The sequence below is a fragment of the Sparus aurata genome, chromosome 5 (genome assembly GCF_900880675.1).
Source record: "Sparus aurata chromosome 5, fSpaAur1.1, whole genome shotgun sequence".
NCBI classification, from domain to species: Eukaryota; Metazoa; Chordata; class Actinopteri; order Spariformes; family Sparidae; genus Sparus; species Sparus aurata.
This window is the reverse complement of record NC_044191.1, coordinates 20175832-20297727: the sequence shown is the minus strand read 5'-3', so window position 1 is coordinate 20297727 and position 121896 is coordinate 20175832. Positions and strand designations below refer to the sequence as shown.

The following is a 121896-nucleotide window of genomic DNA, read 5'->3' as shown; positions in this document are numbered from 1 at the left end:
CTTCTGATGACCTTTAGCTGAAAGGTCAGCTGCTCTGAATAAAGTATCTCCTAACTAAAGACGGTATATCTTCCAACTTTTTATGAATTTAATATAAGTCTTCAAGCATTTGCATATTCTATCCACACGCTTAAAATGCTGCATGAATACTCACTTTTCTGTAAAATAGTAATGTTTCCAGCAAAAACTAAAATGACAAACAGCCAATGCTCACCAAATACGAAAACTAAATATTAGCAAAAGATTTGACACTTTTAGCACACTTATTTCAAAATAACGGAGAAAAACACAGATTTTTTGTCTTCGTAGACTCATGTCAATTTATTGAGACACTTCATCAATCCAGACAGCAGTTGTTAACATAATATAAGGCATCAGGTGTTTCTGCATAGAGGTCTGCATTTTGTCCTTCATGTGTGCAGAATGTATTTAATTCATGCACAACTGGAGGTAAAGACTTAAGGTTTATTCAAGTGCAGTTTTCTTTGGCACACTTTTGATCTTTGGTCATTTTCTGTGGAATGTGTGGATTTTTTTGTGCGTTACTGAGCTCCATGTTTCCACTGAGCCACCTTCTTTCTATTATCCATCAGCTTTCTACAAATAGTACATGCTTATAACTGGTATGACATGAAAAAACCTTGCAACTCCAACTTTTTGTGCTTTATCTGAGAAAATCCTCTCACATTGTTGGGCTTAAGTAAGCATTTCAACCACCACAAGACCTTATTGAAAAATACATTTGTATCAAGCTCAAAATGAAGCTGACGTCCTTAGTCCCATGAAAGTGGATAGTTTGGAGATACAAGGTTTGCCACTGCATAGTGACAGTTGTGAGAGTCATTCGGTGTGGTCTCACTTCTTGGCATGCTTCTTGTAGATGGCGACATACTCCAGCACATCCTCAGGGGAGCCCATAGCCACGGGAGCCCGCTCATGGATACTCTTGGGCTGGATGTCCAGGATATTCTCGAGGCCAGTGGAGGCCATGCCTCCTGCCTGTTCCATGATGTAGGCCATGGGGTTGCCTTCGTACAGCAGTCGCAGCTGTGAGGAAGAGGTGGAGTTTAGTTTATGAATATTCTCAATTAAAATGTGCAATATTTTCTTTATTCCCAGCCGCTGCCTCAGGTCATCAAACACTACAGCATCAGTATTTACATTCATGTTTTCCAAAGTTTATCTCAAGTTAATATGAGGCTTTGGCAGCCTGAGTTAGGCAGTGGGTATTTTATACAGTCATTTTAGTCTTAAATTCCCTCTCTCAGTATCCCTCTACTCCACACTCAGAAAAGAAAAATGTCCAGGAAAACATGAAGAGCATTTCAGACTATAATGACAGTATATTTGAAAGACACCAACTTGATAGGTTTAGATCAGATTTGTTTCAGACAAACTTTTACACAGAATGAATGTCAATTTTGTACCATTTCACATAAAAAAAAAAAAAAGCATTGTATGGGGTTTTATATTTGAGTGTCTGGTTTTTCATTAACATCTTTGGTTTACATAAGTAGTTAACACAGCAGTTAAAATGAAACATATTCTGAGCTTTCAAGACTTTTTACAAACCCTGTTGTTTTATTTATTAAATATTGTATATGTACTACAGGCACTGTTTTAATTTGATTTACTAAACTAAGTCGCTTACTCATTGCAAGCTGGTAGCATGGAATCATAAAGTTAAACAATTTTACATTTCTGTTTGGAGTTTTGTCTTTTTAAAAACGCTCACTAAGCCCTCTCTCTCCACATCCTATACACATGAAAGTCAGCTACTTTTTTCTACCTTTTTAAAACGTGACAACATCATGTTTGGCTCAGTCTTACATAAACTGGAAGGATGTGAGGAGTGAAGACACAACATTGTGACACTTTCTTCAGTATGGTTTCATGAAACAAGGGACACTGAACAATTTTTTTTAATGAACTCTCCCCTGAAAATAGCTTCATGAAAACTTACCAATGGAATTTAGAACGATTTATATTCCCTTACTGATTCAATCTTTTGGTATTCTGCACTTTAATATACATAATAAAAAATAATCCTATAGAAATACTAAAACAAATGAAAATTACCCCATTATAGTACTGTGAAGCAAAAGCATGATATGTTTTATTCCTCTGTGTCGTAGTCTGTTAAAACACATTAGTGAGCCACTGCTGCACTGGGTGACATGTTCATTCATTATGATGTATATGACACTGTAGTTTATTTTGAGTATATCCCATATATCTATACTGTCCTGCTGCTGTTAATACTCTGGCTGAAAATAGCCCAGTGCTCAAGGTTCTTGAAAAGTACGCTGTACAGCAGTTTAAAATACTTGTTAAGCCTTTTAAAAATGAAATGGTGTAATCGAACACCTATATTTAAAAAACATACTTAAAGGGAAAGAAAAAGAAAAGAAAAACACCTTTCATAGGATTCTCTGACAATAACAAAACCCTGGAATATCACCAGCCTGATCTTTTAAACTTGTCGACATGAACTTAAACTACAGGAAGAAGAACCCCCCTTGTTACTTTAACAAAAGAGGTGTATGTCTTTATACCATATCAACATACTTCTGCGACTGTATTCACTCAGTGTGTATCACTCACTGTGTTTACAGATCGAACATTTGAGACAGAAAAAATGTATTTGGTCTTTAAAATGTTTAATTCTCTCAACAGTGGACCTTACCTTTCCGCTGGGGCTCTTCACATTTCCTGGGTATAAAAAGATTCCTCCATACATCAGTGTTCGATGGACGTCTGCCACCATGGAACCAATGTAACGTGCGTTGTAGGGCTCAGTGCCATCCTACAGTTATTTAAAATGATGCATCAGTTAGATAAAAATGATCCTATCTTGGCAAACACTGGCATGTCTACATTGTAATGTACTGTATGGTGAGTAATGTCCACCACAAGCCACAACTGCTTCAGCAACGTGGCTGCAAACCATTTAATTTACTTTTTTATGTTAAGGATTTAAAAAATGTACACGACTCTGCTGATGTCAGCGTTACCTCAGGGAACTTCTTATTCTGCAGGTACTCCATGACGGCGGGTTCAAAGTACTTTGCATAACCTTCATTCAAACTGAAAATCTTGCCTCGCTTCTTGATCCTCACATCACGATCGACCAGGATGAATTCACCAATTGACTGATGGGCAAAAAGTAGAAAACGTCATCAATAACCTTAGCACCATTGGTTCTGGACATAATCAATTTGCAAGTTCTTTTAATTGCAACAAACAAAGGCCTTCAAGAGAGAACTTACTGGGTCGAGCATGAAGCCGTTGACCCCCTGGCCGGTGGAGATAACCATCATGGTGGCGCTGCCATAGAGGGCGTAGCCTGCAGCTACAAGGTTCCTCCCAGGCTGCAGGGCGTCCCTCTCGCAGGGTTCATCATCTGTGGTCTGAGGGAAACAGTATAAACTAATGTTATCATTCATTTATCATACAGAGGAGTCAAAGCTACTTTAAACAGAAAAGAATGGCCCATCTGCTGATGTATTTTAGTCTTGACCAGTCCTGACCAAACAGCTATTAGCTCACACAAATCTACTCTGACATCACTCATTTGTTTGTGGACCAGTATTTTGAAGCCTCAAGTTTGGAATTACGGCATTGCCCCCTTGGTTATTAGGAGCCAGATGTTACCATATTTGGATGAGAGAGTGGATCTTGAGAGGCTGTGATTGGATCTAACTGAGAACATGAGGACACGACGCGGTAGTGACTTGTCAATCACAAATTAGCCACGTTCAAAAGCAAACCATTTACTCTGAATAGGAGCATCTATCTATAAAAATGATCATTATGTTGTATTTGAGAAGACTTGACACTGGCGACTGACACATAAACTCATTAGGAAACTGTTTAAATAGAGTGAGAAGTAGGGTAATTTTATCATAAGCTTACATACAATCTGAATTATTTTTGAAACCAGTGGGGTCACTCCCTACTTTGTCATATGAAATAATGATAATAATTAATAATAACTTAGTTAAAAAAATAGCAACATCATATCATTCTGCCATTACTTTATGTTCATAACACAAGGACTAAAAGACTTTATCATGGTGGTTTTAGACTGTGTTAGTACCTTTCTGTAGATGGCAAAGATGGTTCCGATGGAGACGAGACAGTCAATGTTGGAGGAACCGTCCAAAGGGTCAAAGCACACAATGTATTTGCCCTGGAAAGGAAGGGAGAGTGTGAAAAATATCTCACCAGTATGACATCTCCTGTGTTACTCAACAAAACACATTGTATGAGTCCCAGAATTCAAATAGTGCTACTAAATGTCTCCACGGGGAGCCTTGAACTGTGCCAGATAGTGACAGTATTACATGGTTGATCAAGGTGTTGGTTTGAAAGTAAGTTCGAATAACAATTATTTTGAAAGGTTTTTCAGGTGAACCGGTTGTATGAGATAAGATCCCACCATGAAAAGATCTGAAAACAGACATTTCCATTAACCCAGACTGGCAAATCTAGATGATCCCGTTTTAATCTGCAGACAGGTCCAAAGGAACCTCAAATGTTAGTTTCACTCACATTGCTATTACAGATCCCTTGCTTTGTTTTAGCACCTAAATAAAAGTGTATCCTCACAGCATTACAGACCAACTTACCCTCTGTTCTGGCTCTATGATGATGGCTTTTTCATTCTCTTCAGATATCAGCACACAGGAGGTGAAAGAGGACTTGATCATGTTGATGACCAGATCATTCGACAGGATGTCCAGCTTCTTCACCTGGTCACCTGTCACATTGGTGCTGCCAGCTATGCCATAACTGACAGGACATAAAAAACAAAACCAGTGAGAGTGAGGAGTGAAAACTAACTACACTGAAAACTGCACTTCACCAAGAAGGACTTCACTTCTTTATACACAGAAAAGCAGATCATCCATGTTAAAGTGTGTACTAACAAATCTGTTCTGCTTTTGTAATACTTGCGTCTGAGATTCTGTGGTTGTTTCAACAGTGTTTCCTCTGCATGTACAAAAATGGTATTTAAACAGCTGGACAGTTTAGTATTGACAGACGTTTGATTGGGATTAAAACTGTTGTAATTAGTCTCCAGTTTAGATGGTCAACAATACATTTTTAAAAATGCAGTTGATGCATGACACAGCATTTTTAAACTGCTGAGTTTTGTTGGTAATTGAGGGAAACAATGCATGGAGAGAAGTCTGAATCAGCCACAGAAAACACAAAACAGATCATTTTAAAATGTACACTAAAGAAACTATATTTAAGGAGTAACGACAATATGCACAAATGCAAGATATTGTGACTGAACAGTTTACAAAAGACAAGGAAAACAAAGACTGGATGAGGAAATAAAAAGGTAGTACTGCAGATATGCATAGATTTATCTTGCACATGCTTTTCTGATGGATCCTGGCAATAAGGCTGCACAACAAACACGATATAGGTATAAGAGTTGTGTTTTTTGAAATAAATTAAAGATTTTCATGTAAGTTTAATCAAATGACAGTGGGCGTGGTAGCTTCAAGGTATGCGCTTCCTGATTGGCTCACAGAGAACCTGATCATCCAGCTCAATTTGTGCCAACGTGGATGTGTGAGGCTGAAACTTAAGTCATTGGTACTTTCAAACACCCAACTATCTGCGTGTGCAACACGTGCTAACATTGTTAACTTCTAAAATAATATCTGCTTCTCAGTGATGATCGTTTACTCACAGGTGGGCGAGGCCAGCTTTGCGCACAGCGCAGGAGATCGCCTTCACCGCCGTGCATATAGAGTTCAGCAGCGTCGTCAGCTCCCCGGTGCCTTTCGCCTTCCTGCCCTCCTCTATGACGAACCGGGTGATGGTGACCACGTTGGTGTCGAAGGCTCCTCGGTCGGACATGGTGACGGCTGGTCTCCTGAAGCTTGAGAATAGAAGTTGGAGGAAACGCTGGAGGATTTTAATGCTCTGCAACGCGGAACTCAGTGGAGGGAGTGAAAACAAACGGGCCAATCCAGAGCAGGGGGAGAGGAGTGGCCCCGCTGGAAACACAAGCGCTTTGTCCCAAACACAACTGTGATGAAATGATAACGTTACCAATAGACGGATGTGACCGGATGAATACACGCTGTGCATATATGAATGCACCCTGGCGTTGCCTAAGACGGGTCGTGTACTTTTCAGCAGGTTCGAGAATGATAGTGTGAATGAACAGTTTCATAATTGTTCTCCTCTGATAGTGTGCACTCACATTGGACAGTTTTAGCTTTCAGATTTTTATTTTCTATCCATCTATCTGTCAATCTATCTATCTATCTATCTATCTATCTATCTATCTGTCTATGCAACATAAACTGAAGAAATGTGAGCGTGAAGATGTACAGACAGTGCAGGATGGTGCCAACATTATTAGATAGTGCAAAAAGAAATTGTTAAGATAGTGCAGCATTTAAAGACTGCTATAACCGGTTAAACTGCTGCAGTAAACATCCACTACTGTACTAGAATTACCAGAACTGTGCAAAATTGTCACAGGTAGAATGAAATAACAGTTATAAGCTGTATTTATGTAGAGTAAGTAACACTACCTGTCCGTCTGTCCATCTGTCTGTCTGTCTGTCCTCTTAACTACACATTCATCAATAAAAAACAGACCTGTTTTTCTCAACAGCACGTGTACAATTCTTCTCATCCTGTTGGCCGGCCCTCTGATGAAAAAGAGAACTGAACTCCAATGAAACTTTGACCTGGTTTAATAAATAAGACGGAAAGAAGAGAGCCCCAGCCAAACCTATGCCACATCCTTTAAATTGGCTTACTGTTAAGGCTCACGGTAATCTATCGCAACAATACAAAGCTGCTTTCAGTCTATAGTCTCAACCAGCCTCCGTGTAATCAAAGCCATCACTTCCAGAAAGAGTACATTAAACACATAACCTACATTTTATTTTAAGTAATTGAGTTCTATGTGAAAAAGCTAACTCCAACGACCGCTAAAAAGCTTTTTGCTTTCCCAACATCGTTTTGATTAAATTATCTTTAAATGAGCTATTCTAATCAAAGGTCTTTTCTGCACCCAGTGTAGAAATGTAACAAGAAGGGAGAGTGTGAAAAAATATCTAACCATTATGACATGGTTGATCATTGATGTGCAAGGTGTTAGTCTGAAAGTAAGTTTACATAACAATTATTTTGAAAGGACCTGAAGTCTTTTCCAGGTGAACCGGTTGTTCGAGATAAGATCCAACAATGAAATTATCTGAAAACAGACATTTCCATTAACCCAGACTGGCAAAACTAGATGATCCTGTTTTAATCTGAAAAATCTGTTCCAAAGGAACCTCAAATGTTAGCTTCACTCAAACTGCAATTACAGATCCCTTGCGACACAGGCCCACTTACCCTCTGTTCTAGCTCTATGATGATGACTTTTTCATTCTCTTCAGATATCAGCAGACAGGAGGTGAAAGGGGACTTGATGATGTTCATGATCAGCTCATTAGACAGGATGTCCAGCTTCTTCTCCTGGTCACCAGTCACATTGGTGCTGCCAGCTATGCCATAACTTACAAGACATTAAAAAAAAAAAACCCAGTGAGAGTGAGGGTTGAAAACTAACTACACTGAAAACTGGCAGGGAAGGCATCTCACCAAGAAGAGTTTCACTTTTTTATACACACAAAACCAGATCATCCATGTTAAAGTTCCGCATTGCAGAGCATCTAAGTCCTCCAGTGTTTCCTCCAACCTCCACTTTCAGGCCTCAGGAGACCAGCCATCACCATGTCCAACCAAGCAGCCTTCGACAACAATGTGATCACCATGGCCCGGTTTGTTATGGAGGAGGGCAGGATCAGTACCAATTTAACATGGATGATCTGGCTTTGTGTGTAAAAAGAAGTGAAATTAATAGCAAATTAGTTCTACTTTTGTAATTTATTGTGTCTGAGATTCAGCTCTGTGGTTGTTTCAACTGTGTTTTCTATGCATGTACAAAAATGGCATTTAAACAGCTGTACAGTTTAGTATTGAGAGAGGGTTGATTGGGATTGCAGTTGTTGTGATTAGTCTCCAGTTTAGATGGACAAAAAAAAATAAACTACTGAGGTTGTTTGAGGAAAGCAATGCATCAGCCACTGGAGAGAGGTCTGAATCCGTGTCTCATCACCTACCATAAACGGGAATCAGTACAAGCACCTCAAAACTGAATTTAAGCAGTGGGGAAATCATGTTACATTTACTCTCGTACAATTTTGAAGCCCTACTTTATACCTGCACTTTGTCTTGGAGGCTAATATTGTACTTTTTATTCCACTTCATTTATGTGATGACTTTGGTTACGAGTTAGTTTAAAGATTACATGCTGCATCAAAGCAAAAGTAGCACAAAAAAACACTGATTCTGATTATCAGGAAAATGCTGAATATGGAATCGTATAGTCTAATCAGCTAGCTTAATAATCAGTCAACCCATACAGTAATAGTATACAGTATATATGTAAGTGTAAATAAGTCTATTATTAACTTTGACTTGTACAAAGAAAATTACTTTGGAGACTTGATAATTCTTTCAATGTCAGATACTTTAAAGGTATGCTATGTAGTTTTGAGGAAGACATTTTAAGAGAAGAGATGAATAAGTGACTGACTAAACTGAATAAAGCAACTCTGTTAAAAGGGACTGCATATTGTTTTTATTTGTTTTTGTTAGCCAGGACTATTATAAGTAGCTACTTGCTAGCCTCAAACTGTGACCTTAGAGAACAACTTTTTTCTGAGTTTGTATTATTACCATACCAATACAGCGAATATTAACTTTCTAAATTTGGTTCTGACTAAAAATGCATTACTTGAGTTAATGTACTTACTTGGTTTCCAACACTGCTGGTAGTGAAGTTAAACCACAAGGAGACTATAGCTAATGCTGTTACAACAAACCGCCATCAGATGGCGGTCTTGGCCAGTTAACCGATAGTCAACGTCTTGTAGCGTGCTGACTGTTTGCTCTGTCCCAACCACTTAAAGTGTTTTATGCTAGACTAGAATTCTAATCAATAATCTAGACAATTATCGTATATATTTACATGTATGTTATCTTCAGATTGTACCGCATGTTTTAAGAGATTAGCTGACAGAAACCCTTAAAACTAGCCCCTTAACCGCACTTCACTTTTCACACAATAAATAAAGTTCCATATTAATGCGCCAGACGAAACATCCCATTTAAGATAGTTAGACTGGGGGACTATATTGTTACGCGTGAGATAAACACTCAGCTAAAGTCCTTCAATAAACGTTAACTGACGTCTGTTTGTTCGTGAAACTCCTTTAACTTTTTTCGCGGAGTGAACATTCTGCTTGTTTAGCCCTGTTGTGGCTCGGACAGTGGAAGTAGGCCAACCTTGCGGCAGGTAAGCTACACCTGTAGCTCTGTCCGACCTTCATCCCAGACTCAGCTCGTCCGGGCATCGACTGCGCATGTCCGCGGGGTAACAGCTCGCTGCTGAGGCGGACAAGTACAAAGAGGCTGCTGGTGGTGCAGACGGGACGTGTCGTGCAACACGGGGCGAAGAAGTATAACCTCGTTGAGTTTAACGTTAAATTACCGGCTTTTTTGTTTGTGTTGTTTTTTTGTTTTTTTTTACAACAGTTTGACTCCGAGAACAAACAGTTGATTCAACAGCGAGGAGGGGTTGCATTCAAGTCCAGTAAAAAGGGAGCTTGGGACACTTGGCGTCGGGTAAGTTAAACGCTTTTTTAAATCGCTTTTCAGTTCTGATAAATGCAAAAGATGTATTGATTTAATCGTCCTGCAAGTATTAATGCGTTTGAGGACATTTTTGTGCTCACACAAGCACGCGCAAGGTTTTAATTCCCGTGATGAGTTCAATGTGTCTTCGGTGCGCGGTGTGGGTCAGGTGGTCCTGCCTGCAGCGACCAGACCAGACGAGACAATCCCATGAAGCGCTGCTGGTTAAGCAGGATTATGTTTAAAGTCGTATGGTGTTTGTTGCACCAGTTTGTTGTCTTAATCTCCTGCTTCTTATTCCTTCCCTCTGACTAAACGAAGCTTGTTCGCGCCGGACAGGTGTCATGGAAGTGCTGGGAAGTGTCCCACATGCTGCAGTAACGTGGGGTTGAACTTTGAGCTCCAAGGACAAGGGAAAAAGTCCGTTTATTCATTAAAGATTTAACTTTTGAGCCTTATTCTGGTGGTTACTTTCTGCCCCTGAAACAGTTTTCCATGCTCTGACCTTTTCCTCTCATGTGATCAGTATTATATGACCCACACTGACTCATCTTTGCCATGCATTTAAGAGCTGCACACCCCAAACATCCTCACCTCAAGCCTCTAAGAGAGTAATTTCTTTTACTTTACTCTTCTTATACCCTGAAACTCAGTACAGTGTTGATGGTGCTGGCTGCTCTACTCTTCTGATTTGGCATGCCATTACCTATTTTCTCACTGTCAGAGGGGTTGAGGCAGGCAGATGGAAGCTGTGCAAAGGTTGTGGGGAGCTAAAGCATTTTAGGATCAGAATAAAGTGGATATAGACTTGGATGGTTGTCCCTTTTGTGCCGGCGAGGAGCCAGGATCAAATAGCAGGCTCTTCATCTTCTGCTGGGCTCAGAGGCTTTCCCACTTTTTCTTTACAGAGATAAAGCACAGAATTGATATGTCAAGGGGAAGAATATGAGCTCTGTGACAGCGCTTTTAATGAAATTCTTTGGCTTCCAGTGTGGCACTTTTGGCATATCCCCTGAATCCATTTTTCTACACTTGGGTATAATAAGAATAGAGATTACAAATAGTGCTTTCATCCGGGGGTCCAAACAAAGCATTCCTTCAGACATGAAAGTACCAACCTGGTGTGTCTCTGGTGAACCTGGTGATCTTTTGTACTGTCAGTTTAGTAAAAATGAATTAAAAGAGAAAAAAAATCTGTCCAGTTAAACTTTTCTCCAGCTTTTTCTTGTATAATACTAGTTATAAGGCAATATTTTAAGGTTATGTTCAATTAGCAAACATTTATATCACAGTTTGGCCATTCTCATCAAACCAAAGCAAAGTAAGATATAAATACTAATCTCCTGAGCTTGGTATGTAAATCTTTAGATCTCTGAGTAAACAAGACATGTACAGTTCCTGAGTGCAACACCACTGTTGTAAATACAAATCCCAGGTCTGTAAGTTTGTCAGACATAATGTAGGTGCTAACTACAAACAAAACTCATGTCATCAAAACAATGTTATGTGAAAACCTGTATCTTGAAGGGGACATGTATGTAGCACTGTTATCCTACCCTCTAACTGAGGTAACATATACCGCTTTTGCCCTTCCAACAGAATAAGTGCATCTCCACAGGTTTTTTTTATAAACATGAGTACACCTGCTAAAAATCGCTTATTGACCCCATTCCCACATCCGGCAGGCAAGGCAGCCCGTCTATGATTTTTATCCGAAACATTACGTTGTACGTCACAGACACATCACAAATGAGCCAGAAACAGTTGTAACAGAAGAGAAAAAAAAGTTCATTAACATTTGGAAAGTCCAGAAGAGCCACAGGATTTAATTGTTTTATCCTCATTCAAGTTAGCCGTGTGCTAAACTGGACGTTAGCAGGCTCAGTCAGCGATCCAGGTATTTTCATACCTGGGAAATTATGCTTTTTTTGGCTTCAAAACACCACTGAGCAGCTTTCATAGGAATGAACAGTACTCCACTACCAACACTGTGTCCAGATTAAAACAGCCTTTATAGACCTCATCCCAAATTACTTCTTTACTTACGTGCCACCAGTGGATGTTGATAATACGTCATCACTTCATGTGGTAGAATTTAGCGAGTTCACCCGGGTCTTGCGTTTAGATGAAATACCTGATGGAAACCTGTGTCTACTTCAGAGTCACTTGACCCAGGTGTAAATGCAGAGTTTACACATTCCTATTTCCCACCAAAGACTAATCATAACATGTTTTAAGTGGTATTTTTGAGCGGTGGAAAAGATAATAGGCTGTAATAGTGGAGAAACAAGAAATGTTGGGGCAGAATGGCTGAGACAGAGACACCATTCACATCATTCATATCAGACATCATTCACATTCAAGTAAAAGAGTAACATAACGTTGTTTTAAAAAGCCTTGAGTTGAATTTAGAGTTTAGTTTTGCCGTACATCATGATGAGTATAGCCACGTAGGTGAGTTGAACAGCATCTGATTCTTGACACAAAATGACACCGAACACATGTAGGGAGACAGATGTTCACAGGTCGGTAAAAGTATTGGAAACACCTCTCCATAAAACATAAAGCCAATCAAATGCAGCAAATACTACAAGCTTCAAAATGACTTGCTCAGTTTCAGCAAGAAGTGAACATTCAAATCTCTATGAAGTTGTTGTTTTTTTTTTTCTGCATGGATATTAGATTGCATTACTTTTAGGTAAGTATACCTAATAAACAGGCAATTTATGTATATTAATCTTATTAAGGGCCCTGAGTGGTTAACTTGGCTGGAAATTGTTTTCTTTTCAGCTCAGCGGTGCTTAACAGTACAGCCAAAACTGTAGCTGCAGCACAGTCTTGTGTTTTGTTCTGTCATCATGGTACACTGTATAGGCCTACATGACCTTATGTCCTCCAGGTGTTTATCTGTTTATCCATCTGCCTCTGGAGAACCAAGACATTACTTGCTTCATTTATCTGTTCAAGTGTTTTTCATGTAGCATCATTCTCCATAATAAGGAAACACTGTTTTTCTTTTCTGTGAATTGATGGCATAATTTAAAATGGTTATTACGGCCACTTAAAGGTAGGCTGGGCAATTCTGGTGAAAGATAGTTGATTGTTGAGTCTCATTCCCAGGTCAGCAAGTACGGTCGGTATTTGCTCCCGAAATTCTAATCCAAAATGTTGGTATTTCACGATCTAGCAACTATTTTTCTCAAGAATCGCCTACCCTACTTTTTTTAAGGAAAGTATAAAGTACCTGATAATTAAAACACTTTATAGACTGACTAATATCTGTGTTTTTATATTCATAAATGCATCACACTGATTCCAGTGTGTCATCGTCTCACGTGCCTGTTGTTTGTTTTCACTGACATTTCTGAGCTAAGAATGGTTCAAACTGTAACAAGCTTAGTGTTAAATCTGTACATTGTTCATGTCCTCCAGCGATACCCAGAGCATTCCGCTGGTTTGCTTCACTCACACGTGAGCAGATCGGATGCAAGTACAGCCTGGCGTCGGTTGGTACATCAGGCTTAGCGGCACTCTTGAGTCCACATCATCAGGCTGGTCGTTCAGCCTCTGCAGCACATATGGCACAGGGTCTCTCAATTAACACCTTAGTGAGACGACCCTTCCGTCCACATGATCAAAGCCGGGCCTCCTCCTGCTCAGAAGTGTCACCCCCGGTCTCCACCTCCCTGTGATTATGACTCCCACCCCTCCTGTGTTTGTTTGGAGAAAATGACTTCCACTACGCTGCCCCGTCTGAGCGAGTTGCACGTCAAATCTGGCGCTGCTTTTCTTGTGGCTGTGCAGTTTTTGTGGAATCCCTGCAGTGGTGTTTGCTCTGTAATTTTATGCAGAGGGGGTGCCGAGTTGTAATTTTAGTTTTGGTTGAACATCTGCGAATGCTTCTGTCCCATTTGTGCATGTTTTAGCTCTTAAAATACTGCGCCGTTGGCCTGAAAAGAGGAATTTTTCTGTACGTGTATTGGTTTTTCTGTGAGAGCTGGTCTCAGTGTTTGACTATGGAAGGGGAAGGGAGTTGATACAGCTGTTTGGGTCTTAAAGTGTGGGATGAAGACCTACATGAGGCTCTGCCATTGCCTTGTCATTACAAGATCAAACCTTCTTTGAATAGTAGATCCACCGAAACGAAACAGTCACAGCTCCCCTGCAAAAACCAAAAACCAAGCTTTACCAACAAATATATAAAAGTGTTTGTTTGATGAAGGCCAAATCGATTTTGTGAGATATCAGGTTAGGTTAGAGATCACGTAAGAAGCTCTAGAGGCATAAACATGTAAAATCTAAAATAACAAGACACAGGACTTGTTGAATGTAATGAAAACAAAATAGAAAAGTCAAGCTTTGGGAATCCTCAAAGATTTTCAGGGTCCCGGGGCAGCCGCCAGGTCAGCCGCACATTGTTTGCAAATTTGCTTGGAAGTCATTACTGGAGTGATCAAAGCGCTGGCAGAACCACTTGAAAATCCTCTTAAATTGGTGCAGAGAGGCTTAACAGAGTTCGAAATGGCCTGAGATGGATTGGGAGATTTTTGTGTTGGCTGTTGGCTTTTTCATGCAGTCAAGTATATTTTGATTTAAAGGTCAGATGTAATGTAGCTATAGGAGAAAAAGGCTGCCAAGCCAGTGACAGTTAAGGCCTGAGTTTCAACATTTCTAAGTGAGAAACCATTGCATATTTTTTTAAGAGGGACCTTGGGGTTTCATCATTTTTACGCATTACACCACTCATATTTTTATGGAGACCTCAAGACAAATTCCATCGTGTTTGTGGCGATTAAAAAAAATAGATATTATCTACAACCATGACTGTGGCAACCAACATGTATTTTTAGCCAAACATGATCTTTTCCTGACCTCAACCAAGTGGTGTTTGTGAATAAACCAAACCAGATCATAAGCACAGCATTATGAAAACATAGAATTTCAGATTGAAGCTAATGAAATGTGAAGTTGCGACATGAAGAAATCTAAATTTTCCACATATCTGTGGTTTGCAGAAATGCACATTGCCAACATCTATTCTGATAATTTGGTTGCAGACTCTAAACCAAAGTGTATTTCAAACTTTAGCTGGCATGGTGGTCTCCATTAGGAGACATTTTAAGACTGTGTGAACCAGTGAAAGTTATTGTCAGAGATATGTGAAGTGTGATATAGCACGATCTACAGTGAGGAAATTTTCATTCATTTTAAGAACCCAGTTGTCAAACTACCGAGCCGTTCACTCTGTCCGAGAACAGCTTGATGAGAGGAAGCAGTTGTCTTGCTGATGGCAGAATTGATAACCTCTTTTGCCTTTAAGGCCCGTTGAGCTCATGTCCCAGTGGCATCTACTGAGGTTGTGAACAGAATGAATTGAAATTCTTAGAAACTTGCATGTCAGCTGGTGCATTACTCGCCATCATTAGGGCATTACAAAAGCACAAACAACCATGTGTGGAAAAACTGTAAGCTCACAAAACTATCACATTACATATGCCACTTTTCTTGATTGAATTGTTCCCTCATCATAACCTGGATATATTGTCGTCTTGTTGAGTAATCTAGTTGTTTTGACCATATGGAGAATTGTTAGATGATTCGAGTCCTGCGTGTTTCAGCTTGTGCAAGATTTTGGTCAACATGAATGAGTGAAGGTATTTCTCTGTGTGGCTGGGATTAACCCTGGGTAAACCTTCAAGTGTGTTTCACAAAGATGTTTTGTTTCCTGCTATGTTAATCCCTTTCTTTCATTCATGCCTCCTCTCAGTCATCATGTGCACTTTATATCAGAGATGATCAGTAGCAATCATTGCCATTTCCCATTTTCCAAATAAATTTAGTTAAATGAATCATGAATTCAAGATTTTTTCCATTTCCCTTGAGCCATGTCTTCTACTTTTGCAATTCTCATTAATACCTATTTGGATAGTTGATGGATATTATTGTGACTAAAACTTTCATTTAACATTCCTTGGAAAACCTTTTACTGAATCATACTACTACCAGTTTGAAACAGATCTAATTAAATATTTGTTTGGAGTTGTACAGATAAACAATTAATGATTAATGATCCTTTATGACTGGCGATCATTTTCAAGGATGACACTGATTGGCCTTCATACATGATCATTAATTTTAGGTCTCTGTTAGATGCAACTTCTTGCTTTAGCCTTTTTAACAGTCTCTGCTTGAGCTAATGGGTTGATCCTTAGAATTAGATTAATTATACACTGAGATGCCCTGAAGTGAGGGCCTGACGAAGATTTGGTAAATGACTGTTTTGATTTTTGACCACAACAGGAGGAGTGGCAGAAAAAACTGAATGTGTGATTAGGCAGGCAAGTCTAGAACACTTAATTATCTTTCACCTTCGCCTTGTCCATGCTTAAAGGAAAATGCAGATGCTTTTCACTTTTCTTCAATGCTGAAATTAGCTGTATTATCAAACTCGGTTGAAGGATTGGCTGTTGTACATTGTGTATCATTTATTTTGAGGAGTATGATAAGGGTATGTCGCAGTTGCAGGGAGTATGGGGAAGTGAAGCCGGCAACAATTGTTGATTACAATAAATATTTTTGATGATACTGCAACTTTCAAGTACCATTTGTACAATAAAAATAATAATAGAAATAATAGAAATGAAATCAACATTCAACAAACACTAGTTGAGTTATCTTTTTTTGTAAGTTTTTTTTTCTGGCATAGACACCTTTATTAGCAGTAGACAGACAGGAAACAAAGGAGAGAGAGGGGGATGTGACATGCAGCAAAGGACCTCCGGCCGGAATCGAACCGGGTCGGCTGCGTTTATGGCATGCGCTCTAACCACTCGACCACTTGCGCGCCCTGTTGAGTTTTCAAAAATGAAATTTTAAACCGGTTTGAGATTCCAGACAATCAGTGAGACATTTTACACGCGACTCAGCCACATCTGAGACAAGTGTAATTAGAGCCCATGAATGAGAGTGCTATGCAGGGGTGCAACTGATCACGTAACTAATGGTTCGGTTTGTATCACAGTTTTGAGTTGCAGATCAGATCTTTTTTTCTCCAGATGTGCTAGGAATCAAAAGGTTAGGCTAACTTTAACAATACACTCTGATGAAGCCGCCTCTCTCTGTCTGTAGTCTCACTCAATGTCCCTCCCTCTTATCGGTTACATGTCACAAGAAATGGTGTATTAACGCTGAAAGCTCAAAGCACAGCCTGGCCGTGGTCCCGTGAGCGAGCGAGGCTCCGCAACAAGGCAGAAGATATTGGCAAAACGGTTCTGTTTCTGTAATGACATGCATGCCCAGTTTTCCAGTTAACAGGCTTTTTCAGTGACTTAAGTCATAACCCTATGCTGTTTCACTCAACGAAGAGAGAAAAGCGTTTTTTAAATATGTCACTCATCACTACTTAATCATTACACGTGAGAATCACAGATGGTGATCGGATTAGTTGCCCTACTAAAGGTATGGAGAGTCATCCCAAGGTGCCAGAATACTTACAGTGTTGTCTAACTGTCTAGATGCAGTGAGTGACCTCAGTGGATCTGAAATGCTGCAGAATTGATAGAGATCTACCAAACGTTCAGAGCTTGTATTTATAAATCTTCCATGGCTGCCTATGTCAGAAGGAGGTGTCGGTTTATAGATAGTCCCTCAGCTTGTCACTGTCCTTCCAGAGATACTTGTGAATGAAAGGCAAGTTGTCATAAAAAAGGGAGGAGTGAAAAATCCCGCCTGTTTCTTGTACGTTAAGCAGGACAAGGCAGGTGTAATGGGAATTCAGGGCTCAGTTGATACTGTGATAATCCCTCAACTATGCAGGCATGTACAGACCTCACCTGTCAAGTTGAAGCATTTCACAAGTAGGCAGTCTGATTGAATTTAGCCAGAACTTGATGCAGTCAACCAGCTGTGGCCTAAGCATGGCCACAGCTCAACGCTTGCTTGTTATGTTGACTTTTCAGACTTTGGAGTTGGGGATGGAATGGAAAGTGCCATGACCTTTGATTGGCTGTTTGGTTTAATTAACATCTTTCAGAAATCCCATTTGAACATTGTGTATAATTGTTAGTAAAGCTACAGCACCTCTCAGAAGTTTAAGGCTGTTAGTGTTGTTATACGGTGAGCAATCGAAGAAGGGAAGACATCAGCAAATGTTTATTCCACACTGCCTCTAAAGTATCAAAGGTCCACTAGACAAGCGCGCCAACACTTGGAACAGAATTGCTACCTTGCAGGATAGATGTTACTGCAGCCGTGCACAGGTTTTGAGACTAATTAAACATCTTATCCTTTCATGAAAAACATCCATTATTGGATTCCTTTCAGTGTGAATCAGTTGAGCCATGAAGGTGGTGTGTTTTCATTCTCAATAGATTTTGGGTGGAGTATCACTTTAATGAGAGGTAAAGTGTTCTATTAACTGCAAAGCTTGCCTTGTGCATCTTTTTACCCGAAGGCTACTGGAAACGCCTTCTATTTCTCCACACTTGCATTATGTTCTACGCCACAGAACGAGCTGCTGAATTTGTCTCCTGCCAGGGATGCCACTGTTTACGGCTGAGAGAACCCCACAGCCCCGGCCCGCTAGTCACCAGGCTGCTCGTATTACAGCCTCCCTCGCTGGCTGCCATTGTCAGGTTACACTGTGTGTGTGTTTGGTGTCTGAGCGGCTGTGTTGTGATTGGCTCGTGCTCCTCAGTGTGAGACAGTGCCGGGTGAAGTCTCCATGTTAATCCTTCATTTCTCTCTGGGATGTTTCCTCTCTGGTTGTACTGGGAGCTGTACGTGAGGTGCAGCTGATGAAAATGGGCGCAAAGATTTACTTGGAGACTTTTGAGACCTGACAAAGGTGAGTGCTAAATATGTTTTGGAATTGGTAAGGAACGTCTACAGTTGATAACACAACTGTTGCATTGTTTTCTGAAGATGTTGTCAGTGTTCGAGACGCATATTTGGATTCATATTTCCTGCTGCTGCCAGCATGTTTTTGTGTTATTCATAGTCTACATGCTCAGCGCTGTGACTGAATGCAGCGTTGAACTCTTATCTCTGTGCATAAGATAGCTGAAAACTTCAGGAGAACACAGGAAAATGCACTTATTGTATACATTACAGATCTTGTTGTTTCTTCCTTCATAAGATTATGAATTATGAACATATACTAAGTATTAGCTTTTTGAATAAGATGACATCAAATATTGTTGCCTGAAGTATTATTGTGATTGCTTGTATGTGGGGGAAACACTGAGGAGACAGACCTGCACAGTTGCAGTCTGTGAGATGGTGTGAATTTGTTCCTGGGTCTTGTCAGGGTTTTTTTGGGGTGTGAGATGTCTGTTGTGTCTACAGCTGCTGCTCTGCACATTCCCAGTAAAGATCCACTCACTCTGACCTCAATGCTGGAGGGATCCAACCTTTTGGCTTGTATGTGCAGTGTAAAAATAATATGCTGTGGACTGTTTTCAACAAAGACACTGGCTGTTATTACTTGTTTTAGAGGTACTTTGTTTTGGGGGGGCCTTTCAACCAATATCTTACCTGTTTCATGCGGTTCGAACAAACTCTGGTGTGTCAGCCTCTATGGTTCAGTGTGTGTTGGCTGTCAGCTGAGCTCTGGTTCTGGTTTTTCAGGTGTTCATTTGAGATTAACCACATGATTGCATGATGGTAAATATGTGATTTCAGCAAGGCTTTTAAAGCTAAACTACCATTATTAAGCCTGCCATAATGTTATGGTACAAGATGCCTCTTTTTCATTCTGTTTCTACCTGTAATTTTCCATAACCTGTGGCTGAGTAGCAATTTGGATGAAAAATGTCTGAAATATCAGAGAACAGAAGATCACGTAGACTCTATGAAATGCTCCATATGACTGCATGTTTACCAATAGGTCCACTTGTAGAAAGTCAGTGTGAGAATGAAACAGACCTAAACTAACTGAACAGAGCACTGACAACTGAGCATGTCTTCCCATGCTGGTAATATCAAGACAATCAAGCTGCGCTTACCTTTTGTGATGATATCACAGGCTGGCTACTCTGCGTGAGACAAACAATACACATTATGTCAAGTTCAAATCTGCAAAGAGCACAGCAAACTTCACCTGTTTTTTTTGCAAACACTTGTGGCAAAAATATTTAGGAGACGCAGAAGTTCAACAGTTAACGCCATTGTCTAAAATGACATCAGTGGAATGAAACTTAGCTCAAAAAGAGCTAATTGAGCTAAACACACAGCAGGACAGAGTTTCACTTAGTTCATGAAGTGTTGAACAGTGAGCTGCAGTTAAAGTTTGCTGTAGCCAAAATAAATCTACTGACGTACCTCGGCTTAGCACAGTTTAGAGGTAATAGTACTTTCAACAAACAACTTAACACGTGTTGTTGGCATATCATCACGGAAACACGAACAAAAACTAGCATTACACAAGCAAAAGCATTCCTTTATTCCAAGGTGAACTGCAGAAAGGGGACATAAAAAGAGAGGAAAGAGGGAGAGGTAGGAATTGATAACCACTGCTGGACCTTGTGGTCATTACTAGGTTATTCAGGGGTCAGGTTATATCAGATATAATGTAATTGCAGGCTGGGAAAGAAAGTCAACGTCCTTGTGGAAGTTATTAGCCGGCTAGTCTGGGTTTTTTTTTTTCTTGTGGCATCACAAATTGTGGCGGTTTCAACACAGGTAGGACCTTAATCTTACCTGCATTGTTTCTGTCTTAAAGAAGATGGTGACATCAGTTCACTCAACTTTAAAGCAGTTTTAAGATAAAGTTATGACAGTTTTTTTTTTTTAATTATCTACCTAATCTACCTTTTTTATAGTCAATGTGACAAACTAATAGGAAAATACTATAAATATATGGGGAAGACAGCAAATCAGAAGCAGAACTGTTTTCCAGTCAGAGGTCTTTCATAAAACCTGTCTACGGCCAAATGCCTTTGATTCTGTGCATAAACATCTTCCCAAAGAAGATGTCGGGCGTTTCTCAGTAAACCTATTAAAGTGCTGCAGTAAATTATTTCCTCTTGTGGTCAGTGGGGCTTTGTTTACAGTGGAGATTGACTCCCTGGTGACACCAGTGATCTTATCTGCTGCGGTTATAGCTACTGTGCACATGAAGGCCTGCTGTCAGCACACCACATGGAGAGCGTTTTAATGAGGCTCGCTGTATTTGCAGGAGGCTGCATTTATACATCCCACGTTAATTATAGAGGGTAAATTCATGTGTGTTCTGTAATCAACATGTAGATGACTGAGTAAATGTGTAATGATTTGCTGTTTTTTGTCACGATTAAAGTTTTTGTTTAGGCTTTAATGTGTTTCCTTTAGTTTGATGTATGAAAGTGTGCAGTTGTTGGTACAGCGAGCGATGGGCTGCAGTGTTTTGGCTGTGTGACTTCACTCCTCATCACTGCGCTGTGGTGAAGTCAGCTTGACACTGGCACCGCACCATCTCATGTTTCAGTTTCCACAAAGTGAGGGGCTGATCGCCATGGCAACCATGTCCAGTTTCCCCAGCCTATCCCCAATTCTGCCTCTGAGGACAAGGTCGCACGACAAAATATCCAAAGAATTTTTTTTTAATCTTTTTTAAAAGTTTATTGGTGTATATTTTATCTCTATTGGTGTATATAATTAGCTCTCTTATTAGTTTGAATTATAGCCTACTTGAGAAGAACTCTTATTAAGGGAGAAGTAAATTGTCTTCACAAGGGAGTCTTATTACTGTCAGCATAAAAAGTTGTGACACTGAGCACTTGCAGGAATATTTACTGCAGCGGTCATGAGCACCGCTTTGATCACCATTTTTAATCATTCGATCAGGTGTCATGCACAGTGACATCCTTATTTCTAGTTAGATCATCAGCTAGTCTCAAAAGATGACCACGCGTCACTGAGATGTTATATCAGCAAACCAGTTTAACAGGCTATTGAAGGTCTGCCTGTTTTGTGTATTCAAATTAGAGCTTGTGTTTGCTCTTTTAATAACTGGGTTAAACATTTGAGTTGTCAGGATACGAGGCAGCAGGATGAACTGTAGTTGACATAGGCCCACTGTGACAGGTGATAGATGGCTCCCCAAAGAAACATTTTTGAGAGATAATTAAATAATAATGAAATCAATAAAAATAATTGTTAAATGAGGAATTAAACACATGACCAAATCACCACCCAACAACTTTCACGTAACAGTAGTAGTGACCCTGTTGCTCTTAGCAGGCTCAAACTTCTACCAGTCAGTTTCATTCAAGCAAACACAATAATGTGCATAGTGTTATAATGTTGTGCATAGATACCCTTCAGTTGAAATAAGTAGCCTCTGTCACTACCTGATGCGAGTAGCTCCCCGATCTGAGTGGTGCCGAGCGCATCTGCCATTTTGGACAGCTATGTGCGGCAACAACACTTGAGAGAACCATATGCAGAACGGCACAGCACTGTCAAACCAGTAATTTGTTACGTTTAGTTATGGTTACGGTAATTAATATTTTGGACAAGTTATCAGACACAGACTGGGAAAAGGCCTCTCCAAAACAGACTTTTCAAAAAAGGGATTTGTAAAGTAAACATGTATAATTACATAAAAATACTACGTCAACTCTAATTAATCCCTGTTATTGTGAGAACATATTTATTGTGGTATACATTGATATATACAGTATATCACATGTAAGCTTATGTGGTGGCGTTACCGCCTGACTCATCTGAAAATGTAAGTCTTGCATAATGAATTATTTTATATATTTGATATTTTGAATTTGCAGATAGATGGGGATCATTTTTCCAAAGAGCTCATATTTGGAAGATGATTTGAAACACAAACGGGACACCTGTATAAGTGTAATGTGCCCTTGCCAGGGATCGACCACAGATGTAAAAACTTATTTGACAGTGCCAGTTTATCAGTTGTTCATTGTTGATACAGCCACCCTCTCTTCCTCTCTGGTATTGCTGTTTTGCATATTCAGGGACATCTGCCACCAGACCTCTCCACCAGCAAATGCTGATTGTTCCTGTTTTCCAGCATCGCTGAAATAATGTCAGAGCACGAGTCACCATTCAAGTCAATATTTGTTCATGGACAGCGCCTTCTGGGCAGGGGCTGTGTGGTCTTTTGTTAACTTTCTCTAATAAACAGAGTGCCCCAAGGTAAGTTTTAAGTGTTGGGAAACTGAAGGCACAAAATGTAAAAAATAAGCTAAAAATATTAAAAGGTTATGGAAGCATATTTATACCTTGCAACATTTAGTTTTGAAGTATGGGAATCTGGAGGTCTCTGAATATTTGGTCAACTTCAGCTTCAAAAAACACTATTGCCTAACAAAACATGAGTTTTGTGAGCGATGAAAGCAATGCTGAATAATTTTGACAGCACAGAAAGAATTGTTTTTCTTTCCCCCCTTCTTCTGAATCGTTCCCAAAGGTGACATTGAAAATTCCCAGAATACCTTGGGAGTTAATCCCTTTGTTTGGCGGGAGGATCCCCACTTCCACCAAAACAGAGGGCAGCCATAATGCCACAGTGTTTCCAGTGGAATGTTACTGCTATTGTCAACCGGGATGACTCCCACTGGGAAGACACCCCCCTCCTCACCCCCTCACCCTTCACAATACAATGTGTTGCATTCTACGTATGAAGGCATGCTACTGTTTTCGTAGCCTATGACCCTGTGACCGCGAGCCGAGGCCAAGATAATGAAAAGGATGACACGGAAGTCATTAGTTAGTCCCACAGTTAGTACAGCTTCGTCTGCTCAACAACGGCTGGGAATCCTCACTTTTACTTTTTTTAACACCAAACTTACCAGAACGAATATTTAGTAGAAGAAATTGAAGTGAAATATACAATAATCTTTTAATTTTGGCAAATGTAGTTTATTTACTCACTGTAATACTTATTGAGACCTCTGTTACCTCTTTTATATTAAAGGGGTGGACAAAACAATAATAATTGACTTTTTCCTTCTAATTCCTTAGAAAAAGATTACACATTGTGAAGAGAGAAAAAAATGAATAAAAGATGAGAAATCAATATGATCTCTTAGATTGTAATTTAATAAAAGCTATTAACATATTTGTTTCTGATACAAAAATTAGATATTATATTAATTCAACAAAAGCACTCTACACACATAAATTAGTGTTTGAGAAACTTAAACAACATATTAGCATCACTGCTTATGTAAAACAAAAACCTTTTTAGTGTCACTTGGATCTTCTGTTTTTCATTTTACACTTTTTTCTGTTGTATTTCGTCACCTGAAGTAGCTCGGCCTCTCTGAGCCAAACACCCATTTGCAGTTTTAACGAATTCCTGAAGCTGTTGAAGTTTACTGTATGAGGAGCAGGCAGCTCTTTGTTGTTTTTCTAGGAGAATGGAAACTGGCCAAGTGTCTGTCTGCAGGCTGTCAGTGTTGAAGGACATGCCTGTCAGAGATTGTTTGAGTGTGCCGTTTGTGTTTGAAACTGTGTTTTTCCATGTGTATGTGCAGATTGAATAATTTCTGAGCAAGGTTGATCAGCACTTTGTCAGATATTTGAGATTAAACCAATATCCTACTTTGGCTTTTGTCTTTTGTAAGAGGGGTTCCAGAGATTAACATGTCAGTAGTTTCATCCCCACATGTTGTTTATCAGATTTCTTTTTAATCTTAAATGTTTGTGCTAAGGGCAGCTTAGATACTTTTCTTACTTTTCTTGTCTTTTTTGGGTCATGGTGTGGTGGCTGAATTTGGCGTGTCACCAGCTCAATCCGCTCTGTCTGTCTTTGTTCTAATATTTCCTCGTTGCTTCCCCCCATGGGAATAAATTAGACTTTCAAATTTGGGTTGAAGTGGCGTGTGGACAGCTCTAAGTACTGACAATGAGGAGGCCCAGGGCTCTGAACAGGAAGAGAAGAAGAGAACAGTTTCCTTTTTGGAAGAGGTTTGTGCCTCATCGCTACTGTCACCCCTCCAATAGACTCACCCCTTCCTTCCCCACACACACCTTTTTATCATCCCTTCTCCCAGTGGAACAAATCATTTAGCTGCCACCCTAATGGGATTAGTCCTCACTCTCTGCCTCCCCCCCTCCCTTCCTCCCTCCCTCCCTCCCTTCCTCTCTTTCACATGAGTCCATCCTTGAGTTTGTCTCTCTTGGTACGCTGCCTCTGGAAAAACACAAGTGGTTCAACTCAATGAAAAGCTTTGGAGAGGGAAATCTCTGAATTGATGAGGAGTAAATTAGGGATTGTAGAGCTTCAGTCACCTCATTTGGCCTCTGACTGCTTACTGAATCTGTCACTAATATTTCCGTTGGTGTGATCTCATGGATAGGGTGACCTTTATCTGTGTGGAGTGCTGCGTAAACTCCAAATAAACTCTTAATTGCTGCAGTTTGGTGTCTTTATAGTCACAAGGTGTCCCAGTGGCTGAGCAGGGATAGCGGCGAGCGCCCACAGATTAGCATGCTTGACATCCTTGATGACGAATGACATTGAAGCCCGTTAATCAGGCCTAACCACTGATGTCACCACATTAAGCAGTACGGTCCTGACGTCGCCTTGATAAACAATGAGGCCAGCTGAGAGCTCAATGAGAGGATCACAAAAGCCAAGCAGCGTCGGGGCCAGCTGGGGACGAGGTACTCAACAGATGGACATGAATATATTTAACATTAAGTTTAAATTGGATGTTTTTCTACTGAGCTTTTTTTGTGCAGAGCACCCTATGATAAAGCAACAGTTGCAAATAAGGTCATAATAAAACAACACAGCTGAATAACACTTGAAAGCGGCACAGCAGAGTTCAGGCCCTGCGACCAAAACTCAAAAATCAATGATCTTTATTCAGAATTGCTTTGAGAGTTTGCCTAAATCACGTAAACTCATGTTCTTTCCCCTGTGATTCTGTTGTTTCTTTACATCAAGTCAGCTGCATCTGGAGGAGGCTTGTTGTTAATGATGTAGATGATCAAGACCAACGTGCATCGAATGAATGAATCGAGTACAGCAACCAGGTGCCCTTACAAGTTTGTACAAAACTGCATAATAATGCCTACATTAAGTAGGAGAGGTCGCATCACAACCAGTGCATTTACAGGAGGGATGTAATAATGCAAAAGCATTAACAGCAGACAGAAGGAGAAGAGCGAGAGCAGATTATCTACTAGGTAATCAATCGCAGAGGGTGTTTTTCTCTCAGGCGGATGGAAAAAATAGTAGTATAGATTGCTAAAATAGGTCACCACATTTTTAATTGGCTTTCAAGTATCTCTATCTAGAAATATTTTTTATGTGTTTGGCAGTCACATCACCTCGGTTACCAGAGATTGTGATCAATTTTAATACCAGCTGCTTTCAGAAGCCAAGCAGTTTAATGGTTCAGATAAAATGTTCAAACATCTTATCTTTTGCAGGCTGCTTCATGCTCATCTTGTGGTTGAAAGCCTCTGAGGCTGGCAGGTTGTCGTTCCCGATGCTCGGTCGTCTTTTGTTCCCAGGACCTGGACCATGGCACAGCTGTGACTGCAGCCCCGAGAGAGGGAAAACTGGCTGCTGAGGGAGTGCTGCTGATTGATTTTGAATGAAAGCTCCAGATAAACATATCGTCATTTTGTTTTCAAAAGAGCAGTTGCAGCATCTCGGTTATGGTTGCACTCCTTCTTCATAGGTGTTTGGTGTCAGTTCTTCTGTTGATATAAAAAATAATAGCTTGGAGTATTTGGAAGGGGAGCGAAATTTAGTATTAATTCTAATACTGCTGCTCTGTAGCTGAACCTAAAGAGCACAAAGCGAAAGACATGTTCATAATGCAGCATTACATTGTGACCTTGAAAACTGTCTTATCTTTATCTTTACAGCCTCTGTCTTTAATACTAATAATATAGTAGTTTAATACTGATGCCTCTATATGAGCTACATACTCAAAAAAGCCCTTCAGCGAGAAGATTGGCCCTATCTATCTATTTACTTTGGAGGTTATATTTTAGCTTGTATCCAAGGGTAGTAGGCAGGATTGCACAAAAAGTACTGAATGGATTTCCATGAAACTTAGATGGAGGAATGGTCTCTGTCTGGAACAGATCCCATTTAACATTTTGTTCGGATTTATTCAGGTAAAAGGACGTTTCCTAGATTTTTTTTTCTTTTTTTTCTTTTATTATATTGAGGGATGTGGCATCTCAATCTGCAAAATGATTAGTTATTTCAGGTAATGTAGGAAGGCTGACATTCATACACAAATTCAGAAAAAGTTGATAATGAGTCTCATAGGTCATATTCATAGGTCTGTCAGTTACGGATGCTTCGGGCTGACTAGCGCCCTGGTGGTTAGCCCAAAGCATCGTTTGATGAGCTGTGAATGAGACTTGACTATAGCTTTGGTAAAGTGAAGGAAAGACTGAATGTATTCCCTGTGTAATGTAGTGGAGTTGAAATGTAAGTTAATATTAAAGAAAAGTTCAAGCTACTTGATATTATACTTTTTAGTAGAAAAATATTTTTCACTGAAGTTGCACCTGACAGGGTCATGCTGTACCTTGGTTTCCTCTCATTGACAGCTGTGTCACAGAGTGTAACACTGATTTCCTCAGCTGTACGTAGGTCAACAGTTTGCCCTTACCAGATAAATACGGACACACAACTATTTGCAGGACATCAGGTTGCATGCTTGCGTGGCAACTTGCTGCAAAAGTTAAAATGGCTTCCCCCTCCCATCATGTCCGTGCAGGGTTTGATCATTATATGTCCCAGAGCAGCATCTCTGCATGAGTGTGACGCCTCATCCTCCGCCTTCCCCTGGCTTTAATCCAGCACTGCATGGCCTGTCACTCATTAACAACATAATTGGTCCAGCAGCTCAAGTGTTTATGTTGGGCCGAGCAAAAAAGTCTAATCAAGACAGACAAGGTTTGTCTGCCTCTAAACATTCCCGACACAGTTATCTGTTCGACCAGCCGGATGCCAGTGTTACAGGCGTGTAACCAACAATCGCTGCTGTCATCAGATACCAATCTAACAGAATAGATACAAAGACGAAAATGTAAAGCTTAACTTGATTCACTCCATAGAAATTGGTTGTATGAGCCTTTTATTTCTCTTTAAGGTTTTTAATTAAATGTTTTCTTCAGTGTTTTTAGGGTCAGTTCGGTGAAAGAGCCTCCTTTCCCCCCTCAATGCTGTCATCAGTTTAATTAGCTTGTTGGTTATTGTCTGGCTGCTGTCAGAGGAGAAGGGCAGCAGAGGACGCAGCCGTGGATCTCATTGGTCCGTTTCCAAAAGGTCAGCAGAGTGGGCTCTCTTGGCACAAAAGCAAACATGGGAGCACTTAAGATGGGGAATTTCTCCCACAATGCCTCTTTGAGAGAGTTGACAACAGAGGTGAAAGCTTTGGGAGTGACAGTCTCTCACTGCAGTCACAGACTTCATCTGGAGTGGTGAAGAGACTTATTCTTCGAGTTTGTATTAATCTGTTCACTCCATAATTTGATTATTTCGTCTTATTCTGACTTTATTTGACCGTCAGGGAAGATGCAAACAGGAAACAAGGGGGACGGAGAGAGGGAGTGGTAGAAAGCATGTTTACAGTACATTTACCCAAGAACTTTGTGCAGGTGCAATTGTGTTCTTCCACTTCACTACTATTAAGAAGGAAATATTATACTTTTTATTTCACCAATTTATTTAGTAACTTTGGTGATCCAGATGATGCCATCCATGATTATTAAAGTATTTGTTAAACACTACTGTTCAAAATTTAGGGGTCACTTAGAAATGCCCTTAATTTTGAAAGAAAAGCCAGCAACATTTATTTTTCAATAACAAATTGATCAGGAATACATTCTAGACATTATTAAAGTGGTAAATGACTATTCTAGCTGGAATTGGCTGATTTGTATTATGTGTACAGAGGCCAATTTTTGGTCCAACGGTATTGTGTCAGCTATCCCAAGTTTGTTGTGTTAAAGGGCCAACCAAACCCTTCTGCAATCATGCCAGCACAGCTGAAAACTGTTGTGCTGATTAATGAAGCAATAAGATTGGCGTACCTTAGGCTTGTTGGGTATCTGGGGCATCAGCGTTTGTGGATTTGATTATTGTATCAAAATAGTCAGAAAAATCTAACTTTCTTCTGAAACTATTCAGTCTAAGAAATAAAGCCTATGCCATGTATGAAATATAGTGGTATAGAAAGTTACTCAACAATCTTTCACTGTGATTGCAGTTGTGTTCAACATGTCACACTGCAGAGACATTTGGAGTCTAGTTTGCATGGTGCCCCACTGAGGAGGGTCCCCCTGTATGGGGAGGTAAGTGGTGGGTGGTGTTCACCAACCCACAGCTCCCCTCCTCCGCCTTAGTGACTCCACTCAAGAGCTAAACAAATATGTGGCTCCAGCCTGTCCTTGGTCAAGTGCAGAACAGACATAGGAGGGTCGGGGAGGGGCCAGAGAGGGAGGCGTGGGGGGAGGATAAAGAGAGACGATATGAGCACAGACTGGTCAGAGTAGTCCAAACTAGAACAAGATTAATTGCACAAGAACTAAGAAGATGAACTATTGGTTTAATCGTCAGAGGATGTTTCATATTTATGATTTTGCTGTATGGAAACTAGCTCTATATTCAGCTATCTTGGTAAGAGAGGATGCTAGAATTATTGTTCCTTTTTAAAGGTTTTGAGCTCGTTGAAGGTGCAACAGGAAGTTTGATGCGGAGGGCAAATCAATAAATGTTGGATCAGCTGTATTTTCATCTGGACTAGAGCTAAAATGAGCACTCGATTAATCTTTTAGTGCATTGACAGTACACCTTTTTACCTTAACCAAGAAGGTAAGGTTTTCACCAGTGTGATTGTGAGTTGGTTTGTCAGTTGGTTTGTCAGTAGGATTACACAAAAAATACTGAACAGTTTTCCATGAAACTTTGAGGATGGGTCTCGGCCCTGAATAGACCCCATTAACATCGTGTGCGGATCCAGAAAAAGGGATGGATCCAGGAATTATTTTCCCACTTTCTCAGGGAAAACTGCATGGATCTTGATCGGGATTAAAATCCAGATCTAGCAGATTAAGATATGTTTTATTTGATATTGGATTAGGCTTGATTGAATTAAAGGGGACTGTTTGTTTTTAAGTTTTTAAAAAGAGAATGATATAGACATGGATCATTGAATGTGCATGCATATGTATTTTGTTGCCTCAATAGAAAAAAGTTATTTTGGTATTTTTCAAGATTGTTGATTAAGTCTTTGTAAAGCCTGGTCTCAGTGTTGTTAAAGTAATTAACCCTGGTCTGTGTCTACAACTGTGCTGTCTATGGGCCTTGAACTGGAGGGAATTGGGCCTGGAAAGTTTTTTAAATGTCCTTGAATTTGAGGTTTAAGAAGTTGCGGACAGGCTACTCGACATATCTAATAGCTGCAGTCCCAATCCAGACCCACAATTAAAGATCAATTGGAACATTTCACAATCATTGTATCTCATTTTTTAAAAAAGCTAAGGGTGAGAATTCATGAGAAGTTTTCAAACTTTAATTTATTTTTCTTTTAAAAAACCCCCAAACATTTCTAACTTGTTTAAATGTTGTTAAAATTACTGCATTTTACTGCTGGAGTGCAGTTTATTTTTATGACAAGTCCACATTCTCTTGATCTGAGCCATCTTTTTCCTCTAGGGGGTGCTGTTGTCATCAGAAGGAATCACTCTGTTAAGAGGAGAAAAAGGTTTCAAAAGAAATATGTGTCCTGAATAGAGGGTGCATGCAATCCTAAAGCTCTGCTCAGGGCAACTTCACGCTGCAGTGAGCTGAATAGGCTGATTAATGATGTATCACACAGTCTCTGGAGTAAAGGGTAAAGTTAAAGTCAGGCACTTATGAAACAATGAGTGAAAAAGTTGAAAACAATACTTGGAAGTCTTGATGATGATTGAACATTACCTAAAGGACAGAGCAGTGGGGAACCTTTTTTGAATTCAATGATGCATTGATACATTCTAAGGTTGTTTTGGTGAAGAGAGTGAAGGTGATGACGAAATCAACCAACTTCATCCTCCAAACATAATATCTGATGCAGATGCCAAAAAATAGAGATACGTTTCACCTTGTTTTATATGTTGCAAATTATGTGTAATTACCTCAAACAAGCTGAAGGCAAACTTTAATTGAACTGTTTAAAACTTGGCAAAAATTTGATGGTTGTAGCAGAATGGTACCCAGAAGCAGCTGATTGACTGTTTTGCTGCAGGCAAACAAAGTTAATGTCGTAGGTGGAGCATGGCGCTTGGATTAGTCTGCCAGATTTTTGTTATGCGACCAACCTCCTCAGGCTGGCATCCAGCACAGTAAATCATATGTCAGGGCAATCATAACCACATTTTCAAAGAGCTTGCACGAATACTCTCTTGAATCTACCACTTTGAGATATGTATTTTGTATTATTATTGTTTTCTTTTCCTATTTTCTATTGCAGCCTTTGGCGTCTTTGTTTTGGTTGTTCAGACCCTCTGGTTAAAGATGGAGAGTGAATCCTGTTAAACCTGCAGAAATGCTGCTTTTGTTTGCTTTTGACAGTTCCTGAACCAAATCCTCACAATAGGCCAGTGAACCTCTGGAGAGCAGCTGTCAGGATAAGTGGTTGAAGCAGATTCCTAAAATAGAGGCACAGAAATCAAACACACCTTTCCAACGTGTGTTTCTCCTATCCAGGGTTATTAAGAGGGAGGCCAACAGCAATTTTAGTGTTATCGTACAGACCAAAGAGAAGAGTAAAGTATTCTTTCATAACAGACTGCTGCTTCTCGTAGCATTCATTGCCTTCTCCCATTCGCATTGCCTTGTACCCATATAGACTTTAATATTTAGATTAACTAAAGAATATGAAGTTGTGCAACTTGTATCATAAAATGCCTGAATTTAGTAGCAGTCAATTGAAAAACAGTGTTTGAGAATGTTTTGCAGCATCAGTCATCATTATATATTCATCATTAAAATGATATCTGTATTATAAATCAGAGATATCTACTGAAGTTAGCTTATTGGCCCCGGCTCTTCTTGTTCCACAGCTCCTGTGCTAGCGTTGAAAACACTAACACTCCCCTGGTCCCACTCCCACTCTGAACCACTAGCTGTTCTGCTAAATGAGCTAAGTAGCTCATTGCAGCTACAGTTAGTGGTTACTCTGGTGATATGCTGACACCTACTTATTTTGAGCATGGATTTGACAGGTGGATGTTCTTACATCTTGCACCTTTTTAGAATACATCTAGAATACGAGTAGCTGATCGTTAAACTTCCTATTTCTGCAAGAAATTTTCCTATTGAGTTTTTGTGATGCAGACAGCTGTCTCTTCCAAAACTGGCTCTATTCTGTTCTTGTGTATGTGGTGTTGTACTCGCCAATCAGGGCAACTTTTCTGTACAGCTCTGGTAAGATTGGCACAGTTGTGTGTGTGCTGTCCTTGCTGAATACAGCGGATCTGTTTGTAAATGTGTTGTGATTTGAGTTTTTCTGGCAAACTCACTGGTTTTGTCGTCTTTTTATGCCGTCTATTTCTTTCACTCTTAGACACGACCACGAACACTTGAATAAATTGTTTGCTTTTCCCTTGAATAAACTGTAGACTCGGATTCAGCTGGGTTTGGATATCTCTGCATGTGTCTCGCAGATGGTCCAATCTGTGGAGCTGCTCTGTAATTTACAATCCTCATTCCTGTAGTTGCTTTTATGATGCACTGATTCTGAGGTTTGAAGTCCTATCTTGAAATAACACACAAAAAACATTCTTAGGCATCTTTTCTCTTGATACACTTTGTACAAGTCGTCTGAAAGTGATATAATGGTAGAACTGGTCAGACAGAGGAATGAACATAATGACTGGGACGCACGTATAATTTTATTTGATTTCCATAATTGAGCTTGTCATCCTCTGATGCTATGTTTATCCTGTGCATAAGGCCTGCCCTCCACTGGAGGAAGAATAGCAGGGAGTTGAAAGTGATGGCACCAGAAATAGCTTGATGTGTGATTATACAGCAACAGGACTGACCAGAGGTTGACTCATCCTCTCACTTTATGGACAACTGGACTCGTGGTACTTTTTATTCAACTCTTGTGAGATCAAGATTGGGTCAGGATTTCACTTTTGGAGAGCTGTCAGTTTATTAGTAAGTAGTTAATAAGTTTTCTGACGGGAGACTGGCCTTGCTGAACCCATCTGTAAAGGTACAGTACCTGTTTTAACAATTTGAGTGCACAATGAACTTTTGGAGTGCGTCTTTCATACATCAAATCAAATTGCAGATACTTGCCTTCTATTTTTGGAGAAGCACAATCACCTGTTTGATGCACTATTAAGAGTGAAATAAGAGTTTCTTAAGAAAATTATAGGGCTATTCCTGATTCTATTGATTTTATGATCCCCTAACCTTTCCTTCAGACCGACATTTGTGGATTTTTATGTCTCCCTACAGGATGAACTGCAAAAACTTTCGTTATACCTTAACTTTTCCTCTAGTATCATCATCAGTGCTGGGTTTGGACTAGATGCCCTTAAAAAAGGAATGACATTCCCATCAACCTCATCTGTATTGTTTTTTATGATAAGCCTTCTAACATGCTAAGCTAAGATTGTGAACATGGTTAACTTTTTACCTGTTAAACATCATCATGTTAACATTGTCATTGTGGGTATGTTAGCATGGTGTCGTACCATTAACAGCCTCACAGAGCTGCTAGCATGGCTGGAAATGAAATGATTCTCCTTTTTCATCAATTTCCTTCAACATTTTTGGATTCATTGTCCACCGAGGTTAATATATAATCCTCTACTGTGGCTTCAAAAAAACCCTTCTCATCCTCCTGGAGATGGGATGTCATTACTTTTAGCTACCTGGATGTAGGCCTCGCTATAAGTGTTTTCTTCCTCTGAACTTGTGACATTACACCTATAAAAAAGACAACCAAATCCCACTGGCCCTCTTTTCATTCCTGTAAGTTCCTCCCTTCTTGCTGGGATAATTGAAAGGCTTTGAGGGTTGAGCTCAGCAGGCTCACGCAGGACATCAAAGGGAAACGAACAGTCGGACAGCACAAGCTGGGGTCAATACCAAGGCTAGCGCTGCCAAACGGTAGTGCACGTCAGCACCGAGGCGTCTGGCCTCCTCACCCGGCCCGAGTCTTCTCCATAGTCGGCACAGCAGCTTCTCTTGCAAAGCTTCAAAGGCATTTCCTAATGAGGGCCAGATGCAAAGCTGAGACGACAAGAAGCGGCTGCTCGTTCTGCAGTTATGCTGATACATGCATCACACACATTAGCACTTGTCCCGTAAACATACAGTATTGTCTAGTTTCTTGGCGCTGTAGTTGTCTGTTTTTTTTTCTGACAGAGATGCCCCTGAAGACACCTGCGCACCATCACATCGATTATCCAGAGAGATAAAACACTCTACATGCTGCTGCACACACGCAGTTTTTGTTTTTGTGGCTTTTCTGATGCTCTGAACAAAAATATCCCAGTTTCTCTGAAGGCTTTTTCCCTCCATTAAAGCTGTTGCTTCAGCTTTTATTAGGGGAAAAACCAAGGCTGTTGAATATTCAGCGCAGCGGGTTTGCAACCTTAACAGCCCTCTCTCCCCTTTTAATTCATGCTGTTTACTGTTGACACACGAGTTACTGATCTCGACCTTTTTCAGTGGAAAATGTGAACTGTCGCACCACATCCTGTCGAGACTTTAGTGAATTATCTGAAGTTGGTCACTTTATTTGGTAAACAAATGGCTCCCGAAACACCAAATGACATTTAGACCTGCATGAATGTTTACATAATAACAGCACTGATTGAAACATTGTGGAAATGTTTGATTCCTGGTTTAATTGGGTTATTTTCTTATTTTTTAGATCGCTCACTCCCTCAAATGAGTCTTTTCTGCACTTTGGTTGATGATTTCCATTCAGTCAGTAGTTAATCCGTGATTGCTACATTACATATTTTGATATTCACCTCTCAGATCAAGCACATACTTTCCTTTTAGTATAGAGCTATAACTATAATGTTTAACGATCAGTTGATCTGAGTATTGTTTATTTCACTAGTGGTTCAGTCCATGAAGGTGAGGTCTTCCCAGGGCAAGCTAGGACTGGCACTTGTCCTAAGTCCTGACTGGGGAGCTTGAAGTAGCTAGATTTTGCTTGCAAAATAACTTGAGTAAGAAATAGATTATATAAATAGTTGCAAACAATTGACTTATCAATAAATTGACTTGAAGAAGAGAACATGTTGGCTATCCAGGGTTCTCCCCAGAAATTCTTAGTATAGCGGCGCACCGTCTGTTCGGGGGGGGGGGAAGCACGCACGCTCGTCAACGTCAGTCCGGGGGGGGGGGGGGAGACACGGACGTACGGACAGCCGGTCATCAACTCCGTCAGCCGGGGGACAGACGGACGCTCATCGCCGTCAGCCGGGAGCTCCTAGCCGTCAACCGGGGGACGGCGGACGGACGGACGGACGGACGCTCGACACTGTCACGCGCGGAGTATAGCGGCGCTGACCGAGCGGTATAGCGGCGCAGCGCCGCTGTTCCACCGTCTGGGGAGAACCCTGCTATCTAAGAAGACATCTCTCCTCACTGGGCTCTTTGATTTCCACAGTTTCACGGTGAAAACCAAAAACCCTGATATGTGACTATTTGTTTCCTTGTTAGTTTACATCTGTTTTTATTTGTCTTGCTTTTCAGGGCCCCGTATCGCAGTAAATCACGCAAGCGGCTTGTCTTTTGTGTCTTTTGAAAAGAGACGCATGTCTCCCTGTAAAGAGGAACCTGACCTGAGTCACTGTAAATCTGTAGACATGCACCTGCAACTCCTGTCACACCTCTATGTAGCTTTAAGTGCCTCATGCTTCGTATTTATGTAACAGCCCAAGAGGAACAAAACAAGAAGTTCTGGTTTGTGTTGACTATCAGTCGTGTCATGCTCAAGACTCCTACTGGGATGAGAGCCGACTGATTATGACTCTGTTTTCTCTGCTCAGGAAAGGAGTGTTGGTGAGTTTTTTTTAAATCTTATTGTTGTCCAAACTAAATGGAAAGATCCAGTTAAGGCCTTGGTGACCACTTGATGGTTTCAGTGCATCCATAGAACAAACAAAACAAAAAACAGAGCTGACTGATAACTTTGTCATGCTAGGAAGCAGAAAGAGAAGCTGCTATGATACTGAGTAGTCACCGAGGCCACTTACTGCAGTACAAGGTGGGAAAGACACTGTTGAGGAATTGTAGGCGGTTTGATAGGTACATGTTGGTAGCTTAATTCTACTCAGCATTACATAACATTGTCTAACATTTGGCGCATTTGCAGACTCTTTGCAGACAAGACCTTTATTATATTTATATAGTTGACTTTTTTTCTTAAATTATCCCAAATGTTTCCAACAAACCCAGACAATCTTATTCAAGGTAACAGCCAGTTTCATTAGTTGGTATAACTTCTTGGGAAACACCAGATGATACATTAGAAAGTGAGGAAAGAGCTCGGTGCACCAGCTAGCCACTCTGTTAAGTATGGTTTGTATTGCTTTCATCGTGGAGCATGTTTATTAATTTTCGATGGCAATAGTGTTTGTTTAGCAATGAAGACAAAGATTCTCATGATTCCACACTACTTCAGGAAAGTGTCCACCTCCATCATTCATGGTTGTTTTGATCGAGAGTGGTAGAAATTACAAACTGTTCAAAAAATTAACTATCAGATTTAATGGTCACTCCAGTAATCATTTAGTCGTGAAACTGTTTGAAAAGTGAAAAGAAATGTATAGAAATAAATGTCCAGTCACAAATTCCAAGTTCTAGAGATCATAAGACGTGTTTTGGCATCAAGCCTTCGTCAGGGAGTGAAAGGGTTTGACAACATGACTAAGGCTTGATGCCAAAACACGTTGGACTTGAAGGTCTAACATGACCATGCCATGACATGAGAAGCATTTTAGCCATTTAAAAGAGACTGCTCTTGTGATTTTGAAGTCTGTATGTATCCCTGTCATCTACAACCTAACTCTAACAAACTGAATTTGAGTCCAGGAAGTGTTCCTACCCTGATGTGTTCAATTTTTTTGTTGACCCAAAAACTCTGAAATGAACCAAAAAATAAATAAAATAAAGAAGCAAATTTGCACAAGTAAGGGATTTTTTGTTGTTGATTTTCTTAACCAATCGACCAATTGGTGAAGCACTTGTAATTGCTTGTGTAATTGATTATCAGTATGTGTAGCACAGTATCCAATGAATTTTTACACATTTTACTTTACGTGCACAAGAGGTTTGCATTGTCATGTAGCTAAAAGTGCAATTATATTATTGCAACAAAAATCATCTGCTAAAACCTGATTAATGCATCTTTTCTTTTGAAAGCTCATCTCCAGTTGTCCCAAATGAAGCGTCCTCGGCTCAGCTCTGTTAAGATCAGGTCCAAATGGCTTTTTGTTTACCCCGTCTTCACTTTCGGTGGCTGAGCGCGAATGGGAGACACTGCTGTGCTAGTTAATATGTAAACCTGCATGAAAAGGCTTTCCATTACGTTCTATTGTCTGCCTCATTAGCTGTTCTTCAGCTACGAGTTGAAGGTCGGCGTAGGCTGAAGAATGCTCAGAGGTTGTTAACCGCATTAGCTCGTCATGCGCTTCACCTGGAGGCCCAGTGGAGGGGTCACTTCTACCCAAACAGCCCGAAGTCCTGTTTCCTCTTATAGGACACAGATCGTTTGGCTGTCATCTGAGGAAGTCGTCTAATCTTAGCTGTGAAACCTACCCCTCTCGCTCTGAGGACTGCTGGGTATAGGCTCGTTGTCGGGGGCTTGCGGTCTCAGTCGTATTTGCTACCTGCGTGCTGTGCGAGGAAGTTAGAATGAGAGTCACAGGTAAGCAGCATGAGCCGATTGTTAGCCTGTAGCAGATCTCGGTGTTGATGAAGGTTAACATGTAACCAAACAAATGTGTGACTATATAGCTGTTGGTATACGTCTGCTCTAAGTATGAGTCTGCATCCTGCACCATTACTGTGTTCAACATGACACAATTACATCTTGTTTTCACTCTTATCTCACATGATCCCAGGTCACAAATGCGGAAAAACTGTTGAAGGAGTCAATTCCTCAAACATCTGTTGGATAAAAGGTCCAGAACTGTAAAGTGATAAGCCTCAATGCCTGCTTCAAACCAGGTGCAGCTCACGCTTGTGACATTTAAGTCTTCAAAAATATGAAAACAGTTTACTTTCAAGTGAGTCCACCCAGTTTTACTGAGTTATTTTGCAACAAGCTGAAAGCTCATGTTGTCTTGAGGGTATTCATAGAAATACTGAAGTCAACAGAGTTGTAAATTATGAGTAGAAATGTGAGTCCTTCCATATGTTGATCATTAACTGATTGTCATGCTGTTGTGCTGCAGAAAGCAGAGAAAAGAGGGAGAGTGCAGACTAGCTCTTTAAAATCCTAGTAGGACATGAAGGTTTCTGACTTTTTTTTTCTCTTCGTCTCCAGTTGGCCATGCTTTATTCACCAAGCTGTTGTGGCTGTCATTCCTTCAGGGAAGTTTCCAGTTTCCTTGCATACAGTCCATTAATCACACATGTGGTTTGTAGATGATCATACATGTACAAAACAACAGTCACATCATCTTCTTAAAATATCTTCACACAATACAATATTCAGTCCTCGTGGTTACAGGAATTCACAAGATAAATAACAATGGCCATAAATCATAAAAAGCTTGTCAGCTTCTGACAGACTTGCTGAAGAGTTGATGATAGTTGTTATAAGGATGACAGAATTTCCTGCTCCTTCCTTTAGGTTTGCATTCTTGCAGCTCATGGAACAGGACACTTGGGAGATGTTTGGTCAGTCTAATGCTTGTTTTTTTTTATGTTGTTGTTCATAATGAATTTGCATGAAGTTGGCAAGAAGCTTGTATTTTAGGTCAAGTTTTACAGGTACATATGCACGTCACAACAGGGTCAACATGAAATATTTTCACTTGTTTATTTAATTGAGATTATGCTTGTGTGAAGATGTAGAGAGGCATCTTGACTGAAAGAAGTTTCCTAAAATATTTAAACAGAAGAAACATCTCTCCAGCTGTTTTTGTCCATAAGTATTTTCCTTGAACCTCATTGTTTCCAAGTGCTGCTTTAATCATGGAGGTCTTCCTTTTTTTATCCATACCTCTGTGTTGTTGTTCATCTACCCATCACATTCTTATGAGTGCACTATGTCGCGAATGCCTTGGCGAATTTTCAAATTAGGCACCAATGTCAATTTATAGTCGAGGATGATCTTATTAGAATCTGGATATAAAATGGGAAATTAACTTTTAACCACCAAAGGGTCAAAAGTCTTCTTCACTCTGTACACCACCCTGTAAGATTGTTGATTTCCTCCTGATATGAACTCTAATTGATATTTATATTGTGGCCGATGATTATGATGTCATCCCCATACTTAACAATAGAGGTCTCATGTTTGTGAGTGTGGTCATTGGTGCACAGTGTGAACAGAGGGGGGCTGAGCACGCAAGCGTACAGGAGGTGCCACTGCCAATCTGAACTCTGAGGTCTGCTTGTGAGGAGGTCCAACAATATCCAGTTTAGTTTTGCAAACGGTTTTAAAGGTGAGATAGTGTTGAATGCTGAACTGATGTCAACAGCATCCGATATAGCAGTTCTTATTCTCCAGGTGTGTGAAAACTGTGATGGGCAGTAGAAGTGGCATCCTCTGTAGATCTAATGGTCCTGAAAGCATACTGGTGAGGGTCCAGGCTGGCACGGATGTTGTCTTTGATCCCAGTTAGCTACTACAATATCCTTTCTGATACGCCAGAATGCTTCCTGTTACTGCACATGTTGAAGCACATTTTAAATGTGAGGGAGAGTAGCTCAGAGGAGGAGCGTATCCAGACTTTTGAGCAACATGTCTATGATTACGGTCTATTTGGGTGCTGGACCAGTCCAGTGTGCTCCGTAAAGGTTTGTTCATATCTCTTTCCTCTGATTCAGATCTATAGTTGGTCCTGTGGATGACGGACAGATAGGATTTAGACACATCAGCTTAATGACATGGCTTCGCTGCTTTATTTTGGTGCGTACTGTAAACAAGGAGCCACATGCGATGCAGATGAGTGAAAGCTCACCTGCAGGCTAACAGTGACCTTTCAGATTTTCCCTCAGAAGACTGCTGTTGATGTGCAGTCGATTCTGCCTCTCAGATAGGTTTAAAGTTCATACACATGAATGCAATTTTGAGGTGAGATGTTGCTATTATGTTTCGAGCTTCTTCCGTAATAATTTTTGGAAGACCATCATTGGCAATGTAAATAAGAGCAGATACAAAGTACTTTTATTGACTTGTATTTTCTGCTGTAGACTGCATTTGTTTTAGCTAGGTGTACCCAATTAACTAAGTTTGTATTGATTTTCTCAGATTATTATAGCTAACAAAACCAAATCTCTCCTATAGGATATGTTGAAGATTTGACCTGGGGTCCATCCTAAAACAATTAATGTAAGAAGTCACTGATCCCTGAGATTCTCTTGACCATGACATGGTTATAAAATCCTTCCAGTAATACAGAAAACAGAAAATGAGCTATGATTTCTTTAGTGTGTGTGTGTGTGCACTCTAGAATGTCTTCTGTAACATGTTTGGAAATAAGTGAATTTAAGAGTTGAATCTTGCAAGTCTGCAGAACTTTGCTGAGGACTCTTAGGGACCCTCTTAAAGACCACTAGGGGGCTTAGATCCCACTGTGTTGACCACTGATCAACAGTGCAGAGATCTGAGGACAGTCGTGTTGCTGGTAAATAGAGTCTGAGGTCATATAGTGTCTAAAAAGAGCCTCGCCGCCTGCATCTCTACTCCTCCAGATGCTCATTTAACAAACCAGCCTTCTTTGCAGCCCGTTGGGTCGACTTTTTCCCCTCATGTTGGCTCCTTTTTATTAGCAGAGAAAAGCTCTTTTGTTCCTGCTCATAATGTATCCATTGATGATGACCAGGCTGGTGCACACAGGACCTCTTATGTTCATAAATGTCAGATGCAAACACACCTGTGAAAAAGCAGAGGTCAGCGCTGTAGATCACACTAAGTGGGCTCAGCTTTCACTAAGAAAGGCCTTTGTGTTAACTAGACATGTAATACATTTCAAGTGGAGACCTCTCGTGTACTCTTGAGGAAAGTTGTATTTCTTATACTTTCAACAGGTAAGGTTGCCGTGAAAGTCCAAGGTCAAATCAGCTGTCATAGTCCTAAATCGGCAGTTTGATTGACAGGAGTCAAAGTGTTTTGTCCTGAGATTTCTTGTGCTTTTCTGTTATTTATATTCATGATGATAATGCGGACATCTTGATCTGAAGACCTTGTGTTAACTCATCTGTTCGGATTTAACTTTAATTTTATATCTAAATGTGTGATTGAATATTTCCTTTTGTGTTTTGTTCTCAGTTTGCAGGTTGCATGGTAATCTGGACTTGATGCATGGCAGTTGCATGACCGCAGTAGGTCTTGTTGTGGGACTGAGAGCACACAGCTGCAGCCATGGCTCAAACCATGCACGTGAATGGCAATGGCCCAGGTAACCAACCCTTTTCATACATGTTTATGTTATCAGATGAGGTTCCATCTTAATTGTGCATGTATTGATGCATGCTGTATTTGTGCCTTTTTTGTGAGAAATTAGAAGTTTTAATAGTGACTTTGTCAATCACAATCATGACTGAACTAAATCATCACGGCCATATTGTTAGAGGGATGCAGGAGGTTATAGTGTGTCACACCAACAAAAGTTAGTCTCCTGTAGGACACTGTTGGTTAATAGTAATATAATTCTACACGTCAAATGATTCTTGGCTGTCTCCTGAACAATATGTGGTTATCCTTACCAAATTAAACCTGGCTGGATAAACACAATTGGGCTAAATGTAGATTAGGTGTCCAGTTTCAGGCTTATGTCAGGCCTGTATATTTAACTGCTCCCTTCCTGCATCACATCAGTCTGTCGCCACACCAAACATGTTAAAATGATCTACTTTTTCATTTAAAATTAAGAAGAAGCCTAAAGACTTTCAATAATTTTTCAGGCATTGAAAATTGATACTGCAGATATGAATATATGATACAGACGCCAAGTATGTCAGCTTTTAAATACATTAAAACTACATTTTAGTCATTTGTATTTGTGTGATTTGGCACCCCCACAGTTTCAGAGAGCAACACAAATGTTGTAAATCCAAATCCCAGCACTTAACGTTTCATTACACCTGAAACAGTGTTACTCAAAACACTGTTTCAGGTGTAATGAAACATTAAGTGCCAACAACAACCAAAACTGTCAAGATACAGTTTCTCCAAAATCAAAAATGGTTGGTGCTGTGTGTGATGTTCTGCCATGACGCGCTGTGCACTGTGATGCTCTCTCCTTCTCACTGAAGTCACATAGCGATGAAACAAGGGATAGGAAGGCAGGGTGGCTGAGACAGAGACAAGTCACTGTAAAAGTTTTGATGATTTATTAGATATATTTTAAGGCAAAATTGGTATTATTAATTCTGATTAAACGGAAGACACATATATGAGGACACACTTTTAGTCAATATAATAGTCAAACTTAATTCAGCAGAGTTTTTTTCTTTCTAAGAAATAAATCTCTTAAGCACGTTTTATCTTTTGCTGTGTGTAATTGTTTACATATTCTATTCATGGACGTTCCACATACTTGCAAGAATGTTAAACATTAGCTTACAGTGGACATAAAAGAAATCACTTTGCACACACTTATTCGTTCCTCTGGAGTTATTTCTGCATCTCTGAGACTTCTGAAACACACTGAGGTTGGTGTGCGTTCACACAGCGCACATGTAGAGAAGATTTCCACGCTTCAGTGTGAAATAAGTGCTGTCAGCCAAGGCATAGAGCTGAACACACACCTGCAGACGGCTCACATTCCTGACCAGACTAACAGGAGAGAGTGAAGCTTCTTACTTCCAAATCCCCCCAGGAATGCACAGCATGCTGTGCAGATGCTTTTAGGATGCTTGCACGCCGTCTTCAGCGTCTCTCTGCCATAGCTAAATGACTCTGGGAGATGATACCTTATTCATTTTTTAGTATGTAGATCTAGTGGATTCCCTTCAAAGTGAGAGTGCTTTTATTGTCTACTTCTACAGAATGTAAAAAATGCTGAGGAATGCTACGCTCACACTGCTAACCTCCTCCCTCTGCAAACTATAAAAATAGCTTCTCTGCAGTGTTGGCAGTTAACATGCCAGTGTGGTCACCTGCTGCACCGAAATGATTTCAAGAAGACAGCAAAACTAAAGTTGTTGATCAGATGGTTAGCTAGTATCATGAGGAAAGCTAAACAGATGTTGATTTCTGTGTAAATGTGTCGTTGGCCATAAATGTGGAAATATGAGCAGTTGTGAAGTTTCCATTTTATTTGTAGTATCCACTTTATGTAAAGGGGAACATTAACTTGTTTGAGTCCCCCACATCCAAAATGCAAGATAATCATCTGTCACTCACTTTTCAGCTAACATGCAAAGACAGAACCATTGTGTTAATATCAGGGGACAGGATGGGGAGGAGAAGCTCTTTTTTTTTTTGGTTACACACATGATTATAGGTGGTTTGAGCCTCCATACAAAACAATACGGTTTCCTTCCAGTTTGTGCAATCGGGCTTCTCTCAGATGAAATAACTTCCAAATGTGGGATGCGGAACGCCTCAGTGTATTGAGCAACAAGGCATTGAGAACATATTTCAAATAAAACCTCAGCTGGTCCCGATTTAAATTGAGTAATATTCACAACAGTCAGCTGCACAACTTGTGCTATAAAATAATAATCCTGAAATTGTATGTTGACATAGTCAGAGGCGACCTGATTTAAAGGTCACTGATAAAAGTCGGTGATCAATATGCTGATATCCCACATAATGTTGAGATTTTGGCGAGACGATTACAAATGACTATCTGGCTGCTGAATCAGCATTTAAAAAGAAATGCCACAGCACCAAAACCTTCCTGGCTCGTGCAGTGAAACCCTTGTTTGTCTGAAATAAATGCCCCTCAGAGGCTGAGTCATGGCTCAGAGGAGACCATGATGGCTTTGGCCTGACTTGAATGCCACCAGTCTGTTGTGGACAGAAAACCCAGTGAGCAGCGGTCAGAGTCAGCCCGATGGGTCGAACCCCCCTGCAAGCTCATTCAAACCCACCGAAGTGGTTTTGTTTCAGACCCAGCTGCCACTTGAAATACCCCGTAGTACTGTTTTCTTACTGTGCCCCATTAGTCACTTTCCTATTGCTGTTTGTGTGTGTTCATGCAGGGTGCTGTGACTTTGTAAACTAAACAGGATAATTGTTTCATTCACTGCTCCAGATGGCTCCAGGCACTTGGTGTCTTTACACAACAGTGTCTGATGAATGGATGTGGACTGTATCTCAGTGTGCATTAATCCATTCATTGTCACGATTTGAAAGGTGCCTTCTGCAGCCAGTAGAGCTGAACAGTGTGTTATTTCAGCACCATGATGAATAAATACATGTACAGTACAGTCTAAGCAAGAGATGTAATGTAGTGAGCCAACCAGACTGTCTGTCTGATAAATAAACTTTTTGGCTTGTAGTTTTGCTTACGCACTGCAAACTAACAATGGCAGCTGTTCTAAGGATGGAGGCTGATTTATTTGCAATCGATTAGCTCAGCTTATCTTGGCATAATGATTGAAAAGTGGGGAGAACTGCTAGTCTTTTGGTTTTTGTACAGATTAGACAAATGAGATTTAATGTTTTTAATTAGCTACAAGAGTTACTCGTTTTGTATTTTGATTTTGAATTATTTGGGAAACCGGATGTTTTTAGCTGATTAACGTGCTGAAATGCTAATCTAAATTGATGAATGGCATCATACCTTCAGGTTGAGAATGTTTAGCAGAGTCATTGTAAGTAGGGCTGCAACTAATGATTATTTTCATTATCCGCTAATCTGATTATTATTACGGTTAACTGATTAATCATTAAGTCTGTAAATTGTCAAAAAATTCCTTCTTTGGTTCAAACAGCATTCCTAAACCCAACCATTCTTAATTTATGTATTCCATTTTGATGGATTCATTGCATGGGTGGACTATGGTTTTGATTAAAAAAGATACTAAATGAAAGTCTCCTTCAAAAACAATCCAAGGCCAAACTGTAGGATTGGTCATTATAAATGCAAAATTGGCATGTAAATCGAAGGCATTCTAATTTTGCGCCAATGAAGGAGATTTGTGTGTCTGTCTGTGGCAGTGCTCTGCAAAGTTTGTCCCCAACTAAGCTAAACAACATGAAAACATCCTATAAGACTGAAAGAGCCATATACCATATTGGAACACCTAGTGGATAAACTTCACCTTTTCTTTACTGTTGTGTGGTGTCTTTAACCGTGGTATTACTTTTTCTCCAGCCTGACTACTCGCATATCTGATTTTTTTGCTTGACCATCTATGAGAAAAGACCAAGATGGGCAAAGTTTTTCAAACTGCCTCAATGTTTGCAGAGGAAGCCCAAACATTTCCTCCAGTCTGCATCATCATGTACGCGAGTTCATGAGTTAAGTTGTTGAATTTGGCAGCAGAGTCTGGCATGGCCCTGTGAGTCTCTAGAAGAAGCTAATAGATCACAGTCAGGGGCTCTGCTCCATCTGTCCTGCCTGTGTTCAATTTCAAAAGGGCAGGAATGTGCAACTTTAATGTACTTATTGTTTGGGGTTTTTTTTGTTTCCTGGTTTTTTATGTGAACGGATGTGTCTCGCTGTTCCTGGTGTTGAGCTGCAGCAGTATGAGGTGTTGATCAAAAGTTTGCTCTACTTTTCTTATGAGTAATTAGGCGTATAGAGCTCACAGGCAGAGCCAGGAAATACCAGGCACTGCATGTGTGTGTGTCTCTGTGTGTGTGTTGGACCACTAGAGTCCCCTCCACCCAGGCACTTGCATCATGCTTTGCTCTCAGTATAATGCACAGTACAAGTACTGCACTGTATTATTCCACTCTACAGCTGTGTGTATGGGACCAGTACAACTCTACCGTTTGTTCATGCGAGGTACTATCTGTTGACGATCTCTGCTCAGAGATGCAGTCTTTCACTATTTAGTGTTGTTGTGATGAGTTTTCAGTCAAAATGAAAGTAAAATGAGGCAACAACCAGCATGTGACCAGGCCGTGTCTCACTAAGTTGTTGGGCCACCACAAACCTCCCGAACGGCTTCATCACCCTCCTTCCAAGAGATACTTCATGTCATCATCAACTTGTGGTGGAGAGTTGATCCAAAATGTCCCACAGTTGTTCACCTTGGTTGATCTCTGTGATTGCAAAGGTCAGACCATATGACTCGCATCAATTTTGTGCTTTATTCCCACATGGACTGCTTGTGTTCTGTCTTTTTGGTACCTTTTTCACTCATTGTATTGAGTGCTGGTAGATTAAAATAATGAATCAATAATAAATCATTTTAAGGTGCATTATGTGAGAATTTTAGCTAAACAAGATTCAAAACTTTGCTTAAATCAACAACAGAATGTGAATAACGGTTCTTATTAGACAGCTCTTCTTAATGCTGTAGAATGCTCCATTCACTTGAATGGGCCTTCCCAACGTTCGGCGGTCAATTATTTTCGTATAATTGACCGCTGCTAAGCATATTTGACCATCGTCAAGGAAAGTGGCCTTTTTGCCTCTGATTCACGTATTTCGTAGCTCTCCGCGCTCTAAAATCTTTGCTTCTCAAGTAGTCCGGTCACTTATCACCCCAGCGTCTTCGGTCGCTAAGCGACGTCAGCTGATCTGTAGTCTACTTCATATCGGAAAGAATCTATTCTAGGTCACTAGTATGGATGAGTTTCACATTAACTTTAATATTTTTGGAAAATACGGTGATTTCAACTCTTGGCAAAAGGCTGAATTGTCATGACCGGTCAAGAAAAGAAAAAGAGAGGAAAGCAGCGAAGAGGGAGAAGCGAAACGGCGTCGGTTTGGCGAACTATAGTTTTCTGCTGAAAAACACTATGAACAGTAACAAATAAATTGTAAAAAGACACACAGTGTCAAGTTTTTTTTTTCGTGTTGGCATGTAACCGTATAATAAGCAGGATAATGTATAGAACGGCGGTCATTATCGGGAAAATAAGTCCCTTCAGGATGAATCAGACCCCTCCGCTTACTTATATCATGACGTCTGTGTATTGTGTTGCAAAGATATACAATATACTGTGGTTAGCATGCTAACACCCCGATTCCATGACCCCCTAGTCTGGACTGCTAGCTGCACGGCCAACTGAGCTAACTAGCTGATAGCAGTTTTTAGCAGTTAGCAGTCGACCTAATAATATGCTGCCCCCACTGTTCTGAGTATAAATTTGACATGTGATCAATTATTACATATTGTACTTTTTTAAATGATTGATATTTTATATCCATACAATGATGGATTAAATGATTAATACTTTTGACAGTTATGAAAATGGGAAAAATCCAAATAAGTTTGCCACAGAACATGTTTCTCTACTTTCTTTGCTCAGGCAGACAAAAATAACTTCAAAGTAATCAACAATCAAAATATTTATTTAATGTCACCTTTTCGCTCTAAATGACGATGACCATCAGCAAATTAAAGCTAATTTTAGGTTCATTTTTTTGTTAAACCAGTGATCTCACACCAACAGATTTCTCTTGCGCCCGTTGAATAACAAACAACTGGCAGACAGATTTAGACCCATAGCCTAATTTACTCTGTCTCTGAGGACACTGTGAATGTTAAATGGCTTTTGTCAGCTCTAAGTATAAACTTTTACAGAGCCAGTGTAAAATAAGCCTAGCCCTGCTTGTATATTTTCCCTCACAGATTAACATCAAGGCCTGAGGTGGCCTTCAGCACAATGTTTTAAGAGCAAACACGGGGAGAGAGTTCATGGACTGGAAGTCATTGAACAGATTTCATGTGCGGCAGATGAATTAATAATGGTGCCAGAAAATGTACAAAAAGCAAACAAAATATCTTTATTTCTCAAATACTGAGAGGTCGAGAAGCCCCAAAGCTTAGATGCATTTAAAGGGTTTTTATGCAGAGCACATGTTGGTTAAACTGGAAATGGCTAAAACATGTGCGACCCACTGGTGTCACATCAGTGTATGTCGGTGAATTTGGCTACAAAGTGAAGTGTGAGTAATTAGACTGTGGCTCCTCTGGATATCAATGTATTCGGGTTAATTTAAAGAACAACTGTGTTCAGTCAGCACATGGTTTCTGTTAGAGCCTCTGGCCTGGAAATCATCTGTAAAAGAAAAGCAAGTAGCTCCTGGAAACATTTGAGTGAGAACTTTTAACAGCAACATTTTGTCTGTGATCACTTCAGAGCACAATATGTTGTTGGACTGAATCTACAGCTAATGTTGGATAATTGTCCTGAAATATGTTGATAACCCAGCTGAGGAAAGCAGGGCACAGTTGGGAAGCTTTGTGCCCAGCTCTCTGTGCTATTTTTAAGTTGTTGACTTGGCACTTGCATAACGTTTTAGGTTTTAAAAAGCCTCTGTTGGTCAATTTCCTTGACTCTTGTGGACCAAAAAAGGTAATGGTTTATGTAGATTTGTGTTTTATGTGACAATGATTTCAGTTGGGTTATAAAGACAGTGTTGGAACACATAGATAAACTCAGCATGTTCCTATCAATTATGTTTATTATCTATCAAGTGTGTTGATTATATTTACATTCAATTTATTGTTTGTCTGCAAAATGACAAAATACCATGATAAAGTAACTTCACAAGGCCCAAAGCCATCTGTACATTGTTTTGTTTTTTTTGTCCGACCAACAGTCCAAAGCCCAAACATATTTCTATGATAATAAAACCCTGATTCACAAGCAAGGATGAAGCGAGGATCACCATTTTCTGAAACACTTGATGACGCTTGATTGTATAAAGGATCTTGCTAGATGTGCTTCACTTTGTGAAACTGTTGTCGGTGAATTAAGCCTGTTTGAATGTGATTGCGTGACATTTTACACAGTGTCCCAACTTCTTTGGAATTGTGATGTGTACAAAACAGAGAGATGTATAAGAGCACTGGCGTGTTCGCTTGATAAATGGCAACAATTCAAATATCATTGCCTTAGGAAGTACATTTTCTGTTCATTGACATTTCAGCTCTAAACCTCACTGTCCAGCCCTTCTCATTTATTCCTCCTCATGGTGCATTCAAGCCACCATTATCCTCCCCCTCCGATCCTGTTCGTGAATGTCCGCACATCAGAAACCTTAACATCATGATGTCAGTATGAAAGTCTGTCGCAGCACAGCATCTTTCATTGACTTTGCATGTAATCTAGACTTGCAAATAATTCTCCTTGCGTTGGTTCTAAATGCCCCACCAAGCATTAAATATGCAAAATGGATTTTCAGATGCCAGTACTGCTATTCCAAAAATAATTTCTTACAATGCGAATTGCAAAATACCACAGTCACTACTACCTCAGTAGCACTATGTACTCACTATGTTTTCAGAGATGCTTCATAGGCTGTCATGTTGCTTGTTATATCCAAAAGGAGGAGTGGTGTTTTGACGCTTAACTGAGAGAATTTATGGAGGAAATTTTGAAGTTACAGCTTAATAAACTAAGGCGAGGCAGAGGTCCCTTGAAAGTTCCTCAAATGCTCACATTGTTTCGTCATGTTGGTGGAGCTCGATTCGAGGGAACTTGTTTCACACATTTTTTGCAGATGAAGTGATACCCTAAACCTCGCCAATCACTGGTTCTGCAAACAGTTTGAGGCAAGGGTGATTGCAGAAGAAGAAAATACTGCATCTCATATTCAGCAACAAATGATAACCAAATTTTAAGAGCAGTGAAAAGAGCTGTTCTATAGTGTGCTGCCTCTTACTGCTGTCTGGCTAACTGTTGTGTAATCCCTGTCAAATTGACAATGTAACAGCTGCTGATTACTGGAGCAGACTCCCGGGCACTCAGTGTCACTGTTGGCTCCCTGACGCTGGAGCGTGACCCCTTCAGTTGTCTCGTGTTGATGAGGTCATCGCTCAGCTGTTCGGGGTCTCTGCAGTACCAGAGGGCTGCCTGTCACTCGTGTGTGTGACAGTGTGTGTCTGTGTCTGTGTCTGTGTCTGTGTGTGTGTGGGTGTGTGTGGCATGGTTGGTCAGCGCACAGTAACTCGTGCCAGCGAGAGTCGTCAAAACCAGACAGCACAAGACCGTGACTGTGCTGCTTCACCTAGATTATTTATACCAGACAATAAAAACAGGATGTGCTTATTTGAAGGCAGTGCAGAAGAAAGATTTTTATGTATGCCCAAACCGGCATGAATTCTGAAATTAACTTCTATTCAAAAAGAAAAGCAGTGCAAAAAAGTTTTGGAAAAAAACACTTGAACCAGAAAACATTTGGCATTATTAGTTGGACACTAATGTCTTATAAACCGTAAGCAATTTAATTACAATGTGGTTTTAAAAAAAAAAGAGGGAGAGAAAGCAGGAAATCTTTATAATTGAGATGTTCAGACAAGTGTGTCTGAGGTTTGTGCTTGATAAATGACTTAAACAATGACTGGATCATCAAAATAGTTTATGATAACTGATTCATCATTTAATAATGATATAATTGGTGGTGAAACAATAAACTGATAATTGATTATTATTTACCAACACCTGTTAGTTCTACAATAGATTTTAAAATGCAATTGATTTGCTTCTTTTTTAAACATATTTTAGTTAATTCATTTAAGAAAATTGATACTTTTTGGGTTTTAAAAAGTAAGTTGGACAAAATTCACAGTTTGAAGACGTTACTTAGTCCTCTGGGAAATTGTAACAACCTTTTTTTTCAATTATACTATTCTCTGACCTTGTTATGGACAAAAAAAAAATCAATGGAGCCATTGATAAAATGATAAAAGATGTGCCTGTTTCGGCCTGTCCTCAGATGATGTTGGAAGATTATTGCTAAAAACTGATGGTCAGCTGTATCAAAAGTTTTAATGCCACATGAACTGTCCTTAATAGAGGGAAAGTTGACTTTGACTTGTAAATAACACTGTATTTGGTAGAAGCCTGTGCTGCAAAGTTACACCAAAGTATAAACCAGAATAGAAAAGTTTGAACAGTAGCTAAGCTATTTGTCTCAACAGCAGGCTGCTATTGTCAGGAGTTCACCTCCCCTCCAATGAATAACAGGACTCTTATTTGGGTAGGGAAGAGCTGTGCTCAGAGTCCCACAGGATTGGACGAAGCAGCTGTCCAATAGTGCGCAAGAGCAGTGCTGTGCTTAGTTTACACCAATAGTGGAACTTTTTTTTCCCCCTATGGAGAGAGGATTGAGAAAGAGTGCACAGAGTGAAGAGAAACAGCAGCCCTGTAGCTCAAACAGCCTGATCTCAGTACAGTTATCCTGTTCTGTGAAACAGCCAGCAGGGAGAGGGAGTGAAAAGGAAAAAGGAAAAAAGGGAAATATGGAGAGAGTGCTGTTGGTGTGAGGTGAGTGAAGCTTGAACGACAAGGTGGTGAGGTTTTAGCAGCAGGCTTAGCCTTGTAATTCCCTCCTCTGTTTGAGCTGAAAGGAAAGGATTGACGGGAGACGTTGCCGGAGCTGGGTGGACTGGAAAGGAAGAGCAGGGCTGTTTATTTCAAGCCTGTGTTTGCTTTAGTCGGCGAGAGTTCCAGGCATACCAAGAACAAGACGCTGTATTTAGCCGACACAGTGTGACTGTAGTGGAGTCTACTAATGGCCTGGAAAGCTGAATAGCTCTAAAGACATTTTCAGCTGGATGTGTGGAGTTTGGACTTTGATTTAAGCAGCTTTGATTGATTTGTACAAGGTTTCTAAACTAAACAAATTTATTGTAGTTTGTTTTTCTTTTATTTCTGTCATCAACTATGTGCACAAAATTGATAGTTTAGAGGTCATTTGTGTCTGTAAAAACTCAACGTTGTCATGAGGGGATGGATTTTGGACTAGAAAATATTGACATTGCCTGTTTTTCTGAGTCACTGACCCATTTGGCTCTTCTCTTATCCAAGCTTTGTAAACAGCAGCCTGTTTATCTGTCACAAGGTTTGCACTCGTACATTTTGATTTCTAAAAATCTCACTGGGCTAAATAACAAACATTTGATTTCATTCTTTACCATGCCACTTGTTTTTTGTGTTGGCTTTGCATAGTTCGTCTCGGATCTCACATAGTTTTGGGCTGACTTAAATCACCCCTTGCCAAAATGATTATCACTCACGCTTTTCCAGCAAAGAGGTGCTAAACTTGAGGCATGTTTGTACTTGTGCTGTCAAATTATGCTGATTGTCAGTGGCCGAGGAAACACTCAACACCTTTACTGACACTCGGGCTGTTTGAAAGGCTCCAAAAGGGTCACTTTAAACAAAAAAATACATCCTTTTAAATTCAAGTGATTCTTTACAAGTCACTGTCTTTACAGCTACAGACATGCCACGAAAAATGATTAAGTTGCAATTTTTTTTGTATTAACAAAACTAAAATCAGAACTCTTAACTAATACGTTTTTGTGGTCTCTATTTCAGAAAAAGGACAAAGATGCCCAAGCACAGAAGACGAGAAGGACTCTGTGGCCCCCTACTATGTTGAAACACCCTATGGTTATCAGCTAGACCTGGACTTCCTCAAATATGTCGATGACATCGAGAGGGGCAACACTATTAAGAAGCTGAGTATCCAGAGGAAGCCCAAAGTGGCCAAACCCTTGTCCGTGCCTCGGGGCAGCACTGGCGGGGGCAGCACTCAGGCTGAATGGACCTCCACAGACTCCCTGTCCTCCTCCAACAGCGACGACAAGCAGTCCCCAGTCTTCTTCAACTCCAGGCCCCAGGTCTCTGCACCGCTGACCCCAACCCTCTCCAGAGCAACCGGTGAAGTCCCCCTGCAACAATCCTACTTGAACATCACGGAGCAGAAACAGCTCCTGCCACCTCCTTCTCCAAGGTTTGCCCCTCGTCACAACCCCCAAGTGGAGAGGACCCTGATGGAGACGCGTCTTCGGCTCGAACAGGAACGTCTGCTCATGCAGCCACACAGCGAGCCTCCAATGCCCCGCCGCCGTCTCGCCAGCTTTGGTGGCATGGGCTCCAGTAGCTCTTTGTCCTCATACTCAGGCTCCGTGGCTGCAAGCCAGATCTCTCCCAGCACCCATCAGCCTCTCCTAATCAACGGTCACCTCCCCAATGGAGAGTATAACCCCTACTACCCGCCATCGATGGGCAGTTCAATCCGCCACAGCCCCATGAGCTCTGGTATGGCCACGCCTGTGACAAATGTCAGCCCGTTACACCTTCACCAAATTCGGGAACAGATGGTTGTGGCTCTCAAAAGGCTGAAGGAGCTAGAGGAGCAGGTGAAAACCATTCCCATCTTACAGGTTAAGATTGCTGTTCTTCAGGAAGAGAAAAGACAGTTGGCCGCTCAGTCCAAAAATCAAGGGCCTGTTGGCTTCCGCAAGCGCTCCTACAGTGTAGGCAGTGCTGACCAAATGGAGAACCCAGGCCCCATCCAAAAGGAAACTGAGTTGCACATTATGGAGCCCGAAGCCCAGGAACAGAATGCTCAGCGGCTGGAGGAGTTCAGACGTCTAGCTGCTGAGGTCCAAGCTCTGGAGAAGACGACCCTGGACAATAACGCAAGTGATGCCCAGCCTCGTAAGGTCACACGTAACCAGGCCCACCATAAGTCCATTGGCATAGTTACTGATGAAAACATGAACAACCTTCCTGTCACTCAGAAGAAGTTGACAAATGAACATTGTTTCCGGGATGTGGGAGTATGGACGGGGCGGCAGGAAACGCGCAGCGCTGCGGTTGGCGTGAGTGAGGCCATGCTGGGCATGACCACTGAAGCTGAGAAAGAGATTGAGCTCCAGCAGCAGACAATCGAGGCACTGAAGGAGAAGATCTACCGCTTGGAGGTTCAGCTCAAAGAAAGTACTCACGAAATAGAGATGGGAAAGCTTAAACTGGAGCTCCAAGCGGCCGGTGGGTCAAACAAGAAAAAAGCGGACAAAGGTTCGATGGCCAGGCCTGAGATGTACAACGCCTGTGTGGAGGCCAAAGTCCAGATGCGCAACCAGGGAGTGGGTGACCACCTGGAATTCAGCCATGCTATCACAGCTAAAACTCTACAAAGCCACACTATAGGAGTATCCTGCCAACCCAGTGTGCAGAGTGTTGCCACAGGCCCAGAGATCCCTATGGACCGGTGGGTGGTGCATGAGCGTGTGGAGGTAAATGACCAGTGTGTAGGGAGACGTGTGGAGATGTGCCACCAGCAGGTAGGCATGGAGCTCAATGTTTGTGAAGTGGGAGTTAACACAGAGGAATCCGTAGACAGCTTGGCTCTCTGCAAACCCATGACGGAGTTGAGCAAAGAGTCGAGATCAGTTGGCTGCGGCGATTGTTCAGTGGATGTGATCGTTAGTCCAATCAAGACGCTAGTGTCACAAGGAACTGACCCAGATTTTGTTAGCAAAGTGGATTCTGGTGTAATGGCTGTTCCTGAGTCAGTAACTCAGCAGACCAATACTGAGCTTAAGGTTGCTAGCAAATCCACAAACACAAAAACAGCTGCCCTGACTGACTCTTTCACTGATATGGTGTTTGTCACTTGTGACAAGCAAACCAACACGGCTGTTACTGAAACGAGGACAGTTGCTGCTGGGGAAGGACTTGTCAAAGATCACTCAACAGCAAAGATGCGTTCAATTGCTGTTGGAACCACCACAGATGTGGAGTCATTCCTTGGCAAATCAGGCTCTACTAAAACCAAAGAATGTGGGGTGGGACCAGCTAGTATCCATGAGAACTTCCTGGTGGGCCTTAAAACCAGGAACATAGCATGTGGCCCGTCCCAGCCAGCTGAATCTGTCACAAGCAGCAGCAGCAGCGAGACTGTGGAAGTTGAAACTGAGGCTGCACCACTGCACGCTCAGGCCCAGGGGGGTGCTGGACTGGACCATTACATTGAGAGGGTGCAGAAGCTGCTGCAGGAGCAACAAATGCTGCTAGCAGAGAACTATACCGAGCTTGCAGATGCTTTTGGTCAGCCCCAGTCTCAGTTTGGATCCATCAATAGTCAGCTGGTCAGCACGCTCTCATCCATCAACTCGGTCATGAAGTACGGAAGCGCTGAGGACATCCTCAAGCTGCAGTCAGAGTCTGTGAGCCTAAACCAAGGTAATGAACGTATAGTCAGAGGTGAACAAAACATAGTATCAAGGGCAGACAACAGAAAATGTACACACATACACACACACAATGCCTTGCTCAAGCAAAATAGAAGGCAGTCATGTATTTAGTGCTCAAGGTGGCATTTTAGAGATTTATTCCCTGTTTTTTCCTCCATTGTTGCACAATAGATTAAACTAGTCTCTTGTTACACAATTGACAATTTTTTAAAAGAAAAAATATTCAGTTTTAGTACTTATAAATCGTGTTGTTACATTTCAGTGTACCTTCTCTCTTGGACCAGAGCAGATACTCAAATTACCCTCTTACCAGAAGTTCCTCTTTAAAGGGAAACATTAAGCTGCAACCCTTAAAACTCTATAGTCTCTGCATTGCTTACAATTTACAAAATGGAGGTGATGACCTATTGGATTAGGAATTAAGTTAATTTATTTCAATTAATGGGTGAAAAAAAATAAGAAAAACTGACATTTAGAGTCTATTGGCTGAGCAACATTTTGCAGGAAATATGGTTATACAGTAAGAGATGTAAATTTGAATGTTTTGCATAAATTCAGCTGTTGTTTCTCACTGTTTAAGTGTTTGGATTTGAAACATGAGACTTTAAACTTTTCTTTGAATTTGTCAGCCATTCTGTGAAATATAAAATAAATTCACTGCACTTTAGCAGAGCTATTCAGTGGATAATAAAACTGCGGTAGTGACGATGTAGAGATAATGTAGTGGCAAAGTAGTCGTGTGTGTGTGTGTGTGCGTGTGTGCGTGTGTGGACTGTTCACACACTGTTTAAAGAGAATCCTGATTGGATCGGACAGGCCAAAGTTATCTCTGACCCTGAAAAATGCGGCGGGGGCTTTGGACATGAACCAACAATGAGCTCATTTCGTCGCACCAATCGGCCACTTGTTGTTTTTTGCGGGCCGCCCTGCCTTCACTAACACCTCGCTGTGGATGCTGATTCATGGCTCCTTCTGAGTTACATAACATGCATTCATGCTGGCTGGCACATGAATGCAGGGCGATTGTCTGGGTTGTGTGCAAGCTTGTTTCTGGTCAGTTGCTGGCCTCTTTTGGAATGTGGAGTTACTCGCCAGATGTAGTTCCTGTTCACGTAACTGATGTCAATATGATTTATAAGTAGGAAAATCTACTAAAAGTGTCTGTTAAGCCCTTCATCATATCAGTGGGCGAAGTTGAATTTCTGAGTCAAATAAGGTTAGATAAAAGTGGAAGCAACTTTCTGAAAGTGTGTTGGTCGTATATTATTACTGCTGCCAAGGAGGTATTTTGTTGTGTTGTTTCTCAGGATTACGTAAAAACTGCAAAATGGATTTCTCCAAAACTTTCATGGAGGATGGGTCTCGGCCCATAATAGACCCCAGGAATTGTTTCTTTCACATTGTGAGAGGCCGTTTTTTGACATATATGTATTAATTTCTCAGGTAACAATGCAGGGATGTTGATGGAAAAAAATCAGGGGCATTAAGGGGGTTTGTATCTATGAGTGAGTGCAATTTGATGTAGATAAAGAGGACTGTAAACCCATGGCAGAGGTATGCACTCTACTGAGTGTCACTCTAGTTGTCAAGTGTTCTTTTGTCAAGAACCTAAAGATCAGCTCAGTATAACATTCAACTAATGATTTTAAATATGTCTGTCAGGTAGGTGTTAAAGTTTTTTTGTTGTTCCAAGTTGAATATACTTATATTCTGTATACTTCTTACACATTTCCTTATAAAACAGTATGCTGCTGTATTTTTATTTGTTTTTAAACTGTCCATAATGAGTCCAACAGTAGTATTATAAGAGTACAGTGCTAGGACAGTGACTGTTTTTCTAAACCTGGTGCCTACATTACCCACAATGCAGCTCTGCCACTTAGTAACATCACTGGAGGCATTTTATCAGAATTATAAAGCACCAATAGTTTTTACATTACTTTTTTCGCATATGCAGTAGTTTTCCCCAGGACCTGTAAACACACTTTATTGTGTAAAATGGGTGAATTTGCCCTTTAACAATCAACAAATCTGCTTCATCAGAATGTATGTTTTATGGTTTGACAAGGGCTGGCAACATTCAAACAAACTCACAACTGTCATCAGATTTTGATTCTTGCTAACTTTCATTAGTGCCCTGCCTCTCCCCTTCTGTGCATTAGACACTGACTTTGTTCCACCTTCCTTTTTCAGAGAGCAGTCAGCAGCTCTGCAGCCAGTCGCTGTCTGTTCGGACGGAGCGGTCACAGATGGAAAAGACTTCATCAGGCCTGACTCCTGCAGATAAAGCTGCCAATGCACCAGTACAGCAGCAGATCAGTGCAGCGGAGCAGAAGAGCCGCATGGACCTGCAGATGTCTACAGCACTACATGGTTCGGTTGCCTCACACACCTGCCAAAACGTTTCACGTTTTCACTCAGTCTGGTCCTCTCTGAACCAATAGGATGGAGTCAACAAGTGTGTTCTGAAAGAGGAAACATGACTGATGCTTTTGAGGGTCAGTTTAGTTATGAAGTCTTTAGAAAGGTTTAGATTGATCAGCAGTGCAAGTAAGAATTGGAGTTTGAATAGGAGCATTTTGTCAGTTAATTTAGTCCATTGCAAAGTGTGTGACAGCAATCCAGTAAGCACCCAATCATTTCAGTACAAGTCGCCTCCTTTTCGTCCTATCTCTACATGTTAGTCATTATTCAAACGTGGTCAATTTGCAGTCTAATCCTGTTTATAATCAGTTATTTCTTTGTGAGCTCTTGTGACACCAAAGAACATAAATATTTCAGAAGCATGTTGGATCAAGCATGGAGCAGTTGGATCAGAAAAGCACACAGGTGACTTGTTGTTTTGACAGTTTTGGCAACTGGCATATTTGCCAAAACAGTCCTCTCAACAAGCTCCCTGTCAGTCTGTAGAACTTGTAGAACCTCATTTTTGTCCCAAGTAAACTAACCAAACCCTAAATTAGAAAGGCAGCTGAGTAAAAGCCACAGTAAGTTGAACGGAAAGTGCTCTGATAGTGTGATATCTTTGTTGTTTTGGCTCTCACTCCAGCACATTAGATCTGAAATGAAACTGCAGGGTGAAAGTGCTGAAAGTTAGCATGAGATGAACAGTTAGAAGTGCATTATTAGGATGTAGTTCTTCAGCTTTAGAGGACAGAAAGTAATTGGACAGGTCAACTCAAATAAAGTCATGATTATTTGATATTTTGCATCAAATTCCTGGTAGTCAGTGACCATCTGATATATTTGAGCCACAGACATTGAAGAAACCAGAGCAAAGAAAAACATTTAAAAGTGCAACCACACCAACATTTGAACACCACTGTGTCCTAATCACAGTCAGAATGGACAAACACATCAGGCAAAATACATTTACAGTCGACCAGGAACAGGTGTTTATTTGTTATTTCATATCTGATTCAGCAGAATATCAAATCTCAATCAAATTTCAAAACGCCTGTATTTCTATGTTCACATAAGAAAGAGGGGGATTGACACACCGCAAAGAGCCCCAGGCCGGGACCTGGGGCTGCTGCAGTGAGGACAAAGCCTCTGTTCATGAGACGCCCCGCTCTACCAACTGAGCTAAATGGCGCCCCATCTGGTCCTCAGCAGTCAAACACATGATCAGTTGGATGAAGATTAGATAACGGATGTTTTTCTGGCCACTTGAGGATAATTGTCCTGCTGCTTTATTGTATGATTGCTCATCGCTGGATCATTAAATCCCCGGTACTGATGATAAAATGATAAACACTGACTGACCTGGAGGTTTTGCAGTAAGGGAGGGATCATTATCTAACCGGATCACAATGCTGCTCACTAAAAATGCAATCTTTGAACATAAAATTGACAAGTTTCGTCAGTGGTGAAGTGATAATAGTGCAGGTGGGTTTGAAATCGCAGCAGAATTTCATGGTTATTTTTTGATATGGCTGCTAATAGAAGCCATTGTTTTTTTTACGGGTTTCACACATACTTCATATGAACCAGGCAACAGGCAAAACATGGCCTCAAACATCATCATCACCACTCACGCTCCCACCTGTCAAAACACAGGAAACGTGCTGAATGGCTCTGTTGCTTCCGAGCGTGCACATGTCAGTGTATACATATGCAACTGCATACATGATACATGAGCGTGCACGCACACACACACACACACACACAAATATACATACATACATACATACATACACACACTCTCTCTCTCAGCTGTCCCCTGCAGCAGTAAAAGAGGCCCCTCCATCAGGGCAAGTCTTGGCAGATGTGCTGAGTGTTCTGGCTCTCGGCTGGTATTTTGGTTTTGGAGGCCTATATTTAAAATGACTGAGATACTTCAGGGTTTGGAGAAACTTCCAGCGTCTCGCTGACAGATTTCTTTGGAGAAAGAACATGAGACGGACACTTACTGGCTGCTTTCCTTTCTGCCGAAGCTGATGATCATGCCTGAGAGCTTTAGTGCTTCATTCAGGCCTTATCAGCAGTGGTTGAATGTAACTAAATACCTTTTACTGGAGCCTGACTGACACGATTTTTTGGGCCGATGCTCAGCAATTTATTTATTTATTTATGTTATTTATTTCGGGCATGTCATTTCATAAACATCAAATTTCATCATTGTTCAAATAATACAACACACATGGCCGAAAGGGAAAAGCGGGAGAAGCCAAAGCTTATCAAGTCCCGCCCCCATCAAATATGGTGATTAAACAATGATGTAACTGAGGTAGTGTATTTTACATTTTAACAATAAACTCTGTCATCTAAAATGACACCAGTACAACTTACTGGGAATTTAATAATAATAAATGAACTCAAACATCTGTATCTGCAACATAATCTCCATTTTGTGCAAATTTGGGCAACAGAAAGGCCAATATCAGTTGATAATAGCAGCTTATCTATATATCGGTCAGGCTTAAGCACAGATTCCACACATTTCTGCTGAGTATTTCGATTTTATCCAACTATATTCTTCTACACTGTTTTACTTTTTACTCCATTACATTTACCTGACAGCTTTAGTAACAAGTTACTTTTCAGATGACAGTTTTTCACATCCCAACAATGCATTTATACATTTGATGATGGTATATTTGAATGTTTGTGATCAACTGAAGGATGAAGTGTTCTTTCATGGGTTGAGAAAATTCTCCTCCTTCTTTGGCTAAAAATCCTCTTGCATTTGTTGTCAAGTGTGTCTTCACAAAGCTGAAAAAATAAGTTTGTTTCTGAGCTAATGAAAAGTCCTCTTTTCAGAGGATTGTGGGTCTCACAGGTCAGGGATGCTACAAACATGATGATCTTACAGAGAAAGACCCACTGCTGTAGATTAAACAACCCGGCAGTATGTAAAGTTGTTAGTATGAGCTCAACTATCTACAGCAATAAAATGCAAAATACACATGAATGCGGCAGTACTATTATTCAATAAAAATGTCAGATATAAGATTAAAACACTGACAGGGAACATTTTACTGCATAATGAATACTTTATTTTTGTTAATTTAAGTATATTTCACTGATAACATTCCATAAGGCTCTGAATTCAGGATTTGCAGGGGATTATTTTCACAATGTGGTAAGAATCCAAATGCTTCTTCTGCTGCTAGTTATCAGACTTTTATAATGAGAAGAGTGTAAGGGAGAGTTTTCTCAGATAAAAATCTATCTAAATTATAGAAGCAATTAACAAATCTGATTATGTTATGATTCATAAACTGCAGATAAACCTTTACTTGGTTGTTTATCTTCTCGTCTAAGTGAGTCTGCCGTGTTCCCTTTCCTCTCCTTCAGGGCAGCCGTGCAGCCAGAACACCCTGAAATCCATCATGAAGAAGAAAGATGGTCGACCCGACTCCAACGGCACCAAGAAGAACCTGCAGTTCGTAGGGGTGAACGGAGGGTGAGCTGGAAAACATATTTAGAAACTCTCGTGTTTGAACTTGTATTTAATGATGATCATAAACTTTGGGTAGATCATCACTTACTTGTGAGATGTTTTTATCCTGGTGATTTTGTCTTGTGTCAATGTTTGTAAGTACCCTAAGTGAGGTTACAGGTGCTGTTTTATCTTTAAAAGGATGTTTTCTGCTCTTAAACGTTTCCTGTTAACATCCACCTGGACCCTGAGTACGTAGCACCCACATCTTAAAGTTCCTGGGCTTTTGTCGCCCTCTTGTGACCCCAGGTATGAGACTACGTCAAGCGATGACTCCAGCTCAGAGGACAGCAGCTCCTCTGGGTCGGACGAAGAGGAAGAGGATGAGGAGAAGGAGTATGGAGGAAAGGAGGGATATAAGAATGTGGAGGGGAAGAACACCAGGGAGGAGTTCCAGCCCGAGGGAGCCGAGGATGTGGATAAGAAGGACGAGGAGGAAAGTTTAGAGAAGCAGGCGATGAGAGAGAGGTGGGTTAAAGAAAATGACGATTACTTTTTTTAAATGAACTTACTTGAATGTGAATAATGGGTTTAAATTCCATATGAGAGAGATTCACATCCTAAAGTAAGAAGGTCTTAATTCTGCAAATGATCAGAAAGTTTTGAGTTATTTTCTTTTTCGGTGACTGTGTTTTGCTTTTGATTTTTAAGAAGAATTACAAACACATCAGTTTCACATCAGACATGCATGTAGCTTCTGTAAAGGATTAGCATGCACCAGTGATGATGTTTTATCGGAGCACGAGAGCCAGCAGCAGCCATGTTTACAGTGTATTCTTGCAGGAAATTAAAACATGTATAGAAAACTTTTATTTTTTTTCATCTGCATGCAGTTTCTACCCATGCTACATCAAATGGCAAGATTAGATGCTCAGCAGTAGTTGTTATCCTAAAAGAGTATGTAAAGGGGAAACTGCTGACCGTATCTGGAATAGAATAAAACTTTATTATCCAACCAGAGCAGAGGAGTAGCTGAATAATAATGTTGGAATATTAAAATAATATCTCTCTCCACAGGTATGAGCTAAGTGAAAAGATGCTGGCGGCGTGCAACGTTCTCAAAACTCACCTCAGTGACACGAAGGCTGTGAGCAGTAAAGATGTGGTGAGTTTGTCGCACTACGTTGTGCTCAGTCCGGTAATCTGCAATGTTTTATTCTACGTAAAGATGAGGAGGTAAAATTTAACAACATATAACATGGCAATATCATGGAATTAGACTGGTTGTCACCAACCACTTGTAGAAAATGTTGAGAAATTATGAATTTCCACATGGTGACTGGTTAATTCTACCAGCTCACTAGATTTGTTTTTTTTTTAAATCAATGTTCCGTGTTATGCAAAATACTTAACTTACTTTTACATTACCCTTAAATGCTTTGGACAGGATTTATTCGACAATACCTTGAATAATATGGAAAATGCTGATGTTTGATGCTGAATAATATTTGTTCAGTACATTAAATACTTCAGCAGCGCACACTCCTGTGTGCTATATACACTGAGGCATGGACCGGCATGCTAACGCTACGCAGATGCTGTATGTATTAATCACTAACAAGTTCCCCCGTCCTGCCTCCTCAGAGAGCTTGTCTGAACACGGTGCAGCACGAGTGGTTTCGTGTGTCCAGCCAGAAGGCGGCCATGGCGGCCATGGTGGAGGACTACCTGGGGGCCTTCGGGGCCGTCTCGCCGGCCGTCCTGCGCCACATCGTCAACATGGCTGACGGCAACGGCAACACGGCGCTGCACTACAGCGTGTCGCACTCCAACTTTCAGGTGGTGAAGAAGCTGCTGGATGCAGGTGAGAGTTGGCAGGAGTTGGTGAAAAGTTAGCATCATGTGTACGCAGAGTTTAGGTTGAATGGATCCCTGTTTTTTGGTCTTTCTTAAATATTTCAAAAAAAGCCTCTCTAATTCATCAACATCCTGAGATCATCTTTTCAATTCCTTGCCTCATCAGACTGCAAAAGCTTTTCTGTTCCTGAACCCTCCACACTGCTCAGCACACACCTCTTCCTCCTCCTCCTGCTTCTTTTCATCCTTATCTTCCTCCTTAAGATATCAGGTTACTGCAGAAAGTACCAAAAGACACCCAAGTACATTGATTTCCTCTGATCTTCCTTTTGTTCTGTCTGTCTTTGGCAGCTACTCACCTATTCGGGGTGATCCAGAGTTGCAAATTGTTGCAATTTACTCTCAAATGTAACATGCACATGTAGTATTAGTACTTTCACTCTTAAGTAAAGGATCTGAATACTTCCTCCACCACTGCCACGCCGTGATCTCTGAAGGCTCAATAGACTGTGATGAGGTCCCGGCCACTCGCTGCTCTAAAAGCCTTTTGTCTCCTCGGCCTTTTGTGTCCTTGTGCTCTCTGACAGCACATCCACCCCCCTGTTCCCCATTGTAGCCTTTGTCCTCACACCATCCCAGTTCCTTAGACCTCTCCTCCCCTCAGTGGCCGGGCAGCCACCCTCATAGACGCCTTTCTCCCATCCGGACTCTGATGTCTTGTCTCTGTGAAAGGCTTCAGGTCTAAAAGGGCCGCTGGCAGAAATTGTAAAGGATGAGTTCTTTTTAAGGTTCGGACAATGAATCACAGTCCCAGGACTTTCGTCAAGGAGGAGAAGTGACACAAGTCCTTGTACATTAGTGTGTTGCTGACTGACAGGCAGCGACGGTGACAAGTCAATCACAGTCATCACATACTAGAGAGACCACCCACACTGAAGAAATAGTCCCTCAAGCTACTGCAGTACTTTCAACAGGGTGTGTATGTGTGTTTCAGATGTGTGTAACGTGAACCAGCAGAACAAGGCGGGATACACACCGATCATGCTGGCCGCGCTGGCCGCAGTGGAGACGCCCAAGGAAATGCATATTGTGGAGGAGCTCTTCAGCAAGGGCGACGTCAACGCTCGAGCCAGCCAGGTCAGTGACTGGGGGTCAGGGGTCAGAAGGCAGCGGCAGGGCACCAACAGACACCACACATCCACACATAAAGGTTTCAATGAGCAGGGCAATGAAGATTGTGGTGACAAATCAAGGACTGAGTCTTTGTTTAGAAAGTAAGCCAGTTAAAGATAGCAGGAGGGTGGAAGCGCATCTGACTGACGTTACAGTGATTATTTGAAAGATATTTAATCAATTAATTGTACTGTTTTTGTAAATCATGGACGCACAGAGACCGTTTATGCACAGGAGTCTCGGTTGAAAATCTAACTGCAACACATTTTAGCAGAAAACTTGATGTCAGCCATACCTTTAGTCAGTGGAAGGAAAAATTGTACTTTGGTGACACCAAGTGGTGAAAGAAGGTAACTGTTTGCATTTTGTAAGTGATCCAGACTTTGTGTTGACTTGCACATACTTAAATATGCTTCTATGGAGGGAGAAGATTCCCTGCCAGTTTCTATGAAACATGAATTTCATGAGGTAAAATCAGTGTCTAAACTCTGTGCATGGGACACTTTTCACTGCTGGAGCCATAATTTTAGTCTCAAAACAGTGCAGGATGTTTTTAGAGCTCCAACGAGAGATTGCAATGATCCCAAACAACAATCTGTGTATTCTTCTTGTACAGGTACATGTGGGTGCTTAATTTCATACTTTTTATCTCTTATTTCTACTCTCTCTTACATCCTTTGTTGGAATCTTTAATGTCACAGAACTAAACATTTTCTAGAACATTCCCATCCATCATTCATATTAGCAAAGTACACTTCTTAGCTAACAGATCATAAGATTTTTATCCATTCTGTATGGTTATTATTTGAGTAACAATAAACCTTGGCAAAAAAGTTGACAAATTCACTTTGAGGTTACCAAAGGTCAAGCTGTCGCCTTCAAATTGTTTCTGTCAAAAGCGAGATCAGCAGCCAATCCTCACAACTGATGGGCTGGAATCTGTGATGTTTTTATTTGATAAATGACTAAGAAATGTTCAGTTTAAGGCCGAAACAATGTCTTGATAGACAGAACTTATCAGGCATTTGTTTTAATATTTGATTAAAGTAATTTTATTGTCCAAAATACTGATTATCTGGTCCCAAATCAGATGCTTTTCTATATCACATGGTAAAATTTATATTTTTTGGATGACTTGTCAGATAAAATGGTTTCATTTTTCATTATTTTCTGGTAACACAATTAATTAATCCATCATGTTTTTTGAAGCCCTTATTTACCACAATTGTTCATTTTCAGACTATTTACTTCTCAACACCACTATGTAGGCTTTTAAGCTTATTCCCAGTACAGCCTTAACTAAAACTATGTTAAACAGGGCGAGACTAGATGGATGTGAGTGTAGTCGAGTCAACATTATCAGTTAACGTTGGCCTATGGCAGTTATATCAGGATCTGCTTAATTGATAATGCAGAAAAAGTGTTTGGGGTGATTAAGAACTAATATAGTCCCAGTGTTTACTGTTTCAGTGCACTGATATTATTTAAGACAATAAGTCTCAGTAACTGTAGAATTTCCTGCCTCCTTTATGCAAATACATTTTGTGTGCATCGACCGCAAAAATCCAGCATCAGTCAGGCTCTAGTGGTAGTGTCTAGCTTGTAAAATGTCAGCTCACCAGTGCTCGCTGTCGTCCCTGTTTCAGGCTGGTCAGACGGGACTGATGCTGGCAGTCAGTCACGGCAGGATGGACATGGTTCGGGCTCTGCTGGCTCACGGGGCCGACGTAAACATCCAGGACGACGAGGGCTCCACGGCGCTGATGTGCGCCAGCGAACACGGACATGTCGAGATCGTCAAACTGCTGCTGGCTCAACCCGGCTGTGACGCCACGTTGAGTGACAGCGTGAGTAACACATGAAGGGATGCATGGGACAGAGGATACTTGAGTTGGATACTTGCGTATTTATGCTTATGTGCTTTACTTGAGTATTTTGTTTACATGCCATTCTTTTCTTTTCATTCTTCCTTTTCCTTCAGGATGAGAGCAATGCCCTGTCCATCGCTCTGGAGGCAGGACACAAGGACATTGCAGTGTTGCTTTATGCACATGTCAACTTCTCCAAAGCCCAGTCACCGGTACGTCCACACAAACTAGCCTGTTCTTCTGATTTCACCTCTGCTTACATGTTACATGAAGCCTTTACACACCTTGAAATGTGTTCTAGGGGACGCCTCGACTCGGCAGGAAGATGTCACCAAGTCCCACACGGAGGGGCATGTTTGATTAGAGGCCCCGCCTCTCACCACAAACCCTGCGCTGCTATTGGTTCACGCTGAATGATGCCTTACCCACAGCTGGATGAGGGACTTCATCCCAAGCACCAACCAACCAATGAGATTTCTGGAAATGTTCTTTATTTACATGAACACTTGCTTCCATGAAGAGCCCAAAGTGTCCTTTTGAATATGAATGTAACCAGCTGGTGCCTCAAGTCCCGTCACATTCTGGCAGAAACGTCTGAAATAATCAGCAAACCAACTCGGACACAAATTTGCCTACTAAATGCCATTTTGTTCCATCGCTTTATTTTCATTTTCTTTTTTTGCAATTTGACAACCTTTCTTTTTTTAATTATTTCTAAAGCTCAATGTTGATCATTCGAGAGCACCAAAACAACATTTTTGATCAAGTTTTCTTTTTTTTTTATTCATCAGATTATACAGATGGAGAATAAATCCACCCACATCTTAGAGCAAATACTTCCTGTATATTTTGTTTGCCTCGACATCACGGTCTCAAACACGTGTGCCCAGCTCTAAAGTACATTTGCAACTCATGTGGATGAATGCATCGATGAATAGACGTGACCTAGACTGGAGAAATTGTACTTTTATACAAATCCTTTGTATCTATTTAAGAAGAAGAATCACAGTATTTTGAATATTTCCTATTACTACATAACAACCCATGAAGTTATATATTTATCAAAGTATAGTTTTAAATGCAGATATATGTATTTCATTGTACATACGGTGGTCATTAGAGTTTAGTTCTCCTTTTTGTCTTTGTGTCCAGTTTCTTTCTGTCTCTCATGTGTAATATAAGCTGTCTGTCCTCCTCTAGTATTCATCAAGGGTACTGACTTTCATCCTCACATGAGAATTGAAGTGCCTGAGACTTTGCCATATAACAATAAACATCAATTAAAGAATATCGATCACAGTGTTTCGTCTTCATTAATCGTCCACACAGCTCAGGTAAGCAGATCTGCCGGATGGGAAAATATTTCTGTTGTTTTTTTAACATTAGTCTGTGCTGGGACTGCTTGGTTCCTGCTTGGCTAGAAAAATGTTGCTGATGCAAAAGAAACCACAATGAAAAAAAACCTCCACAATTATCTTTGTCATGGCCTTTGTCAAGACCTTCCTCAGATCCTGACACATACATGGTATGGTTTCTCAAAATGAAGGTCATCATTATAATTATTATTATTATTATTATTATTATCATATATATTTTTTTAATTATTATTAAGCACATCTTAGGTGATGGGAGATGCCCTTTGTAGACTGCATCACACTGAGCTTTATGTAGAAACGTGCTCAGAAGTTGATTGAGAAACAATGATAACCAAAAACAAAATGATACAAAACATGGCGGTTCAACCGGAGACGGTTTTTTTTTTTATGGTGCTGATTTCTGTTAATACCTGAGTCTGATGTCTTATCAGGTGTCACACAGTGATTAGCTAGGCTAAACACAACATACAATTAATCCAGATTTACCCAAGTAAATATAGACTTGGGTTGTTGGGACAGTTTATGTACACACAGAGGTACAAACAACAGCTAAACTTACTTAATAAATACTTGAGAATTATGAAATACAGTCTTTTGTGAAATAATAAAGATGAAAATTAATGAAGAAATTACCCCTGCTAACAACCTATAAAATTCAACGTCCACAATACAAAGACGAGGTCAGAGCTTTGCAATCAACATTTCTAATACATATTATTATAAAATTAGGCTTCTGACATGCAGAATGTGTTGTGAACTGCCAGCTATCATTACTAACCCACTATGATGTCAATTTAAACAATGAATAATAATAATAATAATCAAAGGTAATTCAAAAGATTGTTGTTTATCTGGCATTTTTTCCACAATTTTCTGACATTTTATAGACAAAGAAATCAACTGGTTGATGATAGAAACAGTCCTTAGATGCAGCCATAATCAACACCATCTCACAGTCAGTATTTGATGAACCTCTTCAATCCTCTTGCAGTTTTGTCATTTTCAAATGTGGACTGAACCTTGAAGAGAAACGTAAACTATATCTAACATCACAGAGAAATATCAGTCTGACAGATTTTGATGTCAGCAGTTTTGGCATCAGCAGCCTTCTCAATACAGAAATATGTTTCTCAGTGAAAGTGTCTCTGTGAGTGTAGATGTGAGTCATGTCTTCAGGGTCGTAGAAGGACACCTCCCTCCTGTCATAGTCCAGCTGGACTCTGATCCTCTGGAGACTCTTCTTCACTCCGACAGTCTCACCAGCACCTTTAGTGTATTTTCCATCAAGATGCAATAAACACCAGATTCCATATTTTGGTAAAGCATTTGCCTCTCCCTTCCTGTCAGCTGACTCTTTAACCAAACCTACATTCCAGCGAGGATGATCTCCCACCTCCACCTCCCAACTGTGTTTCCCTGAGCTGAAGCCCTCAGAGCCAAAAACATTGGTATAATTTGTGTTTCTCTCTGGATTGTCAGGAAGCTGCTGGACAGTGTCTCCATTTCTCACACTGGTCAAATTATCAGACAGATAGAGAGTGTAAGATGTAGTGTTTGGGTCCAGAATGACAGGACTGAAGTGGACCTGGTCCTTCATCTTCTCCCAGACTCTGAAGGACAGGTTGCCCAGGTGTTTGGCCACATCTATCAGCGCTCCTGAGACCAGCTGTGGATCTGACAGTGAGCACTGACTCTGGCTCTGGTCTGAGTGGCTTTATAACTGCTGAGGAATGGCACGTTGTGTTTCTGCAGCTCTTCTTCAACAGCACAGATACTGTCTGACAGAGAGGAGAGCTGCTCCTCAATCATCTTCATCTCTCTGCTGACAGTCTTCCCCTTCTGCTCCTCTTCCTCCCTCAGAGCTGCCAGTCTGGACTCCTCTTCCTCTTTCAGGAACTGGTGGAGCTTGTTGAACTCTGCTCTGATCTGCCTCTCTGTGGACAACAGCTGCTTCTTGGAGTGTTGAATCACTTCATTGTTTGTTTTCTCCACTTGTTTGTCAGGAGGTTTTCTGAGGTCAATATTTCACTCTTGATTCAGTACAGTACAAACTAATTGTACATGTATCAAAATAAAAGACAACATCTAATCATCTGTTCTGTTTCATGTCTATTTAATAAGGCATTTCATTTCTACAGCTCATGAAAACACCATAATCATGAAACAAGGACATGTTGATGAAGATTCTCAGTCAGTCAAACAAGGACAGTTGTTCTCTTCAGTTCTCCAGAGACACTTAATGTTTCAACAGGGTTAAATAACTAAAATGCTAAATAACCTGAAACAACTCCACTAATTGTTCCTTTGTAAAGTCAAACGATGAGAATTTGCTATTAATGAAGATCTGAAGAATTCTACAATATACGTGACTGGTTTGGCAAAACATTAGTTAATTGTGAATGATGACATAAAATAGATTAAAAGTTTATTGATCCCTTGGGGCGCCATTTAGCTCAGTTGGTAGAGCACGCGTCTCATGTGCCGAGGCTCTGCAGCGGACCTGGGTTCTACTCTCGGCCTGGGTCACTTTGCTGCGTGTCACTCCCCCTCTCTCTCTCCCTGTTTCCTGTCATATCTTCAGCTGCTCCATCAATAAAGCGTTAAAAAGGCCAAAAATATATATATATAAAAAAAGTTTATTGATCCCTGGGGGGGGAGAGATTAAAATTAGCATCACCTTTACCAGCAGCAACATTATTCTAAAATGAGCCTTTCTGCATGATGATTTAGTTAAATTTCTTTCCTTTACCCTAAGTCTATCTAGAAGCCAATACTTTCTTTTCACTTTAATTTAAGTGAAATTTTGAAGGCGGCGCTTTTTCTTCTAAAAGTTTATCTGTACTGTGGTATTGCTTCTTTTACTTAATTAAATGATCGATTACTTCTTCCACCACTGCCTGTAAGAGAGACCATGCAGATTTTTTCAAGAAGAAATCGCTCATACGCATCACTGATGAGGTGAATTGATAGGAACCTCTGGAGGTTTTCTGCTACATACTTACTCAGTCTGGTATGATCAGTGGCCACTGGTGGCTAATGTTACTGAACGTTATCAAATTTAACATAGATATACACTGACTCCTCAATGCCCTTCTCTACTCCTACAGTTAATTTAAGTGTGTCATTATTTATTTAACTTAAGGCCACAAAGTCATAAAGACTAACTTCAACAAAGGTATTTATAGCACAAAGTAAACATTAATTTTGGTTCTTTGGAAAGGTTAAGGGGTAAATGGAGTCCTCAGTTTAACTATCAACAATGTGGATCCTCTTTATTATAGTTTTCTCGATCACAAAGAGGAGAAAGGAGGAAATGAGTTTAGTTTCTCTTTTATTTTGGTTTAGTGAATGACTTTCTTTGGGTCAGAAATTTGACTGCTGAATCATTTGGGTTATTGGTGTTGGATGTTTTCTGACTGTAGGGCTTCCTGTGGGATAGAAAAGAACAAGAGAAGTAAGATAATTCAGTAGAGTTACATCAAAGACACATAGCAACACACCAAATGTAGTCATCTACAATTAAAGTGACATCTATTATTGCAAATTGCATGAAAATGAAAACGGATTGTTCTGTTATTGTTTTATACATATTCACTGGTTATATATATATATATATATATATATATACTATAGACTTCTAAATTTAACACAAGGGCGACATTCACGCCAGCAGAGCCCATTAACAGTTTTCAAACTGGACTTCCAAACACAACACTGCCCCCTGCAGACCCAGCTGGTGAAATCTGAAGTCTGAAACAAACCTGTGCAGAGGCACATGGGTGCTGCTGGACCCAGCTCCTGTTCCAGGGAGTACGTCTTTGTGTTTCAGTGTTGGAGGGGGTAGAACTCCCAGATCAGACGCTGGATTCATGGTCCCTTCACTATAAAGACACAAGAAACAGGATGATGGTGAGAAGGCAGGGGGACTTAGTGGCTGTGACAAGATCGGTCAAGAATAGGATATTTAAAATTCTCCCAGAGAAATACACTTAAATATGCCATCACCATATTAAAGGCATAGATCATCTCTATATGTAGTCGATGGATAGTATACAGTAGTCTCACGAATTGATGCACAATACAGATCAAAAGCCTCTCACAGACCTTCAGATCAACAGATCAATCAGTGAGAGAGGAATTTTATTACCGAGCTGCTGAAGGCTCAGAGGTCTGCTGCTCATTCAGTTGGTCGTTCCCCATGGTGGAGTTTTCCGCCAGAAGCTTCTTTATCAGCTGCTTCCACTCTTGCACGGTCGGTGCCTCCTGCAGACAGAGCCAACATCAGAGCTACATAGAGAAACTTTTCTAAGAAGAGGAAACAATCTCAATAAATAAAATAAATGGCACAACAAACAGTAGTGGTGGGTGTTTTTTTATGTTGCTACACTTGTGCTTGTACTATACTAATGATTCAGTTCATTATTAGCCTACTTAATTAATGATTGTGTGGCAGCAACTTCATATTTAGAGATATTTCAAATGTCACAATGATGCACTGTCATAAGAATCCTCTCAGTAATATAAGATCAACAAAGATCTCTATACACATAAGTATCATTCTCCAGCTTATTCTGTGTTTTTGATGTTTCATATTTCTGCCTCTTCCATTTACACGAGCAAGAATCAATTAGCTTAATGGTAATGATGATTAAGAATTCATTACTTAACAATTCAGTTGGATTTGCTGATATAGATCATGTTGCGAAGACCAGGGTTAATCAAAACATTAACGTGTTTAGAAAGGCTGTGCTATATAGAAGTAGTGAAGTTACAGTGGTGATTTGGTGAGGTTATTTTAATTCATGGCTGCAGAGGGTCAGCTAGGCTAGTTAGCTAACCTGGATAACTTTAACTTTTTACCTCACCATAATAACCAACGAGTGCCCAAAAATAACCCTAACCCTAGCCAGACTTTAGGATCTTTAGATTAGTGATAGCACATCTTCTAGCTTCGCTCAGACAGCTTTGTCCTTAAATGAGATCCCTTGAACATGCTTATGTGTCCTGATGTTATCAGTGTGGGGTGATTGTGGTCAGGATTCTTTTTGTTTTACCATCAGGACATATCTTAGAGTTACAGCTGTGTCCTGCATCATGCTCTTCATCCTGCTCATCCTCCTCCTCTCCTCCTGTAGCTCCGCCTCCAGGCGACTCTCCTCAGCTCTGGTTTTACTGCACTGTTCAGACAGCGAGGCCCGGCCCTGTCTGAAAGCACAGCACGGATTTCCAGTTTTCTTTTCATGTGGTATTATCATTATTTGGTCCTTCGTCATTGAATGTAATTCTGTTTTCTTTTCTTTCATAATCTATAATAATGTCATATATTATTTATAGAGCCCTTTCAAGATACTTAAGGTGACTAAACGTTACAAGTCTATTGCCTCTCTTATTTAGTTGAAAATTTGACTTGGTTATTCAAATTATTAGAGCTGCAATTAGTTGCATTTAATTAAGACTAAATTGTCATTTTTAGTTAAGAATGTGCGTCAGTGCTCCTGTATGTTCTAAATGTTTGTGTGTGCAATAAGGTTTAACTCACTGGTATTTTGTGTTACTGTTATTATAGTTCAAATGGCGCTGATTAGCTCTAACCTTAGTTTCACATGAGTTTTCACTTCAACTCCTTCAAATCATTTTTGTTGAGTCCTTGATATGGTCAGTAGAGACACAGTAAACTCTGACCTGAGCGCCTCCATCTCAGCCAGGGCTGCTGTGCGTTCAGTCTGAAGCTGCTCGAGTTCTTGCCTACAGTCTTTCAGCTCCTCCTGCAGCTGCTGGCACTTCTCTGTAAGCTGCTGCACCAACTGACAGAGAGAAGATTGCGTACGATTTTGGTGAATTAAATGTTAATTCTGCAACCCAAGCCAAGCGAAAAACAAAGTAAACAGTAAGTTCACTAAGAAAGGATGCTAAAAGGAGGAAAAAATATTTAAACTGTTGCAGTTTTGAGCACTCTCCAAATGCAACAGCACTTATGCATAGTGGCTACTTTTAACTCATGTACAACAACAGGTAAAAAATGTAAAACCGAATGGATTGCATACTACATATAATACTGTAATATAATAAACTAAATAATAAATATATAATTATAATCAACATGTACGACTTACTAAGTTGACAATGTTACAAAGCACAAAGTTACAACAATTCAAACCAAACAAATAGGCCCAAATAATGCATAGAAAGATATGTGTATATTTGTGATAACCCTTTATCATCCATCAAGTCTCTCTCTTACCTTCTTGCTGATGCAGCTCTGGCGGGATGTCTTGCTGAGCATTTCCTCCAGGTTGTCCAGATCCAGTCTGAGCTGATTCTTTCGTTCCCTCAGGGTAGAGTTCTCCTTGATCACGACCAACGCCTGCTCTGACAGCTTGCTGAACTGAGCCCTAACCTCCGTGTTCTCCTGAAGGGCCAACCTGGTCGTCATTGGGATCTTCTGCTCCACCTGCTGCTGCACTTCTGCTGCCAAGTCCTTCTCCAACCTGTTAACAGGGAACATGAAAGGAAGTACATGCAGGGCTCATGCAGATGTTCGTTTATTTTTTGATGTGACTTAGCTTTTTACCCTTAAAAAAACTGCCAGGAATGTATAACTGAGATAGGCTATGATAATCAATAGTCTTAACCTCCACTTTTCCTGTAGTACTCTCATTTCCTGGTTGTGTATTTCAGCTTTGTGTTCCTCCTTCTGACAAGCCAGCTCCTTCTCCAAAGACTCTATGTTGGCTGTCAGCTGCTCTGAGCGCTTCTGAAGCTCCTCCAGACCTGAAAGCCTCGCCACTATGAGCGGGATATGACATAAAAGAAGAGGAGAGGGTTAAACCTCAATGGTTACACTCATTGAGATTTAACTCATCCAAGGAGTTTCTTCCTAAATTTAATTTTCATAGGACCTTCACCATGCTAGAGTAAGAGATGAACTCGACCCTGGTTTAAACCACAGAGATATTCAGTCTCACCAAGACCCTCGTTTTCTGTGGTGAGTTCTTCAATCCTGTTTAGAAGCTCTTCCTTCAGCTGACTATGCTGCTGCTGCAGGGCATCTCTTTCATTACTAGCAGCCTGCTGCTGACGCTCCAGGCGCTCTGTCAGCTCGTCCACTTCCTCCTCCTTCCCAAGCAGGGAGTGTTTCAAGTACTCAACGATGTCCTTTTTCTGTGTTTCGAGTGCATTGTACTTGGAGTTCAAGTCGTTCTTCTGCCTCTCTAGTTGATCACATTTCAGCTGATATCTGGCGGAGGAAGAGGGTCATTCAGTCCAGAGAGTTAGGGATAAAATAATTCTTCTGTACTGTACTGTAGGGTGACATGTATCTTCTTTTACATGTTATGGCTGATTGAATTCCATACATTACATTGCTGCCTCTCAAAGGGCTGTGATAGTTTAATGCTGCATTATGGGGAATTTCTAGCAATTTCTACCAGAACAGGTGAACTTCTCAGTTTTAAAATCTGCATGCATTCAGTTCAGTTATGTGGACCGGTGGAAGAATTCAGTAAAACGTAGCTTTACTCGAGTAAATGTACAGTATTATCAGTATCATCTCATCAGTATCATCAGCTGCATGTAGCCTACTCAAGAATTAAAAGTAAAAGTACACATTATGAATGAACATGGCCCCTGAGGTATTATATCATTATGCTTTGATTTTTTAGTTCATACTAATTTCTATACTTCTATGTAGTTTAATATATGACAATCAAGTACGTTACAATACAATATTTCCATCTGAAAGGTAACTGAGTAGAAGTATAAAGTGAATGTAAATGCAGGTACAGAAAGTACGCAAGTAAAAGAACTTAACAAGCATATTTACCTCAAAATGCCACTCAATGACAATAGAAAATGACAAGCTAACGAAACGTAACGTTACATTCCGACAGACGCAGATGACGTAGCGTTGCGTTGAGCTGAAGGGATTTCAAAATATAACGCTATAAGTTTGAGTTAAGTTTGAAAGCAAGACAAAAAAAAAGTTAGAACTTATCTCTGCCAGGCGTGTCCTCGCACGGATAGAAATACTGTCGCATAAGTTGAAGTAACCTAAACAACTGCGGAGAGTTTGTTTTGCCTCACCTCTCCAACTGCTCGTCCAAATATCGTATTTGAGTCAGGTACAAAGCCTTCTCACTGTCCGCAGCCGTCACGGAACTGTCCTTCACTGATGTATTCTTGTCTTCATCTTCTTTGTTGTCGCTTTTGTTATCCTTTTTTGGCATCGTGTCAGAGAGAGTTGGCTAAACTTTAGTTACGCTGAGGGCTGGCGGAGGGAAACTACAAAAACACTGCGCTGTTGCTAGGCAACGCTACGGAAGCCCGACCCCAGAAAAAAGGCTTGGCCGCTGCTCACTGGACCACCTTGTTAAGTATGGAGAAAGAAACAAACACTTTCATTATTGTCTTTTAAAGGAAAGAAATATGAGCAACATACCATTGCTACAAATTCAGGACAGGAGATAGGAAAATAATAATTATTATAAAGCAAAACAAAAACAGAAAAGAAAACTGTTTTGTCTACAGTTGAATTGCAAAAGCATAATAACCTTTTTTTCATCTTCTGTTGTCAATAACATCAGTCTTCAGCTGGGCCAGACATTAATAGAAATATATTTTCAATAATGCAAACATTGACTTTGTAACAGCACGTGTCAAGGTTATCTAGTTGTTAGTAATTTGCTTTGGGATGAAACATGAGGATTATTAAAGTATTTCTGATTCTGATTCTGATTATGCAGTGATGTTGACAACACTACATATGTGTGTTTTATTCAAATTAAGATTCATGTTCAGAAAAAACTTAATTGATCCCAATGAGGGCAATTCATTTGCAGCTGACCTCGTCCACAATCACACAAGCAACATCCAATATGTTACATGTCAATGATAGATCAACAAACAAACAAGAGGTTGGTTAGAGAAAGCAAGATAAAGAGCTAAGGTAAAATAAATGGTAATAAAATATGATTAAATAGGCATTTGATACATCTCCCAGAGGAAACACAGGTCTCTCCAGTGGTCTTAGAGCAGACTTTAACAATGCTATCCAGGCTGTACTTGTCCATAATGGATAGTCCATTAAAACAACAGATAAAAGAGAATGTCAAAAGACTTTCAATTAATTAACAATTACAGTGTACTAAAATTCTCTCACTGGAAGGAAGGAAGTTTCCCTCCCTGCTCTCCATACAGTCATCTGCTACAAGGTCACCAAGATGAAAGACCACAATATCCTTCATGCACGCTGCCTGAGTCAGGAGGAACACTCTGAGTTATATCACACTTTTATTAAAGTTAAACTAATGATTTTCAGGAAATACTTACCTAAATGGTAAAATGTATCAAGGAAAGAAATGGTCAATGAACAGGGTTCCCTTGCAGCTAAGTTGGTAAAGGGAGGACAAAACCACTGGACATGGGACACAGCCCAGGATTCAAGTCTAACTGTTGCCCTTTGCTACGTGTCAGCTTACAGCTTACAAGAAATAAACTAATAAACTAATAAATGAAGAATAAGAAATTACACCAAAACAAACTCATGTTTCATAGCCTATGATTAAAGGCTTGTAGGTATCCTAATTTCTTGGTTGCGTGTATTGAAAGTATCTTGAACGAGTAAAAAACATATGAAATCTCTGCTCATCTATGTTTAGTGTCACTGCTAACATACTTCAAAATAAAGTTTTGTTTGTCATTTTGTCACCATTAAAATATGCCTCTGTTATTAGACTCAGGGGACTCATGGTGTCGTAGTGCGGTCATGACCTCTGGCCCCTTTCACCTATCTGAGGATTTCCAACTCAGTGGCTCCCTTGGGTGGTGTGAGCCAGTATTGCATGAAGAATTGCCTGGTTGCATGACACAGTAAACAGTGCATACAGGAAAGAAATGCTGGAATCTTTTCTTTTGTTGTAAGTTTCCATATGTTCCCTTCATGTCATTACATGTTAGCAGTAGCAGAAATAACAGCCTCATCTTTTCATTGGGTTCACTAAGCTCGCTGCTGTTTGACTCTACGGCCTGTTAGTGGCCCAGAAAGCAATCACACTAATAGAAAGGTTAAACGTGTTAAATCGCAGGCTTCATTATGGCATTTTAATCTATCATTATTACCTTATACCAGAGAGGCAATTAAACTCTGTGTTGTAATCCTGCTTTTAGCTATCTTACAGCATCAGGACGTCGGCCAATGAAGTGTAGCAGTTATTTATCTTGAGCGGGTCATTCAGCGCTGTGTATATGCCTGCTTTTTAATTGGTAACTTTTCATCGCCTCCCTCTATTTGGCTTGGTTGGGATTTTAATTGGGTGCCTGTGTGTTTCACCTCGCTTCACTCCCTGCCTATAAATCCACTTGGCTGACTGACTGACCAGTGTTGAGGTTAATGCAGTTTCGGCACAGTCAAGCCTGGTAAATTAATAAGCGTATTAAGTCACCACGTAGCATAAAGGCGGCCATGAAAAAAAGAGCAACAGTAAATATGTTTTAGTTGGATGCTACCCAGATATTACAAAATAACTGCGAGCTCAGGGGGGATTTGACAGCAATACCTCTGGCTACTACAAACTGAGTTCAATAGACAACATACAGGCTGCTGTAAGAGGGTAATGAATCAGCATCAAGTAACAGAGGTTCAGTCAAAGAAACCAACTTAATCATGTTTTTGCCAAGTGATTTTGTCAGGATTTAGCAAACACACACATGTTTTTGGGTTGCTGTTCAAACTCTCATGATCATCTCTCTACAGATTTACTAATAGGCCTACTTCACGAAACTCCCTGGGACTCCTCGCCTCAGACCCCGTGAACACCCAAACAATAGGAATTAAGATCAGTCTGAATGTCTGAATATTATAATAAACTTATATGATATTGAATAGTAGTATTAATTTACAATCAGAGTAGTCTGCAAGCAGCAGGTTGTTTGTCATGAAATTTATCAGCAGTTATTTATTGGGAATTTGCCGTTGATGTTCATGATACTTTGTAAATAGTTAATAAATATTGTGTCATTAATGAACATTATTTGGATGGCCATTAGGGAAAGCTGCAACTGATGTTTTTAACCTTTACAATTGATTTGTGAACGATTTCATTGTTCCTTAACAGTGAAATGACTTAAATTGACAATTCATTAATGATCGTTATTATAAAGTGTCACCCATGTCAGTGTGTTCTTTTTAGAAAATTAATACGTTTAATACACTTAAGTCCAAATTGGCCATATTTGTTACTTTTCTTCTTCTTCTTCTGTTGGAATTTGAGTCCAACTTTCATCTCTTTACTGGCACTGATATCGTTTCCTCAATGATTACTGGTCCTGTGAAAATGCAGATAAATGCACAGATTGATAACATAGTCTTTAAATGGTTCTGGGCTGACTGGTGGGGGGTGGAGTGCATGTCCCTCAGTATTTCAGAAAGTCCTGGCTATGGCCTTGCTTGTAACACACCATCTCTGTTATTGCTACAGAAGTTTCACAGACAGAAGTTCACATGGAACAATGGGCTTTTAGTCATTATGTTTTTACTAATAATTTAGGTGTGAACCTGATCCACAGTGATCCAGAGTGGGAGCTGCAGACTGATGCCACCCTCTCTCCCAGGTCTCTCCCCCGCTTCCAGCTCGTTTCTTCCCACAAGTCCCAGCAGCGGCAGCAGCAGCAGCAGCAGCAGGGCGGGGAGGGACGGTGACCTTACAGCCTCCAGCTTGGCACCAGACCGGGATTTAACCATCAGAGACTGCTGGGACCATCACTGACAAAGTAGCTAACATCTATCTGACCGGTGTCGTCTACCAGTCAGCACCACATATGTACTGATTTTCTTTCAGTTTCTTTCTGATAGCCATGAGCAAAGACAAGCAGAGCAAGCAGGTGCCAGAGTCCACCGGACCTCTGTCCCCGTCTAAAGGCCAGAAACCCCCCAGGATGCCAAAGTGCTCCCGCTGTAGGAACCACGGCTATGTGTCCCCTCTGAAGGGCCACAAGCGCTTCTGCAACTGGAGGGACTGCCAGTGTCCCAAATGTAAGCTGATAGCGGAGAGGCAGAGAGTCATGGCGGCCCAGGTAACCAAACGTTTGCCGTTCTTCACCTGTTAGCGCGCCTAGCTTGACCTGCGTTAAAACATCAAACTGTGTGGGGGTGGGGGACTACATTGTTGAAAAGCAACATGCAGTTAATTTTCCCTTAAAAGATCATTTTGAATTATATCTTTGAACGTTTTTACTGCATGGACAAGTTAACTTTTGTTGTTTGTTTGTTTTTCTCCAACTTTTTATCTGTGCATCTCCAAAGCTAGCTAGCTTAGTTTATACACAGCTAGCTTAGGTAAAGTTACAAACTGCTAATATGTTTCATGAGGCCTGCATGTGGCCACACTTGTTGCTCACAGTTTATAACCAGAAAATTGTTAATTATAGTTAATCATAGTAGCAACTTTGTAGAGCAGCTTCTTTCCCCACATTTTGTGGTTTTTTATTTGTAACTGTGCTGCCTACCTTGGAGTTACAATTGAGGGATTTTGAGAACAGCCATTTTGAACTGGCTCATTAATAGCATAGACTAGACTTTACAGTTATATATTGGGAATAAGTAACAATAACTAGGCTATACATTTTAAACTGTGGCATGAAGCAAACACGCTGATAAATAGATAGAGATGTATTTAAATCTAATGGACATTTGTCATCAGCCGGCTCACAAAACAAACAAATCTTAAAAAACAAATAAAGTGAAAATCTTTATCTAAAGATCTAACTAGGGATGGATTATGAGAATAATTTTCATTATCCGCTATCCATTTTGTCTTTATTACCTAATTTATCATCTGGTCCAGTACAAGTTAGAAAGTGCTCACAATTTCATTATTCAATTGTAATTATACAATTAAACGTCCAGCAACCAATGACATTCAATCTACTTTGTTGTGAGATGGATGAAAGCAGTAAATACTCCTATTTAACAAGCTGGTGTCTGAAAATTTGGGGAATTTTTGCTTGAAATGTGATTCAAACAGTTAATCAATAATCAAAATATTTGCTCAGAAGTGCATTGTTGATGAACTAATTGATCAATCGTTTCAGCTCTTGTAACGATACAATAATGGTGCCCATTATTAAGCTGTGCATTGGTAGAGCAGGTAAAGTAGAGCTTGTATATTTATGTCATGTATTGATATGACTGCACATAAGTGTTATGTATTTTTGTTTTACATACTCTAATGAATTACTTTTCATTTGCAGTATTGTATTGGTATGCGCAGCAGCAATATGACTATGAATATTTCATCAGTCCTATTTAATACAATAATTTGTTTGCATTTAAAAAAAAAACAATATAAAGAAATGTAGTAAGTGGTAAAGACATGGTCTAGACTAGACAGAGGACTAATAATTGTTATTATCATTATTATTATTATGTCTTTGCGATATCAAGCTGATAATGACTCCAGCTTTGTTTTCTTTCCTCCCCTCCAGGTGGCCTTGAGGAGGCAGCAGGCTCAGGAGGAGGAGCTCGGGATTTGTAGTCCGGTTGCTCTGTCTTGCCCTGAGGTGATGGTGAAAAATGAAGCCGGAGCAGACTGTTTGTTCTCTGTGGAGGGACGATCCCTGACACCCACCAGTACCTCCACTTCCTCTCTTGCTGTCACAGGTAAGATATTGCCAACTATTATTCAGTTATAGCCCGATATGCTGTCCCACCACCCTCTCATGTGTCACAGCAATAAAATATCCAACAGCTTCTTAAACAGCTGTACAGGTGTGTCACTGTGGCTAAACAACAGCTCCAGAAAGTATGGGAAGAAAATGTCAGTAATGACTAAATCTGAATGCAGGAGTCACGGCTGCAGGGAAACAGAGCTGGTGAAGACTTGTTTTGCAGTTGTGTAGACAATTTAAGTAGGGCTGCAGCTATCGATTCTTTTTGTAATCGATTAATCAAGCACTTTATCGATCGATTAATCGAGTAATCGGATAATTTTTTTTTTTATTTTTTTGCGTTTTTAAACAACCAAAACAAATTATGCATAACGAAAATGATGTGGATGTAAAATGATCAAGCATTTCTCAAAAAAAACGAGGTATTCATACCAACTCCAACATTTGGCTCTAAAACTAAGCCCATGTATTAAGTGCCAGTGCCAATAATTAAACAACAATACAGATAAATCAACTTACTGTAAAACATGTATAACTGTGAATACAAACTTAAATAGTAAAGGACATTTGGCCTTGGTTTTGTTTTCTTCATACAACATTACAAAAAAAGGATTGCACCTTCTGCAAATTACCCACCTGAGAACAAAGAATGATGAATATAAAATATCAAGCCAAACAGGTACACAACGTGTACAATTTATAAAAAATAAATCTAAATAAAATAATTATAAATAAATAAATTATAAATAAGACTTTTTCAGTCTTCAGTCCCCAAATCCATGGTAACCACACTAACCCGCCAATCACAAGGAGGCAAATACACTGTGTGGGAAGACTAGGGTCCTACTACTCCACACGAAACTTATCCTGAACTGTCAGGAATCATTTCAAAGTGACACAGACACATTGGATTAGCCGGTGGAGGCAGTGTAATGCACTCAAACAGAGTTTATAATCACAAAACAGCCAATGTAGCACGTAATTCATGATCATGTCTGTATAAAGTGATGTTTATTTTTGCTCTTCTTCGGCAGCTGTTTCAGTGAGTTTTGGGCGCAGAGTGATGAGACGTATACCGTTGAAATTTGTAGAGTCCCAGCTTTCATATGACATGCTGTATGTAGCGTTAGCATGAAGTAGCGTAATCGCTAACGCCGATTTTTCGGACATGCGCAATTAGCTTGTTTTTTCTACGTGCTTACATCCTTTAGTTGCTTGGTGTCGGAACTGAGTCTCGATTAGGTGAAAATGATTATCATGAGCGTTTAGCCGGGCTTCTTCCCGTCAAGTTGGTGTGCTGCATTTATATGTTGCTACATGGTTAGCATGCTCTTATAGGGTGTATAATGCAACATGCGCAGCTCGGGTTGAAGAGGTTAAAAACATCAAAGCTAAACATCATATCTAGTCAAACGAGGATTCGAGGCAGAGTTTTTGCCTCGAGGAATTTTTATAATCGAGTTAATCGAGTAACTTGATGAATCGTTTCAGCCCTAAATTTAAGGCTGAAGTTTTCATGAAAATGCTATTGTTGAAAAAACTAAAATGACAAAAATGAACAAGAGTAACATTAACTGAAACTTTCTATGGGTGTGTGTGCTGTTTACTAACAAAACACACTGTTTTGCAAATGCAAAGTACTAAAATCAAAATATTTTTAAAAACCTTTCTATCCATTCCTGACATCAGTATGGAGATGGCTTTGCCACTCAGTGGTGATATCTAAAAGCCTTATTTGTTTGTTTTCCTTTTAATTGATAAGAGTGTGGTCTTAAGGTTTGCTTTGATACACACATAACAGTAGACTTCACATCTTGCTAGGCATGGGAAGGTATGAAACAAATTATGATTATCACGACTTTCTTGGCCAAAATAATCCTTCCTCTGCAGGTTCTGCAGGTAAGCACAGGTGACACACTTTAAGATATTTAGCACTGAGCCTTGTGATTCAATCAGTTACATACCAGCCAATGTGCATCAATCAGTGGAAAGAGGGGGAAAGTCGTTCAACACAAAAATGAGAGTAGTGTACATTAAGTTTACTAATCCATCATCAACACAGAATATTAACATAAAACGTCAATATGCATTTGAATAATTAATAGACACTATATAGTCAAAGATATATCAGATATGATATAGTTATATAAATTCCATTTTTTTTCCATTTTCTTTTCTGCGAGGGTTGCGGAGATGTTTTATCCCCCCTTTTTCAGGGGGGGTTACTGGGGCCAAATCCAGTTACTGTGGGTGAATGTCACCAGCTCATCGCAGGACCCTTACTGATGGCCAACTGCACATCAGGAGCAATTTTGAGGTTCAGTATCTTGCTCAAGGATACTTTGACATGTAGCTCAGTTCCACCCCAGGGGAGCCGGGATTTGAACCAGCAACCTTCCGATCACTAGTCCACCAGCTCTACCCACTGAGCTGAGTGTCTGCATCATTTTATAAAGAAAGGAAGGACTTGTACAATATCTACATTCATCTATTACTTTATAAAAGACATTCTTTAAGATCTAATAAGCTTCTGCTATTCAAAAATGCCATTCAAAGCAGCATTTATACAGTTTTTCTGTGGTAAATCTTTCCTTATGTTCAAATAGACATTCTTTGTGAAAAAACAGTTCATCAGCTGGTTCAAGACAGAACAGAAGTACTTTTAGAGACACTATAGAAAACCAGTAAGAGACATGTTGGTGTGATGAAAAGTAAAAATCAAAGTTGATTTGGTGGCGGGAGCATGAAAGAGCACCCTTGATGACTTTGTTGGCGATGGTGTGGAGGCAGACACAGATACCGTGTTCCCTTTCAGCCTGATAGCAAAATTTTAGGAGTTGCAATAAGACTGGTCAAGGCTACTCACGTCTCACTTTGATTCTGCTTTGTGTTTCTGTGAGAATGAACATCAGGTCTTTGGCTTGGCAACAGAAAGGAAAGACTCATGTGGCAAGAGGAGTTGAGCACTCTGTGACTCAACGATGACAAGAATTAGAACAGGGGACAACAAGTGTCATTATCTTTGTCTTCAGTGGTGCACACTGTCTTCATTGTGTAATATCGAAAGCTCAGGATCTTCCTGACAAGAATGTGACCTTGTTGATAAGAAAGAACAACAGATAATGAGTAATGATGATTTGATGGTCATTTTTGTCCTGATAGGGCAAGCCACATTTCTGTTTTGTGACACCTGTCACCTGCAGATGGTGCTGTTGATAGCAATTTCAGTGAGTGGTGGAACAACCATAAAAATTCTTGTGAAGTTCAAGAAACATGTCTTTTCCTATTATATGACTGATTAAGGGAACAACCAAGATCTGTATGACTTGAATTCATCCCGTCATTTTTAGTTTTTCATTCACTGGTGTACAGTATCAGAGGATACTCATTTGGAGAAATAAAGATTTAGTTTTCTGCTTGATCTCTGCTGTTGGATACATAATTGATAAAAATAAAACATGGTTAGTTTTACATATTGACTTACTAGTCCAAATAGCAACTAAAACTAGGACATAATTGTATCCTTGGATCCATATTTAAGATGCAGTAATGATCTGAAAATCACTAAATCCAGCCACAAACATCATACTTTAGCCTCTGTGTGTGTGTGTGTTTTCCAGGGAGTCGCTCGGCATTGTCCTCCAGCCCATCTGCTGTTGCCCGGGCTCATACTGACGGCCCGTCTGACCTGCTGCTGGAAACCTCCTATTACAACTTCTACCAGCCTTCACGCTACCCCACCTACTACGGCAACCTCTACAACTACCAGCAATACCAGGTATGTGTTTAACTTGGCTTGCCTCAAGAGAAGATTTGTGTGCCACTGTTTACACTGCTATATCAAAATTCATAATCTTATTTATATTGTCATTATATGTTACTTCAAACTTGGCCTGGGGTAAAACTGCCGTGTGGTCAGTGTACTGTTTTAGATTAAGCAATTTAGTTGATTATGACACAATACATCTCTTCTTAAACTGGCCTACAGTCCCGCATTTTAAAGAAGAAAACAATTAAAGTATTGAAGAAGTATTATTGAGCACTGACCTGAACACTTAAGATGAAAAAAAAAGCAAATGAAGTTTTTGAAAAAAACTTGTTTATCCTTCAATAGCTGTGGTCAGTAAGAAACCTCCTATCATAAAAAACACAGGCAGATATCAACCCAGTTTTAATCCAACTCCCGTGATCAGCCAGCACTGGGACATGCTAACATTGTGATAAAAAAAAAAAGGTAAATGAGGTAAAACACATAATTTTGATATTGTCTGTTCAACATCTTCTGTCCTAACACAAAGTGATGATTTAGGAATTGTATGTTGACTGATTACAGCAGTAAACTGATGGGTCTCACACGGAAAGGTTTAGGATTCAGCCAGTCATGAGAGTCATATGCAAGAGTTTTAAAAAACAGAGCACAGAGCCACTCTTCTCTGTGTTAAAAGAGATGGATTGGGTGTACGGTAGGTGATGGAGTGCTGTAAAGTGTGTTTGACTGTGTGTATGTGCATGTTGGAGAGGGGGACTTCCCATCCAAGCTGCTTCATGCCACAGATACAGAAAATAAGCTGCTTAGTTACAAGTCCCCTCAGCATGAACAAGGCTCCCTCTCTATTACCTCATCATGTAAGTGTCAGTAATATGACACACATGTCAGTCCTTTGTGTGGATGCACAGCGAGAGGGGATGAAAGAGGCACTAAGCCTTAGTTTACAAAAATTGTCTACCTCCAATTATTGTTACACATGAGAGCAAAATTGTTAAAATCCCTTTAAAGCAGATGAATTTTGTGAAGTCCTTTGGAATATTTATCCAACGTTGTGAAGTTAGAGAAACAGGCTTGCTGTGGAGTGTAATTTTATGAATCTGGATTGAATATCTGGACACCCTCATTTACCTCAGTAGTGACAAATTGTCCATGAGCTAGGTGCTTGACCCCACACAGTACAGTGCTGTTGTTGTATTTACACCTATATATTGGACTGTACATATCAAACAATAGATCAAAAGTGTTGTGATAAAAAGTGTATGATGCCTCATCTTTACACATAAATATAGGAACATAGGAACACATTATTATTATTAATTATTATTATTTTATTTTTTCTAATAAAAAAGAAAAGATAGGAAGCATCACCTTCTGAACATCAGAAGTTAATTTTCTTTGGATCTGGTTGTGATTTATTTTAACCTTTATTTCTTTGTTTTCCTTGGAGATGGATGAGAGTGTCTGCTTTAATGTCGGCACTTACGTTATAACGTAGGACACATCGGGGAGACAGTACCTAACATCCCACCAACACACAAACACACACACTTGGTCCCTCATTCACCCATCTGTATATTCACACTGATTTATGCTTAAATGTATCTCTATTGTGTCCAATGAGATGAGCTTGTGCGTGAAGCAAATTAGATCTATAACTCCCCGGTGATCTCAGATGAGGTGGTTTGTTTTTTATGAAGAACATTTGTCCACCCCTTCACGCCCCTCTCCACCCCCCTCAACGTTCCCCCAATAGCAACATCTAGTTTTGGGGTCACTGCCTCCGCTAACCTGCCAGCACATGGCAGAGCCTGAATTGCAAAGGTTAATGGTATTGACTGTCGGCAGAGGAACAAACCGCTATGCCTCAGTGCTTGAAGGAGAAAGTGAGCACATTAATGCTAATCAGTTAGCAGTCTTTAGCATAATTTAGCCATCCGCCTATGTGATTTATGATATTTTCAGTGAAGTTGTCAGGTTGAGAGGGCTACGTGCTATGGTTATTCAAATTCAGGGGCCACTTTCTTTGTATTTGCATGAAGAGCTGATTATTTGAAGATGAGTTTCAGTGCCAAAAACGGTGGCAGTGCACACTTGGTAACGAGAAATGTATCGATATAATCACGAATAGTGATGGAATATTTCTTAAGAGATAAAAGAAGCAGCTAATCTTGAATAAACTGGAAAGAACTGGAATAATTATATCGCCTCCACTGGTTAAAAAAAGCTTTTTCTCCTGTGTCCTGTGTCTCCTTTACCTGTCCTAAACCTCCACCATTTAATGGGCTATACTCCAATTTTAGCTTTCCCAACTGAAATGATTATCCTTGAGTTACTCAATTTTGATTTTGTCTCCATATTCGCTGTGAAGCCCTTATCGCTGTGGTCTTTCTGCACTGAGGCAACTTGTAAGTCAAACAGTGTTGGGCTGTGACATCTTTTCTCATTGACTTTCGGTTCATGAGCTAGTTTCTGAGGGTGGCACTGCTCTCCATCATTACAGTGGGTGAAAGGATATTTTACATTGATTTAATGTAAATTTTATATGATTTAAACAAATATCCTTTTAATGGCAATTTTCACCTACAAAATCTTAATATGTTTGGCTCCAGGATAGCCTGATGCACAGCTGTTTATTCTGTCAGTGTGCCATAGATCTGTTGAAACTTAAAATGTGTTAACTTATGTGTACATTAAGTTAGGTTCATTAACAAATGTTATGTTCTGCTCATGGCCCAGTTAGGGCAAAAATAAATTACCTGGTTTTGTTGCCAGAAACATGACTGGAATTGTCCCATGTCTCGTCAAAAATATAAATTTTTTCAATACTGCTGCAAACTGTACTGAAGAATCCTTAAAAATATCAAGTGGTTTCACACTGATAAATATTGAAATGCCGCCTCGATTAGTATTAGTGGGTTGTAACTAGGGATGCAACGATTTCACATTTTTTGACTTCCGATCCGATCCTGATACCTGAATTTGGATATCTGCCGATTCCGATACTATTCCAATACCAGAGCTCTGTTTGCTTTAATATTGTTATTATGTCCCAAAAGGCAACTTGAGGTAAGGATAAGGTCAGAATAGGAAAAACAGGAAATCCTGTTAACAGGAAAAATCCCATCCTGAAAACAAATATGCAACTGTAAGGGTTTCAAATTGATTGTCAATATTTATTAAATTCCAAAAAACAAAGAATACAGTTCATATTAATACAAATACTTGATTCAAATCAAGTAGACACTACTAAAATACAAACAGCTGCTTCATCTGATCAGCACAAATTAAGTACAGTGGCTCTTGTAGCATCAACAAATCAAGGATGTCAAATGTCAAATATTTGAAATAAGAAAAGTGCAATAGGTGTAAAAAAACTTGCATACACACCATCAATAAAACAGTGTGCATCTGAACAACACAAATCAAGTGCACTGGCTCTTGTTGCATCAACAAATCAAGATTTTCAAATAAAAGTAAAAAAGTAAGTGAAGCTCAGGGCTGGAACTCCTTTCAACTTCTCAGCTAACTTGGTTGACACTCGATTGTATAGTTCCGGTAACGCAGTCTCTGATAAGTATCTCTTGGATGGTAAACTATACTGTGGCTGCAATTGTTCAATCAGGCTGCGAAATCCTGCGTTTTCCACCACTGATAACAATTGGTCGTTGAGTACGATGAAGTTGAGCAACTTCTTGGTAATTCCTTTAGCTTTCACGTCGTCTGCTGGGAGTTTGCCTTGATTTTAGAATGACTCCAGAAGGGACTCCTAATGGCTCCTTTCGTATCCCTGCCCCCTGGCTAAAAATTCCTTACGCTCTTTCATGTGGTGCTTTTTTAAATTTTTGATTGCATTAGTGGTGTTGTACGTCGTGAGGGAGCTTCCGCCTCTCTGAATAACAGCTTTGCAAACATTGCATTTGGCTGTCTTACTTTGCGGTGTTTCCAGCGTAAAATATTTCCACACAGTGGACATGTTGGCTAGCCACAGTGCTGCTCAATGATAGCCTGCTAGCTGGCAGCAAACTGTGGAATGGATTTCCTGAACGGGGACATGTTTCATAACCAGGGTGGGAATTTCACGGCGGCCACGGCACCCATTGCCCTGCACTTTAGCCTTGATGTCCCGTGAAAAAAAAAAATCATCGTACGGCCACAGTGGCCTTTGTGCCCTGGCCCTGTCCAAGTCCCATGTAAAAGCGAGAGTGCAGCTTAGTGGGCTTGCCTTGAATTACAGCCACCCGAGGGCACAGTAGTCATGCACAGTAACTTCAGTTAGTTCGCGGTTTGCGCAGGTGGAGTCTCATCATCACGATGATCTCACGTGAAAGTCTCTCAAACAGCAGCTGAATCTCAAAACGGAAGAATGACACTGCACAGGTAAACAAGTGAGCTCAGCCGGTTTACATATGATATGTAACTGACTTATGTGGTAGGATTTAGTTCGGTAAAGTTTAAAATATATTAACATATTCGAACTTGCCAGATCAATAACTCATAAGTGAAACATTGTTAAAAAACAAACGAGGACTCTTTCCTACCATAGTAAGGTAGACAACGAGCTACAACCGTATTTTCATCAAAACAAGCGGTCCTCTGGGCTGGACATTAACTCTGGTCTCTATGGTCAGCCCTCTGTGACATGAGGGCGCAGGGACCATCTACAAAGTGCAACACCCAAAAGAAATACAACAAAAAAATATTCAATAACTCCACTAGTATTCAGTGTAGTGTCACCAAAATCACTCCACACATCAGTGGTCTCCTGCTGGTCATCTTACATTTGTTTGTTCTGACAGAAATGTGCTTTGCCATAATTTCGGAGAATTTCTATTAGGAGAAATATTCAATACCTTCACTAATATTCAGTGTAGTGTCACCAAAATCACCTAACCCTAACCTTACTTTAAAAAAAACTGTTCTAATGTAAAATTAAATTGATATTGGTATTAAACATTTTTTAAATACATAATCCATGTCTTTATTATAAATTAGGATGTTATGGTATCAATCTGAAAGGTAAATCATCAAATTTTACTTAATGGCCTTTGTTCCCTGTCATGTGGCCTTGGTGCCCCTAAAAAGAACAGAAAAGTGAGGCCTAATGGCCTCGCCCCTAAAATGACGAAATTTCAACCCTGCACATGACTCTGTGTCTCAATGAGCCACGCCTTTGTTTAAGAAATCCATTCCACAGTTTGCAGCCAGCTAGCAGCCTAGCCGGCAGGAATCACTTGTGGTGTCATTTCAGTAGATAACGTTTAAGCACAGACATGGCTCTTGGATCGGAAATCTCCACAGGTTGAATCGTAAATTTCCGATCCGTGAATTACATTGGTATCGGACCCAATACCGATAGTGGATTGGATCAGCCCCATCCCTAGCTGTAACTCCATCACCATCCTCTCCACCTCCTGATATGTAGGCCAGCTCACAAATGTGTATGTGACATGAAACCTGTTGTAGAAATATCAGTATGGAAGGTATGACACTGCCAACATGTTATTCTGGCTGCTATACCACCTTCTTGCAAAATATCTTTTTGCAACAAGTGCAGAGCATTTAGTTGAGTAACTTATTTTCCTCAGCCAACCAGATGTGCAAGTATCATTCTCGGCTTCACAAGCTAATCTTGCAAAAGCCATTGTCACAATATAGTGATCTACAGGTCTTGAGTTCTTCCCGCTACTAAATCAAACCTGTGAAACACTGTGGTCTTTATCAGTGTAAGGCCATCTACCTCGTCCTCTCCTCTCCTGTGCACTCACTGTTGTGCTTCGCTGTCATGCAGGTGGATGATGATAATATAAGGGTGGTGTAGAGCTTCCAGACAGGAGATGGTGCCAGATAAGAAGACAGGCCCTATCAGGGAGGTGAGGAAGCCCCCCCAGGAGTCAGCGAGTTAGCCAGTCAGCTAAGAGGAAGTACTGTAGATATTTAGCAGCATTACAGTAAATACCTGTCTCTTTTCTTATAACGTATTCCATAATGTAGTGTGCATAGATTATCGCTGGTGTCACTGGTTGTTGTTGATTTCAGTTAAGCTGCTAATGACTTTCTGTCCACAACCAACAACTTAAACTCTGTCCCTTTGCCTCTGCCAAAATTGTCAATTAAAGTTTGTTTACCTGCTCATGCTCAGTGACATGGAAATGCATTTAAAAATTGGATATTTGTTTGATCAAGTCATCATCCGCTCATCTATGGGTCTGCCAGCCACAGTGTTGCCTTTGCACAAAGGCTCTTTGAAATGATCTCAGTGGAAAACCTAAGAAAAAAATATGGCTGTTATACTGTCAGATACTGATATATACTATTTCTACCTTGATGAACTCTTTTGATACAGAGTGTGTAACAGTGCATAAAATGCGTGTTTGATGGTGGGTGTATGATTACTGTTCACTATGTTTCTGAAAAAACTGTGCACACAAACCAACATTACAGTGGAGTGCAAGCACTGACATGATTTTATGTTTAATAGCATGTGATTTCAATGTCCACTTAAGCTTCCACTGTACTGATGAGACAAAAAATAGCCAAGTATATCCTGCTTTACCAGAGTTAAACAAGCTCCCCAGTAACTATTTTGGAGTTCCTCCTGGGGGATCCTGAGGCATTCCCAAGCCAGATGAGATCTGTAATCTCTAGCTTGTTCTGGGTCAACCTCAGGATCTGGAAAACCTCCAAGGGAAGACGCCCAGGAGGCATCCTGGTGCTCAGCATGCTCTTCACCGTGACGGTCCGATACAACAACCACATTACCGCTGACGCCACACCAATCTCTCTTTTCATCTCATGCTCCATTTTACCATTCCCCATAACCCTAAAACATAAAACTTAAGGGATCAGGTAACACACACACATCCTCAAACTCAGCAGTATGTATAACTCAGACTAAGAATGGTTTTAGATTGGAAATTTCTGTTCCACTGAAGCATATTCATAGCTGCTAATGTAACCATAGTTAAAGTTGTGTTCGCCCAACCAGTAGACATTGAGAAAGATTTGTAAAATGTATATATGTCATCACACCACTGCCTTTGACCACTACATGTAAACCTCTTCTGTAAGCCTGACAAAACTTGTTTTTGTAAGCAACTTTCACCAAGACAGTTTTGTTTGGTGCTGTATGTGTCCTGCAAACCGTAAGCTTGGTGCACTTTCAAGACTCCAGTCCAATCTCTATTGTATTTTTCACAGTCTAATACAAGAGCTGAGTGTAGCTTAAATAACAGTTTATAAAGCTGTCGGAGAATTGATGGTGTGGACAATACGGGTGACATATTACAGGCTGACAGAAATCAAATTCCATAAAAGTGAAATTGAAAACCCTCGGTGAGGCGGCCTTGCTGCTGAGTAGACAGCTCGTTTTAAAGTTTTCTGAGGACTGGAGAGGACTGTGTGTTGCAGCCCATTTTTAACACAGGGCACAGACCCACAAATTCAAACACAACTAATTCTCACTCACATTCCTCTATCTCTATATTTCCTGCTGTCAGATAAGGTTGTTAAAGTGTTGCCTGTGAATATCTGATGGATGATAAGAAGGACTGAACAGTCAAATCATTGTGAGTCAAACATATGTGAATGGGGTCATAGAACAATCGTGTTTATATTGTATTTGAAAATATCAAATGTAGAAAAGAAAGCTTCATCAAAAAGGCGTTGAATAAAAACAGCAAACGAATGCATTCATAAATCCATTGGTGGTGCTGGGATCAGTGTGCATGGATATTCTGTAAATAGAAGAGCGAATATCATATAGCCAATGTTTAAATGGTTTCTTTATATATGAAAATATGAATAAATGAGTGTTGCCAAATAAAATAGCATCAAAGACATAGTAACGAATGAAGTTAGACAGTTATAACATGTTTAATTTGTTGGTGATTTCGTTAAAAACCACTCATTAACAAAAACAAGCTTTTGTATTTGAGGAAATAATGCCAGGAGGGTGGAATTGTCTTGCTTCTCAAGCGTTGCTCTTTTCTTCCCACTTTTCTCTGCTGTGATTATTTTTGTGCCTCCCTGTGACCACCAGGAACACCACACAAACTCAGATTATGAGAGATGTAGACTAACAAAGAATTATATTTAAATTTTATCTATTCTAAAAACTATTATAGTTTCATCCTAAAATACCTTGTTAAAATCATCTAAACCTAACAAGAATGGAAGAATCTCTGGTGGGTTAAGGGAGGCTGTGACTGCCACTTCCTGGATCTGAGATCTCCAGGAATCTGATGTATTTAGATATTGTCTACGAAATACAGCACGTTAAGACAATTTTCTTCTTTGTGTATAAAGTTATCTGTTTCTGTGTTTTCTTGCTTGAAGCAGATGCCCCACGGTGACGGCCGCCTGTCGAGCCACAACATGTCTTCTCAGTATCGCATGCATTCTTACTACCCAGCAGCAACCTACCTGACTCAGGGCCTGGGCTCTGCCACCTGTGTGCCACCCCTTTTCAGCCTGGACGACAACAACAACAACAACAACAACAACAATAACAACAACAACTGCTCTGAGACCATGGCAGCCTGTGAGTGACGCACAAAAAAACTCTCTCTCACACACACACATACACATCTCAGGGCCCATAAAGTTTTACCCAGACTTTATCAACACAGTGTGGTTAAGTACATTCAAGGGAGGATTGCACTCAAGTCAAGAGTGCCATAAAATTTACAAGATGAAATTAGTCTAAAGTGAAGCTTTTTTAGTTTAACTGTACTTACTTTTACTTCAACTGCAGAACTCTGTGCAGTTCTGACTCTACTTAAATTCACGTGTTTCATCAATTTCCTATCTGAGAATTTTCATGAATTAATCAAAGGAAGAAAAGTTCTTTGTACTCACCTTACTGTAATCTTTTCTGTGTAAACAGAAAGCTCATCTTTTTGGCTTTAATTCACAGCTATCATGAAAGAAGTATTAGATTTTAACGCTCAACTGTCAAAAGAACTTAAGGTGCAGCTTTGTTTCTTTCCGTCATGTTAAAAGATGAAGTAGATTTGATCTCTGATTTCTGGCACTGTTCGCTACCAGTCTCAGATGGGAATGTCAGCTGGGCATGGCTGCTGATGATAGTTGCCTAGATTTTCTGCCTTTCACAGTACCTGTGAATGTGGGTAAATCAGATTGTGTGCATTGCTCAATGTGTTCAGTAAAGTATTAGAGGAACCTGAAAGAATGCATGTAAGTGCACGATGAGAGGGAGATAAGAGGGAAGATCCAGCACAGTGCAGTGGGGGAGAAGGTTGTTTTAGTGCTCTTCTTGAAAGATGAATAAGTTATTCTTTGGTGCAATGACTCACTGCATTTAGAAGCCTATTTCAAAAGTACTGTGCAAATACAAATCATAAATGGCAGCACCTGTTTCATAAATGTAACTCAAAAAGTTAAACTACATCATCAAAACATGTGCCTAGATAGCTTTTTTATTAGCCTCAAAATATTTTACTGCCACAATGAAACAAACAGTTGTTTCTACCTTTGACCAACAACACAGGACACCATACCTGATAACAAGTTTACAAAAGAAAGTGTTTATTTAGAAATAATACCAAAATTAATCAAAACTATGGGAGTCTGGAGGCCAACATGAACAAAAAAAAAGGAAAAATTCTGAGCCAGCAATGCAGTGGTCCAGAACTTCCTTCTCTAAACTAACAAACAAAGCCACAAAAACAGGATTACCAGACCTCTATCCGCAAAAGAAAACAAAACACAGACCGAGGGCAAAAACAGACTATCTTAAAATCGCCAGGAATTGCTTGGTCTGTGGAAGATGCAGAAGAGCACTTTCTCTTCCCCCTACCGTAGATATGGGGCAGGGCTCATTGTCTGAAGAGCAGCACCTGAGAGAAGGGAGGAGAAGAAAAGGTCAGAGCACATAACATTGTAAGTGATGGAAGATTCTTGCATGCTCATGTGTGGGCTGCTAGTTCTGTGTATGGCATTTGCCTTAATAATTGAAACGAGCCAGAATGAGTGCAAGAGGAGATTATGTAAGGTTGCATACCTCGGATTGCATGTTGCACATTTAATGATCAGTGAGTCAATGAGGCGGCAGATTGATTAATACGTTCAAATTATCTGTAGGTGGCGCTCTGTTCTTTGTCTGTGCAGCCATGGTGGAGGTTACTGCTGACTCCTACTGTATTATGCTGCTCTCACTCATACTTCTTTGACTTTTGGACACTCTGGAGTTCATATCGTGTTTCCTACTGATGCAGCTGTCACACAGTCAGTAGTACAGAGATATGTGAGGCCATATTTGTGTAAAACTGAACTTTATTTTCTTGCAATTAACCAAGGCTGTAGAGAGTTTTGCCCTGGGTTGTGATTGACAATGGGTATGCCCTGTTAGTACATGTACATGTATCCTTTTGTTTTCAATTTTGTTTGGAATTCAATGGGAGTGAAATGCCTAAGAGGCTTAATAAGAATTTAAGATTGTTTTTAATGATTGTGCAGAAATGGAAGCACTGCTGTATTTTTTACTCAAAATACTATACTATAGTACTTTATTATTGATCTTACCCTTTAGCACAGCTCCATAACACATGTACTAAGAACACAATGGTCTCTTTTTTAGAATTAAAAGATGAAGTTGATTTGTTATACAGCTGTGGTATTGTATGGTTTAGCTCATTTATAAAGGACACAGGGGAAGAGCGTGTTCACCAAATACACTGAAGACACCACCAGCATCGCAAACCTCTAGACCCCCGCATCTTCCCTCATACCTGTATTTGTTTATGACTTTCACCTGTCCGTTTCCTGTGAGGGTCCCACGTCAGCCTCCTGCCGTGAATCGCCATGCTTCATTACAACATAACAACACTCTCAGCGGGTGGTCCCACATTTGGTCTCGACTCCAACAGGCTCCAACACTAGAGGAACAAACAGCCTGGATCAGTTGTTTTTCAGTGACACCTTAAACTTGAATGAAATCTCGTCCCAAGTTATGTATTTTTTGGTATTTTTTTCATCAAAGCGTGATATTCAGCTCTGTAGATTTTAGATTTAAATATATTGAATACTCTTTTTTTTTCTTTTTTCCTATAATTTTTTGCTCTTTTATCGGCTTTATTGATAGATCAGCTGAAGATAGATAGGAAACAGGATGGGGGGGAGTGACACGCGGCAAAGGGACTCGAACCCGGGGCCGCTGCAGCGAGGACAAAGCCTGTGCACATGGGACACCCGCTCTACTAACTGAGCTAAACAGCGCCCCATATTAAATACTCTTATTGTATATCATCAATTTCACCAGACTTAGAAACACTCAAACATTCAAAAGCTGAGCAACCACAGCATTAATTACAATGTATGTAATGATAAACAAAACTCATCAATCTCTTCGGAGCTGGTGAGCAGCTGATGTTTCAATTTGAGAATAAGTTTTCCAAATATATAATTGAGTTTACTTCTTGCAACCAACATGCTAATACGGTGGAATTGTTGATTTCCAGTGTTTGGGAAATCATACTACACTATATTATCAAAACTGATCATATGCAATAAGACAGTTATAAATAGTCTTTTGATCATCTGAAATTATTTATGTTGAAGTCACCCTCTTTTATACAGTGCGTATTGTAGACCATTTTTATATTCTGTTTTGGTTCACCTACAACAAAATCTCAGGGTTTTGTTTTTGGCTTCATGCTGAACTGCGTGTTAAACAATGTGAGAGAGGGATTGTAGTAAGGTCTCCATAGGATGGATAGCCATAAAACTTTTCAGCATCCTGTGACATACAAAGCCAAGAGAGGAGCTTTGTTAGAGATGTGTTTCAGGATTGTGGTGTCAAAGAGCCAGTCTAAACATTTGGTGCCTACTTTGTACAACCACTGCCAAATTCATTGTGTGGGTGTGAGTCGTATCTGAACAGTAAGCTTCCACCGACTGAAGATGAACCCTGTCACTGCAGAGGAGGCTTTTTCCAAGAGTCTCTGTGTCTAAGAAGTGTGTAAAAACTTTTTTTTGGATGCTAGCCTTCCCCATAGTGTACTAATTGTGTGTGTGTGTTCAAGTCCCGAAATGTGACCTTGATGTTGTTCCAAAGCTAATTCATATCTTATCAGCTCAGTATAAATCACTCTGCGGGGTTACAAGCATGTTGTTCTTGTTCTTGAGCATCACGTAATGAACTTTGTATCTTAAGTAATGTGTCTGCAAAAGTGTTTCTCTGTTTCTTTTTCCAAACTGTATCATCTGAATTAGCTGCTCTTATTCACAGTGACATGCATTTTTCGTTCCAATTGAAGCTTAAAGGACTACTTTAGTGATTAAATGAACAGTTAAGAAAGAGAAAATGAATCTGTCTCATAATTTTGACACAAAATTAAAAAAAGATAAATGGTCAAGAAAGTAATTTAATCAATCAATCTGCCCATTATTTCCTAAACTAATCGTTAAGTCTACAGTGTAAAAAAAAAAGAATGTCCATCAAAATTTCCCACAGCCTGTGCTGATGTCTTTGTATAAAATAACTAGGGCTGGGACTTTATCACGTAAATTACGATTAATTAATTACAGAAAAAATAACGTGACCAAAAAAAAATAATGCATTTAATCGCAATTTATTTTTGCACTCCAAAAAGCGCGGAACGTTGTTCGTTGCAGGAGTTCCCGGCAAACCTGTAATACTGATGCACAGGACACAACATGAGAAATGAAACCGATGAGAAGTCGCTGCTGGGTTCGGTGGGCGGAAATTTTAGTTTTAGAAAAATACCGGGTGGAAACCTGGATAAAAGCACAGTTGTGTGCAAATTGTGCAAGAAATCACCGGAGCACTTCCAGCCTCCGCTGCCACCTTAATGCCAAACATGTTGCAGCTAGCACAGACAGCGCTCCTAGTTGGAGCAGGCAGTGTCGCCAATCCACAATCGACAAGTTGACAGGGTTCAGAGCCAAAATGAGTCCACGACTGACAAATTAACAAGCGCACTGGCGAAGTGGATTCTCGGTGGTACATTCTGGAATGTACTGAACTAAGTGCTGTTTTTTATTTCAAACACAAATGTGTTTAAGACATAGAAATTTTACAAAAAGTCCTGAAAAAGCTTGAATATAGCTAACTTGAATTTAAGTTTGTGCCTTGTGAACAATGCAGTCATAATATTCTTTATTCATATTGCACTTTATGTTAACACTCAGTGATGAAAATAACACTATTTTGTGGTTTAAGCTCATTTATGTGTCTATTCATTGATTCAGTCACATACCAAAGTCCATCTAAATTGAATAATGTTGCTTCTCGTGTCAAATATTGATATGCGATTAATTGCTATTAATTAATTACAAAGCCTCTTATTAATTAGATTAAGTTTTTTAATCGAGTCCCACCACTAAAAAGAACTAAACTACTAGTTTGGTTCAGCAGTCTTAACCCTTTAACAGTTCAATATCAAAGAAGACAGAAGAAGAAGACAGAGAAACTGGACGTCACTAATGTTTGTTCATATTTTGCTCTGTCAGTTGGATAAAACAAGTAATCTGAATATAACCCTGTGCTCTGGAAAATTTTGGTGGACGTGTTTTTTCTGACTATTGTCTGACTTTTAAACTGACTAATCATATTCATATTAATTGATCATTAATATTTAATTTGACATTTGCTTCAGCACATTAAAATTCATCCTAGTCTCCTTTTATTCCTTGAATTGTTTCACTCTGAACGAACATGTTGTGCACCTCAGGATCCGTCCATGAGGAGGAAATAGCTGTGAGCTCTGCGCCTACCTGCCCTCCCCTTCTACCTGGCTGCCAAACAGTGCCCTGTCAGATTTATCTCCCTCCCAGGATAGGGCTAATCAGTTGGCCAAATACAGAGATCCAAATAACCTTCAGGAGTGGCACGCTGTCCTTTCCCCCTCCCCTCCTTGCCTCCTCCTCGTCCTCCTCTTCCTCCCCCCCTCTTCGCCCTCCCTCTCCGCAGGCCCCGCTGTCTCCGCAAAATTGCCTTCTGGAGTCAGTGAGCGGGAACAGTTAAGATTTACAAACAATGATGAAGCTTGTCATGCGTCTTTCTCCATCCGTCACGGCGGGCCGGGCGGAGCTGTGGGTAGAGCCGTCCTGGTGTTCTTCATAAAAGCCAGCTCTCTGTGAAATACGCCCCCGGCCGGCCTGTTTACTGCCCCGCGCTCGTCAGCAGCACCGCCGCCGTAAATCGCCGAGCGGGAGGTGACAGCGCAGTCCATCAAACTCCCACCCCACCTCGCTGCCCTCCCAACATCTCACCTCACACTTCCAGCCCCCTCCATATATACACATACACACACAAAGACACACACACACTCACACTGTTTCTCCACAAACACCCGCCTCACTTCCTCACTAAGATCTAACCGAGGAGGCTCAGATGAGCTGCCCCATAAGAGTTATGGCTGTTTCAGTCTTACAGGAGACAGCTTCAAGCCGAGTCTGTCGGTGTTTATGTTCTTTCTTTTTCGTCCTTGTCTAGACTTTTGCAAAATTCAAAAACTTTGCAAGCTGACAGCACAGCAACTTTCCGTTAACGTACTTCTTACTTTTTTTGAAAACAGGATTTATATTAAAGTCAGACCTTAAAATCGAGGGCCGCTGTGCCGGCTGTAGGTTTGTCTGTTTTGTTATATTGGTGTCAGCACGGAGCATACAGTAATTTAAATGCAAATCAGATTGTTGAGGTATTGCAGATGTTAATCCTGCTAATCGATAGACCTGTGTGAGCCCATTAAGTTAGAAATCCATTACTATCTTTCTAGATGATATTCTATTGATTTTTCTTGCTTCAATCTATACTGCACTGTACACCAAAGTGAGTTACTGCGTATAAAGTCTGTCGTTTCAGGCTCTCCGCCTCCTCTGAAAAAAAGAAGGAGTAAAAGAACGACTGAGAGATTGGCGTCAGTAAGTTTCTTTGTTTCGTGTGTAAAATGGGCTCTGCCTGCTTTTAGATCAGATTACTTCAAACTTGCACTTGCTCACACCCATGCACTCTTATACACACACATAAACAGTTAAGGAAGTCCTTTCAAACACACAAAATGATTGTATGTGTACGCACACTCTGGGCCACACTCATTCTGGAGATGTCAAACAGGCCTCTCACTCTTTTGGATTTATTAAACCCAAAACTAATCGGTACTTCCAACCCAAGAGGTGACCTTTTCAAAGGAAGTGCTGTTTCATGTCATGTAGCAGCAAGAGTTCATTTCCTTGGTCACTGACATGCTGAGAACATCACTTACCTCAGTACATGTACTCTGTGTTGTTCTGACTATCTGAGAAAAGCTGAGGCTGGAATAAGACTGCTGGTGTGGATTGTGGTGTAAGGTTTCTAGTTTGATAATTAAAATCGTATCAACAAGTTTTAAGTGCTTTAAAGGTTCACTGTGTAGTTAAAGGGAATACATTTTACTCAGAAGAGAACAATCATTGACTAATTTTATTTTTTTTTGCCTAAGCAAGCTAAATGAAAAAACTCCAAGACCTTTCCAACAGTGTTTTAAGGACCTTATTGTCCTCTGTGAACAGCATGTTTATTCAGTCATGGAAAAAATAAATTTAATATTTAGTTTAAATTATTACCTCATTAATACTGTAAATGTTAAATTCTCTGTCTGACTTTCTTCTCCAAAAACTACATAGTGCTCTTTTAGTTGCCTATTAAATACTGGTCAGGATGGTAATGTTTAAATTGAGCAAAAATTGGTTGAGGAATGATCTTTGGATTTTTTTAGATGTCTAGGTTTAATTTAATGTAATCACAGCATTTCAATGTGTAGTTATGACCAGCTGCAAGTTTTTAAATACATTTTAAAAATTTCAATGCTATTAAAGTTATTATATGTTACAGAGTACCTAACCATTCTAAACAAATGTGGCTTTTCAACTAAATTTTAGAAGGTTCATTCTTAAACTTTGTTTACCAGGTGGTTTACTTGTTAATTTCTTTCTATCTACACTAATTTATTGTGTTTTAATTATTTTTGAGATCGCTTTAATGAAATTCCTGCTTGTGTCCTAAAACTTGCTCACATATGGCAAAAGTCTTTATGTTCTGCAAGCAATTAAGTGTCGCTTATTGAATGGAAGAGGCAATAAACAGACAGAAAGCAATCTCTCTTGCACAGTTTTTAGTATTAAGTACTTTCTGTGACCTTTAATCAAATAAAATTCACACCACAATTATGTAAGGAATAAAGTACTACTCTCTGACCTCCCATTTTGGTTGCATTTTTGTTGAGGCGCTGACTTGATTCAATCTGTAAGTAAGAGCCAGCAGCAGGGAAGGTGTCTCCGCTGGGGCCCATCAGGCCACTGAGAGCCTCACTGAATGTATGGCTGATTGAGTGTCTGTCCTGGCACTTGGTTACAGTGGAAAAGTCCTGTGTGGCCTGTCAGTGTCCTCCCCACCCTGCTGTGCTGCTAAGTGCCCAGATAGCCTCTGGGGCTGTGGATGGGCTAAATACCAGTGTAATTGTCTGCTCAGGGCACAAACACCGTTGTAATGTGTTGTACAACACCACCATTAACACAGGCCTGGGGCTGTGGAGACATTAAATGGCCAGGGCTGTGTAGTTTATGTCCTCATCCCCTCACTCTCTATTTCTCTCTCTCGCTTCCACATACACACACATACAAAACACAGAAACACAACCTCTCACACTGTCTGGCATGGAGGGGCTTTAAATGAAATGAAGTGTGAATCTGTTGACTTCTGTTTTATCTTCAACTGTTCTTTGTGCCGCAATATTTTATCATTGAAGGTAGTACAGGTTGATTCAGTCAAAGGTCCTATCTGTAAATGCAGCATATGCATGGCAAAGGACTGATTATGTCTAAACTTGTTATATATTTCAAGAATCCGTTATTTTGAAATGTAATTTTAACATCTTAAATATTGTCCTGCTACTGTCCTGATACTATAACCCAGGTAATAGATGAGATGAGAGGGAGATTCGTAGCTGAACTAGGCACAGTTTGGGCACAAAAAAAATCAGGCACAGTTTGTTGCTACTGTCACAAGTGAATTTCCCCGATGTGGGATGAATAAAAATCTAAAATCTAAAGTCTAGATTATTTTTCTGCCCTGGGTTTGGCCTCTTAAGCTACATACAGGTTGCCCTGACCATCTGATTGTACTGTTGAGGTACCATTCACAATACGTTGCCCATGATAACAATTGTATTACGATACAGCAATACACAGACTGATACATCACAAGACGATCATCTAACAATACATCAAGATGGAGACTGGAGAATATAAAGTACCCCTGAAATGCAGAAATTATGCATTAATTCATTCCATATGATATAATATATTGCTGTATTATTTTTTGCTCACCCCAATCTAATTGGTTAAACCCTTGGGGGATTGGCAAGTGCTGAAATTACAGTGGGACACAGTCGATGAAAAATGTATTTGATATATATTGCGATCTACTGATAGCGATGTGTATTTTTCTAGAAAAAGATGCTAATTTTGATAATTAAGAAAGGCAGTAAAAGGTAGAGGGCAGTCTTTTCCTTTAAGATGCAATGTGCATCAATTATAAAGCAATTAACCTACCATTTCTTATTCCTAACCACTATAATGGTATTTCGCTATCTAATTAGACTTTAATATTTTATTTTCTAATTTGCTAGGTTGACATGAATGTACATTTTGATCTCCACAAAAATGAAGCCTGCGTATAAACAAAGGAAATGACAAAAATGAACAGATTTTCATTTTAACATTCTTGGAGTAATATACTTATCTGAAGGGTTGAGTGCTTTGAATTAGATGAATGTCCGTCCACTCATAAAACAATTCTAACATTCGAATACAGTTCATTACAAAATCAGTGCATTTACTGCATGTACCTAAATGTAATCTGCATATAAAATACTTCATACATGGACACTCACATCTCTACGCACATATAAAGTGGATGCTGTTTTCCTGATATCTCTGTATAAAACAAACTTGTTTAGTTATGGAGGCCCCCCCCTTACCTAATCATGCTCTTGTAGTCACTTTCCTCACGTCGTCCTGTGCAGCGTCTCAGCGTGGATTGATAAATGATGTTGCCTTGGCAGCTCTCTGAAACAGCTGAACGACTTGGATAAACACATATGGCAGCTTTAGCACCCGCGGGAGGCGTCCTTCTTTCCATAGCAATATATTTCACTCTTCCTGTGTCCTTTACTTTGGCATTTTTCTTACCCTGTCAACTCACAATGAATCTCTTGTTTAAAATGTAATGATAGAAAAGTCCCACAAATATTGATCGGCCACCTCGGCTCATTATTGCATATCCATAACTTTTCGACGGATCGCGTCAAAAAGCCCAATGATAGACTGACAGGCCATTTTGTGAGTTGATGGGGCACAGTAGCCGAAATGGAGATTTAACATAGGGACGAGGGCTGTGTCACGCCTCTCCGACAGTCATCTTCACCGGGGACAGATTGGTTAACAATGCAGGAGCAAAGGTTCCTCGCTGCTTAATTAGCCTTTGACCCCGACACTGATGCCTTCTGTCAGTCTGCATTGGCCCTTCAGCTCCATAGCAAAGCAATAATGAGCATTTAAGTGTTTTCTGACCCCCTGTAATGGCTGCATAAGAGACTGCATCCCTTTGAACAATTGTCTCAACAGCTTTGCATTTGAGAGATGTGAATGAGAAATATGTGGACGAATGAACTTCGCACAAAATCAAATGAATATTCCTTATTCATGATAATGCAAGAGCTATTATTTGACTCTTTATTTAGTTCTCTGATTAGGTGTTTGATGTGGCTTGAAATTAGTAGTAGCACAGGCTTACTGTAAGAGCTGTAGTCACAGTTCAGTGTAGGCACTTGTGACATTTTCATTAACAGCACCAGCAATATTTCAGAAGCCTCAACTCTTTATTGAAAAATGCATTTAGTTGGATTCAGTCAAATCTCAGTGAATGAAATCAAACCAAATATGAAGATAGTTACTTCAGTTACAACACTTGCCTCACAGTTCAGACAGTGACTGAAAATACCACTTTGGATGATGATTTCCTTGATGTGACACAGATCATCAGATGTTAAATTATCAAACATGTAATGTCTAATTATGTCTCCTTGAAATTATGTCTGAAACCAATTCCGTCCATATTACGTGTTCATGCTAGCGGGATGGCATTGGCAGTTGGTCCACTGCTTTTGTCCAGACAGAAATATCTCAACTACTATAATTTAATTACTATGAAATTCTATGTATAATTCATAGTACCCAGAGGATGAATCCTAATAACTTCTGTGACCCTCTGATTTTTTGTCCAGCATTACTAAGTAACATTTTACTCATCCAGTGAACTACCTCTACATCTAGAATCAGTACAGAGATTCATTGTTGCCAGTGGATGAATCATGACCAGCAGGTTGACTTATTTCTGGTGTTACACTGAACACACCTGCAAAACATTTAACTAAAGCACGACTGATGATTTAATGGGCATGTTGAGGCAATAAAGCATTTGTTTAAGATTAGGGAAAGACAGTAAACTAAACAACCGTCATCCGCTCCAGCCTCCTCCTCTCTAACTAAACCTTGGTACAAAAAACGTAGGCCACAGCGTAGTTCATTCAATGCATGTACAACAGAAGAAAAAAATTAATTCACTAATTAGTTTTTAAAAGCCTGGCAGAATTGGGAGTTGGTTTGAAAAGTCTGATATAAGCTGTGATTTGAAACTGAGGGTGAAGGTCTGCAGTGTGAACATCAGCTGAGTGGCGTAAGCCTCCACTGTTCACTGCTCCGTTTTTAAAGCCTGCCTGCCTTCCTGCCTGTCTGCTCTTTGACTGAGTTTTCTGGGCCATTAAGCCCTGCTGCTGGCCTGATGATGAGGAGCCAGACACCTATATCGTTTCTAGAGAGGGGAGCGTCCATCTATACAAGGGTCGTCCTCAGTGGGACACTCATGGGACCCTCTCAAACTGGCCAGGGACGTATTTGTTTAGACACAGCTCGTATCATTTTAATGGGAGCCATTTAATCCCAGGTCAACCTTGTCATGTGACAGGCAACTCTTCATTCTTAAGATTGAATTTTTGTTCCCTTGATGATGGCCTCCACTAAGTGTTCTTGTCCCAGGACAACATTGACATATTCAAACAGTTGATGTAGTTGATTGTTTGTTGTTTTGTGGTTTACTTGCAGTTTGGACATTGAATATTGTGACATTGAGGAAATTATATCTGCTGAAGAAGAACTTGATGGTTGAAAGCTGCAGAACAGACTACAGAATTTCACACCCAACGTCACATTGAATTAAAAACCTCTTCAATGTGGTTTAAGTGAAATAATAACCTGCAGCCAGGTGCATAGCGAGTGTGTCAACATAATGGATGTCTCATTAATTAAAGTTACATATGTGACTTCCATGAATAGCATGTATTATTCAACTGTTTTAACTGCCTCCACTCGTCTCTGAAGACTTGGGCCTGGCTGTGTGACTGCTACGGACCTGACTTTGTGCACAGGGGCATTGTCAACTGTTGTCTTTTGTGGCATGGAGTACATGTGCAAGCATTAGCTTCTGTTCTTAGTCAACTGTTACCACAGTCGGAAAAGTTGGAAACAAAACTATTGTCTAAAAGATAATTATATACTGGTGTTTGCATTAAGATTTTTGTTAATTGGAATATAAAGGCCTGTCCAAAATCAACAGCTTCACTTCAAAAGTGCACAGAAGTACATGTGTATACATATACCATGTGTTATAGAAAATAACGAGTTAGTTCAAACGATGAGCTAAAATGGTCATGATTGATTATTGTCTTTATCATCAGTTATTTTATTCACAAAAATTCGCAAGTTAAAGTTTCTTAAATATGTTGATTTGCAGCTTTTCTGTTTTACATCATTGTAAATATTGAATGTTTTATATATTTTAATGGGAAACTTTTGGACAATTGGTATAATTCACAACACTAAAAAAGTATGATAAAAGCAAATCATTATCATTTTGCTATATCAGCTTATTCTTGAATTTGTAAATGGTTGTTAGATTTTGAATTTTGACAAGTTAACTGTGTAAGAACATCTGCTTCACGCATATTTTCTTCTAAATTGACTTTGAATTATTTGAAAGTAAATATATTTGTGGTTGTTCTTTCATAGTGCAGTTCATCCAGATACTTCATTAGTTTAATCACATCACTACAGAATTATGGTGAATCGTGAGTATGTGTGCATGCCTGTGTGTGTGTTTACTTAAGTGTTATCTACCCCTATGACCCTTGTGTACGGTGGATGAGTGCAGAGTATGAAACCCACAGAAAGAGAGCTTATCCCTGCTGGATCAGACTGAATTACCATCTCCTCTCACATCTGGGCTTTTGTTCCTCTGTTTGGCAGCAGCAGAAATGATTGCACCTTCATTCACTCCCTCCCTCCTTCTCTTAACGGGACAAGTGGGAGGTTAAAAAAGCTTCCTTTTGTTATTCCACACAAAGACTGTTTAATAGTTTGGAAATCGTATATAGAGTGCTGAGTGACTGGGAAAAGGGCAGAAGTTCATTCAGGAGAATAAACTCCCTTTCAACATCACCAGCAGGTAAAGTTTGTGTTTTGTTACAAACCGCTTTTTGTGCATTGCCTGAGCTTTTCAACCTAAATAAGGACTTCTCTTAATATGGTTCACAAGGAGAAATGTAGCAAGGGCACATATAACCATTCACAACTGTAACATACAATATCAGAAGAACTGTGCTGAAAATGTATAGATCCCTTATTCTTAGACTGGTTTAAGCAGTTATCCAAAAAAAAAAAAATCAACTGAATATTGGATCTGCATTCATATACCAGAACCATGACTCCATTCCATCTAAAGAACTGTTCAAAGTTTTATGTATATTACGTTTAATCATATGGGTTTAGGGCTGAAATGATTAGATTAGCCAGACTTTCAATTTTGATACAGTTTCCAATACTACTATGGTCTAAATTTTGGTCAGTAAATGGGAATGATACCCATCCATACATACATGTATAAATAGGAGCAGCACAAGTGGAGCTTGTGGTTGGAGTCACAACTCCTGAGCTGTTTGTTTCACATTATTTGAATCCTTGTGATTGTGTCAATATAACAATGTGTAAATGTTTGTATGATTTATATCATAGAGAGATGGGCTAAATGAAAACATTGGCGAAATCTAGCTCAAAAATAAGTTATTTTTCAAAATGGTTGCAAACTATCCCTAGCCCTAATGACAATGACTGAAATTATTAGATTAGCCAGTTAATGAATGAGTCTATGGACAGAGAGGTGATTAACAAATATCAAGTAATTAATACAGATTGTTCATGCAAACATTGCCCAACATTATGGAGTTCCAACTTTTCACATGTGAGGATTTGTGCTTCTCTTATTATTTCATTGTAAAATGAAAATTTTTGGGGGCGTGGTTAGGCTCAGTGGGTAGAGCAAGCGTCCCATGTACAGAGGCTTTGTCCTTGCTGCAGCGGCCCCGGGTTCGAGTCCTGGCCTGGGACCCTTTGCTGTGTGTCACTCCCCTTCTCTCTCAAGCTGTTTCCTGTCACGTCTTCAGCTGTTCTATCAATAAGCCAAAAAAATATTTAAAAAATGAAAATTTTTGAACCTTTGGAATGAACCAAAGAAGAAATTGTAAAAGCTTTACTTAATGATCTGAACACTGTTTTTACAGTTTACTTTAAACCAAACATTAATCAATATATCAAAAAAATACCAGAAAATGTAATTGAATGATTGTAATTTGTTAATTGTTTAATTAGTGGCGGCCTTCATGTCATTAACAGGTCCCCGCTGGCTAATTTAGAACAAGGCTTTGTGGTGTTTCAGCAACATTAATCTGTATTAAACAGGAGAGCAGACGACAGCAGCGGAGAACATGTGTACAGCAGTGTGTCGTGATTTAACATCTCCAGTGAAACTAACACGTCCAGTTGCTTTCAGCCTTTAATTACATCATAGATTTCCTGCTGATGAACAGGCTGAGAATTAACAGTGAACGGGCTAATTCACAGCCGCTCTCCCCCACCCACATGCTGTTATTGCTGTACAAGAAGACCGCTGAGGGATAAAAAAGAGCAGGGTGCACTTAGCTACACAAACATTAGTATTAACGATTGGGCTGCCAGTTTGGAATTGGTGACAAACTGCAGACGTGCAAAAATTGGAGTCCGAAACCAATCAGGAAGTTAATGAGGAGAAAAATTACTCCTCTTTACCCTCCCACCACTGCTGAGGAGGAGAGAGAGAGAGAGATGGTGGAGGGTGAGGGATGAGGAAGCATGAGGGAGGCCAATCAAATCAGAGGATTCTGGGAAATGCTGGGCATCAGCAGTTGTTTGTGTTAATGTTATCCTGATCAGTTGGTCAGTATATATGTGACAGTCCATCATAATCAGAACCTGTAAAAGGCTTCGAAGCAACTAACTTTTTTTTAGGGTTCGTCTGACATTGGTGGTTATCCAATATCTTTCAAAAACAATAAAATTAAAGATTTTTTTATGATATTTTTGTGAGAAACTGCCCTTTAAAAATCACTGTTTTTCTTCCATTGGTCAGCTTTTTTATTTAGGGATCAGTTTATTTATTCTTTTATAATTAGGGCTGCAACTAATTATTGTTTTCAAGTATGATTAATCTGCGGATTGTTTATATGATTAATTGATTGTTTAATATTTGGTTTATTAAATGTCAGAAAACAGTGAAAAAATATCCATTAATTTCCAAGGTATTATCTTGTCCAAAACCCAAAGAGATTCAACTTACAACCAGAATGGAACTCAGAATGCATACCTCCGCCAAGGTCCAATTGTCCATTATAATTTAATCAAATCCAATATTAAGCTTGCTAGCCCTGTATCACTCTGAAAATTATACCTCTCAAAACTACTTAACCATAATTTAAGATCATCAGATCTACAGATCCATATCAAATTGTACTCACTCATAGATACCAGCATACCACCATATAATCCATGCATTATTCCCTGAGAAATTACAGAAAATTACTTTTTACTACTTTTTGGCTTAGGGCTGAGATTTGTTTATAGGTCTAGTTAAAATCAAATGTCTTGATATAGTTTTGAACTTGTTTACCTATTCCATGATGAGATATTTCCTGATGTCAGAAGATTTTTCTCATTATCAACTTGGATAGTATTTAGGGAAAGTCTTGTATAACTGCTTGCTTTCAAAAAACAAGCAACATTTTTTATTTGTTTTAATATTTTATTTCGCTCAGTTGCTGCTATCATTTCTATAAACAGTATAGAAAAAAGTCAATTCTTACCTATCTCCAGCTTGGATTAACATTAATTAAAAAGCTGTAAAATGATTAAGATACCACTAAAGAATTAAAATAGCTCAGCACCAAAAATAGGTATCCTCTTATTTTTAGCTTTAAATTATTTGTCTGTAAGTCAATAATAGTCAGTCCACAGAAAAATGAATTACAATTATTTTGATTGTTTTTAAACGTCAGTAACATTTGACTGTACAACACAGCAGATTGCTGTTAACCAACCTCGGGCTCACAGTGTTATTAGTGTGTGCAGTAGCTGTAGTCAAATGTAAAATGGATGGATGCACATTGCTCTCATGTTAACTGTAGAAGATCTAAAGCTTTTGCTTTGTGTTCAGTGTCTTCCCCTTTTTGCTGACTGATTCAATTTGCCATAAATCCTGGGCTTTGCTTAGAATCATTTTACTGTACAGTCATATTTATATCAGGCCAGTACAGCACTAACAGAGAGACCATTTATTTTGCAGTGCCGATGATACCACTCTGCTGTTTTGTCTGTCTCACTATAGTATTTCTGTTCTCCTTTTTATTTACTCGCCTTACAGTACGCAGACATTTTATATTTTATGTGTGCTGCTGTTCCGAGGCAATATGAATTTATCATATTAATGACTTTGAGGAGTATCCAAGAAAAAAGATTTGTAGCTCTGTACCTGAAAGAGAAGTGAAAGATTTCTAGGTTTATTCATTTTTCAAATATATAAACATACTTCATCATGGTGAGACAACAATCTAATGTTTGAATTGTTAAAACTTTTTTTTTAACCATATTTATGTTTTAATTCTGTTTTCATAATTTTTCACCATGATAATGTGGAGATACTTAACATTATTTTGAAACAATGATTGTGATATTCATATATTGTTATACTATATTATATTATTATATTTATTACTTTTAAAGCTAACATACATGACTGAAGTTAAAAACAAGCTAATTTTCTCTGTCAGTTTGAAAATGACCACTTTTTGAATTATCCTCACACAAAGACATGTTATGGTCCAGTTTGTGGAGATGTTGATCTCACACCAGGGACCAGATGTAACTTATTCTAGTGTTCCCACAACAAAAACCTTGATAAAGAGACGCATCACTTTGACTGAGTGTATGATTTCGGCCCTCATCACTGCCAAAACCAGATCAGCTCACAGTTCATGTTGTCTGTGTAATCCTCTAATTCGTACACAAATAATCAGGATGGTGAGTAAGAACATGATAGCACAGACGTAGACAGCTAACAAACATCAAGTATCTTTGATGGTGATGGACCATGTCCATGTCCGAGATTATAAAATCAGTTTTGAGGGCATCTTAAAAATCTTAAAAATAGACAAACGGATTACTTCAAAGCTTGACCTGATGAGAGCGCTTGAGGAAATATAAGGATAAATTACTTGGAACCCTGAATGTCTATATTCTTATTACAGTTCGCAGTATGTTTAAAGTGAATCTCTCGCCAAAATGCAACTTAGGCTTTTTTGTGAATGTATATGAGTCAAACCTTCGTGTAAAAGCATAATTACGATGAAAGAGGCACTTTTAAGATTTACCGTATTTTCGTTTTCGGGCAAGCTCATTTTAAATGGGAGTGCTACGACACTTTATGCTGGATTCAAAATCGCTATTTTTAAAACACTAAGAAGGCTCGACAGAACATGAAACTTTGCTCCTAGTATCACCAGGATCTCTACACATGAACATGAGCAATGAGAACATTGTTTGTGTACACAGAGTTTGCTAAAAAGAAAGTTTTTGAACAACTCACCTTAGCAGTAGCTTGTTCCACTAGCTGCCGTCATGGCAGCCGAGAAGTATCGATCTCCGAATGCGACGTAACCTGGAGGACAGTTAAGGTGGACCGCTACTGTCTTCCAGCAACAACTATATATATATATATATATATCTATCATGTAACTTTTCTGGCTTTTGATTTTAGTATTGTTTCTTATATGAGGCTCGTTTTTCAACTTCAAGGTCAATTTTGTTTTTCGCTAACGACGAAACAATGAATTATCCGTGCATTTATATGGAACTAAGCTTTAGGAGCGGTCCACCTTAACTCAACTCCATGTTACGTTGCATTCGGAAAGCGACACTTACCACTGGCAGGATGGAAGCGGAGCGAGCGGAGGAAACATCTGCTAACATGAGTTGTCCAAAAACTTTCTTTTTAGTAAATGCTGTGTACACAAACAATGTTCTCAATGCTCGTTTTCATGTGTAGAGACCCTGGTGATACTATGAGCAAAGTTTCATGTTGTGTCGAGCCTTCTTAGTGTTTTAAAAATAGAGATGTTGATGCTAGCGTAAAAGTGCCCCTTGTACTCCCATTGAAAATGAGCTTGCCTGAAAACGAAAATACTGTAGATCTTAAAAGTGCCTCTTTCGTCATAATTATGCTTTTACACAAAGGATTGACTTATATACATTCACAAAAACGTTGACGCGCTCTGTCAAGTCGTCGGTTGAAGTAGCCATGACTGTTGGATTGTCTGTTTCGAACAGTTCAAAGTAAGCCTGTGTAATGAGCTGGCCTCCTCTCTGTCTGTCTCGTCTCAGCAGCCTTCCCACCCGGCATCATCACCACTGCTCATGACTCCACCATGACCTGCAGGTCTATCAGCTCCCTGGTTAACTCTGAGATCCATCCTGAGTGTGAGGCCAGCAGTGAGACCCCAAACTTCACCGTCAGCTCCATCATCGATGATGACGCCACCAAATAAACAGGGCTAAACATAAAATTATTTGACAAAAACATTGTGAGATCAGTTGAGCAAAAAAACCTTGATGTTCCTGCAAAACACAGTTCACAGTTTCACAGTTCTCTGTTGCTGTTGGTCAAATCTTCTGTTGGAGGCAGTTCGTCGGCTTTGAAAGTGCCTGGAAAGTTAAAAACAATTGTACAAATTCACAAATACCAACAATCAAATATTTGAGAAAGTTTTCGACGGACCCTCTGTAAAGACGAGGTTAAAGATGACTAAATAAACTATAAATAGATATATTGATTATCAGTAATCAAGATTAGAGCAGATTATTCAATCTAGACGATGACTTCTTGTGTATTTGTACATTTGTACACTTGTTTTTCCTGTTCAGAGCTCAACTGTTAATGCATTAATGTTTTTGATTTCCAGAAAAAGTGACGCAGCATACAGAGTAATTATATGAAAATCCTTTCTAGCTTACAGTAAATTTGACCAGTGCAGTTTTTATGCAGTAGTAGTCATGAAGTGTTTCTGTTATCAGTGAATGAGCAGCGATTATTTAGATTTTAGTACCTTTGATATTCAGAACACAAGCTTAGTGTTTGCCAACATTTATTTATTGAGCAAAAAATGTAATAAACTGGACACACATATTTAGCAAATGTTTTTAAAAAGATTTTTCCTAAAAAACTGGTTTACTGTTTTCTTCCAAATCAGTAGGTTGACATGCAAATACTTTGGTAGTGATTGCGTTAGTTAATTTTTGTTAGTAGTTGACTTTGGTCCAGTGACCCATTAGACAAAGTTGATCCCAGCCCAGGCGAGCAAACATTGATTTAGTGATTGGCAAGTTGAAAAATGTCTTGATGTTAACTTTAAATTCGACAAAATTTTATGAAAAGTAAAAGGTTTTTTTTTGTTTCACTGTACTCTTTGGTTCAAGTGTAACCAAAACCCAACTGGGATGTGGCGCCGACCTAACACACCCTGTAGTAGTTGGAGCTCAACAACATAAAGACTTTAAGAGTGTTAAGCTATATAATTTCAATATTATTCATATATATAGATATATTTATATACACATATATATCGGCAGAAAAACAATTGGTAAAGTTTCTGCAAACCACTGATGTGTTGAAACGTAACATTTGTTTATGTTGCAACTTAACGTTTCTGTAGGTTCAGTTTTCAAATGTATGTTACGACAGCACTGTTCTTATAGTCTGGTTTGGTAAAACATTTTGTTAGTATTAGCAAAAGATCATGTTCTGGGTTAAAGTACCTGGTTCTGTCACCACAAACACAACTGGAAATTGTCCCACGACAACTTATATAAATATCCAATGGGTCAATGCTGACAGATGCTGAAACGCTGTCTTGAACAGTGGGCTCAAATTTCAATATGTACATTGTTTGCAGAAATAAAATATGCTAGCATTTTATTCTGGCGACTAGGGTTGGATAGGACCTAGATTTTGTAAAAACTCACCCAAACAATACTGGATTATTGATGCCGGTATATAGATATTTTAGAGTTTAAATACTTGATAATGATTCATCATAGTTTTATTCAGGAACACACAAAAAACTTTTTGATGAGGATTCCTTTAATTAGTTTGTACAGAATTGCGACCATTATGTGTATTTGGCAGGATAGGTGGTGACATTTTCCTTCTAAATGACCTCAAACATATCTTTTGCTTTTCTGCACAGCAATTTTTCTTGTTAGTCATCACCTCACACATGTGTACTTGAATATATATATCTGCAAAAAGCATAATCAGCCTGGATGATTTATCATTGTTGCTCCATTAAAAACTTTAAAACTAAATTCGACCTAGATTTCACACAATTTAGAAAATGTAGAAACTCATATGATTTCAAAGATGCTTACAGGGCATGTTATCCTCTTTTGTCAGTATAAATAAACATGTCACTGTGTTTCAAGTGGAGAACATTCTGACATCGTGCGACTCGGGGTTAGTAGGGAGAAAAAGACAAACGGGACGGTTGGACATGAATCATGTTTCCCTCCGTAGAGTTTGCAAGTGATGAGCACCGCCTGCTTATTTATGGCACCGATCCAGCGGCATCTTTTATACCAGAGAATTTGCATGTCTATTGTATATTTAACCCTTTCAGGCCAGAAGGTTTGCTGTGCACACGGGTTACCGTTGACAGCTGTTTACACACTTTGGTGCGGCCCTGTGGATACAGCAGAGGCTGATGTGCTGAGTTTGTAGCAGAAATGTGTGGTTCTGAAACAATAAGTTGATTAATGAATTTGCTGATCCAGAAGATTAATCAGTATGCCATTTTGATAAGCCAACTGTTTTTAAGCAAAAATTGCAACAAAAAAGAATGTATGCTTTCAGCTTCAGAAATGATAGTGTGTGCTGTTTTTTTCTATTGTGACTATTTTGATGTCACATTGCCACTTATAATTGTTTTCTGACGCTTTATAGATCTACACACTCCATAATCAAGCCCAATAACAAGCTTTACTTGGTTTAGTTTAGCTTTAGTTCTAGTTTTGTACCTCATGAACTAATGAAAGTTATCCCACTGTGTTGTGTGTTGCCCACTTTTGAGTTGTGTTGTTGAAGTATTCATTAAAAAACAAAACAAAAACAAAACTCAGATGAGACTTCGCCAACTTCTCTGCCTTTGTGAAGCTGACTCGTACACTGCTGTACTGTATATCGTCTGTATGAGTTTTGTTCTGTGTTTTATGGAGATTCATTTTAAACTGCATGCTTTGAAAGTGTTTATCTGTGTTTGTGTTTGAATAAGACAGCAACAAAAGTAATTTGGAGTCTCTGAGTTTATGTCGCTACAAGTTTTCGGGGAATAAAAACGCTCTCGGTGATGGAGTGTAAATGTGATGGTGTGCTGGAAACAACAATATAAAACAGACAAAGAAAATTACTTGTATTTTCTTTCTGCTGCGCTGTGGGAACATTCATTGGATTCTGCCCCATCTGTTGTAATCAATAACGTGACCATCTTGTTTTTTTATGAAACGCACTTACTCTTAATTTCATCCACCAGTGGTTTTAGAGAGAAGAATGTGGAGTTACCTATAAGACTTTGACATTATAAATCACCTCTTGAGACCAGATTGTACAGCAGTATCGATTGATCCTGATATATCACAGAAATTTACTGTCACTTCTGTTTTCAATTAAAGATACAATCAGTCAGATAATGACTTAATTGGATTTTACAGAAGATTGAGTTTTATTGCCCCGTGCTTTACGAGTTTAGTTAAGGAAGGCCATTTTATCACGGTTGTCAGGGGCGAGCGGCTGCCGCTGCCTTGTCCTTCTGTAGCTGCTGCTGCCCTGTGTACAGCGCAGGGGAGAAAGTGTCACAGGATTGGTTTTCCTTGAGCTGCCACCGCCTCCATGAATCACGCCCTCCCATAATAGATAAAATCTTCTTGGATCCCAGCGTGACACCTCCGGTTGGAGTGATGGCCGCTCGATACAGACAGGAAGTGTGCAAGGGGACGCTGTGAGCTCAGAGGTGGCGAGGGAAACTTTAAACTGTGTGGATACACTCGTACCTGAGGATGAGAGTGTATGACTTAAGCCAACATTTTCAAATTGCTCATGAGTATTGCAGTGGGGTTGAGCAGAAAATGGAAATACTCAAGTTTAAGTACGCCAAAATTAAACGTGAGTGCAGTACATAGTATAGTTACTCAGTTACTTGCACTATGAAACACATCTAAAGACAATGCGAGCAAACAGGGCAATTTCAGCAGCCCTTGAAAATATAAAAAATATTTCCTGCAAAACACTGGAGCATCATTTTCACATTGAGAGCAATTTTAGCCTGTGATCTTCGCCAATGATAGAAAGTTACTAAGTACATTTAATCATGTCATTTGGCGTAACTATGGGCCAGTTGTTGAAAGTCACTCCAAGCTAATTGATGGCAACATATCACCAGAGTAACTGATAACTGCTGCCCACTGTGCTCTTTGCTGCAGCTAGCCTTGGATGTAGCTACTAGCCACTAGTCAGCTCAGTTAGCCGTGCAGCTAGTGGCGCTAAGCTGACTTGAGTCTGCTCAGAGCGGGAGTTATGCCAGGCTCAGTAGCCTCCGAAACAGAGATTACAATGCCGAGGCGATTCAGTGACTTCGACCAAAAGACTGACTGCGGGAATGAGGAGACACGAAGTGGCAGAAAAAATAGGAACATATTTTGACGTTATTTCAAAGACGTCTGTGTTTTGTGTTGCAGAGGTAGCTTCTTGGGTCAACATGCTAACCAGCTAGCCCACCCCATCCTGTCAAAAGGCAATGATAGTACAGTTTAGGCAGAGTCAGTCAATGGGAAATCTAGCTGCATGGTCAACTGAGCAAACTAGCTAAGAGCAGCTGCAGTTAGCAGCAGTATGCGGTTAATCTGCTTGGGGTATGAAATCGACAGATGTTCATTTCTTCCATATTGCGACTCTAAGTAAAAGATCTGATCTAATTACTACATATCCCGTAAGTACTTTTTAAAATTCTAACATCTGTGTATGTGTTTTATCGGTCGTGGACAGAGCTGATTCTCTGCCCAGTGGCTGAGGATCACAGTTCTGTCTGAAGGACAGGCGGAGCTCCCGTCATAAACGTCCAGCCCTGAGAGCCAAGCACCAATAAACAGGCTGAACTAGACAGACTAAACCAACTTAACAGCCTGCTGTGACGCTGCTGCTGTGCATCCACAACTAATCTGAGGACGTTTCCCGTCAAGTGTGTTTACACCAATATGTTTTAAACATTTCTTAGAGGGAATCAACTTATTTCATTATTGATCAGTCTGATTACTTTCTGAATAAATTGTTTGGTGCGTAAAACTTAAGAAAATATCGAGATATTGGACACCTCCATGTTTCTTGCTCTGTCCAGCCACTGGTGGGTGGATTCTAAAATAAACCTTTGTCAACATTAAAGACACTTTGCTTTAAATGTCTTCCTTTGATGGCAAATTATCATCTTAATTAAGTTTATATTTTTAAAAAAATGTCGATTGATTGATTTAAAAGAATGTAAGAGCTGTCAAACACAAGCTTGTACCATGTTGCGTATAATTCAAAAATCTAATATGAGTTCCTGATTTTTTTTATATACATTTAGTGATCATATTTGCCCTTAACTTATTTTTTAATATTTGTATTGGGCTAAAAAAACACAGACTTTTCCTTTTTCCCTGGAGGCCGATGGTTGCTGACTGATGTTCAGTGCTTTGTAAAAACGTCCCACTAATTCAGTTGTCCGGCTAATTCCTCTGTAGTAACTCAGTGTCCCGCCTCCCCGGGGAGACTTAAATCAGCGTTTCTGTGACAGGACTTCTGAGTGGCGGCGACGCCCCCAATCAGCACCTAATAATGACCCCGCTCAGCGGAGGTCAGCCACTCCTCCAGCTGTGAAGAGGCCCTGCTGGAGGAGTTTCCTCTGCTTACATAAACATGAGATCCGAGATGGGAAGTGATTGAAATGTAAAGCAACTGCATTAACACTGATTATTTAACTAGTTAACATGTCACAAGTTGTCATTAAAGAATCCTTTAGATAGCCTTTAAAATAAGAAAAAAAATCTAATCAAATTTGTTTTTTTTTCCAATCAAAGCATAGATGAATTATTTAAAAGAACTTATCTTACTAAAGACATTTTCAGGACTCCCCAGTGTTCATCAAAGATGTCAAATAGCCACAAAAACTAGATTATTGATGAACACCATCAGTCATGCTCCATCCCGACATGCTGGTTTGGGTAAAGTTTCTTTTAAGTTTTACTTTTAGATTTTTTTTTCAGATTTTAGTTTTGAACTGATGATGTTGCGAGACAACGCCTTATGGGATCATCAAATTGATTACCGTTTGTTCCTGAGATGGTCAGGAATGTCTGGACCAAATATTGTTCCATTTCATCCAAAAATTTCAAACCAAATCCTTCAAACCAAATCCTTCAAAATTCAATCCTTCCAAATTGTTGACATATTTCAGACTGGATTAAAGTACTGGTGGTAGAGACAGGTGGACAGATCACAGAGCCGCTCCGTGAGACAACATGAATGCATTGTTTGATCATTTCACTGGCCTCCTGTATCAGAAACGTTACGATTCTGTTTGTTTGTTTTTTTAAGCCAGCAGAAGCAGAAACTTCCATACAGGCAGATGTCAACTTTACTGGTCATTATTGCTATTGGGACACTGCATTATAATACTTAACAATATGATAATATATCTATGTAATAAGACTTTATCACTACGAGGCCTACTGGTGACTTTGTCATTAAAAAAAACCTTCACACACCATTTCATTCACACTAGCTACACTTTACAAGTGTTTTCCTTGCTGTTTTTCATGTGATGTTAAGTAATAAAGTAAAATGATTTATTTATGTATTTATTTCTTTTGACCTCTTATAATATGCAACTATATTGTTTCATTTTAATAACTTTTAAAGAGCCAAAGAGCTAAATTTAAACTGAACTGGACCACAAGGTAAAAAAAGGTCTCTCAAATAGAAAGGAAAGGAATAAAAAGTTTCATCATCCGATACAGGGAGATAACTGTTGACTGTTTTGATCATATAAATTGGTTATTGAGGGAATCCTTAAAGTTATTGACCTTGAATGTGGGACATTGATAACATTCTTTAACACACATTTGCTTTTACATTTTCTAATTTTCAAGTCACGCCGGATGGGTTGCCATGACATTCTGACGTTCATTGCCCTCAGAAGCTGAATCCTCATCACTTTGGTGAATCAAACTTTTCCTTTACCACCACCACGACGTTTTGAGTGAAACGTCTCAACAGTTACTGGACGGATTGCCATGAAATTTCATTCACACATTAGCCAGGCTGTCTGTTTCCTTTGAGGAGACGGTGAGCCATATAGTCCAAAAAAACAGAAGGAGCTTTTGTAGATTATTAGCTGAGGTGCGTCACTAACTTTTTTTTAACCAAACTAAAACTGCCCCAGAAACCAGCAATGATTAGCAGACACTTATGAGGCAGCTTGACTGTCAGCCACCTTGTTAGCACAGAGAGCCTTATAGAGAACACACAGATTTAACCTTATAGACATTAAAGGTTAAAGGTGCACTAAGTAGTTTTGGTGGGGAAAAAACCCCAAAATAATATCAATGAGGTAATAAAACAAACCCAGAAATATTTATCATTTCCATATCTGAAAATAAGGCCTCCAGAACACTGTTTGAAGCTAGAAAGATGGCAAGGTCCGCCACATATAAACAAATTGAAACAGTATGAGATTGTGTCCTTTAAGGTCAGTTAGTTTATTTAGTTTGCTCATGCATAACAAATTCAGTTATGTTAGGCCGGTTTCTGTCCTTTTTATGCTTTAAGTTGTGTGATTTCTGCACACTGCCCTGCTAACACGGCCTACAGTATTACTATATCTCATAAAGCTCATGCATTTCTTGTAAACTAATAATGTGTTGTTGTTTTCTTATATAGTAAATGCAAGGATTTCAACGTAAAAATATCCACTGTAGTCTTTGTGGATCTTCAGCTCGCAGTGCAGAATAAAAAGATCAGGAATAATATAGAAAAAAAAGGTAAGATAAAAATGAAGGCCTTATGCCAGTGGCAGCCTGCAGTATAAACTTTTATTCCGGTTTGTGTTTTACTCTTTGTCAACGAACAACATGAATAAATTTATTATGCGTTGTGGTGTAGGCGTTCACCCGCCGACTCCCACTCCCACAAATCTACTCGGCCGGCACAAACTGCAAAGCCACTCTAGTCACCTTGAAATTTCCTCTGCTATTTTCCAATTAAAAGCTTAATAGCCCTGGAGACGGGCTTCATGTGGGGAAGTTTACCGTGCTCTTATTCTCTGTAAGCCGCGCAGGCTCGGATCCCATTAGTTGCTTGAATAAACCTTTTTTACGGTCAGAAATGGGCCCCGGCTTTGTCCGGTGTTATGTTTCAATGCCCTCTATTAGTCCGGCAGAAGGGACATATCAGCATCCTCGACATAGTTCCCAACGGGCTTTTATACATGTAGAGACCTAATCATCTAAGTTATGTACGACTGTGTAAAAGGTGCGAGAAAGCTGCGAGCGTTTTGTCCGAATTAAGAGTCTCACAGCCTGCAGGGGCCCCGCAGACATCAGGGAGGGGGACATACAGACACACGTCCTGACTTTTACGTGATCTCTGACCGAGTTATGATGTGCCGTTTCCTCAAAGTGAACCTTTTGGGGGGGATTTATAAACCTGCCTGAAGAGTCTGAATCAGAGATCTCAATTCTGACAGCTGGGAATTCAAATTGTTTTTTATATTTAACCGGAGCTGAGTGAAACAGTTTGGACTCAGAATAAAGATTTACACATCTTTTTTTAATTTTTTTTTTTAATAACTATTATGGTGTTTTCTTTCAGTTTGGATACAATGTTTGGTCCATGATCAGTCATTACAATTTGGATTCATCTTATGTGTTTAAACATGGAGGCTACAAACCTCATTTAGTCTTTTTTATGTCCTTCAAATTCATGTTTGATTGTTTCATGCAGGGAAACTCTCTCCTCTTCACAGCAGCTGTCACTGCTGACAGCCAGGATGTCAAATGTGATAGATGAGTTGACTTTGGAGTTATGATTACAGACACCTTTAACACTGGGTAGTTATTTTATTAATTATAATGTCATGTTCTTTTCCATGTTGACTTGTTACAATGAAGATTGTGCTTTCAGATGTTTAGATGATCATCTGTGTCATGAGAATATCCCATTTTTGATACTCAGTTGCCATTTGAGTTTTGGGCTTTTTGTATCTATTATGCTTTTTTTTTTTTTTTTTTTTTTTTTTAAATCTAAGTGTTAGGTTGTGGTGCATGTTTATTGTTAAAATTGGGTTATTTATTTGCCTAATATTTAAAGGAAAAACGTGCAGTTTGATGCAGAGATCTGTAATGTTTCGGTAAAGGCACGTTTTGACAGCTGATGCATCTCTGTTTATAGTTCATGTTCAAATCTGATGTCTTGTCTGCTCTGATGACTGTTTACAGGGTTGTTTGTTTCCTTCTCACAGTCTGATAAAGTGTCGTGCTGCAGGCCTGTGTTGCACTCTGTGGCCTTTTTTTCTGGGACCATCTCTGGAAGATAATGGTGCAGCCTCACAGTGACCGAGCTGTGAGGCTCGTTTGCAAGAAATCTCAGCATTTCGTATCTGCAGGATCAAATCTCCAAACCTCTGTAAATACACGGAGAGCCTGCTTGTTTCCACTGCAGACCACAGTGTTTCTAATCTTCTCGAAACTCTACGAACGTGTGAACCTGACAGGGAAACACGTGTGGTTATCTGATCCCCACCGGCACTGTTTTTTTTTGTTTTTTTTTTCAGTCTCGCATGGACATTTTTTGCAGCGTGCAGGCGCTTTGACGCGAGTGACAGCGTTTGGTTACTCGTCTCCATAAGTGCGTGTCAGCCCTGATGCGTATCTGTGCTGTCAGCCGGAGGAAAGGTGGATCCTCCACAACAAGCCAACACCTCTTATCCTCGTCCTGTCATGCGTGTGGTGGCGGAGCAGCTCCATCCAGCTCCATCTCTCGGACGGCACCACTCCCGCCCCACTTCGCCTCTCCGCAGACGCACTTGCGCGTCCTGGGAAACACGCCGCGTCTGACAGAATGAACGGCTACGGGTCCCCCTACCTGTACATGGGGGCTCCGGTGTCTCAGCCCCGGGCCCCGCTCCAGAGGACCCCCAAGTGCGCGCGGTGCCGGAACCACGGCGTGCTGTCGTGGCTCAAAGGTCACAAGCGCTACTGCCGCTTCAAGGACTGCACCTGCGAGAAGTGCATCCTCATCATCGAGAGGCAGCGCGTCATGGCGGCGCAGGTGGCGCTCCGCAGGCAGCAGGCCAACGAGAGCCTGGAGAGCCTCATCCCCGAGTCGCTCAGAGTGCTGCCCGGCATCGGCATGTCCGGAGCCGGCGAGGGGAACCAGGGAGCCCCGCCGAGGACGGAGGAGCTGGAGCTGAGGTGGAGCAGCACGGAGGCGGTGCAGGCCGGGGCGCAAACATGCTCAGGTAGGAGGAGGATGGAGCGACTTCACGTGTTCACATTTCTGAGCAATAATGGCTTTTTTGTTTTCTGAGGGAAGGAAAATAATGACAAAACCAGCCACATAACGGAGAGATGCTGTTTTTATTTATTTATTTATTTTTCTATATTGTATTTGTGTATATTCAGTATGTTGTGTTATTATTCAGGTCATAGAAGTGTTTCTTCCTCCAGCTCCTGAAATGTGT

At 40.0% G+C, this 121896-nt stretch overlaps 5 protein-coding genes and 1 pseudogene across 9 annotated transcripts in view; 3 read left to right on the top strand and 3 right to left on the bottom strand.

Annotated features, from left to right (window-relative positions):
• Positions 1–302: 302 nt before the first annotated feature.
• On the bottom strand, positions 303–9143 carry fbp1a (fructose-1,6-bisphosphatase 1a). Of its 2 annotated transcripts, XM_030416839.1 has the most exons (9): positions 8846–9143; positions 7381–7543; positions 5711–5902; positions 4632–4794; positions 4100–4192; positions 3270–3410; positions 3015–3152; positions 2687–2806; positions 303–1047 (listed from the first exon to the last, which is right to left on the bottom strand). In XM_030416839.1, exons 3-9 carry the CDS (start codon positions 5878–5880, stop codon positions 856–858), a joined length of 1017 nt encoding a protein of 338 aa, XP_030272699.1. In that variant the 5' UTR covers positions 5881–5902; positions 7381–7543; positions 8846–9143; the 3' UTR covers positions 303–855. The 2 variants fall into 2 exon arrangements, with proteins under 2 accessions (XP_030272699.1, XP_030272700.1); XM_030416840.1 differs by lacking the exons at positions 7381–7543; positions 8846–9143 and having other exon boundaries at positions 5711–6022.
• A 304-nt stretch (positions 9144–9447) lies between these two features.
• kank1a (KN motif and ankyrin repeat domains 1a) lies at positions 9448–67067 on the top strand. 3 transcript variants are annotated; one of them, XM_030416837.1, is made up of 12 exons: positions 9448–9717; positions 41190–41319; positions 52323–54980; positions 57185–57364; positions 60791–60899; positions 61185–61403; positions 61953–62040; positions 62520–62739; positions 63727–63869; positions 65552–65752; positions 65887–65985; positions 66075–67067. In XM_030416837.1, the coding sequence occupies exons 2-12, from the start codon at positions 41283–41285 to the stop codon at positions 66135–66137; spliced, it is 4017 nt and encodes a 1338-aa protein (XP_030272697.1). In that variant the 5' UTR covers positions 9448–9717; positions 41190–41282; the 3' UTR covers positions 66138–67067. The 3 variants fall into 3 exon arrangements, with proteins under 3 accessions (XP_030272697.1, XP_030272698.1, XP_030272696.1); XM_030416838.1 differs by lacking the exon at positions 9448–9717 and adding an exon at positions 18473–18571; XM_030416836.1 differs by lacking the exons at positions 9448–9717; positions 41190–41319 and adding exons at positions 37813–37915; positions 38235–38590.
• A 1084-nt stretch (positions 67068–68151) lies between these two features.
• On the bottom strand, positions 68152–69322 carry LOC115581681 (nuclear factor 7, brain-like; annotated as a pseudogene).
• Positions 69323–70463: 1141 nt separating this feature from the next.
• On the bottom strand, positions 70464–75471 carry cfap157 (cilia and flagella associated protein 157). Of its 2 annotated transcripts, none has more exons than XM_030418455.1 (9): positions 75232–75471; positions 74063–74386; positions 73782–73970; positions 73391–73637; positions 72832–72953; positions 72204–72354; positions 71297–71412; positions 70911–71030; positions 70464–70577 (listed from the first exon to the last, which is right to left on the bottom strand). In XM_030418455.1, exons 1-9 carry the CDS (start codon positions 75372–75374, stop codon positions 70481–70483), a joined length of 1509 nt encoding a protein of 502 aa, XP_030274315.1. In that variant the 5' UTR covers positions 75375–75471; the 3' UTR covers positions 70464–70480. The 2 variants fall into 2 exon arrangements, with proteins under 2 accessions (XP_030274315.1, XP_030274316.1); XM_030418456.1 differs by having other exon boundaries at positions 73782–73935; positions 74115–74386.
• Positions 75472–75488: 17 nt separating this feature from the next.
• Positions 75489–114415, top strand: dmrt1 (doublesex and mab-3 related transcription factor 1). Its single transcript, XM_030418458.1, is given in 8 exon segments — positions 75489–75521; positions 78693–79218; positions 80629–80803; positions 84432–84589; positions 90369–90389; positions 90391–90450; positions 92918–93119; positions 111458–114415. Coding segments are annotated over 7 exon segments (999 nt in total). The 5' UTR covers positions 75489–75521; positions 78693–78999; the 3' UTR covers positions 111622–114415.
• Positions 114416–121041: 6626 nt separating this feature from the next.
• dmrt3a (doublesex and mab-3 related transcription factor 3a) overlaps positions 121042–121896 on the top strand; it is a 4755-nt gene continuing 3900 nt past the window's right edge. The window contains exon 1 of the mRNA XM_030418457.1: positions 121042–121674. Within this exon, the coding sequence (XP_030274317.1) occupies positions 121275–121674 (400 nt within the window). The 5' untranslated portion in view covers positions 121042–121274. The remainder of the gene's footprint in view (positions 121675–121896) is intronic.

Bases quoted from the DNA above. Each gene is read 5' to 3' on its own strand.
- fbp1a (XM_030416839.1), bottom strand. From the start codon at position 5,880: ATGTCCGACCGAGGAGCCTTCGACACCAACGTGGTCACCATCACCCGG. The intron at 4,795-5,710 runs GTGAGTAAACGA...ATGTCCTGTCAG, and splicing joins AAAGCTGGCCTCGCCCACCT to TTATGGCATAGCTGGCAGCA. The intron at 3,411-4,099 runs GTACTAACACAG...TGTTTCCCTCAG, and splicing joins TCTTTGCCATCTACAGAAAG to ACCACAGATGATGAACCCTG.
- kank1a (XM_030416836.1), top strand. From the start codon at position 38,497: ATGATAGTTGTTATAAGGATGACAGAATTTCCTGCTCCTTCCTTTAGG. The intron at 62,041-62,519 runs GTGAGTTTGTCG...CTGCCTCCTCAG, and splicing joins CTGTGAGCAGTAAAGATGTG to AGAGCTTGTCTGAACACGGT. The intron at 65,986-66,074 runs GTACGTCCACAC...AATGTGTTCTAG, and splicing joins TCTCCAAAGCCCAGTCACCG to GGGACGCCTCGACTCGGCAG.
- cfap157 (XM_030418455.1), bottom strand. From the start codon at position 75,374: ATGCCAAAAAAGGATAACAAAAGCGACAACAAAGAAGATGAAGACAAG. The intron at 73,971-74,062 runs CTAGCATGGTGA...TGAGGTTTAACC, and splicing joins GGTCGAGTTCATCTCTTACT to CTCTCCTCTTCTTTTATGTC. The intron at 71,031-71,296 runs GTAATAAAATTC...GTGTCTTTATAG, and splicing joins TCTGAGCCTTCAGCAGCTCG to TGAAGGGACCATGAATCCAG.